This window comes from Apus apus, chromosome Z (assembly GCF_020740795.1).
Source record: "Apus apus isolate bApuApu2 chromosome Z, bApuApu2.pri.cur, whole genome shotgun sequence".
NCBI classification, from domain to species: domain Eukaryota; kingdom Metazoa; phylum Chordata; class Aves; order Apodiformes; family Apodidae; genus Apus; species Apus apus.
Window position 1 is genome coordinate 35,397,442 of NC_067312.1, and position 123,464 is coordinate 35,520,905.

General features: G+C 40.1%; 1 protein-coding gene across 1 annotated transcript; it reads left to right on the forward strand.

Annotated features, from left to right (window-relative positions):
• The first annotated feature begins 215 nt into the window (after window positions 1-215).
• SH3GL2 (SH3 domain containing GRB2 like 2, endophilin A1) lies at window positions 216-105,476 on the forward strand. Its single transcript, XM_051643058.1, has 9 exons — window positions 216-321; window positions 77,453-77,521; window positions 81,708-81,780; window positions 91,364-91,507; window positions 93,306-93,439; window positions 96,362-96,520; window positions 97,960-98,063; window positions 101,352-101,482; window positions 103,987-105,476. Exons 1-9 carry the CDS (start codon window positions 277-279, stop codon window positions 104,184-104,186), a joined length of 1,059 nt encoding a protein of 352 aa, XP_051499018.1. The 5' UTR covers window positions 216-276; the 3' UTR covers window positions 104,187-105,476.
• Window positions 105,477-123,464: the final 17,988 nt, after the last annotated feature.

A 123,464-nucleotide genomic window follows, 5' to 3' on the forward strand; every position in this document is an offset into this window, starting at 1 on the left:
GGAGGACCGTCCCGTTGGTTCCGACTGTTCAGACGGGGCCCGCGGACGGGATCGCAGGCGAGTACGCGGGACCAGGGTCCCCCGGGGCTGCCGACACCCGGGGGCGGGGGGCGGCCCCGCACGGCTGCTGGGGGGCGGTGCGTCCCGCCCTGACGTCACGGCGCCCCCGCACCGCCGCTCTCCGACAGCCGCCGCCGCGCGCGGGTGCGGGCAGCGCGCCCCAGGACCACCGCATCGCCCCTCGGCTTCCCCCGGCTGCAGCGCGGCGGCCTCGCCATGTCGGTGGCCGGGCTGAAGAAGCAGTTCCACAAAGCGACCCAGGTACCACCCCCCGCAGCCTCCCGCGACGCTGCGGTGCGCGGCGCCCGGCTGCGTGGGGCAGACGGGTGCGTGGGGCTGGGCTGTGTCCGGCTGTGCGTCGTGCGCCCGTCTTGTGTGGGCATGTCCGCGTGGGTGTGCGTAGTGCACGCCTGTGCGCTGCGCGTGGGTGCACGGGGGCTGTCGTTCCTGTGCGCGGGTGTGCGAGCCGGCTGGGTTTGTGGGGATGCGTTATGTGGGAGCGTGCACGGCGGTGCGTCAGGATGCGCGGGTGTCCTTGCCGCTCGGGGATGCGCGGGTCACAGGATTGCATGGACATGCAGGAGTCTGCATGGTGCGTGAATGTGCACGGGCGTGGGTGGCTCTGCACAGGTGTCCGCCGGTTTGCGTGGGTTTCTGTGAGTGCCAGGGGGGCTGCCGGTCCGGCCGCTTCTCCCAGGGCTCCCCGCCCCCGGCCGCGCTGCGGCAGGCGGGCAGCTGCTCCCGGCTGCGGGGGCCGGTCCTGGCCCCCCCCCGCGGGGCAGAGCTCCCACGGAGGGGGCTTCGAGGAAGCGAAGGTGACTGCTGAGGCAGATACTCGCCGTATGCCTCCGACCTTCTTGGCCGAGTTCTGTGCACCGTGTTTCCATAGGCGTTTCCTTAGCTTGACTTTTGCAAATAAACAGTAAACACGACCTTTGTTTTTTTTTTAAGTTTGTTTCTGGTTCCAGAGTGCAGCTGAAATCTGAATCATGTTTGGTCCTGTTGCTTTAGGCAATAAAGTCAGGGTGGACGTTCTGCCAGTCTTTGAGTTGTTTCATAATAGGAGATCTATGTATTATAGTCTATAAGGGTGCAATTTTTGTATCAGGTTCTGACTCTGCATGCTTTGGGTATAAATGTTTTCATAGAAATCAGGGGACGTTTTTTGGATTTAGAGATTTGATACCAAGACCAGTGTAATATGACTTTTTTTTCCCCCTTGTTTCCAACTAAATAAATCCCTCATTATTTCCTACTACTGATCATTGCAGGTAGCAATCTTGGTCACTGTAAGCAGTCGGTAGGTGCAAGCATGCAAGATACAGCAGCTGTTATGCTTTTCAACATCTGCATATTTCCCTTTCTCATCCAGCTTACCTCTTTCATCTCTTGTTGTGCTGTGTGGAAGTGTTCTTGAAAGAATGATCCCTAATAATCCCCAGTAATTTGTCCAAATTCTGATTCTCAGTGCTTTGCAACTACACCAATACCTGTTATGACTCCGGATGTGATGGGATATGTCAAGTCCTGCATGGGCCCATGCAGGCATTGAATGACATTGTGTCTCACCTTTCATACCACATTGTGCTGCATCATTGGTAAAATAAGCTTCACAAGATACCTGCTGCACTCATGACAGATACGGTAAGGAGCAGCTGAGGGTGCCTGAGTCCATCCTGCAGTGCCCATCTCCTGCTACTACTTCATTATTCCCTCGCTGCTACCTACAGTGCTATCAGAAGCCCAGGAATCATCATTGCTGCACTGAGATCTGGTACGAGAGTAAGAGTTGCAGTGTCTGTGTCATCGACATTTAAGAAGCAGGCAAGCTGAAGTTCACTTTTCAATAATAAAAGTCTCAGCTCTCCATTAGTGCAAGCTAATGAGTATGCCTCTGCAGCAGCAGAGGTAAACGTCTTTGTTGGAGGGAGCATGGTGTAAAAGGTCTGTGCATGCTGTCCTGTCGTGAGATGATAGTCTCACACTGATAGTTAGCAGTACTGTCATTTAGAAGGAAAGAAAATTTTTAGCTGGCTAGAACCAAAATACAAGTTTCTGATGCTAGATTTAGCAGCCTGACATCAGATGACCCAGGGATTTTTGGGCCCAGCCTTGACTATTGAAGATTGTTTGTATGCAGGCCACGAAGACACGTTCATGTATAAGAATGACTCACAAGTAGGTTGTAAGACTGATCTGTTTATTGGTTTGTTTTCAGTATGGCTGAGAAATCCAGGATTTAGTCATGTTGACCTTACTCTAGGGAGTAATCCTTTTGACTAGGGATTAATCCACAGGTGAAATATGGATTGCTGGTATGAATAAAGCTTCCCAGATAGGACCAAAAAATTAAAAGTGTAAGAAATTCTGAGTTATTCCTTTGGTGTTTATTAATGAAGAATTTGTGTATGAAGTGCTGTCATAATATTGTTCAAAAATATACACATCCTTAACTAGTTTAACATTGTGAAGTCTTGAAGTCTCCGGTTTATTTTCTTTCTCTTTTTAATGCTATTATTCTTGTTGTAACTTTAGTACCCCTTATACACAGAGAGTTTATGATTATAAGCCTATAAGATTATTAATAGAAAATGAAGTTCCAGTTAGAAATACAAAGATTTGTGACACAATTTAAATGTTATAAAAAGTTTATCTTAATCCAGATGAATTCTGCATTCCACAGTACAACTTAAAATTATGTGACTTCCATGTCTAGATTGTTTTATACAAACTAAGAAATTTGTTTTCGTTCATACTTTTTTTACTCATAAAATGTCAAACTAACCTGAAATTGAAATACTTCAATTCTGAATTTACTAGAAGCCATGCTGAAGAACTTCATGGCTATAAAATTCCTTGCACCAATTGCAACAGCAGTGAGTTACTGAAAAGAAGGAGGAAACGTTGCTCCCTCTTGAATGAATGAAGTGTTCACCTTTTTGTCTTTCAGAACAATTTTAGCAGTTCTAACCCTGTTCAGCATCATAAAGTTTAAATATTCCTGAGTTTGTAAAAGGAGGGTGAGTCTGGAAATTGTGACATTCATACAGAATTACAAGAAATTAGATTGACAAGTGTGGAGCAGTTTAGATTATTAATTTGCTGCTTAAATTACCCACAGAGCACCTAAGAAGAAGTGACCCCATTTGAACATTAACTGTGCTGCTGCAAATCTGTCAGACATCCTGGAGCTAAGAAGATTGCGCCAAAGAGTGTTTTTCCAGAAATGGCCATCTAAGTGCTGAGCCATCAAATGGTCCCTTTTTATGTAGGCACGCAAACTCTTCTACCATTAGTGCTACGTCAGTGTCACGGAGAGACTGTTGCTTCCTAGAGAGTTGTGTGCAGTTTTAAAATGACCAGAATTATTTTGGGTGTTACAGATTTGACAGTCTGAGGCATTTGAACAGAGTTGTTTTACAACAGTGTGAGCTTTTCTTCCACATAACTGCATTCATTGCATAATATGGCTCTTGTGAGGCACAAACCTAAGCTTTCAGAAAATAATAATTTCACAGGGAAGGAAATGAACAAAAATGCTGAGAATGGCCATATCCGAGGTTCCCCTGGGAACCACTGAATAAATGTGACTGAGATTTAAATAGTCTGAATGTGGTGACTTGAACAAAAAGGCCTGTAATATAATTTATTTTCTACCACTGTGTTCTGCTTTTGTGATATAACATGATTTAATTTGTCTTAATATCAATAAGAAGTCACAACTTTACAGAGAAACAGGTTTCATTGAAATCAGTGAGAATATAACTATGATGAAAATTAATCTCAGTGTCAGATGATTTTAAATTTTTTTTAATAATGTAGCTCATTTAGCTGAATATTTTTTTAAGTCTTTGGTCAGAAGCATGCAAAATATTTTTCATTGGAATGGGTGAAGCAATCCTCTTTTATTCACAACATGTTTTCTACACTTGCTAAACTCTCAAACTTCAACTAAGCAATTGTTAACTATTCCTTTCATACTGCTAGAGAATGTGGAAAGTGATGTGTTGATAAATCAAGTATTCTCCTAAATCTCCATCAAGCCCTGTATTCATAATACATGCCTGTCTGTCCCCCAGTGTTCAGCAGTGGGACTAGTGTGTGCTTGCTGCCTTGGCTTTTCCAGTGAAAAAACATGACCTGGCTTTTCCAGCTGACTGTGATTGAAGCTGGTCTCAGCCTGGATCTGCATATCTCCTTCCATGTTTCCTTTCAGCCTTACCCACCAAGTTATGGTCAGTTCCCATGGCTGTCAAAGTGTGTATGTGAGCTGGTGGACAGTGCTGTGTTCTTCCTGGTGTGGTTGCTGTACTGTGTGCTTCTTACATTGGACTTAAAGAACTCGCTCCTGTGGTGTGGAAACTTGTGAGCAGGTGCAGGAAAGAAGGAAGAGAACTGTTTGGTGTGGCTCTTAGGATAATGCCCAAACTGGCTGTTAGAAACCCCTCTTCAAGAGGCATGTAGAGACTATTGGTTTCTCTCAGTAGGAGTGATACATCTTGAGATCAAGGAGAGGGAACAAATTCTTGGTCTGGGAATAAAGACTGTTTTAGAAAAAGTGCTTACTTAGCTGCAGAGAAGATTATTTCCACAGCAGGTAAGGAAATTCCTTATTTGTGCACTCTAGCTTGATTGCCAGATACAGTATTCACATTTGGCATAATTGCCATGTGCCTTTTTATTGATATTACATAATTGAAAGGGTGAAAAATTGACCTTAAATTTAAATTGCCCTGAAGTTGGATACTGTGTAACATTTCTAAGTTGCTGATGGCTCAGTCTGCTCCACTTTTTAACCCTGTTTCTAAATCTAGTTGAAAGAACTGCAGCTTTGTGTAAAAAAATGATAATCGCTTGTTTTTTGGGGAGGATTTCTCAAACATCTGTCACTGCAGTATCTTTCCACTTGATACATGCAGTTTCCATTTTCTTATGTATGTAGGTATGTATATGTGAAGCTTGAGCACCGATTGACACACATCTGCAGTTTTTCTTTCAGTGATCTGTGAAGGCAGTGCATGTATCTATGGATGCTATGCTCAAAACACAGCCTGCATCAGATTTTTTATTTACGTTTTGACTTTTATCTTCACTGGAAGAATTACACAGCAAGAAAGAACTGGCTGCTCTTGGTCATTCATGCAAAATGGTGTCTTTAAGATTTAAAATTTTTCCTCATGTCTAGCATACTGATTGATAGCCTGCTTCACGAGAGTGCTGAAAAAGCATAAACAGATTTAACCAAAGCAAATTTTGCAGATGTTGCTGTGTATAAGGTGATGTAGTTTTACCTACCTGTCAAGCACAAATGTAAGGGAGATGCTGGGGTGATCTTGCCCATTTTTTGAGGAAGATGGAGGCTCGAGAAGCTTGAAAACTGAGTGTCATGACCTAGTGCTGTGCTGGTGAAGTCTTGGACGTTTAAAAGCTCAACAGGATAGAAGGAGTTGAAAATCTGCTTTGCAACTGTCAAGGACATGTTGCCACACTGTGAGAATTTCTGAAGAGAAATTGTGAATGAACAGCATTTGATGCAAAGTGCTCTAATTAAGCAGGCCCATGGCCCTCTTCTCAGTTAACGTCTGTGGTACCCTCAGGGGAACTGAAGCATCCATCCAGCCTTCCTCCTGGAACTAAAAAGTCTTTATTTTTGCTGCTTTCCTGCAGCTTCTGTCACTCTGGTACTCATTTTCTTCTCACTTAGTGGTCACTGTGGGTGTTGCTGGTGATGATCTTCTCTTAAATAGTTACGCAGACAAAAAAAAATGAGCTACAGCATGATATGGAGAGTAAGTCCTATAAGGAGAAGCTGACGGAACTGGGATTGTTTAGTTTGGAGAAGAGGAGGCCAAGGGGAGACCGGAGACCTCGTTGCTCTCCACAACTACCTGAAAGGAGGTTGTAGGGAGGTGGGAGTTGGGCTCTTCTCTCAAGTGAATAATGACAGGACGAGAGGAAATGGCATAAAGCTGCACCAGAGGAGGTTTAGACTGGGTATTAGAAATAATTTCTTTACTGAAAGAGTGGTTGGACAATGGAACAGGCTGCCCAGGGAGGTGGTGGAGTCACCATCCCTGGAAGTATTTAAAATACATAAAGATGTAGTGCTTAGGGACATGATTTAAGCACTGAACCGGTAGATTAGGTTATGGTTGTTGGATTTAGGTTATGGTTGGCCTTGATTATCTTCAACGTCCTTTCCAACCAGGATGATTCTGTGATTATTATTCTGATGATCTCTGCCACAGCAGAATTACCTAGCCTTCAGCATTAGGTAATTCTTCACTGGATATATAGTTGTAATTGGTGTAATACTGACGGTGCTTTGAGACTATGATGGAGGCTGTATCTAAGTAAGTAAACAGTGTTTTTAAAAAATAATCCTATTATGTAGACTGAAATGCAGCTAAAGTAGTTGCAGCATCACGTAGGACAAACTGAGGGGGCAGCAGCTGGCACTCACCTTCTTTCCCCATCATCATTCTCTCACCAAAGAATGGGTGTTACTTGATCCCAGCAAAGGTGCTGCTGAGGCAGCAGCAGTGTAACCTTGCTAGTGGCAGGCTGTACAGCTGGCTTGGTAGGATGCCAGAGAGCCTCCTGAAAGGTTGAGAAATTCAATCACTCATACAGCTAGCTGGCATGGCACCAGAGGAGGGCTGGTGAAGTTAATCCACATCTGTTTCAAAATAGGTAGGTGCCACTATTTGGGTTACTGGTCAGCAAATCAGCAGGTATACTGATGTAAATTCCATTGGACTATTTTTTGGCCATATGTTCCTTGGGTTTGTTTTAATTTTGTCAAATGGAGGTACTATGCTGAATCCTTTGTAAGCATAAGTTTTAAAATAGAGAAAAATACTTGGCTTTGCCCCTTCCCTTTTTTTTTTTACTGTCTGTTGGCAGAAAAGCACTTTACGCAGTTGTAATGTCCTTCTCTGCCTTAATATTTTTGTGGATTTCAGTTTGATTTATTTATAATTAGTGTAACTTATTTTTTTATTTTAGAACACTGGAGAATGACTTTCTATAAGGGCATGTAGTGATATGACAAGGGTTAGTGGCTTTAAACTGGAAGGTGGTGGATTTAGGTTAGACACTAGAAAGAAATTCTTTATTGCGAGGGTGGTGAGACACTGGAAGAGGTTGCTTAGAGTAGTTGTGGATACCTCATTCCTGGAAGTGTTCAAAGCCTGGTTGGATGGGGCTTGGAGCAACCTGGTTTAGTGGGAGATCTCCCTGCCCATGGCAGGGGTTGGAACTAGATGATCTTTAAGGGCCCTTCCAACCCAAACCATTCTTTGATCTATCAGCTGTTATTTTTTGACTGCCTAAATTCCAGTTCTTAGTGGCTGCAAAAGGTATTTAAATGCAAGAACAGTTTATCTAAACATCTTGAAATATGGCTGTTTTTCACCTTTGTGTCAAGAAATTTAGTTAACGTTGTGCAGTAACACTGGTGACACAATTGGTTTTCCATTTCCAAGTATCCTAAAGCACAGGACATTACTTCTGTTATGCTTCTGTTATGGCTTCTGTGGGGAAAATTGCTACCACAACAAAATGGAGTGATAACAGAATACAGAATCATAGAATCTTTCTAGTTGGAAAAGACCTTTAAGATGAAGTCCAACCCATAACCTAACTTTTCCAAGTACACCACTGTAACATGTCCCCAGCTACGTGCCACAACTACATGTCTTAAATACCTTCAGGGATGGTGACTCAACCACTTCCCTGGATGGCCTCGTCCACTGCCTGACAACCCCTTCAGTGAAGAAATTGTTCCTAATGTCCAATCTAAACCTCCTTTGGTTCAACTTAAGGCCGTTTCCTCTTGTCATATCACTTGTTACTTGGGAAAAGAGACAGACACTCACCTTGCTGCAACCTCCTTTCAGGAGGTTGTATGCAGCAGTAAGGTCTCTCCTCAGCCTCCTTTTCTCCAGGCTAAACATTTCCAGTTCCCTCAGCTTTTCCTCATAGGACTTGTTCTCCAGACCCTCCACCAGTTTTGTTGCCCTTCTTTGGACGTGCTCCTGCACTTCAATGTCCTTCTTGTGGTGAGGGGCCCAAAACCAAACACAGTACTCAAGGTGTGGCCTCATCAGTGCTGAGTACAGGGGACAATCACTTCCCTAGTCCTGCTGGCCACACTATTGCTGATGCAGACCAGGATGCTGTTGGCATTTTTGACCACCTGGGCACACTGCTGGCTCATATAAAGCTGGCTGTCAACCAACACTCTGAGGTCCTTTTCCTCTGGGAAGCTTTCCAGCCACTCTTCCTCAAGCTTGTAGCGTTGCATGCGGATGTTATGACCCAAGTGCAGGACCTGACGCTTGGCCATGTTCAGTTTAAAACACCGACTTTAGTCCATCAATCCAGCCTGTCCAGATCCTTTTGTGGAGCCTTCCTACTGTCAAGTAGCTAAACACTCCCACCCAATTTGGTGTTGACTGCAAGCTTACTGAGGTGCACTCGATTGCCTCATCCAGATTATTGATAAAGATATTGAAGAGAACTGGCCCCAATACTGAGCCCTGGGGAACACCACTTGTGACTGGCCTCCAGCTGGGTTTAACTCACAGCTCTTTGGACCCAGTAATCCAGCCAGTTTTTACCCACTGAAGTGTACATCTGTCCAAGCCATGAGCAGCCAGTTTTTTTCAGGATAGTGCTGTGGAAAACTGTGTCAAAGGCTTTACTAAAGCTTGGGTAGGCAACATCCACAGCCTTTCCCTCATCCACTACGTGGATCACCTTGTCATAGGAGAACATCTGCTCAGTAAAGCAGCACCTGGCTTTCATAAACCCATGCTGGGTCACTGGCTCTTACTGCCTGCTTGCCCTGTATGTACTGGGTGATGGCACTCAAGATGATCTGCTCCATAACCTTCCCCAGAACTGAGAGCAGACTGATGGGCCTTGAAGGAGGATTTAGTTCCCTGCATCCTCCTTCCAGCTCCTCTTACAGATGGGCATCACATTTGCTAACCTCCAGACAGCTGGGACCTCCCCAGTTAGTTAAGACTGTCAACAGATGATGGAGAGTGGCTTAGTGAGCCAGCTCCCTCCCTGTCCTTGGGTGGATCCCATCCAGACCCACAGACTTGTGTGTATCTTAAGTGGTGCAGTAGGTCGCTGACCATTTGCCTTTGATTATGGGGTCTTCACTCTACTTCCTGTCCCTGTCTTCCAGTTCAGGGAAGCTGGGTACCCCAAGAACAAGCCAAGACAGTAATCGTCCCCCATGGCTCATCTGTTGGCATATGGGGACAGCCTGCTCCTATGCCTTTAAGACTTCCTTCTTGAAGTCTGTCCAGCCTTCCTGGACTCCTCTGCCCTTCACGACTGCCTCCCAAGGGACTCTGTCACCCAATCTGCTAAACAGGCAGAAGCCCATGTAGGCAGTTATGCTCACCCCCATCCTTACTTCTTCTTCAGGAATGAAAAACTATAATTTTGTGTTTGCTATGCCCAGCTGTCACATCACCCACAAATCCTTCTCTGTTCGCCAGCAGCAGGTCCAGTATGTTCTGGAAGAGATTAAGGGGTTGTTTTTTGTTTAAAGGTTTGTTTTGTTTAACTTTGTTTGTTGTTTTTGGTGGGTTTTTTTTGTTTGTTTGGGGTTTTTTAGGTTTGTTTGTTTTGATTGTTTGCTTTTTTCCCTATAAATAAAATTACCCTGAAAATTATTCTTGATTTCATCGTTTATGACTTTCAGTAGACTAAGAGGACTTGCTCTTTTAAGAAACACTAGCCAATTATATATTTTTGCTGAGTTCTTTTCTAGTTTGTACTAATTTCAGCCTTCAAGTTATGTGCCAAAAATTCCTTTTCATGCAAAATCAATCTAGATGCAGCAAACCAGTTATTAATTCATAAGGTAGAAATGTCAAAAATAGTGTTTGTCTTTCCAGATGAGTCACTTAGAGCTTGCCTGTCTTGAAAAGTTGTGGCATCATAATCTAAGGACTGAGTGAGAAGTGCGCAATTTTGTAAGTAAAATTCTACAGTGGATATATATATATTTTTTTTTTTCTGCCAGCTTTTCAACTGAATTGATTTTGTTTGGAAAGGCAAATGAGGACAGCAGATTAAGCCACCTCCTTCCATTGGAATGTGAGTGTTTGCACAGAACTGGCCAAGGCATTAGAGATGACCAGTTAGTGTATTTTTCTCAACTAATTCACTAGCTGAATTTGTGTTTCTCTAGGAATTCTACCTTTGTCATCAAAACAGAATAACTTAAACCTGAGGAGTTTTGCTCCAGTTTAAGTGAAAAGAGGTTTAAGTACTTAGGTGCAGGTCCTAATTGATTTTGCTGTTAGTTCCTTCATCCCTTTTCTTGCAATGGCCAGGAATGGATGGAATTCCATATTTTCTACTGTTAAGAATGGAAAGAAAAACTTTTAAAATGGAACTGAGGTGTGAGGAAAATTCAACAATACAAATATTTTTAGAAACCAAAATGTTGGAATGTAGAAATATGCCTTGACATGCAGTGTATACGGTTTACTGATTAAGCAGTAGTCATCCAAGGAGCCTTCCACTAGCATTAACAATTGAAGTCTGCCACTCAAGAAGGATAGCTAGATCTTATGGTAACACTATTAGTTATGGTCTAAATTTGGTTCTTAAAATATGACCATATTGCTTGAGGCTGGCAGGAAAATCTACCTTTTCCACAAAAGTGCAGAAAAGCATCTTGTCATATATGGGGCAAATCCAACACTGTCAAAAGTGGATATTACTGTCACAGGTAGTAGGCATAATATGCTATACATCTGGTCTGTCTTAAATACAGACAGGTAAAATTTCAATTTCTGAAGGAGAGGAAGACTTATTTGCTGAAAGCAGAGGTAAGATTAGATAAATAATGTAGATCTTTAACTTCTTTTGTGCAGAAAAATGTAATTTAATCTATCAGTTTTGTCACTTATGTAAACTGCTTACTAAAGTGCCATAAATACCTGATATAAAAATATCATAGAATCATAGAACGGTTTGGGTTGGAAAGCTTAAGGATCATCTAGTTCCAACCCCCCTGCATTGGCAGGGACACCTCCCACTACACCAGGTTGCTCAAAGCCCCATCCAACCTGGCCTTGAACACTGCTGCATCCACAGTGTCCATGGACAACATGTTCCAGTGTCTCTCCACCCTCACAGGAAAGAATTTCTTCCTAATGTTTGACCTAAATCTACCCTCTTCAAATCTAAAACCATTACCAGTTGTCCTATCACTACATGCCCTTATAAAAAGTCCCTCCCCAGCTTTCCTGTAGACATTCTTCAGGTACTGGAAGGCTGCTAGAAGTCCCCCTGGAGCCTTCTGTAGGCTGAAATGTGCATAAATTCAATTATTTTTTGTGCTGTTTTAATTAAAAATCCTTTACACCAAGTTGATTTGGTACCTTTGATTTTCACAGTTGTCATACCCCTCTTCAAAGGCCTGGATTGGCATGTTTCAGAAGGGCTACATTTTGATGGCCAAGAAGCCTGTAACACTTGAAATAGACTGTAGAGCTTTTTGTATTCTCTGAAGAGTATTTTGTGTTCCCAAAATGCATACAGCCTAAGTAACAGCAGTGGCTTAAAGAGGACAGTATGGATTTAATGGTATCCATCAGCACAGGTGGAATCAAATGTGAATAAGGATGGGAAAAACCAACGTTGTTTCTAAGATGATGAACTCATCAGTTTCAGATTTCTTGTCTCACAGGAAGAAAAAAAATGCAAAAGGAAATACAATAATAAAATCATACAATGTCTTGGGTTGGAAGGGACCTATAAAGGTCATCTAGTTCAACCCCACTACAATAAGCAGGGCTATCTCCAACTAGAGCAGATTGCTTAGAGACCCATCAAGCCTGATCTTGAATGGCTCCAGGGATGGGGCCTCCACCACCTATAGGCAACCAGATCCAGTGATCCACCACCCTCATATTAAAGAACTTCTTCCTGTTGTCCAACCTAAATCTAAGCTTCTCTATCTTAAAACCATTACCCCTTGTCCTATCGTTACAAGCCCTTGAGAGCAGGTCTTCCCCAGCCTCCTCACAGGCCTCTTTCACATAGAATCACATAGAATCACAGAATGTTAGGGGTTGGAAAGGACCTCTGAAGATCATCGAGCCCGCCAGAGCAGGACCAAAAAAACTGGGGCAGATCACTCAGAAAGGCATCAAGACAGGTCTTGAAAGTCTCCAGAGAAGGAGACTCCACGGTCTCTCTGGGGAGCCTGTTCCAGTGCTCCGTAACCCTCACAGTAAAGAAGTTCTTCCTCATGTAAAGGTAGAACTTCCTATGCTCAAGTTTGCCCCTCGTCCTATCACAGGACACAAGTGAAAAGAGCTTGTCCCTGCCTTCTTGATGCCCAGCTCTCATGTATGTATAGATATTAATTAGATCCCCCCTCAGTCTTCTCCTCTCTAGACTGAAATGCCCCAGGTCTCTTAGCCTGTCCTCATAAGGCAGGTGTTTCAGTCCCTTAATCATCCTCGTAGCCCTCCATTGGACTCTATCAAGTAGATCCCTGTCCCTCTTGAACTGGGGAGCCCAGAACTGGACACAATACTCCCAAGTGAGGTCTCACCAGGGCTGAGTAGAAGGGGAGGAGAACCTTCCTCGATCTGCTGGACACACTCGTCCTAATGCACTCCAAGATACCGTTGGCATTCTTGGCCACGAGGGCACATTGTTGTCCCATGGATAACTTCTTGTTTGCCAGGACTTCAAGGTCCTTCTCCACAGAGCTGCTCACTAGCAGATCATGTCCTAGCCTGTACTGATGCATGTTGTTGTTCCTTCCCAGGTGCAGGACTCTGCACTTGCCCTTGTTGAACCTCATTATGTTCCTCTTTGCCCAGCTCTCCAGCCTGTACCAATCTCGCTGAATGGCTGCACAGCCTTCCTGTGAATCAGCCAATCCTCCCAGCTTTGTGTCATCAGCAAACTTGCTGAGAAGACACTCTGTCTCATCATCAAGGTCATTGATAAAGATGTTGAACAGGACTGGACCCAGCACCAATCCCTGAGGGACTCCACTAGTTACAGGTCTCCAGCTGGACTCTGCACCATTGACCACCACTCTTTGGGCTCTATTGTGTACCCAGTTCTTAATCCATCTCACTATACATTCTCTTACTGCACATACTCTGAGCTTGCTCACAAGGATGTTTTGGGAGACTGTATCAAAAACCTTGCTAAGGTCAAGGTGGACTACATCCACTGGTCTCCTGCATCTATCCATTCAGTTACAACATCATAGAAGGCTATCAGATTAGTCAAGCATGATTTCCACTTGGTAAACTAAATCTATGCTGACTGCTCCTCATAACCTTCTTCTCTGCCATGTGCTTTGTGCTTTGAGATGACCTCCTCATTTATTGGAATTTTGCTGGGAGGTCCCCCCTGAGTCTTCTCTTCAGGCTGAACAACCCCAGCTCCCTCAGCCTGTCTTCATAAGAGAGGTGCTCCAGCCCCCTGATTATTTTTGTTGCCCTCCTATGGTCATGCTCCAGCAGATCCACATCCTTCTTGTGTTGGGGGCTCTAGAAATGGGTGCAGTACTCCAGATGAGGTCTCACCAGGGCAGAGTAGAGGGGCAGAATCACCTCTCTTGATCTGCTGGCCATGCTTCTCTTGATGAAGCCCAGGATGCAGCTGGCCTTCTGGGCAGTAATTGCTCATGTGGCTCATGTCCACTAGTACCCCCAGGTCTTTTTCCACAGGGCTGCTCTCTAGCATGTCTTCCCCCAGCCTGTATGGATATCTCTTGTTGTCCTTGCCCAGGTGCAGGACCCTGCACTTGGCCTTGTTGAACCTCATGAGGTTCACCTGGGCTTACTTCTCCAGTTTGTCTAGGTCCTTCAGGGTGGCATCCTGTGCCTCTGGCATATCGACTGCACCATCCTCTCCTCTCTGCCCTAATTTGGGATTAGTATTTTAAGGAAGGCTGCTGAACAGTCACTGAAAAATATGCTCTCTATGACTCAGGTGTTTGTTCCTTCCCCTAGGGAGAGTTTGCTTGTCCTGAGCTGGCTGGCAGTCCTTATGTTTTGCACATGGAAAGTTTCCCCAGTGCTGACTGCCAAAGGTTCTGTTAGGTTTTGATGAGCTAAGTGCTAGCTTTGAGTTAATTGACTCATTCAGACCGTTCAGTGAAATTCAAAACTGTCCTGGGCAGAAGCTGAGCTCTGTGTTGGCATATTCCTGGGGCTCTCTGCAATGCTCTGACGTCTGTGCTGGGGCCTGAGGTGCTGACAATGACTCAAAGTTTCTGGCTAGGTTACAAAGGCAAAATGCAATAACAGATTTACTAGCTATACAGCTTCCCATGATTAAATGCAAGATTGTCTCAGTTTGTCTTGCTTCTCCATGACCTTGATGTAGGGGGACACTGTTACTCCAATGTGAGAAAGCATTGGTGCAGACTCAAGAGTTTCAGTATATCTTTAGAAAAGGAGCTGCCCTTCTTTTCTGTGCTGTTCAGTGCTTATCATGAGAGATTAAGTTGTTTATCTTCCTTTTCCATATCACTGTTAATCTCTGGACATACGCATTTGTGGTGCATAAGGTGTAGAAAGCCTCAGCTCCATGAGCTAGGGTCTTGGCTGTTGAGTTTCTTGATGTACATCCTGGATATACTGGATAAGACAGCAGACCATGCTTGGGTTGAATTTCTGACTGGGGCCTACTGATACTACTGCAAAAATACGTTCCTGAGAGGAAAGTGAATTAGAATGTGAATGGACTCAATATATGGCAAACTATAGGAGAAAATCCAGTAATGTCCAAGGGGTGGCCTTACTCTCATTTCTGTTGCTGTAATTTTGGCTCTGGTAGGGTAATTGCTGATGTACTCATCTTATCTTGAAAAGAAGGCCACTTCCTAAAATCATACATTAAAATCAGCTGTATGTAATTTCTGTTTTTTCATGAAAAGTGGGCAGTCTTTCCAAGCAGATAGGGAAGGTTCTCTAGAGACATGCAGACATGGTGCTGTTATATCTTGTTCACTTGCAATCTATGAAGGACTTTTCCTCTCTCTTCCTGTGCAGCACAGTGGAACAGGAGAGATTTGGACATTTAATGAGACTGCAATAAAACATTCGAGTTCAGTATTTTTCTCATTTGTGTTTGCAGATTAACTACGCTTGTGTCCAGGGAAACTTCTTGAGCTACAAGAACATAAACAGATTCACTGCTGTAGGCTTTTTCTTTTTTTTCCTGCTTTCCTCCTGGTATTTCTTTCAAACCTTTGTAAAATATTATAACTGAGAATTCTATTTCCTTTAAATGCTATATGCATTTTCTTGCAATAAAATTAAAGTTGGGAAAGTAAATTAAGCTGCTGGGGGAGAAGCCATGCATATCAAATGAACCTTTTGTTAACAAGTGAAGACAAGATCAGGAGTATGAGTAACAGCCCTGTGGATGGTTGAGCCAGAGATGGAACCTACTTGAATTTTATGGTTTCTGAAAGTAACAAGGAGGTAAAAGGCAGGAAAGCGTGGGGCCAGGTGTTGACTTTGCATGCTGTGTTTTAGGAATTTTATTACCACTGCACCAAGGACTTAACAGAAGAGAATATGAGGAAAATCATGATTCTTCTATTATTTGTTTCTATTCTCTAATGCAACATCATGCAAGTAGCACACTGTCCTGGCTGTATCACTGTTAGATCAATCATAGAATGGTTGAAGTTGGAAGGGACCTTAAAAATCATCTAGTTCCAGCCCCCCTGCCATGAGTAGGAACACGTTGCACTAGACCAGGTTGCCCAAAGTCCCATCCAACCTGGCCTTGAACATATCCATGGAGGGGGCATCCACAGCATCTCTGGGCAACCTGTGCCAGTGTCTCACCACGCTCACAGTGAAGAATGTATTCCTGATGTCTAATAATATATAAATATAATATATACAAAAACCATAAAATTGCTAATAAAATATTAAACCAAAAAATGCTCTTCCTAGACTGCCTGATATGTTTGTTAACAAGCCTGTAATGGGCCAGGTGTCTGAGTAGAGTGATGCTCAGCAGCTGGGCCTTGCTATCATTGAGTTCTTGCACAGTGTTGCAGACTGGTGGGCTGAGCTTTGCCACCAGATCTTTCCTTCTTTTCATCTGTTTTATGCTTGTGTTGGAGCTTCCTGTTCCTTGGCCAATGTCCTGGTTTGAGCCAGGATGAAGTAACTTTTCCTTTTACTGATTTTTTTTTTTTTTTTCCTTTAGTAAGCTTTCTTTTAACTAGCAGCAGAGCATTCTAACTAAGACGGATAATGGTGGAATGTTTTTCTAACTGCTGGGTCTTCAAGGTCACACCTTTGCTCTGCTGGCTCAGACACTACGGGGAGATCTACGACTCCCCTGTAGGAGGCTGAATTAGACAGACAGCAAAACTGGCCAGAGATATTCCATTCCATATATCTACGTAAGCTCAGAAGAAGGTCAGAGATCACAGAAGACAACTTCCTTCCTGCTTTTTCTTCCCTTCTCTTCCCTCCATGGCCGGCATCCGGGGAGGACTCCGTCCATCCATCACCGTCGACCCTTAGGCTCGAGCTCCCCTGACCCTCATCACTCTGGTCTCTCTCCAGCAGCAGCTCTGGGATTTTTCAGGACTGTTCGCAGCTCAGGAGATGCTGTGGGAGTTGCTGGGGATGGGGGGAGGCAATAAGGGTTTGCACATTCCTGAACACATTTTTATATAATTGTATATATTTTCTTACATCATTAGGGTTTAATTAAAGCTGTGTAGTTTAGGTTTCAATCCAGCAAAGTCTCTGTCTTTTTGTCTCCTTCCCTACCTGGGTGGGAGTGGATCGAGAGCATTGTTGTCAAACCTGAGTCAAATGGTGATGGCAGGTTTGCACTAAAATGCTAGTTGGTTCAGATGTCCATTTTCTGGCTTAAAAGTCTCCACTGTTGCCCTTGATGGTGACTGGGTTTGTGGTTATAGATTTCAGATGTGCAACACTGAAACTTAGTGGTGTGAGTAAATACGGATGAGCTAATGCCAACCTATGCCTTGGTATTCCCAGGTGAGAACTGAGTGCTTTGAAGTGGTCTTGCCCCTTTTTTCCTCAGTTTGCTTTGGAAGTAACCTATTTTACATTGAAGAATGAAGTAATAGCCATTTCTGTCTGCCGTATATTAAGCTATGGGGAAGCCTTGAGGGAAAGATACAGGAACTCAGTCCTGTCCTATCATAGGTAAACATAGATACATCTACCTGACAAAAAAGTCTATGGATGAGTGGTAGGGGAAAAAAAGAAAGAGAAAAAGACAAGGAGAAAGAAAAAGAAAAAGGAAAAAGAAAAGGAAAAAGACAAGAGGAAGAAAAAGAAAAAGACAAGAACAAGAAGAGGAAGAAGAAGAAGAGAAAGAAAAATAAGAGAAAGAAAAAGAAGAAATCAAAGCATAGTTACAACAGCTTTGCTTCCTACCACAACCTTCCCCACCCTGTGCCAACAGAGAAAACACTGCACTGCACTCTTCTGCAACCATTTCTCTTCCCTCATCTTTGATGCAAAGTGACCAAGAGGGAGAAAAAAGCAGCTCTTGCCTCTTTTTCTGTGCCATCCTTTGACATCTAAGGAATTTCTGGCAGGGTCTGAGTAGTTAGTTTCCTCTGCAACATCTCAATGTGACCAATGAACTGGGACTTACGCAGTGAATTCACTGTGACTGTGATTATCACTCCTTGGGTCTACCGAAATAATGTCTTTGGTTTGCAGGCTGGAAAGGCTTGGATTTCTGGTAGCTTATTTATTCTTAAACAATTAGAATGCTGTCATTAACAGCTACTCTAACAACAGCACAGTATATCTCTTATTTATTAAACATAATATTTAAAAGGTAGATAAATCAGTTCGCAAAAGCAGAAAGTGTAATATCAAAGATCTTGCAAGCAAGCAATAATAATCACAGAATCATGCACAACCAAGACTTAAAAAAATTTTCCCAGAATTTTGTCTCCTACTGAGACTTGTTGCAAATGAACAATGGGGGTGACCTACTTGTTGATGGGAGGCATTCTGTAATGTATCTGCTAAAATGCCTTTATTCAACAGCAGGAAAGCATTCTAAAAACTAAATTCTGCTTATTTGGGGTATTTTGCTTATTACTTTTTTTAAGTTTTCAGAGGTAATTTTTAACAAAGGTGTTTGCTTTGTATTTTTGGGTTTTGTTTGTTTGGGTGGGGTTTTTTTAATTAATTCAAGAGTTTTTGCAGAATACAATCCCAAACACTAAGAAAACATTACACAATCAAGATACTTTAAAAATTAATAATGCTGTCTCATTTTTCCTTATTTTCTGACTTGTCTTTACTTCAGGATTTAAATTTTTCTTTAAGGGTAGAAGCTAATGCTTTCTTATAAACATATGATTATAATGATAACCATATGGTTATAAGAAATAAGAAAACCATAATGTTTTCTTATAACCATAAGCCTTAAGAGTTTTGAAGGGAAAAACAACACCTAGTAGGAGACAGATGGAAGCCATTGCAAAGACCTGTCAATTATTCCTCTGAGCCATTTTGTCTCCTTACAACATGCTTCCTTTGGGAGCTGCTCCGATTTAAAACGTGTCACATCTTTGATGGGTGCATGCATGGTTGTGCCCCTCCCTCTTGCTTTCATTGAGGTTGACTGATGTAGCATCTGACCTGAACTCTGAAGGCTATGTCTATGCTGGAAAGTCATACAGTGCAAAAGGCCTGAATCTGTATGACAAAACCATTGACACAGAGGACGCAGGGTCATAGAATCATAGAATGTGTGGGGTTGGAAGGGACCTATTCACATGCTATAAGACTGCTCTGCAACCTAAATCACAGTGGTAAGTGGAGATGACCATGAGATTTATTTTAAAAAGTTAACTTCTGATCTGCATTGAAATTCCAATGCACCCACAGTCTGGAAGGTGTACTTGGTAGTTGCTAAGCTTTATCTTTCCAGTTTATTTGCACTACTTAAAATACTTTCACAAGCTAAATGCGTGTGAAAACTGCAGGAAATAATCCAAGTCCAGGATGGATTTTCTATGTCCTGAATATTTAAAGTCTTTTTTTTTCACACAGCTGTGAACAACTCTGTTCAGCTGATGGGTTGACTTGAGTTTTAAATTTAGTAAGTTGCTTGGCTACTATGAACTTCCTTAGCAAGCATGACAGATAAAAGAAGAAAAGTATCATTATCCATAGGGAAAATAAAACATATAGATTTATGGAGAGAGAGGGCTGTTTTTAAAAAACAGTGTAACGGTGGACAGATGTGGCAGAGCAGGTTTCTTCACCTTGAGCGCATTTTAAAGAACTAGGTTGTACCTTCTCAGGCACAGACCTTCATGGGAACTGTTACTAAGCCTTGAAATACTAGGTGTCCATTGACTCTCAAAAAGCAGAGTGCCTAACTGTGATTTCTGGTGCTCTGGGTAACACCACTGCCTTGCCATTGAGGAATATCATATTTAGCATATCTGAGGTACTGGGTGCCATGCCACAGCACTGATTGTTCACATGTCCAAAATTTGGATCATGCAAACCTAGGGGGCTGGTTAGGGGCAACTTCTGTGCTCCATCATGAATTCCAGCATCTTCCTCAGTTGGCCTAAGAAGTAAAGGATTCTTAACCACTCCTTTTCTGTGTACCCAGATAAAAGCTGGGCAATATATATTCGTAGTAGCTAAGGGATCTCCACTGGCAATGCAAGCTTTGCTGAGTGTTTCTGTCCCTGTTCTGCATCACTTTTGTATCACCAGTATGCCAAAGACTTGATACTGAAAAAATAGCCTTGTAATTCCTGCATGGTTAGGTTGCTCATGTGTACAGTGCTGATGAGTAATGGTACTACCATATATTTTCAGTGACTTGAAATGCATGGTTTTAAAACTATACTTTATATTCAGAGGTAGACCTACTATTTCTCCATGAGATGCCAGCTGAACATTTTTTTTGTTAATCAAGTATTCAGTGGAACTGGAAGGCCAGGCAGATTTAATCTACAGTCAGTGCTCATTGTGGGAACTGGGACATCTTAGGTGAGTATAGAAGTCCTTGGACTCCACATTCCTCTGAAGAGTTAAGAAACTGATGCTTCCTGGAGGGTTAATATTTTCAGATATTTCCAGTCAAGAATTTATTCAGAGCCACGTAACATAAATTTTAACTACTTTTTCACCCCTCATTTGCACTGCAGCTTATTTGTTGTGTGTGGTAGAAGAAGGATGGGGACTTCCTGTACATTTATGTTATTTTTAAGTCTTTATCTTTGGTTTCTTTGTAGAGTTGTTGACTTAGATGAAGAAGTAAATTTCCTGCATTTAGAATGATTTGATCATAATTCATCATCTTTATAAGTGAGCTATCTGGCTATGCTTTCCCAAAGTTTACACAAAAGCTTGGCAAACAGTAACAAACACCACTTCTCACAAATAATACTTTAAGCCCTCAGGGATTTTATAGTTTAGTTAATGTATGTGGTGAGAACCATTCTCTCTTTAAACAGGTTGGTGTACCTCCTATTTAATAATAGGTTTGCTCAAGACATTGAGAATAAAGGGTTTTCTACAGGGACACTCCCTGATTTTGCTTTTTTTGTGTTGACTTTCTTAACTTAGCAGACATATTGGCAGAGCAAACATGGCCCTGCAATGTACAAACGTAACTCTCAGGTTTAAAAATAGAAAAAAAAAAAGAGCCTTTTACGGTGTCTTCTATTTTATCCATGCAAAAGCTACATGTCAGCTTGCATGCAAAGGTGTATTCTTTTTTGGAAGAACAGGAGGTGCATATCTGTCAGCTGTAGGGCTTGGATAAGCCCTAGGTAGTCGGGCTGCAGTTTACAGTATTTGCTACAATGAAAAGATGAAGTAGTGCTTTAGCATCTAACCTTTTGTGCCTGTCTTGCCCTAACTATCGGGAGGACTATGACCACTCACGGAATTAGAGTTGTGGGAGGAGTATAGGATGTTTCTTCTGTATCTGTGCTGGTCATAGTGGTTCAAGTGCCAAAGTCCTATTGCTAGTACAGAAGTGAAGCAGTGCCAGTCTGTGCAATTTTAACCATTACACCTACCTGCAAGTATATTGTTACTGATCTTTGAACCGAACTTGTGGATTTCAAAAGGTTTGAAAGATGACTGATGGAGAGCAGTTTGATGAAACAGTATTGTGTGATGTGACCATGCAATTTTTGGGAGCCTTTTCAGGAATTGTGTTATGAATTTGAAGCTTAAATGTTTTTTTAACATGAGATCTTCTCCTAATGCTTGCAAGGACTAAGTGGTACCCTACGGTAGTTTTGAGAACAACAAAAACAACAACAAGCTGAAATTCAGGAGAAAAAACAAGCCTTTCTTTTTATTCATGCTATCAGCATTCAATACTCCAGAAAAAATTTAAAAAAAACAGTTGCAGTTGGCTACACTGTCTGCAAGGGATTAAAACGAGACACTCCATTTCCCTGAGTAGTGTTAGAGCCATGTTGTTCTTGATTTGTTGTTTTTCATATCTATGCTCCTTAGAGACAGATTTTATTAAGTTTTAATTGTGTGGCTTTTGTGCTTTCATTGAGGCATGAGAAAAAGATGGTATGGTCATGCCAATAAAATACATAGCCAGTTAATGCTTTCTATAGATCAGTTTGATATTTTGTGTTTGGTTTAGCCTGTGTTTGCTGTTGATGGTATGGACTCCCAGGGCTCAGTATGCGTTGAAACCTGAACGTATTGATGAGTGGGGTGAAGAAACCATTAACAATGCTCTCTCTAATTGCTTTTCTTTATGTGATATGCATTTTTATCCCTGTAATTAGATGATACAGTGTATCAGAGTAACTGCAGAAAATACACTTTTACATTATATGTCTCTCTGGTTCTAGAGAGTCATTGTGGTCTCTGCAGTCTTGTTTGGTAGGGGTATGAAGATGTCAGCATTTTCAAGGCTGTGTGGATCATTGAAATTTTCAGAAAACTCTTTATGCAAATAGCCTTCGTGAGAGCTCTGTTCCTTCTGTTGACTTGTGTTTTGCAGGGCTATTATAATTTTCTGTGCATAAGACTTAGTGGCATCAGTCAGCACATTGGAAGAGATTTCTCAGATATGGTGTATAGTGACTTAGAAGCTTCATCCACCAGTTTCCTCAAGAGCCAGGGATACATCTCATCAGGTCCTCTGGACTTGTGCATTCTCACATTCTTTAGATGGTCTTGAAGCTGATCTATCCCTACCATAGGTGGTTCTTCATTCTCCCAGTCCCTGCCTTTGCCTCCTGTGACTTGGGTGGTGTGGTTTGAGAACTCGCTGGTGAAGTCTGAGGCAAAAAAGTAATTGAGTACCTTCTCCGTATTCTGGGTAACCAGGTCTCCCATTTATCACTGTCATATCTATAGAAGCTTTTCTTGTTGCACTTTACATCCCTAGCCAGATTTAATTCTAATGGGGCTTTTGTTCTCCTAAACTGATCCCTGGCTGCTCAGGCAATTTATCTGTGTTCCTCCCAGGCTACCTGTCCTTGCTTTCACTCTCTGTAGGCTTCCTTTTTGTGCTTTATTTTGTGCAAGAACTCCTTGTTCGTCCATGCAGGCCACCTGGTGTTTTTGCCTTACATCCTCTTTGTTAGGATGGATCACTCCTGACTTTGGAGGAGGTGACCCTTGATTTAATCAGCTTTCTTTGGCTCCTCTCCCCTCCCACGGTACTTTTCCAAGCAGGTTCCTGAAGAGGCCAGAGTCTGCTCTCCTGAAATCCAAGGCAGTGAGCTTGCTCTGCACCCTCCTTGCTGCTCTAAGGATCTTACGCTCCACCATTTCACGGTCACTGCAGCTAAGGTGGCCCTTAAGCTTCACATACCCCACCAGATTATCTCATTGCTGAGAGCAAGGTCCAGCTCCTTTCATTATTGGTTTCTCTACCACTTGGAGAAGGAAGTTACCATCAATGCCTCCCAGAAACTTCTTGGATTGCTTATGCCCTGCTCTGTTGTCCTACCAACAGACACCAGAGTGATTGAAGTCCCCCATGAAGACCTGGACTTGTGAATGTGAAGCTACTCCTATCTGTCTGTAGAAGGCCTCATCCTCTTGGTCTTGGTCAGCCAGTATTTAATGTTCCCTGTCCCTGCCCTCCTTTTAATCCTGTCCCATAAGTTCTTGGTCAGCTCCTCATCCACCCCCAGGTGGAGCTCCCTGGACTCCAGCTGGTCATTGATGTAGAGGGTGACATCTCAGTCTTCTCACCTGCCTGCCCTTCCTAAAGAGTTAGCTGTTGAGTCATCCAACCGCATCTCCATGATGACAATAAGATCATAGCCATGCAGGCACGTGCACATATCAAACTCCTCTTGTTTATTCCCCATTGTACTTGTGTTTGAATAGAGGCATTTATGTTTGGCCCTTATGAACCTGCCTTACTTGCTGGAGTGGCTGGAATTCCTTGGTGCTGCAGTTCAGGCACTCTTCTGCTGACCTGTGATTCTTCTTCAGACTCTGGGTATCTATTGCTGGCACTTGCATTAAATTGGTAGAAGTGGGATGGATTGAAGTTCCCTACTCCCAGCAACTGTAGTTTGAAGCTGCCTTCCCTAGGTTGGCAAGCCCATGACCAAAGATGCTCTTCCTCTTCTCTGAGCAGAAATCAACAAATAATTTGCAAAGGATTGTCTAAGCAGCGCACCTCAGCCTGAGTAACATGCCATTTTTTTCAGTGAAGCATTCAAAGCAGCTGCGCACTGCAGATGTCCAGGAGGGCATGTGTATAGGTAATAACACAAAGCTTGCTTTGCCCTCAGACTGCTTTAGCTCATGCTGAAAATAATTATAAAGATAGGCATATCCCAGTGGCATCCTAAACCCAGTCCTCTACTTGTGTCCTGGCTGCTGTGAGGACAAAACCAGACAAAACCGGAAATTGACAGACACTTCCTTTGTACACTAACCCAGTTTTACAGCTCATTTACTTGAGCGACAATGAAAAGTGTGCCACTGACATTAACCCAGCTTTGCCTGTTTTCAAACACCTTGGCAGTTCGCTTCCAGGTGATGCTGTATGTGGCAATTGCTCTGCCTCTTTTCTGATCCTGGTCCTCCATTTAAATACATTACTTGTACTTGCTTTTTTACACTACAATACATTTGTTTTTATAGCAGTTCTTCTGTCCATGTAATCCTCATCTTCCCTGCTAATTTCACCACCTCACGCTCTGTGGAAAGGCCTGTGAGTCACTCTCTGCTTCTCTGCATTTGGAAAATTCTTGAATCCAATTAGAATCTCCCCATAGACATGCAAGCCTTTTTCATTTTGTGTTCCTCAGCTTTACTCGTCCTTGTGGAACGAGCAGAGAAATTACTGCAATGCATCTCCTATTCACAGATTTGTATCTGATTATGTATCGAGCACTCCCAGCCATGAGGATGTGCGCTTTACGCTCAGACAAAGGGGATATGTGCTTTTGTGTGTATGTCCATTTTCTTCATGTGTCAGCATAGGAGGTAGTTAGATGTGCACATCCTGCCTCTGGTAATATATAGTACCTCTTTGGGCAGACTTTAGAATGCAGTGGTAGGTCAGAGAAAATTACAAGTTATTGCTACCGTTTGACCAGTGCAAGATATCTAAAAATGTTGCTATCTTTGTAAATGTGGCTACTGCAAACACAAACAAAAGGGCAAACTATGGATACAGAAAAGTCATTAGCAAGCTTTTTGGAGCAGACTTAAGCAGAGCATTATCCTGTTACAAGTTAAGGCATGAAAGTGGCTTCTGAAGTGGTGATTAATATTTTATGTTGCATATCCTAGTTGGAGATTATGGTAGTTTAATAAGACAAGCATTACTGTCTTGATATATAGCATAGTCAGCTGTGAACATTTAAAAATGAGGTTGACCATGAAGATACCAAGAGGCTGGATTAAAAGCATGATTTTAAAAAATACTCCTGGACTGGTTTTATATTGTTCTTAATCTGAACATTTGGGTGTTCATGTTTCCAAACCTTTGAATAAGTGCAGGGGCCAAATGCTTACTTGAAAAGCCCATGACATAGACATTTTCAAGTAATCATTTGCTTACAAGTTCTTGAGGTTTTAGGAAAATACTAAATAAAGTTGCAAGATTTCAAAGTAGTAAAAGCTCAGGAATTTCAAAATCAATAAAGTCAATATAGTATATGGCCTTTTCTTTCCATTGCTAGTATTGGAGGAGTATCCTTCCCAACAAGGGACCTCAGCTGCTCCTTGGTAAGTCATCCCCTTCAGGCCCTTCATCCTCTTGGTCTTCCTCCTCTAGACACACTCTTAATAGTTTTATGTCATTCTTAGACTGAGGCACCCTAAACTGCACACAGCACTCAAGTTGGGACAGCTCCAGTGCAGTGCAGAGTGGGACAGTCACCTCCCTCAACCCCAGGACATGGTTGGTTGGCCCTTTTGGCTGCCAAAGCACGCTGTTGACTCATAGTAAATGTATCACCAGTCCAGACCCCAGATCTCTTTCTGCAGGGCTGCTCTTATCCCTTATCCCCCAGTTTGTGTATATAACCAGAATTACCCTGTCTCACATGGAGAATCCTGCACTTGCTCTTGTTAAATTTCACACAGTTGGTGATTGGCCAACACTCTAGCATAACTGGATCTGTCTGTAAGGCCTCTCTATCCTCCAAGGAGTTCACAGCTCCTCCTAATTTAGTATAATTGGCAAAGTTACTTAATGTGCATTAGATTCTTGTGTCCAGATAATTTCTAAAAGCCTGAAAGAGCACTGCCCTAAAATTGAGCCCAGGGAAACATTACTGGTGACTGGCTGCCAGCCTGATGTGACCCCATTTACTGTAAGTCACTGGGCCCTATCTGTCAGCCAGTTGTTCACCCAACATGCTGGTTTGTTCAGCTGTGTGCTGGACATTTTGTCCAGAAGGATACTGTGAGAGACAGTATTGAAATAATGGATAATGGATGGTTTTAAGTACTACTCATCCTCTCTGTTGCATAATATGGTTTTAACTATTTATGTTCATGACAGCAGAACGTGAAACTTCTTTAAACAAAACCTTAAGACTGTCAATAAAATTATTAGTGATCACCCTATAAAGTTTGCTTTCACACCTCCTCTCGTTCTACTTTGTGAATTGTTTCCTTATATATAAAACTGCAGAGATGAGTCACCTGCTCTGGGTGGTACCTTGACCCCAGTGGAGTAGTTTTATAAAAACAGCAGAATTGTAGTTCAATTCTTCAGCACTGAGCAAAGGGAATCAGCATCAGATAAATTTCACACAATGACCTTTGCATGTCAGAGACTTTGCCTATAGGTTGTTGTTCAGCGGCAGTGGGAAAGGAAAGCTCCAGCTAAAGAAGGATCAGTGTGTCAATATGGAAATATTAGTCTATGACTCTGGCAAATATCCATAATTTCTGTATTAAGAATGCCATTCTGATTGAAGCCACTATGAAGCCCATACAAGTAAAACAAGCTACAGAAGAAAAAAACTGCTTTGCCACTTATGTGCAAATGGCTTCTTTTGGCAGAGGTCTGGAATTCAGGACTCAAGTCAGTTCCCAGCCAAGATGTAGATAGTTGTGTCAGGACAAGTATAAAGTGTAGCTCTGGCTGGAGTGATGAACGTGAAAAAGGAAGGACAGGAGGACCATCATGTAGTGTCATTCACACTGGGCAAAGAGCCTGAAGCAGTAATTGTAGCTATCTATAGCTAGCAGTCATGGCTAGCTTCAGGGATAAAGCTGCCTGCAGAAGGCAGCTCAGGGCTACACATTCTATGTACATCTTGGAGATCAACTCAGAACTCCAGGTTCTTAGAAGATGCACGGCCTGGTCTTTAGGTTCTGTGCAGGTGACAAAAACAATGTGCTTCCTGAACCATTCAGTTGTGCTTTCAAATTTTCCATCTAGGCCCAAGGTTTTGATTTAAGACTAGGAAGACAGATTTTGATACGTTGAAGTCAACAGGAGCTTGAGAGATAGATATTCATATATAACATACCAGACATGTTTTTGTAGGTAATTTCTATAACTTAACTCATTCCAACTACAGAATATATATGAAAATGTTTAAGCTCTTAAAATCCTTATGTTTATAATTACTTTATTGTAATATATTATAGAATTTTTGTTTTGTGGAATTTTTGAAAGAAAATAGATTATTTTTCTACTTCAGGTTTTGCACACTGATCTTGAATTCTCAAATAAGTGTTTTTTCCTTGAGCTACTTCTGACATATTGACAAATACTCAAATCATAAATACTTTTAAAGCTTGGTGAAGACATGATATAATTTATTCAGTGGTGATGCCAGCTATTGTGGTGGTGGTGGGAACAGCTTTCTCATTGTGAAGTTTAATAGTGAGAGGGTTATGGCATCTTCTTTCACTAGAAAATATTATTGAACAGTAGTTAAAGCCCAGTTAAGCTTGTGATAAATTTCAAGCACAGATATGTGCTTAGGAGTGAGTATTCTCTGTATGACTAAGTGAAATACAAATACATATATGTGACTTTGTATCTTGCAAGGTACTCTTCTTGTACAGGTTTTCCTCCCTGATCCTCATGGATAAATTCCAAACCCACTATTTCTTTTAACTGGTGAGGCCACTGGCTGATTTGTCCTGTGCAGATGGTTCTTGCTGATGAATAATCCCATGGTACAGGAGTAAAGCTTTAACATCAGCTATAGAATGGAGAAATTTTTGCTGAGAACTACATACTTCCACAACATTTTTGTCATGTGTTGATAACACTGCAGCATTTTTCTATGGAATGTAGAGAATGTAGACAGAAAAGTCCTTATAAGGAATTGATTGGGGCACAGAAGTTTTGGTTTTCATCTGCAAGGCTTGTAACACTGCAAACCACAGCCTACTTGTGAGCAAGTATAGTGTAAGAGCAAGGGAACCTACCTGGTGAGAAGTTCTGACCCTCCTTTCATCATGGCAGAAGGCTCCAGCTCCTGAGGTCTTCCCTGAAGCCCTGATGTTGTTTCAGTCAGCAAAGTAAGTTTTGATTCTGATGGCTAGGTGAGGGACCTCTCAGCATTAAAGATGCAAGCGTTAAGAGAATTACTGTTGGGGAAAAAAGAGGGAAGGCTCTGGTGGAATGTAACACTGGAAAACAGCGTTCAGTAGGCAAAAACAGGTTGAAGATGAGCACAACAGTGAAGATTAGTGGACAATACTGATAGATGCAGCCTCACTGGCATTTTAAACTAGAGTTATTTATTGTCCTTCTTCTCAGGACCCCAGTGGAAGCTCTGCAGTTGTGCAAATATGAGAACTGGGGATTTAATTTTCCTGAAGAAAGGAGTATTGAGTAAGTTCTTTAATATGAATAATGGATTTTTCATAGGAACAGCAAAAAAAAAAAAACAGACCTCCTGAAAATTCAAATTTCCATTGTAATCTGTCCAGAAGGGAGAAGCACAAACATTGGAAATGCAAATGCTGGGTTTAAAAATTAGAATTTTTAGTGTTGTTCTGAGGGAGGAAAAACGTTGATGCATTTCCAGATGGGGATGCAGTATTTGTAGGAAATGCTGACACACCACAGTAATCCCCTTCATGTTCACACAAGTAGCTTTAGGAAATGGTGGTAAACAATTAATAAATGAATCATTAGTGGTTATACACAAATAATTTAGACTGCACAGTCCAAATTAAACACACAATTGGTCTTTCAGTCTTGTTTCGTGTGATGAGACCATCTTTGTCACTTGATGATGGCTAAAGTTCTGACACATCTCATGATCTGACATGTGATGCCCATTGTCAAAGTGCCACAGCACAGCTAGGCCAAAGGAACTGTTTTATTGCATATTTTTAGTGTGAAGCAAGCACAAATTCAATTAATTTAGTAAATAATTTTAAAATGCTGTTGGGCACTAACCTCTCAGAATCCAAGAGTGTCAAAGGAGTTATTAATTGTTTAAGCCTTTTTAGGTTTTATCCCCCTCAAACTATGCAGAGGCCTACAAATGAAATCTGAAGGAAGTGGATCTGCATGGAAGATTTGAGATGATTGTGTTTCGCAGGAATAGCTTATCTGATTGAGACAGAAAGGGGAAATTATTTGCAAAATATTTTGGAAGTACAACAGCATAAAAAAATACTAACTTTGTAATTTAATTTCCTATAGAAAATTCCATTTGACATTTTGGTCATGTTAAAAAATACCCAAATCTCAGTGCACGTGCCTCAGGTTTAGGTACTTGAAAAAAAGCTTACTCCATTTGTCAAGGGAGTTTTCAAATGAGACAGTAAAAATAACTACACTGATTTGTTTGCTTTATGTATGAGAGTACATAAATATATTTCTTTTGAGCTTTGGCAATTTGGGAGTTACTGAAGGAAATACGTGTCTGAAAAGCTGGTACTGACCTGGAATTTGCATCAGCATGTTAATGGTGCCTGTCTGTGGGACATCACAAGGTCACATTTCTTATGGACTTCCCCAGAAGCTAATTTTAAAATGGAGTGTTCCACTATTCTTTCCTTCATGCTTACTTACGTAGAGATCAGTGGCATTTTAGCTGCAATGCCTGTTTTGGCTGAGAGCACTTTCAGAAAATCTGTAGTTTCCAGCATAAATTGCATTGTGTGTTGGTGTCCCAGAGCTTATTGCTCTCCTGTGACCTCTCCTTAAAGGGAAGCTGTGCTTACTCTCAGGTCTTGCTTTTGTTTTATTTCAACCTAAGAAAAAGCTCTCTGTGGCAAAGCTTGACTGTAGTCTACTTTTACCTTTCTTCCAGCAGAACACTGATTAGTTTACATTGCTTTTCCATTGATAATTTTTTAAACTTCCTATTAAAGGAGATGGAAATTCTGTATTGTTTTTCTATGTTCCATCTGTCCTTTGAACTATCCTGAAACTGGTCTTGAAGAGGCATTGAAAAACCCCACTGATTTGCAGGAGTTAACAACACATGCAAGGAGAAGGAAGAAAATTCAGACTTTTTGAGAAGTCCACCTTGGCATAGTCAAGTTGTCAAGTGGAAGACAAATCTAATACTGTTAATGTACCTGGTTTGGTGGCGTATAAAGATGCAAGCATACAGGAAAATGGAGTGTTCACAGAAGCATCAATATGACATCTGCTTTTTCTCTAAAAACATGAAGTACTAACCTTGTTGAAATAAATTGGTCATGGTTATAGTATGTAATAGTAGTATTACCATTTAAGATTAATTCTTGCCATGGTGGTGAAGTCCATTGCAATTTTATTGGAACTTGAATTACTTCTATCCACATGGTATTTATAATAATAAAGTATTCAGAGGAACAGGTTGCATTTAACAACAAAAAAATAAATTCACTTATTTGTACTGTTGAACAAGAGGTAAATAGCATTTTCAGCAGCAGATAAAAGATTTGTGGTTTTTCTTTTGTTTCCTACTGAGATAGTTGTTTTTAAAAAATAGCATCATTGGTTTACTACTAGATAAAGAAAATTATTTATATTTCCAATTATGACAAATGCTTGTTTCAGTGAGGAAGTCCAGAGCTTCAACCAAGTATTTTAGGTTTTAATATATATATTTTTAAATTTCATTTATTTTTTTTTTTTAGACTCAAAGGGGAAGAAAATGAAACAGAAATTTGCTTAATTGTTTATGCTGAGTTTTTTCTTGTCTTTAAGGCAACCACAGAGAGGTGTGGAAGCTGCGAATAGTATTGTCACAGCCAGATCAAAGACCTGGAATAGTTCTAATTATAGCATAATTGTTTGGCTTTAGAATGATCTTTCACTAGGAAGGAGGTTAAACTCTGGTCTTAATAGAAAAGGGAAGAGGCTATTCTGTGTGCTTATGTTATTATATATAATTTCTCTTCGCTTAAGTATCAGTGCAGAGCATTGTCAGTAGTTAAAAGGGAACTGAAGAGTTCACAATAACCTGTTCTCTGACTTGCCACCTTGTGGCAGCTGGCGTACAGGGGAGCTGCAAGCAGTGATAAGTAGGATTATTTCCCAAGATTTCCATGTTGAAGTCTGCCAGGGACAAGGGGTAACTAAAAGAGGGCAGATTTAGATTGGGTATTAGGAAGAAATTCTTTACTGTGAGGGTGGTGAGACACTGGCACAATGTTGCCCAGGGAAGTTGTGGATGCCCCCTCCCTGAAAGTATTCAATGCCAGGTTGGATGGGGCTTTAAGCAACTTGGTTAAGTTGGAGGTGTCCCAGTCCATGGCAGAGGGTTTGGAACTAGATGATTTTTAAGGTCTCTTCCAGCCTTCCTTCCTTTCATTCTATGATTCCTTCTGTAATTGAAAGTAGTGAGGAAAATTGAAGTTGTCTTCCATGATGGAAAGATGAGACACTGAGTGTGAACTGTTTGGAAATGAGGGAATTTTTATTTTGTTACCAGCTTCCCTAGGCATCTCATGCCATGATCGCTCTTGTAAGCTGAGAGTAGCACAGACACACAGTGTATGGATCTGAGTATCTGCTGGTAACCAGAAAATGGCTGAGGGACAAAGTTATTTGACTGGCATTTTATTACATTAAAGAATGTGTCCTAATGTTTTGTGTGTTCTCTGTGCTGACTAGAGGAGTGGCTAGCTCTTTGAATAGTGATGTAAATGGAGAGTGCTGGAGGGGAATATTGACATTGTCAGTGTAAGTGTATTATTGTTCAATAATATTTTCCATTTAAACCTAGCATCCTTGCAATGGAATAAAAAGTTAATAACACTTTGCTATTTGGACATGGCATTTTTAGGGTACAGAGAACACAGCTGCCATTTCTTATGCTTGCTATTCCTTCACCTTCTTGTTATTAATAGCTTGGAAGCAGAAATACTTGGGAATTTGCAGTCAGATAAACGCTTATTCTTGCAAGGACTCACCAAGGAAATAGGAGGTCTCTGCAATGCTTTGCTTCTCTTTGCACTTCTGGGTATAAATGAATGAACTTCACAACTACATCTCTACATCTTGAAATTAAAAGATCACTTTTTCAGTGTAAATTAACCATTTCTAGATGCATGTTACTGGAGAAAGATTTGTTACAGTTTCAGCCAGAGACCTTGGTTCTGGCTCCTGCTTAAACAGTGATTGCTATTGGTCTAACTGTTGGGTGCTAAAAGAAGAACATCTGTGACTGCAAGTGTAAGATGGCTCAGGTTAGTCTTGGATCTGGAGATTCCCTGGCTGGGTTTGTGACTGATTTCCCTGCTACAGAGGTAGAGAGTAGGAAGGAGCTGTCATAAGTAGATCAGAGTTGAATAGTTCTGTCCACCCCTTAAAAAATAAAAATGTACCTTTTAATTTGGTGGTTGGCTCAAACAGGGATGAATCCTGGACAATGAAAGTAGAAAAAAAAATCCATTGTTTTTTGAAGAGACATAAGTAATTAAATTCTTGAATACTTCTTAATTCTTAAATGCTTAGAAGGATTTGTCACTGTCTTCATCTCCAAATAGTTAAATAGACTGTTGATGCTGTGTCAGCAGCACTAATTAACACATTGTCTCCTACTAAGACTCTTTTGAACTCATTGTTCAAAGAATTGCATTGGTTGTTTGCATCAGTCTGTTTTTAGGTTGTAGAGCAGCATGTCAGCCTAAGAGTTTTAGCAGTTGTTAGAAAAATTGTAATGGTGGCCCCTTTGATGCCTATTAATACCGGTGCCTCTTGTCTTGCCCTGTGAGCACCCCCATTTGCCTGCATTTGGTGTGATGTGGGGTTGCTTGGGCAGGGGCTGATCACTGGGACACAGTGCTGCATCCCCCCACAGAGAGGACTCCCACATGCTGTGGGAGCCATCTGGGTTGAACCCCAAGCCCCTGGCAGGCGACTGAGAGCTGCTCGGTGACTTCCACGCAGCATCGGGACAGCATCGGGTCAGGCCCTGATATAACTAACTTCAGTCACCATCAATTACAAGCGCTTAGGGAGGAGGGGGGCAGGGGAGGAGTGCTTTACCCTGCGTCTGGCCTTTTCCAGTCAATGTAAGAGTATTACAGTATTACAGTGCTTACGTAAGGCCACTGCTGCAGTGTCATGGGGGGCAAGGACAGCAGATCTTGTGCCAGGGGTGGCATGATCAGAGAAATTACAGCTTACGAGCCCTTGTTGGGCAGTCTTGCCTTCTGCCCTCCCAGACTGATTTGCTGCCAGCTGAGAAAGCGAGACAAGCTCCTGTTATTCTCTCAGTTGGCCTGATAGGAAGCAAGGCTGCCTTTAGTCGGGGGGTATGATAAGCTGTCTGTGGCTTAGATGCAGGATACGTGATGTCCCTCAGGCATAGGCCAGCAGCTCCGCTGGGCCTGTGTTGTGCCCTGACACATGTGTAGCCTGATATTTAGAAACAGCTCTTCCATTTCATGCCGTCTTTTGTCAAAGTGTTAAAGACAATGCTTAAGTAGCCAAGGTATCTAGAATAAAGTTCTTTTTTTGGTAATTATTTTTTATTTACAGTCCTGCATACTTGGAAAGTTTGCACTGTCTGGAATATAGTCACCAAGATGATTCCATGAAATAGTTGTTCTAAATGTTTTGCTATTTTTAAACTTTCATGTACATTGGTGAGACGTGGGTTTTGTATGAAATGGCTCAATTTCTGTCTGCTGATACGCTATATATTAATAATTTCAATTACAATTTTAAAATATTGAAGAGCATTGTTGTGACCGAAAGCTGACATGATATTCCAGTAATAGAGACTCTTGAATTCTTGGATATTTGACTTGAAGATTATAATTAAAATTTAACCTTGAAAGGATTTTTAAAGTGTCTTCTTTGTGCTTTATAAGCACTGCTGTTTGACATTTGAAGTCTTTTTAGTGTTAGTGAACATAAATCAGAAAGCTGCCTGTATTTGTGAACTTATTATGTCTTCTGTAGTTCATATATCTTACTTTACTAAACGCTGTCTTTTAAGGCAACTTCAGTATTTTTTTAAAGTGTCAAAGGCTGCTTATAAGACTTTTAATTAAAAGAATGAGAACAACTGGCATTAAAAGATTCTTACTGCGGGCTATTATACTACTTGAATGCTGTTCAAAGACATTTTTCCTGCAATAAACTTGTATTTGGAAGCTCTTATTTTTCCTGTATATTTTTTTCTCCAACTTTGTATCTACTGGCTTATGATTGTAGCCCTAATGGCAAAATACTATGTTTCTGAAGTACACAACTTGCGACCATTGTATCTTATGACATAACACTAGTGTAATGACAGTGCAAAGCAAGGAATTGTGCTTATCAGCCTTGACAACGTCCCTTTAAATCTGTGGGCTCTTGCTGTTTGCCTTGAGTAATTTCTCATGGTTCCTAATCTACTAAAAAATGGTACTTCAAAGACAGATACCAGTGTGAATACTGTGAAAGATCAAGGAATCTGAGAATATGCTACTATAACACAACCAGTAAACCATAATACAGCAAATGTTACTTTCTCCCAGGATTTTTTCCACGGCAGTTGTAAGCAGGGATAGAGCTGTGGCTCTTCTGTAACTGCCTATAGACGGTGAATAAGGTTTCAAAAGCATTCAGATCTTGTAGAAATTATTTTCATTATTTTTTGTCAGATGAGCTTTCAATAGCTGTAATACTAATGTGCCTAGTTTTAAATGGTTGTGATTTACTTATCTTTGAAGCTTGCCTGTGAGCTTTCCCTGGTGTGAATTTGACTGCTTATCTATCATGAATATGCTTGCTTCTGTATGAAAGAGGATGTCCCTATGTTGAAAACTTCTGTTATGCAGATGCTGTTAAACACTTTGTTTTTCCTGGGAAATGCCAGTAGACCTTAAACATGAAAAATAAGAACTTAAGGTAAGAAATAATTATCATACTGTAATTTAACTGATTCCAGTTAATAATGGATAGATTATTTGTTTCCATTTCTGAATATACTGAAACTTCGCAAGTCACAATTGTACTGAAATTATATTCTAACTTGTCATGGATTGTCTTATGGCACTCTGATTCTTAAAATTTTGACCTATTAATTGGTGATTTGAATACAAGCCATCAATGTTCAAGCATGTATGTACCTGGTTTACAGATGGAATGTTCCAAATGCAACTGTTGTGACTGCATGAAGAAATAAAAAGATGAGTAAGTGGCGAAGATGTGAAAACTCTTCAAGAAGAAGCTCAAGTTTTCATAAAAAGTTCTGTCCATGTAGAGAAAGATTCCGTCACTTAGGCTTTGATCATGCAAGGAAATTTTACAAGGCATGATTCAGATTTCAGTTTAAAAAAAATTAGGTGTGTCCCATTTTAGTTTTAGTCAGTCACTCCAAAGTTTCTTGATACTTTCTACAAATAAATGCATCAAACTGCAGTTTGATGCTCTTGCAACAGTATTGGTCAGTTTCCTCTCCCTGCCTTGTCAAGAGTTTCTGAGGCATTACCTTTGAAAGGACGAGGCTTACACCCTCAAATAGATTCTCAATAAATGAAAACATCTAGTGAAGTTGTGTGTTAGGCACAGGAGGCAAATTTGAGTATCAGTGAACACATTTGACCATAAGCTGTCTGAAAATATTTCAGCAGAATCTGGTATCCTGTTTACTGTATTCAGATGGAAAAATAACAACAACAAAAAATCACTAAAATCAGGAATTGGCAAGTGATTATTTTGTACTAGAAACTATGTAGAGATTTTGATTTTAAGCCTATATGAGATCATATCAAACCCTAGGACTTCTACTTTGAATAAGGATTTCTCCAAATATCCCATGGAAAATACACCAGACAATCTCTCAGTGCAAGTCAATGTATAACTAATTGAGATTTCTGACAGGAAAGGACTGGATAGAAATTGAAATTGAAAAAGCTAGAAAATAAAGTACATAGATTGTGATGCTACAGCCACCCTCAAGTAACCCTGCTATTTCCTACGTAATGCATTTATGAGCTAAATAATAGAAAATTATACCATCATCTATAACAGTAGTCCCTTCCCAAAGTCATTCCCTCACATGCAGAGGTTTTAGGGAGAAAATGGCAAATCAGTTACGGAGTAAAACACAGGAGCTGTATGAAAAATACTTTCAGAAAAGTTGAAAATTACAGATTCCTGTGCTTTTAATCTCTTTAATTTATATTTATGTGGAGTGTTAAGAATAGTAGTTATTTTTGAGAAAGTATTATCATTGTTTAGAAATTAAATTAGTGGGGTTTTTTTCTCCCTTGGAAAATAGTAGCCTTTTAGAAATATTTCTTTAATGTCCTAAATAGAAAAAAAAATGGACATAGCAACTGGCTTCAGTAATAGCAGCAGTGCTGGCATTCACTAGCCTAACAGTGGTTATCTCTTTGGAGGAATGAGTAATCCGCAACCTAAATTGAACCCAGCTGTCTGAGCTTGTTATTTAACTGCTGCAGCTTCTGGAATAAGTATGTGTTCGGCAGAAGCTTCCTGGAGATTATCTGTGCCAGTGAATAGGAAATTGTAAAATTCGGATATATGCCTTAGGGCATATATAAAGAAGGATAAACTTTGAAATCCCTGTGGTTAGCTGAAAGCAAAATCCCTAGAAAACTGGCATTTTAAACGTGCCAAACATCCCTGGTTCTTTGTGTCAACTTGAATGAAAATGGAAAGACACAAATGATGTCCACTCCAATAGATTTCTATGATTTGTTTTTAAATTAAAGCATAGATTTTGGGGAACACAGGGAAGTGCACATCTTTGCAATAATATTACATTATTTCTAGACTTAAAAGATAAAACCACTATATTTGGGTTCTGTTTGTGAGTCTGAGACATCCTTGTGAGAAGGATGGAGTGTAGGAAATAATACCTTGAAAAACTGATGTGCAAATGTTAATTCTCAATGTAGTCCTTTGTTTTAAAGTACCAATGGAACGTTTGAATTTCTCTTTCTGAGTAAATCTTGATGCCTTTTTCAGTCTTTTCACAAGAAATTAGTCCAGTTGCTTCAGTAAGACCTTGCATGACTAAACAAAACTGTGGACATTTTATTTGGTTGAGGACGGGCAGCTCTGAGTTTAAATCAGCTGGTGAAGTGATGGGAACACGACTTTTCTGACATAATGTTTTACCTACGTTTACTTTTCCTCATTGATGATTTGTATCTGAACACATGCAGACAGCAAATAATGTTCCTGTCAGCTGTGCTCTCCTATATCATAGCAGCTTCTAAAATAGTATGTCATAGTATTCTTTCAGTGGCTGCCATCCTGTTACTTCTGTACTTTAATTAGCCTTTTTTGGGTAAACAAGAAGAGACTGAAAAGAAGATTGACTAGTCCTTTTTTTTACATAGTGGTTTTGATTTACTAGCAGAAGTCCCAAAGTCAGTTTGTTTCTCCATGCTTACGTCAGCTGTTTTCCAGTACTTGGAAGTAAGTTAATTGTTGGAGCTTGGGTATTTTGAAAGAATGTAGTGTTACTTTTAGTATAGGATTATTTAAAGTGCCCAAATTTCAGTGATTTGAAGTCTGCCTTTATGCCACAGCCTACCTGTGTCTGTTGCTTTGTGCAGACATGTAATAAAGAAACCCAGCTAATGAGAAGAACTTCTGTTTAATACTTAATATGATAATCTATGAAGGGCATGCTGCTGACTTTTATGTCCACAGGCAAACCAAATAATCTCTCTTTTCCATCAGTTTCCCTACTTGGCAAGTTAATGGGATGTCAATCATCCATCTTGGAATCTGGTACTTTAATGTTTTCCACCATGATCCCAAAATGAGTCTTTTCCACTTTCTGTGGAGAAAACCACAGGCAGAAGAAATACTAATGAGATTCCCACATCACATAATGTAATGTGGTGCTACTGTGAGGCTACCAGAGTGTATGCAGTAAGGAGTATCTCTTAGGTAAATAATTTGGATTACTTGCTTACACCGTTAAGTATACCCATCCTAAGCATCTTCATAGCTTCTGTGAACTAAAGAAGAACCTTTTGGGTTTTTAATATAGAACTCTGAAGTTCTGTGATTTTTTTTTAATAGAGTCTATGAAGGCATGTTCTATCTACGGGTTTTTTATTCAAACATGAATCATAGTTGAAAAGCAAGGCAGATGTACACATTTTTATTGCAGAGGTGTGTGGTTTACAGATACATAACATCCTAGCATCATCAGATGTCTTTTCTAGGCTCCTCTGAGATCCAAACATTCTGCCTTTTAAGGACTTTCCTAAATGTTTGTTTGTATTCAGGACAAGAAGGAACAAGTTCAAAACATTATCAATATTCCAAAACAGAGTACTGTGCTGTAGAATAAGAAACATTTTGCCATAGCTACTCGATTAACTGGTAACATGGCTTACTGTACTTTTAAACCAGAGGCTCCATCATTTGTTGTGAAATTATTCTTTTTTTCATAGACTAAACCAAAGTGCATTTTAGAGACACTTAGAAGTTTTATCCAGCAAAATAAACAGAGAGATGTGGAGTTTACTGCTTGGGTGATTGCAATATTTCAACAAATGCAAAATAAATGTAATAAAAAGTTTGAATGCACAGTAAATCATGGTCTCACTCCAAGCTATCAAGTTTGCTTGTTAGCCACTAAATTAAACAGGCAACAGCTGCTAACTGAAATGCACATAGGTTCACAGTCATTAATTCTTAATGAGTCATTCTGATTATGCTTACCTTTGTGTTAACCAAAATAAGTATTTCCCCTAGTCACTGCTATATATGAGAATCATCTGCATATCATACAATTTCTTTAGTCTGAATTTCTTGCTAGAAGACACGTTGTCATGACCTAGTGTCATTTCAAGAGGCAAATTCTTGTAAATCATTCTCAGTTGGTAAAGATTTCTTACTTCCACATCTGTTTAGCATCTTATTCTTTCTGTCAGTCATTTGTTCAATGGCTGAGGTGTGGAACTGATTGGAATCAGAGATTATATCTCCATACTGTTGTGCTTTGAAAGCCACCTCACACGCAGTTGGTCTTGCGTAGTCATCAAAGCATCCCATGAAGGAGAATATATGGGCATGTGCTGCTGGTACAGCATGTGCGAACCTCTGGAACATTTGTGTGTCACACAGAACATCATCAGGATTTGTAAGACCATTTTTATCATAGATCACCTCTCGCACAGCTATTTTTCTCAAGTATGTGATGGCTTTCTCAAGAGTGGGTGTTCTGCTCCGGCGCCATTCGATGTCGCCCTTGTGGGGGTATCTCTCTCTCACAGCTGAAAGAAGTCGATCCCACAGGGTGGTAGTTCCCATCATACTACTAAGTGCTCCGTCAATACCAGCATCTCTGGCCAGGGATCCCAACTGCTTGGCTTCTCTTTCATCCACATTGTAGATTTCAGCACCACTATCAAAGCATCGGAGCAACCAAGGAAGAATTCCCTCACTGTCAGTGCAGGTGAAGTCCTTTCTCATGAGGCACAGCTCCTTCATGGAGAAAGGCTGGACAAGGTCATCGTCATCATCTGATTGAGGAGGGCCTGCTGTTCTAACTGCTTGAGAGTGGTCTGATTTTTATCTGTTTGAAAGGTACCTGCTCTGTCAACTGCTTCCTTAGTTTCAGCCTCTGTTGTTGCCTGAAGGATCTCTGGTTGTCTCAGATGGGAGGAGCGTTTTGCCTTTGCCTTGCTCCTGGTCACAGGATGAACTAGTTTGATTTGAAAGGGAGTGGACTTTATCTTTGTAGAAGCAGTTGTTTTTGTAGCAGCACTTGTAGAAGCAGCTGTTTTTGTAGCAGTACGAGTGGTGGTATCAACAGCAGTGGTGGTGGCAGCAGCAACAATGGCAGCAGCATTGCCTGTGGGGGAGTGGCAGTGAGTGGAGCAACACCTCACCCTACGTATCCACACTACATTGTAAACATTCAGTAGAAGCATCCATGCTGCAACAGTGCTATTCAGATCAAGAGCTGGGAGATTCAGCTTGAAATAAAATGCAGAGGTAAAACTGAACCTGCTACTGCTATTGCCAACATGGACCGTTCTGTTCACTTTAAGATTTTTACTGTAACTATACACATACAGTGCCCCCATAAAGATCAGTGTCATAACCCCTAGGATCACTAGGCTGGTAATTATACTGTTGATTATGACTACAGTTCTGTCAATAAACCATAAAATAGTCACAAGAGCAGCCACACAGAGCAGAATGCTCTTGGCCGCATACCACATGCACAGCTGCGTGTTTGGAAAAAGGTCCAATAGATTCATTGCAGAAAATGTCTGTCCAATTTTCAGTCCCTCTTGAAATTCAGCAGAGCTGTTGCCCATTGCTATCTGAGGAATTGCTCCCATCAGAGGTGGAATTTTGAACACTCCCAATTAGTGAAAATGTATAATCTGGGCTTAAAATCGAGCCCCACGTTTGGCGCCAATAAATTGTTGTCACCATTTGACTCAGATTCAACAACAATGCTCTCGATCCCCTCCCACCCAGGTAGGGAAGGAGAGAGAGAAAAAGAGAGAGACTTGGCTGGATTGAAAACTAAACTACACAGCTTTAATTAAACCCTAATGATATAAGAAAATATATACAATTATATACAAATATGTTCAGATATGTGCAAAAGCCTCTCGTCTCCCCCCACCCCCAGCAACTCCCACAGCATCTCCTGAGCTGCGAACAGTCCTGAAAAATCCCAGAGCTGCTGCTGGAGAGAGACCAGAGTGATGAGGGTCCAGAGAGCTCGAGCCTGGGGGTCGATGGTGATGGATGGATGGAGTCCTCCCCGGACGCCAGCCATGGAGGGAAGAGAAGGGAAGAAGAAGCAGGAAGGAAGTTGTCTTCTGTGATCTCTGACCTTCCTCTGAGCTTATGTAGATATATGGAATGGAATATCTCTGGCCAGTTTTGCTGTCTGTCTAACTCAGCCTCTTACTGGGGTGTCATAGATCTCCCTGTAGTGCCTGAGCCAGCAGAGTAAAGATGTGACCTTGAAGACCCAGCAGTTAGAAAAACATTTCACTCTTACCAGTTTTAGCTGGAACACACTGGTCCTAGTTAAAAGAAAGCTTATTGAAGGGAAAAAAAAAAAAATCAGTAAAAGGAAAAGTGGCTTTATCCTGGCTCAGACCAGGACAAGCATCTTTTGAGTAACATGGAATATGGCTGTGAGATGTATTTTCTCCCCACTTGGTTTGACCATATTGGATTTGGATGATTTCTGTCCAAGGAGTGAGGGAAAGGCCACAGAGTCAACATTTGTAACATCTCTTGTTTTAAATATTTTGCTGCCATAACATTTTCATTATACCAAGTTGTTATTTAATGCTAACCAAGACTCACCAAAGAGTCTTAAATATTAGTGTTGCAATAAAAACCTAAATGAAGCACTAGAAATATGCAGTTACTGAAAGTACTTTTGTCTACTCCCTTCCCTTAACCATTCTCCAAGGGCTTGGTAAGCTGCTAAAGGAACAGAACCCTGGCTGTGAAACATTGGAAGAAGAGCAAAGAATACTGAAAAATGAGCTCACCCTGGTGCATGATTGTGTTAGTAGAAATTTAAAGAGTCTCCAGATGAATGGATTGGTACACTTTTCAGCAAAAAATGAACAATTTGTTCCAAAGGACACCAGGGCTTGCTGTCATCTGTAGGAGTAAACCAAGTTTTAGCACTAACTACAGTAAGAAAAATATGAGGAAAATAAAATAAATTAAAAAAAAAATGTTTGGGCTCACAAGGTATTAAAATGGTTACTGTGTTCAGGGCCAACTGATTATGATTAATCCTGTGCATTTAGAACTTTTAAAACAGGTTTTGGAGACATCTGTGGTATAGGAGGAGGGGAGTGGGACTGGGAGGAAAATCAGTTTACAGAATGTGTATCAGATATGGTCCAGATACTGAGGTACGCTGTCTGTCAAATACAATAAAGCAAGAAGTTTATATATTTGTTCCTATGCTCTTTATCATGCTGGTATAGCTAGGCTCCACAAAGCAGAACTCAACAGATGTTAATCTTTTTCTGAGAGGAATGTGCATACCATAGCATCTGTTGAGTGTAACATCACCCACATTTTGCTTTACATTAAAAGTTGCCTGTAATTTCCACTGCTTCCATGAATATTTGTGCATGCAGAGGTCTAAGAATCTCATGCAGTCATTTTTGTAAAAGCTGCTTTCAAAAAAGGGAGATAGATACCTGTAAAGAAAATGACCTTATAGGAGACTGGGAGATTTAGCTGAACAAATCCTCTTTCACATATGAGCAGCACCTTTCACTTACTGTGCCTCCCATGGCAGCATCTCAGAGATTTTATCTGTTTTCCACAGAGGAGAAAACTGAAGGAACTGGTTAGGAATTTTCCTGGGTTAAATTGCCAGATGGCTCTCCTGTGCAAGTATCATGTATATGGGATGTACATTTTACGTTAGTAATATCAAAGGCTGTTTTGTCACTGCTTTCAGTAGGAGAAGGGATCATGCTGAGCTCTCTCAGGATTTTGGGCACAGCATTACTGAGATCCCTCTGTAAGCAAGTAGGAAAAAACCAATCCTAGTAAGCACAGTTTGCCTGGGAAAGGTATAGCACTGCTACTGATGTGCAGGGAGTGCAAATCCTTCTTGCACAGTTATTGCTCTTACAGCTTCATCCATAGAGTTAAAAAACAGAATAAATCTGTGGCATACAGATTGCTAATACATTATTTTTACCCTCCTGGACAGAGGAAAATATATTGCTATGAGTGTTTCAGCCTTTCAGTTTTAAGAGATTATATGTTGCAAAAGAGACAGAAGGGAAGTACTCTCAGGAATACTCTCAGTAATTGCTGGTTTTATTAAAAAGTTGAGCTTTTCAATTTTGATACTGATGTCAAGATCACATAGACACCTGCATGTTTATTGCTATTTCAGTTAAGCTGCTTAGACTTAACACCAAGCAGGATAACTCTTAACAGAAGTTTTATTTAAAGACAGTTGTGCACATGATAAAATCTGTTTCTGGAAGAATGGGGCAGAGACCTAAGAGTAAAAGCAGAGGTGTAGTTATCTCACAGCTACTTACATCTGTGTTAGTCAAAATCCTTAATTAACTGTCCAAATGTACTTGTTTGCTTCCAGATAAAGACATGTATGTAAGTGAACAGCTTATATTAAGAATGTCAACCTGCTAATTAAACTCTGCATTAATTTTCATTTATTTCATTTAATCACTAAGTTAATATAATCCTTGTAAGTGTCTTGCAAGAAGGAAATGTACTTTGAGATAGTCACAGAACAGTGAATGGCAGTTGGCATCCAGGTACCTCCCTATTTTGTTTAAAAAAAGAATGTCTTCAAGTAATTGACCTTGTATGTGATTATTCATGTATCATCCATGACAGGCCCAAGCAATAAATCGTCTCCAACTCTGATGATCCCTTGTAATACATGAAGCTTAAGAAACAGGTTTCTATCTTAAAGCTTTCTAAAATTAACCATTCAACAAGTGACAGAAGGACCTGTGCCTCTTTTCTTATGTTTTTCCTTTGTGATCATTGACTGCATCAGTGAATTTGAAATAAAATAATAGGTGGCAGTGAGAACTCATTAAGAAATCAATCTCTTTTAAATTGAACATGAGTAATGTACCCCCATTAACAGATTGCTTTGTGCCAGTTGAACGTGGTGATGATGGACCATGATCATAGGAATTACCGTATGATGGAGACACAGTGCTGTGTAATTAAATAACGTGTCTAGGTTTCTTCATATGACTGTACAGTATCAGTACTTGTCAGGAGAAACTAATTTATTTTAACTGAAATTTTAAAGAGACTGAATATTCCAAAACAAGTCTGTCAAGTAACTCTAGCGCATGGAATATCACAGGAGAGTGTGGTATGTAGCTAATGTTATGCTGGCAGGGAGCCTTGAAGAGCTGTCTGTGAGGAGAAAGATTGCATCTGTTTCAGTTCAAGGAAAAATTAAAATACATAGCTTCTGAAAAGCATTTGGGACTAGTAAGTGGTGCTTTTTTACCTCCTGCTCTCATGCTGGGTGTCCTTAAAGGTGCTCATTTTTCCTGCAGTACACTGTATTTGGGTTCTATTACTCCGTAATAAATGAAAATTTGAACATGTGAAAACTTTTAAACGTTTATTTCACCTCATCCTTAAAGTGTCATTTCCTGTTAATATAAGTGAACAGATATTGAAAGAGTATCTGCTATTTTGCTGTATGCACAGCTTTGTTTGTATGCATCATGTGATTAAAATTTTCATTTTTTCTGTTGATTTTTTTATTAGTATAAAACAGAGGAGTGCACTACTTTGCCTGTTATTTTGGAAGTGAAATATATTTGAAGTTCCAGCACTGGCTTCCATTACTGCTGGCTGCTGTGGTGGATGGCATAGTTTTATACGAAGCCACTAAGGAAGTGTAACTATTGAGTAGGTGAATTCATATTTATTCACTTAATCCTTCAAGGAGGAGGTGTTGACCTCAGATACCATTTTCTTCAAGCTGAGTGAGACATACTTGGGAGCTAAATCACACCAGTGTAAGTATGAGTTTCCTCTGCACCTGCAAGGCACAATGCCCTGGACCTGCAGGCTGCAGATGGCTTATGTGAATAGCCAGGAAACATTTTAATATTTATTTCATAGAATCATGAAACCATAGAATGGTTTGGTTTGGAAGGAACCATAATGTTCCAACCCCTCTGTCATGGGCAGTGACACCTCCCACTGTGCCAGGCTGCTCAACGTCTATCCAACCTGACCTTCCAGAGGGGGAGCATCCACAACCTCCCTGGGCCACCTGTTTCAGTGAAACCACCCTCACAGTGAAGAATTTCTTCCTAAAATCCAATCTAATTTATTGTCTCTAGGCTTGAAACCATTCCCCCTTGTCCTGTCACTACAGGCCCTGCTAAAATGTTTATCCCCATCTTACAGGCCCCCTCCAGGTACTGGAAGGGTGCTATAAGGTCTCCCCAGAGCCTTCTCTTCTCCAGGCTTAATAACTCCGACTCTCTCAGACTGTCCTCATAGAAGAAGTACTTCAGCTCTCAGATCCTCTTCATGGCCCTCCTATGGACTTGCTCCAATACCTCCATGTCATTGTGTTAGGGGCCCTAGAACTGAACACAGTACTCCAGGTAGGGTCCCACAAGAGCAGAGTACAGGGGCAGAATCCTCTCCCTTGATGTGCTCGCCATGCATATTTTGCTACAGCCCAGGATATGGTTGACTTCCTGGGCTGCAAGTGCCCCTTGATGGCTTATGTTGAGCTTTTCATCAGCTAACACCCTTAAGTGCTTTCCTTTCATCCCCTTTCAGAGCTGCTTTCAATCCATTCTCCACCCAGCTATTTGTGCTTGGAATTGCCCTGACCCAGCTGCAGGACCTTGCACTTCATCTTACTGAACTTCAAATGGTTTGCAAGGCCCCACCTGAATGGCTGACTGTGTGAAAGCTCAGAGGAATGGCAGTGAACATTCTTGAAGCTGACTCTACATGTAAGTGTGGAGGACAGGAGTTTGCCTGGGCTGCAGGTTGCTAGACCAAGACCAGCAGCCTCCCTACTTCTTGCAGTGGTGCCAGCTCATGCCCTGGAAGGCATTTTCCTTTAATGAGGAAAGGGATAATGGCTAGAACTGTCTCTTTCTGAGACAGTTTCATCTAAGTTGTATTCCTTGGCATTTCTAATGGAAAATACCATAATGGTATGTATAGCATGAAAATATGTTTTTAATGGACTAAGTGTAGACCTACCCGCATTTTTACAGCCACAGCGGCAGGTTTGAACTGGCACATTTTTTATACTGATTAGTTACATCTGGAAAGAAGATATCTTTTGTTGGTCTTGTTTCCTTTTCAGGCTAATTAAGACCCAAACTCATCATATCTGTTATGTGATGCCATGTGTCTGGGTTAGCATTTGGGTCCTGAAGGTGTGGGTTTGGCTTTGAGTGCTTTATTCATATTTATACTGGTAATATCCTGAGGACATCAGCTTCACTATGTTGATATGTTTTTACCAGGTTTAAAAAGCAGGAAAGATAATAATGCTACAGTAGGACATTTGGGATAAGACCAAACACCTCATATAGCACCTTACATTAGGGCTTTGTAATGCAGTGATTCTCACTTGAACAGGTGAAGCAGCATTGTCACGTTGCATGAGCCAAGGGTAACTGCAGTAATGGCAAATTCAAAGACCAGAAGTCTTAAGTTGCTATCCCAGTATTCCAGTGGGGTGTCTGAACCGAGTTTCTCTGCTATCCTCATCTTGCTGTAAACTACTGCTCACAGTGAATTATAGAAGAAACGTGAATTGACAATGGAGTTGAAGGTAAATTAGGGTCAGGTCCTAGGGTGGAGTAAAAATTATTTAAACTAAGCAAAAACAAGCCTTGCTTAAAGAAGAATGTGTTCCAGAAACATTGTAGTTCTATAAAAGCAACTCTAAAAAAATCTAAAAATGGAATAAAAAATGGAGTGGAGTAATGTACCTCATTGTTGTAGTGAGTAGCAAGCTTTTACATACTTCATTAAAAAGTAATACTCTGAAGTTGGCAGTTTCAGCAGGGAGAAATCCCAATGACTCATCCTGCGTAAGCAGAGCTGAATCCTTATACCCTAAATAGAACACAATACTTCAATTTCTTGAAGGGAAAGCAACGTAGTTGTAGAAAAACAGTCTCTTTTAGTTTACTTTTGTCCTTTAGATTTAATTCAGTCGTGATTTTGTGTCTTAATTAAGCAGGGATTTCCCAAATTCAGGAAGTTTTCCCATGGCATAAAAAAAATAATCAGACAAATGTGCTTGCATGTGAAACAAATACTTACTCCAACTAGATCATACAGTAACAACTATTTTAGATGTAATAATTTTTTCAATTTTTTGTGCATTTTATTAAAAATGGACTTCACCCTGTGTTCCAACATGCTTTTAGAAATTGTGTTTTTAAAGACACTAAGGGGTGCTTTTGCTAGATGTATGGAAAAGCAATTCAAGCAAGTTGGGCTTTTTCCTTTTACGTAGTATGATTGTGAACGGTTTAGAGGAAAAAAAGGGACATCTTTTTAACTGTGTTCACATAGCACCATGCCCAGAGATGTATTTTTTTGTCTCTTACATTTTGTCATAATACTATTTTTAAACATAGAATGTCATAAAAAGTCAATACTTTTGAAATAGCAGTAGTCATGACAACCTTCACTCCTGGCATGCAGTTTTAAGTCTTATACTGTGACTGCACAGTGTTTGCTGCAGGTGACTGGGTGAAATGTCACTGTATATGGTAAAAACAAGTTTGACTTCATTAATGACTAGTTTTTCCAGGTCATGCAACAAATAAGCAACAAACTGCAGTTGAGGAAACTGGTTTTAAGTGTTGTGCTGGTTCCATCAAAGAGTAGGTAAAGAGGCTGCTGTGCGAGCAAGAACTATTAAAAGGGGCATGCTTTCGTGTGGTTTTTTTTTCTTTTTTTTTTCCTGTTTCCTCCTTTTCACATTCTGCTTCTTTTTATTCCTTTCCTCCCTTTCTTTTCTTTATTTTTCTTTTTCTTTTTTTCTTTTTTGCTTTTCTGTTTCCTGGTCTTGATCGTCCTCTGGACTCCACACACACTTCATGGCTGAAATCAAGTAGTCAATTTTGTGTATGTTGACTTAGGTCTTGCTGAGAGGCGTGTGCCACCTGAGGTGGCATTTCTATTACTGGCCTCTTGAAGCTGAGACTAATTGAGGATAGCATGAAGTCAGAAACTGGTAAATTTCTTCAGTTACTACTTGCAAAGTAGCAACTTTGCTGCTGTATAAGGTTAATATTAAAGCTGTGAGGTTTTCAGGTGAATGTCTGTAATGGTAGGTCTTGTAGTTAGACCCATACAGTAACTTCACTAATTTTAGTAATATCTGAGAGTCATAGGAAGACCTTTAATCCTTCGCTATTAGGATTTCACTCATAGAAGTATGGGTGAAAAACAAGCAAATAACCTTTTTGTTTGCTTGTTTGTTTTGTTGTTGTTTGTTTTTTTTTCCCTGTTCATTTACTTGGGAGATGTGTGTGTTTTTTAATCTTTTTTGAGTTGTATTAATCTTTAGCTGCTTAATTCTCAGTATAAGCAGATAGAGTCATTCTGATGTCTTCAGGTGCACACCTTTCATTACTTTGGAATAAAAATATGACATATTTTATGAAGGGACCTGTGGACACGTAGGGTTCACCAGGGCTTTATTTAGATGAGTGATGTTCTCTTGAGCACCCTCAGTAGAAATGCAGCTAGAAGTGTCTGAGTGAACTCTGAAGCCTGTGTCTTCTGTAGCAAGAAAAATTCTCTAAGGAGGAGTTAAGCTTTGTAGATAACTCCAAAAGTGATCATGTATACTTGTCAATATATAAATAATAGGTTAAAGGTATATTAGGAACTTTAATTAGCAAATGTTAAAACAATTAAGGTTTTCTGCAATTAAACCATAATTTCATAGCGGTCAGTTTAGGCATTAAAGAATATGGCTGGCAAGCAAGATTATTAAGAATTCAGTCTTTATGCAGGATGCAGTTGTGTTGTAAGTTGTCCACAGATTGTACAGTAAAGCTAATGCAAAGTAAAAAACAGGTTTTTGTTAAATTAATACTGCCCGTTCTGTACAGTGAGTGTGGAACTTATAATGCAGCTGCAACTAGTACAAAAATAGAGAAGTTTCATTGTAATTTTGTGTAATTTCTTGGATTTTTAATATGTTTCTATAAATCAGTATTTTTAAAAGAATGTTACACATGCAGTTTAGTTTATATCTTTTTACATCTGAAAAATAGAAAGTTGTGGAGAGAGTATTTTAGAAATAAATTTATAGGCAATATTTTTTTAAAAAATTGTAGATTGTAAATAACCAATTAGAAATAAAATTTATTACTATAGATATAATTAATTCAAGTTAGATTATATTACAACCCGTCTATAAATACTAATTAAATTTAGAATTATTTATTTATATCAAATCAAATAATAGATATCTTCCATTTAGGACACTGCTTGATTACTTTTCTGAAGTTTAAGGAATTTTTACTTTTCAGTTGAACAAGAAGAACAAAGTTAACCTCTGTTTTTTATAGTAATTTGGGAATAAAAGAGGAAAAAATCGTATCCAGGCAACAGCACTTTAATGATTTTTTAGATTCTTAGGTCCACTTGCTCAGTGCAAAAGCATTTTCTGAGTGAAAAATAACGTATTATATAAACCACTTTTTTTGTATGCCCTTCTTTTATCTCCGTTTCTCGTGGACAGCAGAGTTCTGCCTTGCAAATGCACAGCTAACATTTCTGCTCCTCTGTGCTTTACAGTGTGCACACCCAGCTGCATTGACAGCAGTGTAAATTACAATGGATTGGCAGACAGTGGCCTCTGTGCTTGAATGCAAAGATTTGGCACTGGTTTCAAATGTTCCTGTATGTTTCTTCAGATGTTTTCTTGAAACATGTATGACTCCTATGAACCATGAAAAGTTAGAGAGATCTATGTGCTCTATCATTGCTAATCTCAGAAGACAAGAACTTGGTCCTAAAGCTAATTCAGGACTTCATCAGAAGAGAGAGAACAGAGCTGATGTGCTGATCTTGGTGAGGAACTGATGAGCTGTATTCTGAACAACTTGTGCTTATGGAGGTCACTCCAAGCCTTGCAGATAGTGAATTGCGGTATTGAAGCTGAGGAGTAGCAGACTGTTGAATCACTGTCTCAGGACCTTTCTGCTAAATAGGCATCTCAGCTTGAAAGCAGTCTGCAATTGATTAAAATGTATGGCTCAGTACTATGTTAGAGAGGCTGTAAAAAAGCAGATGTTTCTTCCAGAAAACAAAGCAGAATTTAAAGCTTCTTCAGGGATGAGAATCCAGTGTCACTGTTACCTAAGTCTGTAAGGTGAGAACGAGGACTTGTAGTTTCCTGAAGCAAAGTTCTGTTTGGTATAAAGAAAAGGTGATTTAAGACTAAGAGTCTGCATAATGAAAAAAGCAAAAGAAAGACTTGTCTGTCTTGTCTTTTATGTCATCGGCTGTCGCAGTGGGTCTCTGTAGGCATAGGACTTTCTGCATAGAATGTGACCATAAAGTTACATCTCTTTTGTAGATAGTGCCAGGAACAAATTTGAGTTGTATCTTTGATATCCTGCTCTAAGAAAGCACAATGCTCCTAATTCTTACAGTGCTGCCAAAACAAACAAACAAAACAAGGAAAATTGGTACTGTTTGAAGAAGGTCCTTCAAGAAAGCTGTGTTACAAGGATGATTTTGAATTATATGAAACAATAGGTGGACTTAGAAGAAACCAATTCTGTAACCTAGGGTAATATAAGATCTGTTAATACCTTTTTACATTATTTATTAAAGTCATTAAGTAGCCTGTCTGTAGGTGATTAACTAACTGAGCAGTGGCAATAAGGTTAACAGGGTTTGATCTTGAAGTCAGCACCTCGTATCAAGATGTATTGTGTATGTGGAGCTGAAAGTAATGATACTCTTGGTCTGCTGCAAAGCATTGTGCCATACAGCTTCTCTTTACTCAAGAGAAATTATAAAACAGAACTGGCCACATATAGGGAATTAATTAGTGTTTTCACTTCCTGGGGTGTTGCTGTGAGCAGAGAGTGAGATGGCAGCTTATAAACAAGCTGCTGCTATGATCGGTTTGGATGTATCTAGCCTGTTGTAGGGATTCGCCCCCCTGAAAAAGCAGTCTCTGTTACAGTTTATCCAAGGTTTTGATTAAAAAAGAACAAATTGTTATTTGTAAAGGGCCTGTTTGATATCATCCTTGGGATTGTGTGTTCTGGTGTGTCAAAAATGGTAGAATTCAATGCATGGTTTTGCTTCTGCTGTGTTAAAAATGGAATGTGTTAATATAGTATAATTTCCTGGCCCATTTGCTATTTGTGACATGTATTTGTTTTTATTATGTATTAGTGTACAATTATATCAATACTCTGATTCAACAGCTACAGAAGGAGAGCACTGTTTTTCAAGTTATATTCCCTGTGGGGCAGTTTCATAAATCAAAAATTCTTTGCTAATGAACTTAGCTTTTTGTGTTTTTATTGTTGTTGTGGTTTTGGGGTTTTTTTTTGCAACATTGTTACTAGATTCTTTGATTTTCAAATGCATTGGTATTGGCAGGAAGCACATTCTAATGTTTTGTTTACATTGCAGGATTCAGAATATATTGTTCTCTTTTGCATTTTCCATGTAGGTGTTTCAACCTGTTGACAGAACTGACCCTGGCTGGATTGATTGATATGTGAGCCAGCACCTGCTAGACTTTCTCGGGAAAGTGTAAAGAACTGTATTAATTATTTTTGTTTCAGCAATCTGATTACACAGGACAATTACTTTCACATTAATTTTATTCCATTAAGATATACTTCTTTTAACTTTTGGAGAGGAATCCTGCACTGTTCATTCATCTGTATGGGTTTTTAGAGTCTTGTTCATGAGAATATTTGCAAATATGGGGATCAAATACCTGTTCTAGTATTTTCAGTTATAAAGGCAGTATTCTTGCAACTAGGCAATTTCTTGCAACTAGGCAATTTTCATTAAAGCTAATATAATTTAGGAAAATGAATCCAACCTGTGTATTTAGTTACCAGAATACCCAAACAAGTTTTAAAGTTAACATCTATAAAACTTCATGGAGTTCAATACCCATGAAACTGAAGCTATTCAGCTTTGAGTGATGAGATGCCATTAGAGGCTTGGTAAATAGTAAAAATCAGTAAAGTATGCTAAGATGAGAAAACCATGAATTGTGACCTTCTTGTGGTGTTGGTAGATGGGATGTGTGAAGACCCTGCATAATTTTGTTAAAAAGACATCTTTTTACCTGTCAGGAAGTAAAGGGAGCGTTTTCTGTGACCCTTACTTTCCCATCAATCTTTTGCATTTGAGTAGAAAAGTAGAACTGAGATATTTACTTTCAGAACTGAAAACCTATAGATTTAGAAACTGGCCCAGATTTTGCAAGTGTTTTCTGTAGGGCATGTTGTGCAGGGTGTCCTGTATGTGGGATGAGCATCATGGTAAGGCCCTTTGTGTAGGTGATGCTTTGGAGTTATTCAGTGGATTAGCAGTCAACTGATTCTTTATAATGTATTCAAGGATTGAAAATACTCCCCAAACTGTAGTGTAATTATGAGATTCTAAGTATTTACTGGGGAAAAATGTGGGGAAGGTTTTTTATACTAGTATATTAGTTTATACTAGTAACTTCGAGTTTTTTCAGTTTTAATTACAAGCTTTTTGCTGCTCACTGCATCTGGGAGGAAGTATGTATAATCTGATGAGCAGCTATTGAACTGGTATACATTAGGCTACCTGGTTAATTGCTGATCACAATAAACATAAAAACCTACCAAGGATCTGGGAAAGATTAGAGGAATTCTGGTGGTCAGAGGAACTCCTGTAGCTTAGGACAACATACACTGAATCAAGTAACTTGGCATCAGAATCCACCAAGTAATATCACAGACCATCAGAGATGAATGGCTGGGCCATTGTGCTTAGTTCAAAAGCTAAGATGACTTAAGAAAAAAAAAGCTCTCACCCCACTAAGTAATTAAGCGAGGTACTCCGTATGGTTTGAACAGTAGAAAAATCCAATACTTTTTTGGGGAATTCTTGCACAGGTTAGTACATTATCAGTCTATGTCCCTTCAAAAAATATAGTTGCTTCTCTGACGCAGAGACTTTCCATCCACTGCATGCAAGAATAACAAGTATAAGCAAAATTCCTTCTCTTACAGGAAGTCTGTGAAAAAAAACCCAACTGATTATAATGTGTTGCTAAAGCCATTGTCAAGTCCTTAGGTGAAGGTAAGACTGCAGATGTGGAAATACACTTCCAGAGCAAGGTGTTGCAAAAAATCAGCTTTCTTTTTGTTGCCAGAAGGATCTCTTCCACCTTAAAAATAAACACAGCAAATGTTCTAGGTAGTGGAGAAGAGCTAAAGGGATGGCATAAAACCCCCACTTTGCAGTATTTTAAATTGCAAATATTACTGTAAATTTAATTTCATACTCGAAGGAAAAATGTCCTATCTACTGAGTTTTTAAAATTTACTTCCTGTCTAACTACAGGAAGTACTTTGGTAATTTCTCTTCACAAAAGTCTTATTCTTAGTACTGCAGAAAGACAGTGTTATAATCAGGCACATCTTTTGTTGTTACACAGCCAGCCAGTGCACAGAGGGATTAATTTGAAACAGAAACAAATGTTGAATCAGTTAAAGATATTGAATATTTGCTTGGGCCGTAATCCTTTTCCAGTTGCTTTAGGTACTGCTTGGATAAAATATGTGTTTTGAGTCTGTGTGAGACTGAGGAAAAGTAATAACTGGAAATTTGTTTTAGGTGGTTATTAAAGAGAGGGAAGGAGTTCAATTAAGGGTATGACAAAGCATTTTAACACAGTATTTACTCCTGTTATGTCCAAGTTAAAAAATAATTGATTGCTTCTCCAACAAGTAGTCTGTTGTATGTGAGTAACAGCACAAAAATAACCTGATTCCCATCTAGACCATGTTAAGGATTCAGCCCTGCAGGAAACTCTTCCATAGTTTTGAGAGTGCTGTGTCAGCATTATTAATCACAAAAATCCTCCTGAAAAGTATGAGCAACACATCTTTGTTGATGCTGCAAGTCTCAGAGTGGGCTGCCTGGAGCTAGCACTTTCAGCTAGACAAATTCAAACCAAGCCTTTCTTGCTACCTGAGACATTTTGATGCCGGTTGCAGAGATAGGGTCAGCTCTGTATTGAACTGTAAGTGGAGTTTATAAAGAGAGGTGAAATTCACCCCAATAAGAAATTGGTACAGTCCGTTTCAAATAAAAGTACTAGAAATTTTCCCTCCTGTCCATCTTAGCTAAAATTTAGACCACAGAATAAGGACAATTGTGCATATTCTCTTAACCCAGTAGAGGTTTTACTCATATTGCCTCCTTACTTGAAAAATACTGGTTGCCTGTAGTTTTCCCCGCTCGCTGGGACCCTCCTCCAGTTGTGCAAGCCACCTGGGCTAGAAATGTTTTTCTGGGGAATATGATCTGCACAGTTCCATGGTTACATTGCTGTTTCAGGTATCCTTTTCCACTTTAGATTTTTGTAGCTGCAAAATCCATGCATACACTGGCATTTCTTGTGCTCCGTGTTAGTTGCTTAATTCTTGCTTCTTGCAGTTTCCTCTCAGTTTTCTGTTTCCGCACTGCTTTATTTTCATCATTCGTTAGTTTGGTACTAGTTGGTTTTTACATTTATTTTTTTTCTGCAGCTTTGAATATTGTTTTGATTGCTTGAGTTCTATGTGGTTTTCACTTGTTCCTCTGAATAGGTATTACTCATTTCAGAAGTCAGAAAAGGTAAAATTTTAATGTGTATTTTTTGGAAGCAGTATTATTGGCAGCTTTACCAGAAGTTTGATATTTGTAAAATTTCATTATAGATTTGAGGAGTGTTATAGAACTGTCCTTGAACCTAGCTCAAGACATTGCTTAGGAAACTGGTAAAGACAATGCTTAACCTGAGCTTTTTAGCATCTGAAGGGAGAGAAGGTGTTGTTGAACTGCTTATTTTCTCCACAATTGAGGCTAAACTGCACTCGTAATACATAGTGGAGGAAAAAAAGGAGAAATGGAGGAAAATGCACTAAACCATACACAAAGGAATACATGCTTTGTTTATTCTACATCTAAGAGTCTGACCTGTCCCGTTTCCTGATCCTTTCTAACTCCATGGCTGCTTTGTACCTCTTGCACCTTCAAGGTGACTTCCTGCTTTTCTCTTCCTCTTTCTCTGTTTCTCTCACCGTGTTTTGTTTTGCTTTTTTTTAAGAGCTTCCATGTAGGAAAAGTGTGGCAATATCTGACAGGTCAGCAACTAGTAAATATGACCTGAAAATCTCCAAGGTCTTCTAACTTTCAAATGGTCCCACCTCTGCTACATCAAAGGCACTGTGAGTATTAATCAGCACACATGACGTCTTTGCAACGTTACCTGGTTGATAGCACTAGATCATGACCAATAGCAGTCTTGCCATCAAAGCTAATGCAGCACAGCAATTCTGGAACCTTTCCTACACAGAAATTACTAACCTTAGATAATTATTTTGTTATATGAACAGGAGTCTGTAAAAGTAAGCTTGAAACCAAACACATTTTCTTTTATAGGGTTAAACAGGATGTGAAATTAAGCACTGAAGTTACAGAGTAGCATACATGCATCAATTCTGCAAAAGGTGAACCTAGGGAGAATTGTTTTAATATACAGTCTGCAGATGCTCTTTAATTGCCTATTGCAGAATGACATTTAAGCATCTACTGCTATTTTAAATTTTTGGTCTATAGCTATTCTCTGAAAAGTCTTTATATAGCCCTTATTAACTTCTAAAAAACTTTTTAGTTTAGTAGTGTTAGATGTTAGCAGCATGATGAACTTGCAATAAATCAGTGGCGAGTCCAAGAAAAAAAAATACCATCATCTGTAGGGAGAGAGCTGTGTCCTAGTTTGTGAAACACAGCTCAAAGATAGCATTCACTGAGTCATAACTCTCCCACAGTTCATATAGCTGATGTAGGTGAAGCTAAACTGTATAGTGACATACATATTACAATTTTTTTCAAATTTAGAGTTAGATTGGCTCAGGTAGAAATAGCATTACAATAGAATTGCAAATGAAGCTGAACCATGGTTCATCCTGAACAGTCTTCAGACAAACATAGTAACTTTTAGCATGTCTTTAATATCTGAGACAGACAATAGTATGTTCTGTGTCTTTAAAATAATCAATGTGGAGCTTCACATAATGGTGGCATTTTCTGAGAAAATAAGATATTCTGAACCATAATCTTTTATTGTATATTAATATAAGAATATTAAAGAATAATTATGAGATATCCCTCTTGCCCATAGTATCTGGCTAAATTGACAATAGGAGTTACTGGCTGTACACCCTTGTTACATGAACTGAAGTTTAATCAAGATAGTTATTTTAAGGAAATGTCTGTAACACATCCTTCCTGATGAAGAAGGGAGGAAAGTTTTTAATCCCAATGTAAAAATAAGATAAAGCATTCCACTGGAAACCATATTTTGTAAATATTTAAGGATATATGTTGTGAATATACATTGAATATATTTTTCATCTCAGGGTGTAAGTAGGGTTCCCAAATAAAGGAAGAGATGCACTATAAATCCAAACATGTTTTACAAAGGAGAATAGTATTATTCCCCTTTCTCTGAGTAACTAATACTCTGACAGGTGAAATAATTTGCCCAAAGCAATGCAGCACTTGTGACTGGCTGAGACTTCAGGCATGTATTAAATTTTTCACTGTCACTTTACAGCAGCATTCATTAATTTCCTCTAAGTGCACATAATATATATGAAGCAAACAACTATAGTGACACAGTATTGTTAACTAAGGTTGCTGGTTTCAATATGTTTGTTGCCTCATGTGTGTATAAAAGTTTTAGACATAACTTCTAATATATGTTTGCATGTTAATTTATTCTTCCTTTTATATAAAAGTTCTCTATTGAGTTCTGATTTCGTAAAAAGCATTTTCTCATGTGTCCTTGCAGCTGTATACTTGACTCAAATAACGTATAAATATGATCAAATTGTGCAGCCAAACAATCTCAGGTTTTCAACTCATCTTTTCCTCTTGTCTCACAAGAATACTTTGTGATTTGTTTCATTAGCATCACTCCTCCTACACATAGATTGTTCACCAGAGGTGTAGTTAATGAAATATTTCAATAGCTGAGATCAGTGGCAGATAGTTTTTTTGTTTTTTCAATGGATATATCAGGGAGAAAGCCCAGTGAGAGGGTGGGAGAAAAGCACGTGCAGTACAGAGAAGCTGGGATTTGAAGAAGGGAAATGCAAGCATGTGTAATGGCTGAGAAGAGCACTGGGTAACCTGCAGACATTTTAAAAAGCTGCAGGGGAAACTTGGAGGGAAAAGTAGAGTTCAACAGTCATTGGACCTTGGATTATTATTTTACTGTAGGCTAGCAGTGCAGTATGGCCAGATAAGGGACATGCCTGTAGCTGAAAATGTTTAGGCCTGAAGGGGGCTGAATTTCAAATACTCTTACAGTATCTTCTGTCTTGCATCGTTTGCTGAGACACCTTTGAAAAATACTTTATGCCTCCTATTTAGAATAAGCAGCATTTACTGCAACAGTGAGGAAACTTGTGCACAAAAACTGCATTAGGATTAATTTTGTATCAGGGATGGGACTATTCGAGGAGTTTATTATTCAAAAGTTATCAAGAGAGTTGGAGCCTTTTGTTCTTTATTTCTACTTACATCCTGTTGTTTTTGTTCATTGCATTGTATAATGTTTCTCTTCTGAGGTATGGCTCATCTGGTATCTTCCTAAACAAAACTAAAACAGCTGTGGCTGACCTGAAAATAAATTGGACAAGCTAAGAATCAATGCTACTTGTGCGGGAAGTGAGAGCAAGGTTGTTTGTATAAGATTTCTCTGCTCTTTAGCTGCTTTTGAGAGTGCTTGCATAAAAACAGAATCAAGTTGTAATGTTGCTGGTCGTTTTTAAAGCTTTCTACTGCTCTATTGGTAGATCTTTCAGGAGAAAAAAAAAATAAAGCCTAAACCTGTATAATTTTAATTTAAAAATGAAACAGATTTGGGATTAAGACATATTTTGCTTCTGAGTTGTTGCAATAAACTTGTGTCTGTGCAGATTTTTGTTCTTTAATGCTTATTAAAGACATTGTACAAATCTCTACATGATGAGTACTGCTTCGTCTCTGATTTAATACAGGAGTGGGTCGGCTTGTATGTGAAATTGTTGGATAGGATAGGATAGGATAGGATAGGATAGGATAGGATAGGATAGGATAGGATAGGATAGGATAGGATAGGATAGGATAGGATAGGATAGGATGGAATGGGTTGGGTTGGAAGGGACCTTAAAGATGATCTAGTTCCAACCCCCTCAACTCCCACTAGATCAGGTTGCTCAAGTCCCCATCCACATGGTCTTGAAGACCTTCAGGGAGGGGGCATCCACAACCTCCCTGGGCAACCTGTTCCAGCATCTCGCCACCCTCACAGGAAAGTCCTCCCCTACTGAGGGAGTGGTCCATCAGTTGATTCCATCATATAGAATTGAAGATAAAACATGAGAGTGGGTTGTCTAGACACCAAGATTGCACTTGCTCACCTAGCCCTTCAAAAATGTTATGCATACCACCTGGGGTAAAACCCAGCAATCCTATGTACTGCTTTGGTTGATTTGTCTAAAATCTCCACAGTGCAGCAAAACCTGTCTGAAAACCCTTACCATTTTTTCCATTGGAAAGGCTGACAGAAGTAATGGAAAATTTCTGTTCAGCTGTGAGTAACTCATACTTATTTTATCCTTTGTAAAAGTTGATGATTCAAAAGTAAAACCTTGTATTAGATGCAGTAGACTACGTGAAGTAATTCAAACATCTCATTAAAATGCAATTGAAATTTGTCATTTGTAACTTGTGGTTACATACAAAAGACAGGAAGATTTGCTCTGTCTTAACAGCAGTAAACTGTAATGACTGCCAGAATGCCTTTGCCTGAGTAAGCACAATGGATCATGTAACTTCTCAAGAGCTATAGATTAGTGGATTTTTAATGGGTAATTACATTAAGAAATGCTGTATAATTAAGCTTACAGATCATGAATACTTTTCCTTGATATTTTTGCTGTGCAAACAAATTGTTTTTCTCCTGTGTATTTAATTACTGTAGCTCTTTCTGGTATCTTTTTAAGTGGTAATCACCTCATGAAACCTTATTGATGCCATGGTAAGGTAAACCAGGCCTTATGTTTTTTGACATGCATATATGGAAGGATTTACATATACTGTCTTTGTAATGTTACCTTCTACCCTTCTTACGTACTTTGTAACTTCTCAGCACTGTCAATATTTTGATAAACAAGAGGTTGATGAACCAACTTGTCACCAATCCCTGGAGTAAAGTATTGTCCATAGGGTCTGTTAAAAATATGATGTGCTTAGAAGCTCTCTAAGGTACAAATTAATCAAATGAGGAAGGGCATTATTTTTGTGCATTGTTGTGTTGGGTTTGTGTGGTGGGGTTTTGGTAGCAGGGAGAGGCCACGGGGGTGGGTCCTGTGAGAGACTGCTAGAAGATGCCTCAGCTCCAAAGCTGGAACCATCTCTAGCTGAAGGGAAGCCCCTCCTAATGCCCCCAGATAATGTCTCTGCAATTAACATATTTCAGAAGGGGAAAATGAAACTGATATAAGACCTGCAGGGTGGAGGAGAGGGGAAGGTGAGAGCAATACCAGAGCACAGATATCAATGTCAGTGAGGAAGGAAGGAAGTGCCTGAGCAGAGATTCCCCTGCTGCCCGTGAAGGAGGATGGTGGAACAGCCTGTGAAGGACTACTGTGGGGCAGATGTGGACCTGCAGCTGTAGGGTACCACGCATCAATGGAGGTGACCTTTCCCGAAGCACTCTGTCACTCTGTGGGCAGCCTGTGCTGGAGCAGTCTGTTCCTGAGGGACTGCACCTTGTGGGAGGGACTCATGTCGGAGAGGTTCATGAAGGACTCTCTCCTATGGGAGGGACCCCACACTGGAGCAGGGGAAGGCTGTGAGGTATCTTCCCTTGAGGAGAAATGACCAGCAGAAAACCGTGTGACAAACTTACTGCAACCCCCTTTCCCTGTGTCCCTGCACTGCTGGGGAGGAGGTGGAGAAATTGGGAGCAAAGTCGTTCGGGGCCAGAAAGAAGGAAGTGGGTAGGGAAAGGTGTTTTTAAGATCTGGTTTTGTTTTCTTTTTTTTTTTTTTTTTTTTTTTTTCTGCTCTGATTTGTTTGGTGATAAATTAAACTGTTTTTTCCCCAAGTTGTGTCTGTTTTACCTGTTTCCACAATAGATGAGTGAACCCGCCTTGTCCTTGTCTAGGCCTATGAGCTTTTCCTTGTCTTTTCTCCCCTCATTCCACAGTAGGAGGAGGAGTGAGCCAGTGGCCACCTAGTTCTTTGCTGTTAGCTGGGCTTGAACCATGACACCTGTGCAGCTTTTTGAGGTTGCAGATAATTTCCTAACTTGTGTGACACTGTTCTGAGTTAGCAGAGAATTTCTGTGGAAAAAGCTGAGAGCAGCCTACACTAAATATGTACTGGTCTATTAATACAAATTTCTGTGAACTAGGTGATCTTAATCTCCCCTTTTGAACTTTCTCCACTTTGTGTGAGTTCCTTCCTTACCCTTTCCCTTGCCTCCAGATTTAATTCTGCCCTTAATTCAGCCAAGCATCACGTTTTACTGAATGGCTAAGGGTATCAGATGTCAGAGACCCACATTTCAGTCTCTTTCGCAAAAGATACTCTCTGTATGAGCTTACAAGGTCACTTGTTAGGTCCAGTTTTTAACAGAATTTCTATCCTGGCATGGAGAAAACATTTATCAGGTCATAGTGAAACTGGTAGAATTCTGTCAAAAAAGGCCTGTTTGACCAATTGGCATTATCAAGTCAAACTGCTTGAGAAATTCCTAAACATCTCTAAATTTACTCTATAGGGTACAGCAGCAACTATTTCTGGTTGTCATTCACATGCCTTAAACTTTAAAAATTATTCTGTAATTATTAAGTATCTTGTAATCTTGTGGATTCCCAGGTGTTTTTACAAGGGGTATCTGAATGATCAGATGGTATCAGGTAGAAGAGTTTCCAGGGAAGAACAAGCCATGGTCATGCTGTGTCATTTGAGCTGTTTAAAAAAAGCTTGGATCAGTCATCTTCTTAAATGTCTCACCTGAGATGCCTAATGTCAAAATAGATTCAATTTTATTGCTTTTGTCTGCAGTTTGCAGGAGGCTATAAAGTTCACATATAATGAGGAATGTAAGAGGCTTTTAGTTTTCAGATGTATCCTTGGTCAGTTTGATTCTGTGAAAGTTTAACTGTGTTTTGCCTGTCAAAATGAAAGTAAACAATTTTTCAGCACTAGTGCTTAGGGAGTGTCAAGCCTGGGGAGTATCAAGTGTCTTGATAGATTGAACTAGCATCATTCTGTAAACTCTGCTTAAAATAGTCTTGGCTTTCCCCAAGCAGACTTACAGCTCCATTACACAAGAGAGAGAAAGTTAAGGAAGAAGCAGCTATTGGTCTTCACACAAAACACAGTAATGTAGAAGCAGTAACAGCCTTATTTCAAGAAATGGCCACCTCTGTCAGCTGGTGCATCTGGGCCAAATTCTGCAGTCTTCTAGAGGTAAAATTTATCTGAATTTTAAATAGGATATATTCCTGTGTCAGGAGGGCGAAATTGGAACTTTTAATTGTTTTCTGTTAGTTTATTTTTGCAGCTTCAAATTTTATGATTGTAAAATTTATACTTGATAAGCGATGTAGGGCATGATGTCCTTGTTTTAAACTGTGGGGTTTTTTTCACTGGTATTCCCACAGTATAAGAGAAGGAAACACTCATTTGCAATTCTAACCATTCATTTTGCTCTGTTTCACAGAAGCAACTTCATACAGTAAAGGAAAAGTGAAGTGGAGAAAACCCATCTTCACAAAAGAACACTATACAGCAAATAAGAATTAGAAACTTATCAGTTACTCCTAAAGATAAGTACAATGTCTGTTGTAAGAGTGAATTACATGCTCTTTTGCATTAAGCACAGTAATTCTTTCTTCAGTTTCTTCAGTAAATTAAAGTAGCATTATCCCTTAGAGTGGCTGTGGTGTGGTAAGATAAGCTTGAGAATGAAATGGAAACCGTAGAGTAGGAAAGGCTTATCCCTTCACTTTCTGCTAAATACATAGGTCATCAGTCATGAGGGTGGAGCACACTGCCAGGTTAGCTCAGCAAAGGACTCCAATTGTACTGAAGCTGGAACCATAAAAATGTGGAATTGGGGTAGCTTGTGATGGAAGAGGCACATAAACAGATTCTGGTGTGGTATCTGGTGACTGGAAATGAAAGGGTGGCCACCAGGTCTCATGAGAGCTTGTAATGGTTTTTCTGTCAGCTTCACCACTGGACACTGCCTCATGTTCATGGCAAAGAGCAGGAGATAATGTATAGGTGGGGCTAGCTTTCTGCTCTTAGGAAGAAAACTGCATTTTTTTCATGTTTAAAAGGAGATGCTGTTGGTGGTGGTTGTTTAATTAATCCCTCCCATTCCCCTACCCCACCTATGCTGCCCCCTTTGAGACACATCGTGGCAGTACCAGTTGTATTACTGAATATTTCTGTCATCCTGGCAGGAAGTCTTCTCCAGGCTTCTGTTTCTCTACCACTGCTAAGGTCGCATTTTGCTTTACCATGTAGGTCTCCTGAAAGTCCTAACACAGGCAGGATTCAATGGGTCATAGCCCACCTTGTTATGGCCCACATGTTAGTGATGGAGAACCCAAGGCTTGAAGAGTTAAGAACTGAGTAATAAGTCTAGAGAGCATGACGAGTACCCACACAATTTTCTTAACCTGCCCTGATTTGCCAGATTGCATATACTAAGCATTTTTTTCATGGTGTTTCTGGTGTGTGGCTTACTTTTGGCTTTTGAAAAGTGCTGCTAAATTTGTATGTCAAGAATCTTCTGTTTTTGTAGCTCTTGTTTAGCATTTGTGCATGCTTATGTTGGCATAGGGTGGCAGGCATATGAGATTATCAGATCGTAATCAGAAGGCAGAACACAAATTATTTGTAGATTCCATCACAGTTCATGCATACTCTAAGGAAATCATATAAAAATGGTTTATTTTTCTAGGTATTATTTCACACAGTAACTAAGGGGTGAGAACACTGAGAAAATGTTATTCACAGGTTCATGCATATTCACAACATGGCATATTTGTTGTCTACAAGTTCACAAAAGTCAGCATAAATGGAGTATGAAAAATGAGATATTGGAAGAACCAATATGACTTCTCTGTCTCCATGCTCCCTAGCTTTAATTAAAGATAACATTTCAACCACTGAAGTACTTGGTTTGGCATTGCCATTAGCTAATGGTGAAAGAGAGAAGTACTAGCTCTTAGATGTCTACATTTTTAAGTTTTATGTATTTGTATTATTATTAAAAAACAAAACAGTTCACCTGTCCTCATATGTATTGTAATGCCTGTATTAGGATGTGACTACATGATGAACAACTATACTGCAAATTTCACATAAAATTATTGTTGGTATTAATGAATTTTAAACCACAAATAGTTCTTTATTCTTAAGAAGAAGGAAAAAAAAATATTTTTTTTGGATGCTGTAATGTTACTACCTTGTAGACCTAAGTATTAGGGATGATTCAGCTAGGAGACATCTATGATATGATTCTATGAAATGGGTAGCATACCATCATGGTGCTTGCTAGCACTTGATTTTGTGTAAATAATGTCTGATCTTCAACATTTGCATTTAATTTAGAGGTCCAATATACCTTCATTTGCATATTTAGAATTTTCGTAGTTACAGTGTAGTTACGTTTTCACTTACTCCTTCTTTCCCACCTTCTGTGTGCAACGGTAGGTGTAATTCAGCATGCCACTATGGTACTGCTTTTTAAAATTCCAGCAACCATACTCAAGTCTGAGTTGCCCTTCCTGTATCTTACCTGACTAAAGAGAATCATTAAACTGGTTGAGTACCAGAGTGCCAACTTTGTTGCCTGTATTGGAAGGCCAGGTGTAGTGGGTCACCTGACTTTACATAATGAAAACATCATTTGTGCAGGGTTGGAAGTAGCATCATTCCAACTGGTAGCAGAGTACTGCCAGCATTTGAAGGCCTGCTGGAGCCAGGGTACTTCTAGCCATAAAGCAGGTGGTTTTGCGAAACACTCCCTAGCGTAGGCAAAGCTGTTAATGTATTCTTTTTAATTCATTAAAATGGTGCTTAAAACAAAGAGACTAATGGCTTTAACTGTGAACTACTACACTACAGTTGGTAAATGTGGTTTGTATTATATTGTATCAAGTAACAGCTGACAATAACAAAAAAGCAAAACCATTGCAAGGCTGACATTTCTTTAAAAGTTTCTCTTTCAAAATGTCTAGCATTGCAGTTTCTTCTTGGGCTGGTACTTCTGAAATCCTACTAGTGGTTTATGAATAGAACCTTGACATTGATAAGGTTAAAACATGAGATTACTAGGAAGCAGAATGTAGCATTTGGTATAGAATCATAGAACCAATTTAGGTTGGAAAAGATGCTCAAGATCAACAGTCCAACTGTTAACCTAACATTGCCAGTCCACCACTAAACCATCTTCGTAACCACCACATCTACATGTCTTTTAAATACCTCTAGGGATGGTGACTCAACCACCTTCTTGAGCAGCCTGTTCAAGTGCTTGACAGCCCTTTGGCTGAAGAAATATGGCCTAATATCCAATCTAAATCTCCCCTGGTGCAACTTGAAGCCATTGCTTCTTGTAACTCATCACTTGTAACCTGGGAGAAGAGAATCCCCAACTCGCTACAACCTCCTTTCAGGTAGATGTAGACAGTGAGAAGGTCATCCGTCAGCTTCCTTTTCTCGAGGCTAAACAACCCCAGTTCCATCACCTGCTCCTTGTAAGACTTGTTCTCCAGACCCTTCACCAACTTCGTTGCCCTTCTTTGGACACAGTCCAGAACTTCAATGTCCTTCTTGTAGTGAGGGGCCCAGAACTGAACACAGGATTCCAGGTGTGGCCTCAACAGTGTTGAGTACTGGTTCAAACTTCCCAAGTCCTGTTGGCCACATTATTTCTGATGCAGGCCAGAATGCTGTTAACCTTCTTGGCCACCTGGGTGCACTGCTGGCAGTTTCAACCAACACCAACATCCCCAGGTCCTTTTCCACCAGGCAGCTTTCCAGCCACTCTTCTTCAAGCCTGTAATGTTGAATGCAGGACCCAGCACTTGACCTTGTTGAATCTCATCAATCAGACTATCATTCAAGCCTGATTGATCCCTCTGCAGAGCTTTCTTACCCTCAAGCAGATCAACACTCCCATCCAGCTTGGTGTCATCTACAAACTTACTGTGGGTGCACTCGATCCCCTAGTCCAGGTCATTGATAAAGATATTAAAGAGAACTGGCCCAAACACTGAGCCCTGGGGAACACCACTGGTAACCTTCTGCCAACTGGATTTGACTCCAGTCACCACAACTCTTTGGGCCTGGACATCCAGCCAGTTTTTTAGCCGGTGAAACGTGTGCCCATTCAAGACATAAGCAGCCAGTTTCTCTAGGAGAATGCTGTGGGGAACCGTGTTAAAGGCTTCACTGAAGTCCAGGCAAGCATCCACAGTCTTTCCCGCATCCTCTGAGGTTATCTCTTCTGCTGCTTTGCTCAGTCCAGTGGGAATTTTTCTGCTGATCTCTCTGGTGAAAGCTCAACTCTAAAAGGTATAACATGTTTGCTAAGAAACAAGTTTTGCTGCCTTTCCATTAAGAACATTTGTGGTTTGCAAACATTTTAAGTTAAAGATGTGGTGGAAACTGGGATCCTACCTAATTAATACACCCTTCTGCTTATGTGGTATAGGGAATAATGTATATGTGCTGAAATCTGATCACAGGTAATGACCTGATGACTTGGTTAGCATAGGTCACGTGAAGTCCATGAGATGCCTCTCTGGAAAAGGCTACTGAGTATTTTTTGCAAGATAGTATCAGATCCTTTCTAGATTGGAAGGTGCATTAGGACAGCTTAAAGAGTGGCAGAGCATTTACACGTTTCAAGCTCACCACCTCAGTGTATAATTTCTGTATGTTGCCTTCAGAAATTAATTCAAACACAGTATTTTAAATCAAGAAGCAACAGTATAAAAGAGTTCAGTTTTCCTGAGAATTACTTTTTACCTCAGACTGAGTACACTGCTAAGCAGCTTCCACGGCCGAGTATGGCAGTCAAATATTTAGTAGCATTTCTGTCTCTCAGTAAAGGATCATACATGCTTTAATATCCCATGCAGACTCCAAGATGCTTACATCCTAATGTTCAAGACAAATTTTAATGCTTGCCAGTATGGGGAATACAGGGAGGAGGGAGTGAAGAAAAAGTGTTATTTTCTCCTGTAGTGTAAGGTGATTGTCTTTAAAACATGTTCCTTTAGGTTATTTCAAATGGAACAGAAATCCTTAGCATTTAAAAACTTTATTTTACATGTGGCTTACATCTAATTCTGTAAAGTACATACATAAGTTTTTATGAAATGTTGTACCTCTGGGACAGAGACTGGCGTGAAGCAGATCATCACCTGGCAAAAACCAGATCATCACATGGAACACAATATAAACATTTTTAAGAAAACAGATGACAGGGTAAGCATAGAGCATCTGTTAGGATTACTTGTGTTGTAAAATGGAAGCTGATTCGTATATGTTACACCAACTGAAGATCCTATCTCCTTTATACTCTGCTTTCCTTACTCTTTTCACATCCCCTGTCTCCTCCTGCCAGGTAGTTCTCTTTTGCATGTAGCAGGTAGTAACCCCCATGTATTTCATAGAAGCTGGGAAGTCCCTGTGCATGTGGCAAGGACTGTGAAGTGTTCCTTATGTCAGCTATGTACTGCAAAGCAGATTCAGTCCAGAGAAAATAGCTGTCAGTGTGATGGCTGTGGATGTGCAGGCAGGGTCTGTGGGAGTGGGCCACAAGGGCTGTCTTGTCTGTCAAAGACAGATGTGGTCTCTAAAAGGGATAAGAGAGGTTTAAACTATTGCTATGTAACTGTACTTGACATGAATATGCAGCTGTCTTTCTAAAAAGGGACTCTTAGGATGGCCCTTCACCTGCATTAGACTGCTGAAAGAATCAGGTGAGGGTTTGGTACCAAGTAGTATATTCCTGTGCATATATTTCTGCACTCTCCATTTATGTAGGGTTTAGTTGGAAGTGCTCTGTCTAAAAGGTGATTGCCCTTTTTTTTCAGATGGGACATGCCTATGGTATGATTTAGGGAGGATGAATGTCAGTGTTGATAAACTTTTCCCTTCATTTTTTTTTATGGAGGCTTCAGTATATTTCAGACTTAGTTTAGTCTGAAAGTAGTCCACCCACATGTGCGCATTGGAATCTACCTTGCCTGTTTTGTTTTCTGCCCTGTGTTTATTCTGCATGTCCCTTATGTTCATGTTTATGTGATTTTTCCCCATATGTGATTTTAAAAAAAATAAAAATTACTCAGTTAATAACTGACAACAGCAATAAGACAGTGCTTTGTAAATTAGGTAAAAATCTAGCAAAAGGTTTTAATTTCCCTTTGTAACAGAAGCCAGACCACTTGAATACGGGCTAGAACCTTAGGCACATATATTACTACATCTAAAGCAGTTTATTGTGGTGATCCATGTTGTATTATGATCCATCCTGACAGCGGTCATGAGCCAGTTAGTGAGATCATTGCTATAGTGTAATTTGTTTCCAGGATAATTTTTTACGGTCAGTTTTCTCCTTTCTTTGGTACTCCTACTATTTCCAAGTAAGTATCAGAGAGCAGCAGGCTCAGCTCTGCTTTTGCTTAATGCTGGTATGTTTGAGTATGCTGGTAATGTGTGCATGATTTGTCATGCTGGTATGTCTGGATTTTAGGGATGCTGCTGGTGAATTGCAGTGTTGTGTTGGTCAGAGCTGAGTCTCTTATTTGTTTATGCAGATTTTGTTTCCTTGCATTTTAAAATGTCCTTTGTCCCTGGTAGATGATACACACAATGGGGAAAGGAGGAAAATTATTATTTTCAAATTAATCCCCTAGAGCTGTGGCTATGCATTAATTTTGGTAGGGAGGGGCTGCTGCTCCTTAGCACCCAGGACTCTGACATAATCCCCCTGCTGACCTTGCTGCAGCTGCAGAAGCAAAGCTGCATTTGCTCCCGGCCATTGCACTGTGCAGTGTGCTCAAATGCAGTACAGTGTCAGGCTAAGTGATGCCATCCATATATTTTTTCTTGCATCTGGATGTGTTTCATCCAATTCTAACTCATCCAGTCCACTTTCTCTTTGCCTTTTTCATTAGTGTACATCACGGAAGCACAGAAAGGTGCACCACAATTTAAATTAATCAAGAGTGTCACTCCAGAAATACCCACAGCTTGTTGAGCATTACTGTCAACATTCTGTAGTGCTATCCTGCCCCTGATAACAAGCCAGTACTTTGGCACATATTGCTCTTATATAGAGTGTGAGACAAAGGATATCAATTTAAGGAAAGAGAATTCAGCTTAATTTACGTACTACTCACGTAAAAAAGTTAAAGCTTAAATCAGCTCTCAGCAATTTCTGAATGGACTACTATCAGAACTGAAAGTGATGGATGACTTTGGGTTGCTACACATGTAGTTAATAAATTACCCACAAGCCAACACCATAATAAAATAGACAAATAGTTTGGCCTGGTGTTTTGTTGTGCTGTACAGACTGCAATCTTTTAGACATTGTGACAATAGGAACACCAGAAATAAAATGTACATCAGCTAACAGCCACAGCTTATAGACAAGCTTTGTCTCGCAAATGGCCTTTCATGTCTTGTCTTCAACAAATAAGAATTAATTCACTGACAGACTCCAGCAAATGCACTTTCAAATGTAGAAGGGATGAGTTCACAATAGTGCAATTTGTACAGCTGTTAAATAGATTCATAATATTTAAGCCATGTTTTGTTCTCTTGGCTTCAAGCAGTTTCTGAACGTTCCCGGCATTCTCACATTTCCAGATGTCAAGGACTAGGCTGACTTTCACATAGCAGAAGGCGTATAGACTGGTGTACATTAAGTAGAATTATGAAATATGCCTCAAATGGATTTTAATTCCTGTAAATTTCCTATGCTGTTAATTTCTGGGTTTGGTGGGTGTGTTTTCAGGTTTTGGTTTGTTGTTTTTTTTGGCCTGAGTATGTCCTATGTATTTCTGCTAAACTTGAATTCATTCCTATACTGAGAAAAAGAAATTGCAACACCTCCAAAGCTTTAATACTCAGTAAAAATGATTAGTTAATTTGCCTAACAAACTCATGTGTAGTAGAGTCTGCTTTACAGATCAACAGCTCATCATTGCATCACTGCTTGAATAATGTTGGTCAGCTATTTGCATTCCATGTTCCATGGAGATCTCAGCAAAGTGCAGACTGTGCCATAGCACTCTTCACCTGCTGTGCCTACATGTGAAATACTCTAGTGTTTTTCAAAATTGCTGTTTAATGCATGTAAGTTAGCTGGATCAGTAGCCAAGACTAAACATTATTCTTCATGAGGAGTGAATATGAACCCCAAGTACCCAGCTACCAGCTTAAACCACTGTTGTGCCCTGAAATGGAGTGTGTGAGCTCAAGCACTCTGGTGACATGGTTTAGGAAACCATGGGATGGTTTAAGCCACCTGTCACCTATACCCAGACTAGGTTTGCCATGTGATGAGGCATGCGTGTACCAAGTGAAGCAGTGGGAAGGAGGAGATAATTTTTTCTACTGAACTTAAAAGGTATGTGGAGCAAGCATATGTTAATGGATGTAGATAAGATGGATTATGATCCATAAGCATGCTGTACCTAGGCTCCAGATTAGGATGCTAGCTGGATCCCACTGCTCCTATGTGGAAAACTCTTAAATGCAGATTCCTTTGCACAGAAGTAAAAATCTTGTGAATGTTTTATTGCCCATGGATCCACTAATGGGACTGGGTAATGGTACTGTTGTCATCTGAAGTAGAAATACCATATGGCATTAAATAACACATTGGAATAGATTCTCTGCGCTTTTCTGTGCAGCAAAAAAAAAAAAAAAAGGGGGGGGGGAATGGGGGGGGGAAATGGGGGGGGATTGGCACATATTCTAGCTAATACAGCCACCTTTCAAATGCCAATTTCTTCTCTATTTCTCATGCTGGTGGCCTTCTGGGGACAGAGAGTGTTAAAAAAGCACATAGTGTTCTGACTGTCCTCAGCTCTCTGGCAGCTTTTGAGCTTTTGCCAGCTTCTTTTTGTCTGCTCCTGATGCCAGTCTAAACTGCAAAGGTGCTGGATTGTGTCCAGTTTTGTGGCTGAAACTAAATTTTGCAAAGAACTGACCTCCTTATGGATCTGTTTGGTTAACATGCAAAACTTCACTACTAAGTTTAAATGTGTGAAATTTATTCTCTTGGTTATTGTGGATGCACTGCAGTGTCTCAGCTGTTAGCACATCTCTGTCACTAGAATGCGTAGTAATTATTTAAATTTTTGTCTGCCCTAGGGTAGTACTTACCTCATCTGTCATGGTGGGCACCTCTGGGCAGGGACTTTTCATGCAGAGATACGCAGGACGCTACTACACCAGCACTTCCTCAGCAGTTCTTGCCCTGCTCTCACCTTGCTTTATTTTACTTAGCAGTGGACAGCCTCCAATGTAATGCAGTGGCATTGCAGCAGAGGCTCTGCAGTAGTAACTCCTGTCAGTGCAGAAGCCTGCGGTATGCTTTCATATGGTGTGCTAGTACTGAATGCGAATGATTCTCTCTGTGATGCTGGAGTTGCAGGAATTCTGCAGCAGTCAGAAAGCAAAGTCAGGCTGGTCAAAGAAAGGATTGATTCAGACACCCTTTTCCCTCTCCTTTGGCAGCTTTAGCTGCAAATGAAAAAAAACAGGCAAATTAGAGATTGATTCTAAATGAGGAGAGTAAGAACACGGGAAAGGTTCACAATGCATATTTCTTACACTGTAACAATGCTGGAGGTAGGAATCCTGATCCCTTTTTATCCCTCCTGGGCAGAAGTAATTCCACTGAGCCATTCTGCTTTTGCTGCAGACTGTCACTGGCATTACTGGAGATCCTGTCCCACAAAGAATTTCCTTCGTGACTTCAAAAGTCACGAAGCAATGGCTTCTCTTTAGCATTCTCTTTGCCAGTTCCTGTGCCTTTTGTATGTTACATCTATAGCCAACTTCTCTGGCTTTCTGACCAGCCTTCCGACTGCTAGTGGAGCTCTTAGCAGAGCTATGGGCTCTACTAGTTGCAGCTGTGAGGATGAGCAAGGCCAAGCTATTGTATATATCTATAAAAAGGGTACTTAGAAGATGATTTGTGAGAGATGAAGGCAAGCCTTTTAGAGACCAGTCATAGCCTTCCTTTTCCTTCTTCAGTTTCCAAAACTGAAGAACACTTCCTGATCTTCAAATAGCACATTTTATTGATGACATTCAGCATCCAACAGCAGAGTCAAGAGAACTCAGAAGGGAGGGTAAACCTACCCATCCTGTGGCTGATGTGGTGTTTTGGTGGATCAGGCCAGCTAACAGATTTATAGCAGAGAGAAAGTTATTTCAGTGCTATTAATTATGTCCTGATTAAATATATCTGCTGAGTGACAGAAGGGAAAAGGAAAAAATAATCTCAGGCTTGTCTGGCAGATGCTTAACTGTATCACGAACATTTCTGTGAAATGTACTCCTGATGGCAAGCAGTAGCAGGTGCAAATTAATGCTTACAATTTTCCCATGTGACAGGCAAGTCTATTTCTTCATTTTGCCGAGGAGAAGACAAAGCTTCAGTGCCATAATCAAAGTATCAGTGCAAACAGGAGTTACACAGTGAAGTTCCGTGGAGATCCTTGATTCTCATTTTTCCCATTTTGCCTTTCACACTGTCTTCATGACCCTTACAGCTTCTGTGATAGCAGTGGAGTCACTGTTCTCCTCAGTTCTGAAAGGAAAGGATCTCCTGCTGATGAGCTCCAAGGATGGCCCTTATAGCTGTCTCAGCTGAAAAAAGAGAAATTTACTAATGAAATGTAAATGGGCATTATTGTATCTTACATGTATGTTAAGTTGGGATCTTAATTTCATTTTGCTACTGAAGTGGCTTGTTCTACAATCTCATGTCAAGTCCTATTGACAGTTGCACAAGATATTTCCAAATTAAAAGGAAAATAGAATAAAATTCAAAGAATTTTAAATGCAGGGGAAAGGATGATAAGTTTTCCTGTCTTGTGAAATCTTTTGTGTATAAAGAAAATCCGAGTCTTGCTCAGTTTCTCTAACAAATGAGTGCAACATATGAGTAAGTATAATGCTCATCAGACTGTTCTGGCTTCTGGTTAGATTTATGATATCTGTTGAATTTTGTGAAGCTTTCCAAGATTAATGATACTGGATTATTTGACTTACAAATTAGGTCTTCTCTCATCTAGATGGCTGTTCTGGAAAAGCTTCAGCAAGATCAGGTTGTTGCTGTGTTCTGTATTTGGAGTGGCTAATGCTTTCCCTAAAGAGACTAAACTTTTTCAGTCTTACTTTGTGTGACTGCTTTGCAAACAGGTCATGCAATTTACATCATAGGCAAAGCCATTGTATTGTGATGGTAATCTATTCAAAGCTGGTTTTCTATTTCTGTATAGAAGCTAAGCTTCTTTCTATACATGCTGCCAAATGAGCATTTTATTAAATTAATATAGCTCAGGTAGCAACTATTGTAGCTTAATGCTGATCTTGCTGCATTTTCATGTTTGGGTAGTGGTGTATCATATTGTGCAAGGCTTTCTGATAGCACTTGTGAACTGTGAATTATTCAGATGCTAGTCTAATAAAATGCAGTGTCATAGTACTGAAGAACATAATTCTTATGAAATAGCTATTTAATGCACATTTGATTTACATTAATAGCTTGTAAGTAGTGAGAGCTGACAGCATCAGATTCATATAATCATTAGTTAGAGGAGTCTTGTATGGGATATTGTAAAAGTTATCATCAGTGTGTTCTGTAAAAGGCAACTGGAATTTTCAGCATATTCATAGTGACTGCACAAGCATTTTTTTTGTCCTGTGCAACATACTGCATCATGACACAGTGATAATAATTTAAAAAGGTTAATTGCACTAGTATTTGAAAAATTCAACAAATGGCTCCATAACTAAGAATAAGTTTTGTTGTTTCATGTGAAATCCATCTGTCAAGCCTCACGGCTATCATTATGGCTTATATTCCAGATCCTGTCAGCATGTACCAAAAAAAATGCCCATTATAATATTATCTACCAGGGAAAGGAAAAAAAATATATATAATTTTTTTCCCTTTCCCTTTCCTGCCACTTTTTATTGAGCTTACTGAAACTGTTCTGAGCAGCGGATGTTAAGCTTCTAGCTGAGTGGAAATGGAATCTTTATACAATTGGAATTCTCTCTAAGGCACATAGCACTCGTTTTCAGTAATCTAAAATACAGAGATCCTGATTGTAAAATATTACACTATTGGATGTTATTATTCTACATATTTTACCCCACCCAGGAATTATTTTTATGTTATTTTTCTTGAATATATATATAATGTTTTTTTTGGAGGCAAGATGGAATAGGTAATCTGTGCTGTCATTCAACGAGACCTAGACAGGCTGGAGACTTGGGCAGGGAGAAACCCGATGAAGTTCAACAAGGGCACGTGTACAGTTTTGCATTTGGGGAAGAAAAACATAATGTACCAGTACAGGTTGGGGGCTGACCTGCTGAAGAGCAGTGTAGGGGAAAGGGACCTCGGGGTCCTGGTAGGCGGGAGGATGACCATGAGCCAGCAATGTGCCCTTGTGGCTAAGAAGGCCAATGGCATCCTGGGGTGTATTAGAAGGGATGTGGTTAGTAGGTCAAGGGAGGTTCTCCTCCCCCTTTATTCTGCATTGGTGAGGCCACATCTGGAGTATTGTGTCCAGTTCTGGGCCCCTCAGTTCAGGAAGGACAGGGAAGTGCTTGAAAGAGTCCAGCGCAGAGCCACAAAGATGATGAAGGGAGTGGAACATCTCCCTTATGAGGAAAGGTTGAGGGAGCTGGGTCTCTTTAGTTTGGAGAAAAGGAGACTGAGGGGTGACCTCATCAATGTTTACAAATACATAAAGGGTGAGTGTCAAGAAGATGGAGTTAAGCTTTTTTCAGAGATGTCTAGTGATAGGACAAGGGGTAATGGATGCAAACTGGAGCATAGGAGGTTCAATGTGAAAGTCAGGAAAATTTTTTTTACTGTGAGAGTGACAGAGCACTGGAACAGGCTGCCCAGAGAGGTTGTGGAGTCTCCTTCACTGGGAACATTCAAGACCTGCCTGGACGCGTTCCTGTGTGATGTGATCTGGGTGACCCTGCTCTGGCAGGGGGGTTGGACTGGATGATCTTTTGAGGTCCCTTCCAACCCCTAGAATTCTGTGATTCTGTGATTCTGTAATCAATAGTAGAAAAAGAAACACAATCACAAAATAACTAAATAATGTTGGCTTTGTTATCTGGTTAGATCTTCGTTCTTCCACATGACTGGACTTGGAGGAGATGTAGTTTTTCTGTTTTTAAAGGCAACTTAAAAGGGCTTAATTTTTATTCTGGTGGAAAGCAAGAATCAAAATGTTGAAACCTCAACTCAAATGACATAGTAAAGGAGACTTTTGCTTTCTGGCTAGCTGTAGCTTTTAGCTGATGATGTCTCTGACTGTTTCTGAATCTCTAGCACTAGAGCAGATCCTCAGCTGATGTCAGCTTGTTTAGTCTCATGACATATGGTAATCAATTCTGACAATCTTAGAGAATGGTGCAGTGGTAACCAGAATGAAATGCTTTAAAAATATATTTAGGGAATGGGTTTAAACAGGCTGAAAAATATCTCTAAATTTAGTCAATACATTGATGACATAGGTGTGGGCTCTTTTGCAAATGCTTATGTTGCCTTTCTCAGGCCCACTGGTCCTATTTGACCACTGTAGATTATGGCCTTGCAATGGGGGTCTTAATATCCTCTTCTGAGTAGATTTCACCCTTTTGCCCTAAGGAGCAAGAGCTTTTGAGGGATTACTTTTTTTCCTTTTATTTTTTTTCTTAAATTGGAATCCTGAATTTGAGTTCTCATCTCTGACTGGTGGATGGCTGTGGTCTTCAAAAAAAACCAACAGTGTCTACATTTTCAAGTGAGCTTTTGGTTCAGCTGCTCTTTTCCTGTGGTCTGTCAGTGCTTTTCCAAATAAAATTTTTGTCTGGATAATGGAGTTAAAGTTACTTCCCTGAGCACCTGAGATGTAACTACCCTGAAAGAAGAGTCACCCAGCTCCACAAGGATTGAAGACTTCATAGCTCATCTCTCTCCTTTGACTCACCACTGTTAACTGTAACAGTAGTTGGCTTAGAGCTTTGCAGATTAATTTTCTGCTTAGTACATGGTTTTGTTGGTCACTCGTGACTGTGAGGCTAATATTGACTAAGTGACGAAAAATGAAAAGTATGTTTAAAATAGATGGATGACCTGCCTTTAGACTTAGCAGTGACCACTCCAGGAGGCTACAGAGCTACACTATTAAAAGTGCCATACATTCCTCAGCTAGAGTAATGATGAATATGAAGGGACAGAGGACATCTATGGAGGTGATAAGCAATGTCTTTGCAAATCTTCAGCGACTATGAACGTATTTCAAAGTGATGAAAAGTAAGGCTTTTATTTCCAGCTATAAAGGGCTGGAACATTAATTATGCTTGGATACTTTGTATCCTTAGAGTTGAAATTCTGTTATTCAAATTCTATTTTGAATATTTAAGTACTAGCATATTTACATACTGGTGTTGTCATGGACCTGAAATCTTTGTGACAGAAAGGTCCTATACAGGTTTTGCCATATCATCTCTAGTTAAGGAGGTCCATTTGCAGAAGATTCATTCATGGATTGGTGAAGAAAGCTTCTGGTCTTTTATGCTTCATTTGTTACCATCTTTCACAGAGACTGCAAATTAATATCCAAATTAATTAGGACATTGAGTTTATCCCTTGTCCATGGTGGAATTGTTCCTAACAGCACAGCATTTGAAATCTGTAATTTTTTGTAGCACTCCATTATTCTTTGTGTGGCACAAAGTTCAGTAATACAGATCACAGAAACCCATCTACATTCATAATGTCAAATGAGTGTCTGCATGGATTTGCACATCACTTCTGTGTAGGAAGGATTTGATAAATAAAGTTCTTTGGTTCTTTCAGGATGTTTTGTAGTCTTGATGCCTAATTAATGCATCATTTTGGGTACTAATTTGCAAGGAGCTGACAGAACACAAACAGAGCTGATAGCCATTTCTTATTGCAAAGATAATTATAGCCTGTGTGCTTGGCCATGTTGCACTTACAGCTTTGCTGGAGTGAACTGGAGTGAATTTGAAATTAATCAAATGTTTGGATTTTATTAATGGCATGTGTGTGATTGACTGTGGGCCTTCCTTCTCTTTATGCTGAGCACTATAGCAGATTCAACGCAGTGGTGGAAACCAAGAGGAAAAAAAGTGCAGTTTTTCTTTTGTTTCTCCTTGTTTATTTTAGGAGTCACATCACTGAAATCTGTAGCTACACTTAGTCAAAACAATCTAAAGATGATTGAGAGGCACCTGAGAAAGTTTCTAAAATTAAACAATGTTAATTACAAATAACTAAAAATGGATAGAAAACAGAGTCATTAAGTCTAATGATTTTCTTATGACAAATGCCAGCCTCGGAAAAGATCAGTATATTCACTAGATTTTATGCACCTGAATTAGTTGTAGAATTACACCACTAAAACACTTTCCAACATACTGTGCAATTGCTGAACTCAATTTTGAGTGGTGCTACATAGCAATTACCATTCAAATATGTTACTGTCACTTTTAATGACAGTAAAGGGAAACTCAATTCAGTGTGTTCCACTGAATCAAGTAAATTAAAAGGTAGCACTAAATAATTTTCCAATTAGTTTTCAAACTGAGTATTTTGTTTTAAAAATGAGTATTCGGTCAAGATATGAGACCAAAGTTCCCTTTAAATTCTTTCTAATAGATCTGTCAACTGGGTATTTTATATGTAACTCAGGTGAACCTCAAACTCTTGCCTGGTGTGAATGTGGATTTTTTTTAATCTACCTAGCACTTTTATTTATACACTTGATTGTTAATAGTAAAGGTCTGATTGTGCTCGAGTTAGTGTTTCTGAGAGTTCTCAGATGTGGGTGCCCGTTGCCTTCCGGATGGCTAGTCAGGCCTTGGGAGCTCCTTCTTGCTCTGTACTTAGGCATGAATATTAGCCTTGGTGTTACAGTGGTACACACTGAACAATGCAGCTGGGGCAGTTTCACAGCTCTGATGGTAAATTATTTAGTGCCTTTATTCCCTCTTCAGTTCATACTATCAAGTCACGTTTTTTCTTCAGCACACACAACTATGGATATTTCTGTCTACTGAATATGCATCTGTCGTTGTTGATTAATTGCTTGATAAGTTCCAAGAAACAGAGAAACAGAGATAAAGAACATAATAGTATGTACTTCTGACACCAGCTGGAAGATTTGGTCTCTGAGATTTAAGTAGTAATATTTTATTTTCTAATTGTTTAACTTAAGTGTGTTTGAAATTAGTTTTTCAGAAAGAATACTATGTGCGAATGTTGTACCAACTAACAAAAAAAATTTGTCCACGAAAATGCAGTGGCTAGATTTTTCAGTCACTGCTAACTCTGTTTTTTGTTGTTTTGTTTTAACTACAGAAAGTGAGTGAAAAAGTAGGAGGTGCAGAAGGAACCAAGCTAGATGATGACTTCAAAGAAATGGAAAGGGTAAGTCTAAATACAGATGTATATATTCAGTATCACCATTCATTTTTCCTTCCTAGGAGAGGAATTTCAAAGCTTTTGTCCTGGAATCACTTGAGTAATTTTGAAAGACTTAACTTTTATTCAGCAGGACTGAGCTTTCAATTTCTTATTGGTTTTGGTTTTCTAAGCAAAGCATACATAATAAGTGGCACTCTTTATAATATCAGTATTTAATTCACAGATTGAGGCTGATGTCAACTAAAAGTAAGTTTCAGTTAAACCATTGTAGAGGATCTCTAGACAGAATCATAGAATAGTAGGTTGAAGGAACATCAAAGATCAACTTTTCTCTGCAAAAGTACAGTATAGGCAAGATGGCCCAGCACCCTATCCAGCTAGGTCTTAAAAGTGTCCAGTGTTGGGGAATCCTCCACTTACCAGGGGAGATTATTTCAATGGTTGACTGTGAAAAAATTTCCTCTTGTATCCAATAGGAGTCTTCCCTGGAGTAATGGGGGAGTGCCTCTTGTAAAACGGGAGTCTCCATCTTCTTTGTAGCCGCCCCTGAAATCCTGGAACATGGTGATGAGCCCCTAAGCCTTCACTTATCCAGGCTGAACAAACCTAGCTCTCTCAGCCTTTCCTTGTATGTCAGGGTTCCCAGTCCTTTGATCATCTTTGTGGCCTTTCTCTGGACCCTCTCAAGCCTGTCCACAGTTCTTTTGTATATTGGCACCAGAACTGAATACAATGTTCCAGGTGTGGTCTGACAAGTGCTGAGTAGGGCAGGATGATGACTTATTTATCTCTGCTTTTCACGCCCTTGTTGATGCAGCCCAGCATTCCATTGGCTTTCTTTGCTGCTGCAGCTGACTAATACTGAACTTGTTGTCCACTAGAAAATGGTATCATCAGAAAACTCAATTACAGTACACTTGATCACATCATCTAGACCACTCATTAAGATCTTAAACAGCGTTGGGCCCAATATCTATCTCTGGGAGACCACACTTGTGATAAGGTGCCAGTATGAAAAGGAGCTATTTACCACCATGCTCTGGGTGCAGCCTGTCAGCCAGTTTCCCACCCACACCACAGTCCACTTGCCTAGGCTGTAAAATCAGTTTCTCTAGAAGGAGGCTGTAGGGAACTCTATGAAAAGCCTTGGAGAAATCCAAGTAGACAATGTCCACCATTCACTCCAGATCAACTGAACAGGTTACTTTGTTATAGAAGGCAATCAGGTTTGCCAAGGATGATTTGCCCTTGATGAATCTGTGCTAGCTTTTCCCCAATCACTTGCTTAATTTGACTTGTGATAGCCCCTAGGAAGATTTGTTCCATAACTTTCCCAGTCACTGAAGTAAGACTGATGGGCCTGTAATCACCTGGGTCCTCCTCTAAGACCTCCTTTTAGATGGGAGTGACATTAGCCTTCTTCCAGTCTTCTGGGTCATCCCCTGATCTCCACCACTTATCAAAGATTATGGAGAGCAACCTCACAATGACATCAGCTGTCTTAACACCTTTGTATGGATAATGTCATAGGACCCAACAATTTGTAGAGCTGAAGCTCATGCAGTAGTTCACATACCAACTCTTCCTTCCTTCACCGATGGTGGGTCAGTGTTTGCACCGACCTGGATTTTTGTTCCCCAGGCCTGGGGCCCAACGGTGCTGGTCAAAGCAGGAGTGAAGGAAGTGTTGAGAACCTCTGCCTTTTCAGTGTTGTTGGTGACTGGTTCACCTCTCCTGTTTAACAGCAGACCAGTATTTTCCTTGTTTCTGCTTGTTGTTTATGTGCCTGAAGAACCCTTTTTTGTAGTTTTTGACATCTCTGGCCAATTTCAGTTTGAGCTGAGCTTTTGCTTTTGTAACTGCATCTCTGCACACCTTGACATTGCCCTTGTAGTTCTCAATGGTATTCATCCCCTTCTTCATCTCTGGTATGCTTTTCTTTGGTTTGAACAGACTCAGAAGCTTGTAGTTAAGGCAAGGGAATCTCTAGCTCTGCCTGCTTTCCTTACCTTTAAAGGGGGTGAACTTTTTTCCTGCTTTGGAGAGTGTTCTTGAAAAACTGAGCACTCACTACCTCCTTTATCCTCCACAGAAGCTTCCCATGAAACCCCTCCCAAATGAGTTCTGAGTGAGCTGAAGTTTGCTCTTCTCAAATCTACGAACTTTTTCTTAGTATTAAGCTTCAGCATGGTCAGCAGGATCCCATACTCCACAATGTTGTGATCAATGCAGCCAAGGCTGTCACTAACTGAGATGTTACAGCAGAGAAAGTCTATCTACAATGGCAAAGGGTGTCTGTAATTCTCAGTTCTTTGACCATGAATCAAGAGAAGTAATAGCTGTCTGCTGGATGTGGTTGACAGTGCATTGGAATATTCATTCATAGGTTCAGAGGTCCCGTTGGGAAGCCTCCACTGGCAAAGAGCCTTGGGTAGGTGGGGCTCACCTTCCAACAAACTGCTTGGTGAGGCGAGCAGGGGTAGCAGTGACTGTTTCTATTGGGGGGCAGGGTGGCAGGGAGAAGGAAGGAGCCACAAATGAGTATATTCCAGTTGGAAGGATCAGTAGAGGCAGTTTTCTTTCTGGCTTTGACTTCAAAGGTCAAGTCTTGTAACACAAGCTACTTATAGGTATTTGTAGGGTACATATCTGATATGTAAATCCTATCAAGAGAAACAGAAGGTGTTAATCTGTACATTTGTAGAGTGATATGGACGGAAAACCTTGGATAGAAAATAGAGAAGGTCATATCCCTTGTACTTCTCACAGAGAAAGTGCTGCAGAGTTGATTTCTCCCTTCTGCCTGGCTGCCCTTTGAATGTGCTACAAGTCTGGGCACTGCCATCAAAACTGAAAGATGCTAGTGAAGATTCAGAAAACTGGTGGAAGGTTTAGAGTAACAAATACGACATTGCAGCAGCCAGGGGGTGAGCCCCATGTAGTGCTCATGGACAACATGGTTTGGCAGCCCAGGAGATAGGAGCACTGAGAGTTGAGAAGAGAATGGAGTAAACTCATCAGTTGCCTCCACGTTTCCCACCTGACTCTATGTCCCTTGCCAACTTTTTTGCAGGCAGTGGACATGCCCCTCCTGCCTATCCCCAGTGTTCTGTTCTCTGGCTCCCACACCCCTCTGAAGCCTTCTAGCTATTTCTGGGCTCCCTACCAGGTGTTTCAGCTACTCACTCACCCAGGGCTGGCAGACCTCTTCTGCTTCTTTGTGTAAAGCATAGAGCAAGACCTGGCAGATGGCACTGGCAACGGGAAACAGGAAAGAGGTCAGTCACAGCGTGCTGCAACCCACCTAGCTCAGGTGTTCTTTTTAAAAATAGGATCTTGTCACTATGTTAAAGTAGTCCACCCTGTGGGACACAAGCTACCGTGTAGAGAAATGCAATGTGTCTTCATAAATGTAGAGTATAGGACAGGTTATGGGGATCCCCACATCTGCCAAAGCATCCTTTTTTCTTTGAGGCTTGACTTCTGAGAGTACACACAGTAGTTGTCTCCTTTGCTATATGCAGCTTAGGAAGCTGATGCACAGTAGTTCTTAAGAAAGCAAGAATTCATATTACAGCAGAAGAAAGTAATGCTAGTCAGTTCTAAGAATTTTCAGTTCCTAAATATAAAATAATTATTCATGGAGTTAACCAGGGGAAATAAATGGTCAGTGTGCCCATGCTGAGAGGTTTCTGGAAACTGAGGATACCTGTACTTCCTTACCCCTATTTTACAAGACCTCACTCTGCAAGAGGTAGATATCCCATTTTGTCATTGTTGGTTTGTTTTGACTGACATCTGCTTTCCCCTCATTTTGCCAGTTATTAGGTAATCAAAGATGGCTAATTCTTCAAGTAGTTTTCAGAGGCCATTCTATCTAAAAGTTTTCCCTATTGTGGATGCTTCCCAGGGTGATGTAAAGTATCAGCACAGTACAAGGAGTTGTACACATCTGAGGTACTCTGTACTAATGGCCTAGCTTGAGAGTGGATCTGCTGTAAACTAAAATAGCGGACTCCTGCTTTGGTAGTTTACCACATAATATCACCATACTGGTACCAGGCCTGTTCTCAGCAACTAAAGTAAAATTATAAGAATTTATAAGATAAAAAAGATGAGAGAAAAACATCTTCCTTTTGTCTAACATCTTTGTTATGTGTGCCTTTTTGTTTAACTCTCTGTCCTGTAGAAAGTGGATGTTACCAGCAGGGCAGTTATGGAAATAATGGCAAAGACGATAGAGTATCTTCAACCCAATCCAGGTAATGTAATTTCACAGTCTCACAGTACTTGCTTTTTTAAAATACTCTTTCTCACTAGTATGTATCCTGACATATCTCATCCTCACTGGTGCAGTTAAGATGAACACAAAATTGGTGAAGTTGTGGTGAAGTTAAAGACAAAGATGGCTTCTGTGATAGGCTGTGAGCATGAGGGGCTCCCTGGAGCAGACTGGGCATCTGCCTGTGGATTCCCCAGGGGAAGCAATGCTGGGCCTGACAGCCAGGGCCCATCCCACTGCTCCAGCCAGGGGCTGGGCAGCCAAAGTGCACTGGGACAGAAGCAGTCTTGGGCTTCAGGCACCTCCCTGGATATGGGGAGGGGCCTAGGCCAGGCAATCATCCCACCAGTGGAGATCAGGATCAGGCACAGTTAGGGTGCCTGCATCAAAGGTTGCTTTCTCCTATAGTCCCAGTCATTAACCCTGTGTGAGGGAAAAGGACCAGACAGCCCTTTCAGACCATGAGAAGAAAGACAAGGTTCTGAAGCAACTTCCTCCAGGTCATAGGAGGAAATGAAACAGTACCTTTCACCTGGTCCTCTAGCTGTTTCTCATCCTCATTATTAGAGTTACTACAAAAGAGAGTGTGCAAAAGAGCCATTGATGCTGAACTAGAGAAAAGCACAGAGAAACAGACATAATCAGAGATAACTAAATTGAACCTTCAAAATAAAAATAAATGGTTGGTTTCCATGGGAACATGGAAGAAAGGCTTTGTGATTGGGCTGATTCAGAACTGTATGCTCCTCTCTTGCCAAAGAATTGTTACCGGGAGGGGTGTCCTGGAGTTGTTATAATCAAGTAAACCATTAAATTAAAAATCTTAAAGATTTTCATAGTGATCTAAGAACATAAGGGTTTTGTTACTAGCATAAGTCAATGTCAACTTCACTGGTGGGGTCAATGGATTTTAGCTTGTGCAAAATTAGCTTGAAGGTAGAATGAAGCCATCTGCCTACTGCAAATGTCTTAGAGTTTCTTGGAAATACAGACCAAATTCACTCATTCACTGTGAAGAATTTATTTCCTAATAGCTGGAAACAAATTTGAACCAGTGTGAAATATTTTAACTGCAGTGTGGTAGGACGAAGGACTGTTGCTGGTATAGCTTAATTGGTGATATTTTTATGTTAAACCACAGAGGAAAGGAGTATAATTTGATGATGCTGCCAGTGGAATGTAAAAAAGGAGGAAAAATATTTACAAGTTCAAGAACTGCTAGAGAGAAAATAGTGATGACTAGAATGGTTTCTGTGTCAACAGATAAAACATTGTTTATTACTTGAGTCCACAGCTTCATTGCTCGTCATCAACAAGCACTCTGCAGGAAAGCAGTAGGATTGGCAAACATGGGGCAAGTGATAAAATTGTTATCTACTGTGAAGCTGCAGTTGTGCAACATTGTATAGAATGAGTAATATGCTTTGGTTGTTCAGTGCTTCTCTGGCTGCCATCCTGCCACATCTGAGTGGTTATGATTGTGGTGAATCACGAAAGAGACTCACAGTGACAACAGTGAGCAAAATTTCTGGAAGTATCTAAGAGTGTGTTTTCAGGCACCTCAGGCTGATGTAAGTGGAGTGCTGCAAGAAAGCAGTTTCCGTACTCTGGCTATACATCCTTTCATCTGCTTGTGGCATGTGTGAGTAGGATCAGAAGATTAAAATTGTGGTAAGCAGGAGGAAGATTTACTTTCCTGCATATCAAATGTGAACATATTATTCATTCCACAGGTGGGCAGCAGTAGCAATTGGAGTAAAAGGAAAGGAGGTCTGACACTTTTCAGCTCTCACCTGATCTTTTATGAAAAAAAAGCCTCCCTATAGTGAGAAGATTTGCATGGAAAATTAATTCTTCCTTAAATACAATTAAAAAAAAGTATCTATAAAACTCTCCCTACATCTATATTACTATTTATCCAGGGCACCAGAAATGCTGATTTCCAGTATCTCCTGTTTGTTTTCTCATTTTAATAAAACATAGAAACATTACACAGAGAAAAGGGGAAAATCTAATTTAAAATATTCTTTAACAGCAATATTTAACAGAAGGTTTTCTTTTAAAGTTTCCCTGAGCTTGACAAGGAGAAAAGGGTTTGAGTTGTAGCACGTGTTCCTTGATAAGTAAGATGTCCCCTGAAAATATCAATATACTTGTATAACATAGTACTGCAGTGCTAGCGATCAATGGACTACATGTTGTTAGCTCAGCTAGGGACCAGGTAAGGAGAGCCAGATCCCACATAGAATTAAATCTTGCCAGGGATGTAAAGAGCAGTAAGAAAAGCTTCTATAGGTATGTTGGGGAGAAAAGGACAACCAAGAAAAATGTAGGCCCACTCCTGAAGGAAATGGGAGACCTACCTATGCAGGATATTGAGAAAGCTGAGGATCTCAATGATTTCTTTACATCAGTCTTCTCTGGCAACTGCTCCAGCCTCATTGCAAAGGCCACAGCAGGTGAAAGCAGGGACTGGGAGAATGAAGCACCCCCCAGTGTAGGAGAAATTCAGGTTTGTGACCATCTAAAGACCCTGAAGGTACACAAATCTGTGGGACCTGATAAGGTCCATCCATAGGCCCTGAGGGAGCTGGCTGATGCAGTTCCTAAGCCTCTGTCCATCATACTTGTGAGGTCATGGCAGTCTGGTAAAGTTCCCACCAGCTGGAAAGAAGGTAACACAGGCCCTTTTTTTTGAAAGGGGAAAAGGAAGACCCAGGGAACTACAGGCAGGTCAGTCTCACCTCTGAGCCCAGCAACATCATGGAGCAGACTCTCCTGGAAGATCTGCTAAGACACATGGAAAATAAGGATGTGGTTGCTGACAGCCAGCATGGCTTCACTAAGGGCAGATAATGCCTGACCAATTTGGTGGCCTTCAAGGCCACCAGGCTACAGGGCTGGTGGATGGTGGCAGAGCAACTGATGTCATCTACCTGGATGTGTGCAAAGCATTTGACACTGTCCCACATGACATCCTGGTCTCCAAACTGACAAGGCATGGATTTGAACACCACTTGGTGGATAAGACATTGGCTGGATGGCCTCACCCAGAGAATTGTGGTCAATGGCTCAAAGTCCAAATGGAGGCAGGTGACAAGTGGTGTTCCTCAGGGGTCAGTATTGGGACCAGTGCTGTGAAACGTCATTGCTGGAGACATGGACAGTGGGATTGAGTGTCTCCTCAGAAAATTTGCTGATGATACCAAGCTGTGTGGTGTGGTTGACACCCTAGAGGGAAGGGATGCCATCCAGAGGGACCTTGACAGGCTGGAGAGGTGGGCCAGTGCCAACCTCATGAAGTTCAACAAGGCCAAGAGCAACAAGATCCTGCACCTGGGTCAGCACAACCCCAGGCACAAATACAGGCTGGGAGGAGAATATGTAGAGAGCAGTCCTGAGGAGAAGGACTTGGGGGTGGTAGTAGATGAGAAGCTCGATATGAACCATCAGTGTGTGCTGCAGCCCAGAGAGCCAAACACATCCTGGGCTGCATCGGAAGTGTGACCAGCAGGGCCAGGGAGGTGATTCTGCCCCTCTACTCTGCTCAGGTGAGACCCCACCTGCAGTACTGTGTCCAGCTCTGGAGCCCTCAACACATGAAAGACATGGAGCTGTTGGAGAGGGTCCAGAGAAGGACCACAAGGATGATCAAAGGGCAGGAGCATCTCTGCTCTGAAGACAGGCTGAGCGAGCTAGGGCTGTTCAGCCTGGAGAAGACAAGGCTCCAGGGAGACCTTATAGCAGCCTTCCAGTACTTGAAGGAGGCCTACAGAAGTCCTGGGTAGTGCTCTCACCAGAGAGGACAGTGATAGGACAAGAGGTAATGGATTTAAGCTGAAAGAGGGTGGATTTAGGTGAGACATCAGGAAGAAATTCTTCACCATGATGGAGGTTTGGCACTGGAACAGGTTGCCTGGGAATGTTGTGGAAGCCCCCTCCCTGGTGATGTTCAAGGCCAGGTGGGATTGAAGCTTTGTGCAGCCTGGTCTAGTGTGAGTTGTCCCTGCAGGGAGGTTGGAACCTGATGATCTTTAAGGTCCATTCTAACCTTAATGATTCTATGATTCTATAATTCTGTGATTCTATGTTGTTTTGACAGATCAATAGATGAAGTATGCAGCATTGTCTAACTTCAGTAAACAATGAACTAATGCTAAAGAGAAAAGGAAAGGAGAATGGGGAAAGTGAAGGGAGGGAAAGGGAACAGGATATTAAATACAAAGGTGAATATATTGAAAGAGTTGGGATTAAGTTAGTGCAAATGAAAAAGATAGCTTAGCAGAACTCCCAGTTATGACAAAATCTGAAGGATGCATCAGGCAGATGCAGCACATGCAGGACAATGAGGCAAGCAGGCTCAGCCTGCATGGATTTATGAAAGTCAGGTCCTTCTTTACTAACATGGTCTCCTTCAATGACAAGTTCACCCACTTAGGAGATGAGAGAAAGGTAGTGGATGTTTATCTATATTTTAGTAAAGCCTTTGGACACTATTTCCCACTGCCTTCTCCTAGAGTGCTGGCTGCTCTTGGTTTGGACTGGTGTACAATTTGCTGGGTAAAAAACTGGATGGCCAGATGCAAAGAGTTGTCGTGACTGGAGTTAAATCCATCTGGGGGATGGTGACAAGTGGTTTTCCCCAGGGCTCAGTGCAGGGGCCAGTTCTCTTTAATATCTTTATCAATGATCTGGTTGAGAGGATTGAGTGCACCCTCAGTAAGTTTGCAAACAAGTTGGGTGAGCATATTGATCTGTCAGAGGGTAGGAAGACTCTACCAAGGGAGCTGGAAAAGGCTGTTTTGATGGGCTGAGCCAGTTGTATCAGGTTCAAGACAACCAATTGATGGGTCCTGCACTTTGGTCACAGCTGCCTCATGCAACGCTACAGGCCTGGGGAAGAGTGGCTGGAAAGCTGCCTGGTGGGAAAGGACCTGGGGATGTTGGTAGAGAGCTGGCTTGACATGAGCTAGCAATGTGCCCAGGTGGTCAAGAAGGCCAACAGTGTCCTGGCTTATGACAGCAATAGCGTGGCCAGCAGGGCTAGAGAAGTGATTGTGCCCCTGTACTAGGCACTGGTGAGGCTGCATTTCAAGTACTTTGTCCAATTTTGGGCCCCTTACTACAAGAAGGACATTCAGGTGCTGGAGCATGTCCAGAGAAGGGTAGCAAAGCTGATGAAGGGTCTAGAGGATAAGTCCTGTGAGGAGTGTCTGATGGAACTGAGGTTGTTTAGCCTGGAGAAAAGAAGGCTGAGGGGAGACCTTATTGCTCTCTATAACCACCTGAAAGGAAACTGTAGAGATGTGGTTTTCATTCTCTTCTCCCAAGTAACAAGTGATAGGATGACAGGATAGTTGCACAAAGGGAGGTTTAGATTGGATATTAGGAAAAAAACTTCTTTACTGAGAGAGGTGTCAGGCACTGGAACCAGGGAAGTGGTGGAGTTATCTTCCCTGGAAGTATTTAAAAGACACGTAGGTATGGTGCTTAGGGACATGGTTTAGTGGTGGACTTGGCAGTGTCCTAGGGTGATGGTTGGACTTAATGATCTTAAATATTTTCCAACCAAAATAATTCTATTATTCTAATCTATGAGAGGTGAAAATAAATAAAATTGAAGATGATGAAGGCTCAAAGACTTCTCCTGCAGATGTACATGATCATAATTTCCAGAAAAAAATGTGCAAGATTAACATGAGTGGAAGTACAAAGTACAAGCAACTGAACCCCCTGCTGAAATGTCTTTCCAGCTGTTTTGGCAGTATTCTTACAATTTGATACGGTTCTGTTAGCACAATACTAAGGTGAATCATTACTGACACTGTAAAAGTCAATGTAAGGGAGAAGGAATGCAACTGGGAAAAGAATCAAGCGTTCAGGGTTCAGGTCACTTCCACATGGTATTTTGTACATCTCTACCTGTCCTCACTCAGGTTGAAACATAACTTAAAGAAGAAAGGACATGGCACTAATAAAGCAATAGAAAGGAAAGGACATAGGATAAGATTTCAAGATTGTCTGAGCACTTACCTCTGCTCCCATGGAATCAACCTTAAAAGAAGAAAAGTGAAGTAAGACCACTGGTGGATGTATTGTAAGATTTCCTACTAAATCAGGATCTTAATGTAATAATTATTAAATGATTAATCACTGAAGCATGAATTTTTGATGCTTACCTTTATTCTTTTTAAGATTTATTTTTTGCCCTGCCCTTATTGTTCTTTTATCTCTGTCACTCTTTCCTTTACCTTTTGCTTTCTGCTCTTACCTGCCTGTTCAGACTATAGGCACTTCATTATTTATTTATTTTTAATTTTCTCTTATATTTTTCCCTTTTACTTCTGAAAAGACTCCAATTTGTTCCTGTTTTAATTCAGATTGCTGCCTTGATTCCCCTGACTAATGTAGGGGTTTTTTGTGCCTTAGTTTTTTTTGTGCTTCTGTGTTTTCCCATTGCCACCATCATTTTGATTTTGTTTTTAAAAGCCACATCATTAAAATGCGGTTTCTTATACTGAACAGTCAGCCAGTCTGTTAACTGTAGTTTTGTAGTGGGTAGAAACAGAAGGCACCAAGAAATTCAGATGTGAAGAGCATGATCTGGTGGCACTTAAGGATAGTGAGAAAGCTTACAAATACTTAATTACTACATGTTAAAAATATGTTACCCTTTCATAGCTGCTTCTCAGGCAAAAACAGTACTATGACACTTGCTCTGTCTGTTTCTGTGTCTGTGTTTTATGGATACATTTATATGGCACAAAGTGAAACATATTCAGCACAAGAACAATCTCTTGATTCAAGCTTTCGGGAGTAGATTAAGAGCAAAACACTTGACTCCAATCTGCTAATCATAGAATCATAAAATGGTTTGAGTTGGAAGGGACCTTAAAGATCATCTAATTCCAACCCCCTGCATGGGCAGAGACACCTCCCACTAGATCAGCCTGCTCAAATCCCCATCTAACCTGCCCTTGAACACTTCCAAGGATGGGGCTTCCACAACTTCCTTGGGCAACCTGTTCCAGTGTCTCACCACCCTCACACTAAAGAATTTCCTCCTAATGTCTAACCTAAATCTCCCATCTTCCATTTTTTATCCATTACCCCTTGTTCTTTCACTACAAGACCTTGTAAAAAGTCTCTCCCCAGCTTTCCTGTAAGCCACTTCAGGCACTGAAGGCCACTATAAGACCCCCCCAGAGCCTTCTCTTCTCCAGGCTGAACAGCCCCAATTCTCTCAGCCTGTCCTCATAGGAGAGTTGCTCCAGCCCTTGGATCATTTTTGTGGCCGTCCTCTGGACTTTCTCCATGAGCTCCATGTCCTTGTTATGTGTTGGGGGCTCCAAAAGTGGACACAGTACTCCAGGTGGGCTCTCATGAGAGCCGAGTAAAAGGGGGAGAATCACCTCCCCTGACCTGCTGGCTGTGCTTCTTTTGATACAGCTAAGGACATGCTTGGTTTTCTGAGCGGCAAGTGTACATTGCTGGCTCACATTGAGCTTCTCATCCACCATCACTCCCAAGTCCTACTCCTCCAGAGTGTTTTCGATCCATTCTCCACCCAGCCCGTATGTCTGCTTGGGATTGCCTCAACCCAGATGCAGGACTTTGCACTTGGCCTTTTTGTACTTTATGCACTTGGAATGAGCCCACTTCTCAAGCCTGTCAAGGTCCCTCTGGATGGCCTCCCTTCTCTCCAGTGTGTCGACCACACCACATGCTTTGGTGTCATGGTCAAACTTGGCTGAGGGTGCATCCAATGCCACTGTCTGTGTTACTGACAAAGATGCTAAATAGCATGGGTCCAAGTACCAGCCCTTGGTGAACACCACCACTCATCACTGATCTCCATTTGGACAGTGAGCCGTTATCACCACTCTTTGAGTGTGACCATCCAGTCAGTTTCTGACTCAAGGAGTGGTCCAGAGTCCAGGAGTGGAACAGTACATCAAATCTGTACTGTTCCAGTTTTGATACTAGAATGTCATGCAGAACAGTGTCAAAGGCTTTGCACAGGTCCAAGTAGATTACATCTGTTGCTTTTCCTTTGTCCACTAATGCCATGATTCCATTGTAGAAGGCCACCAAATTAGTCAGGCAGGATTTGCCCTTGGTGAAGCCATGTTGGCTGTCACCAGTCACCCCTTTGTTTTCCATGTGCCTTAGCAGAGCCTTCAGGAGGATCTGCTTCATGAACTTGCTGGGCACAGAGGTGAGACTGACTGGTCTGTAGTTCCCTGGTTCTTCCTTTTTTTCCTTTTTGAAAATGGTGGTTATGTTTCCCCTTTTCCAGTCAGTGGAGATTTCTCCAGACTGCCAAGACTTTTCAAATACGATGCACAAAGTCTTTGCAACTTCATTGGCCAGTTCCTTCAGGAGGTGTGGATGAATATCATCAGGTCCCATAAACTTACTTACCTTCAGGTCCTTCAAAACCTGTTCTTCTCCTACAGTGGGGAGATGTTCCTTTTTCACAGTCCATGCCTTCACCTTCTCTAATTTATGTGTTTGTTTTGTCATAAACGTGTGTGCAAGGTTGAGTTTTGACTAATAAAAGCAGCACCCAACAGTGTGAGCTATAATATTATGTAAGCAGAAATACTAACTCGTAAGGACAACTAAAAAAGTCAAGCCCTTGCAAGAAGGAAGGTAGAGGCAGGTAGGTGCCCTCCTGTAGCACACATAATAACATATGTGGAAACAATCACTGAGTAGGCTGTGCTGTCAATAGAGTTTAGCTGGCAAAATACAGTCAAGTGCCATTAATTAATTCACACTCTGTAGGCTGTTCACATTCTGTGAAAATATACTGTTGCAAAAATTTGCTAAAGCACATAATCAAACAAGTTCGTTCTTTTATGTTTGCTGTCTTTGTTTTCCTCAATTATGGTAACTGTGTGCTTTCTTCTGATCTGCAGTTATGTATCGGAAATAAAATACAAACTAAAGTACAGCTGGAAATTGTATTGAAATGGGAGTTTTCCTAAATGCCCATAAAAAGCAAGAAGTGTTTCACAGGTTGTTGGACATCATTTGAGGACATAGGTTTTATTTAATATTCTATGAAAGAAAAACTTTCCAACATAAAAAAAAAAAAAAGTGGGGTATTACAGTGTGATAATCTTGAGTGTACCTAGTCTGGACTTTTCCTTGAAAGGAAAGCTGACTCAATCTGCTATCCATCTGGTACCTGAGGATTTTAAGAATTTGGGGATAGCTGAAAGATTTTTCTACCTGATTAGTAGCATGTGTCAAACATGATATCTTGGTAGTGCTCCTGGGTTTTCTTCTGCCCAAGTGGTTTCAAGGGAAACTTTGACTTAAAGTTCAGGACAGACCCTCCTCTCTGGCATACCAGCAGAAGGAAAAAGTCTTTGACCAACAACATTTCATTCCTTTGCTCTAAAAATAAGTGGTGAAAAACAGGACTTAGATCTAAACTCAGATAATGTCCTTCAAGTACGTTGTGGATAGCTCAGATAAATTTTATAAGTGCATTCCTGTCTGTGTAGTCAAGCTATTGCACGTTTGTAACCTCTGTCGCTTGCTTGCTTCAGCTTCCAGGGCTAAACTCAGCATGATCAACACTATGTCAAAAATTCGAGGCCAGGAAAAGGGACCAGGTTACCCTCAGGCTGAAGCCTTGCTGGCAGATGCAATGCTGAAATTTGGCCGAGAACTTGGAGAAGAATGCAACTTTGGTAACTTGATTACTTCCCTTTCCATTATAATGTAACTTAAATTGTAGCAAAATTTAATATAATTTTCATTATTAAAGTCTTGGACTCTTATAAAGGCAAAGTTCTGCAAGAAGCAGCAGAGTTCTGCTTAATCAGACTTCTTCTTCAAGGCCTGTTGAGGTTTTTTTGCTGATTAAGACTAGAAATTTTTTTCTTGAAATGAAATTTTTTTCCATTTGGATGCATGTCTGTATAGGCTTTAGGCTAGCCATCATAGATTACTGGGGATGTGTTGGGATTAAAAGTGTACGTGTTCAGATACTGTATTATTGACTATGCACGTGTGCAGTAAAACATTTTGTCCTTTAAATCCTTATAATAAATATTACTGTCTTCATTGCAGGCAAAGAATCAAAGCTAATAGGTTTTTAGTAGACTTTGACCTTTTTTTCTGACCAAATTCCACATTTAAGGCACTAGTGAATACTCCTGTGTTACCTATTAACCACTTCTTGCTCCAAATGTCAAAGACATATACAGCTCCCTGAGATACAAATGTTAAACTTAGACTTAACCTTGTGTTCTTCAACAATAGAGGTCTAATTAAAAGTAATGACATTCACAACAGGATCCTTTGACTTTCTGTCCTATTTTGTGGCCTTTTCTATGGCCATTTTTGTATGGCAAAACACAGGACCCTCAAAAGGGCTCTGGAAATTGTATTTGCTATTTGAATATTATTCCTGGCGTAAAGGCATCTGCAATGGAAAAGGTACTTTCTTGTTTGTTTTCTACAATCTACTAATTAGCCTGTCAGATGTAGCTTGCTTTATGCTAAAGACTACTAATGGTTATTGTGTTTTCTTAATTGGTTGCCTCTCATTTGCTAAATTTCGAACACATTTTAAAAGAGAAAATGAAGAACAAATAGAATTTAGTTTATTCAAATTACTGTATATTCCCTAATAATTGCCATAGCACACAGCAGAATAGATATGGCAATTATTTTCACATTCTTATCTAATAGCCGCTATTATGGCTGTTTGTCACTCTTCAACTGGGTCTGGCAGACTCTGGTTTTGCAGTGCTGGCATCCCCTGCTTGGGAGACAAAGCTCCTTCTGATTTCTCACATTTTAGGTTTTCAGAACCTTTGTATTCTTTGAAAGTGGATTTTTCCCCACCAGCCTACATCTCAAACCAGGAGGGTATTTTTGAGCTTTTTGCTTTTGTTTTTATGCAAAGGATGTAGTTTTATGCAAAGTCGTAGTTTTTGTGTCCCTCAGTCTTAGAGAAAATCTCAGAAGGCAACCAGTTCTTGTTGAAGTTTGTGAACTTGAGTAGGTGTATGAAGTCAATAGTTTCTTTAAAAAAACTCATTAAAAATTGTGAAGTTGTTAAGAATGTTTACATTTGATTCTGTTACCAGTCTCACTGATACAAACAGGGAGACCTAGACTTACATTAGAGCTGTTTTTGCATGCAGTCTAGTGTCTGGTGATGGCAACAGTAGAGCAAATACAGATCTTTCTTTTTTAGCAAGTGTGTTTCACCAGAGTAAGGAATGCAGACAACAAGGAGTGTGGAGGAGACTGTCTTGATGTAACTTGGGTCCTCAAACTCAGCTGCTTTACAAGGCCAAAACTCTGGAGACTGCAGAAGTGTAAAATCAATGTTTACCTTTCACACAGTACATAATAGCCTGTTTCTTTCCTAAACTTAAGACTTAAAATGAAATGTTAACAGAAATTACTCAGTTTCATTATACAGTGGTTTGGAACTAAGTTATTTAGAGGTAAACTGGACATCTTTTCTTTCAGGACCAGCACTTGCAGATGTGGGAGAAGCTATGAAGGAGCTTTCTGAAGTCAAGGACTCTTTAGACATGGAAGTGAAACAAAACTTCATTGACCCGCTTCAAAACCTCCATGACAAAGATCTGAGAGAAATACAGGTATTTCCCTCAATGTGGCATATTAATAAAGCCAAATGTGCAGCCAGTGTATATGTTCAAAATTTATGTGTAGTTTAAAATGGGCTTTCTGATTTGCAGGCCGTCTGATCTTAGTCTCTTTTGGCTTGAGTTTTACTTTTCACGGAATCAGAGAATCATCAAGGCTGAAAAAGACCTTTAAGATCATCAGGTCCATCCTATGACCTAACCACCACTGCATTGGCCAGACCATGGCACTAAGTGCCACATCCAGCCTTTCCTTGAACACATCCAGGGATGGCGCCTCCACCGCTTCCCTAGGAAGTCCATTCCCATGTCTAATCACCCTCTCCGTAAGGAACTACTTCCTAATATCCAACCTAAACCTCCCCTGGAGCAGCTTGAGGCCATGCCCTCTTGTCTTGTTGCTAGTTGCCTGGGAAAAGAGCCCAGCCCCCACCTGACTACAACCTCCCTTCAGGTAGTTGAAGAGAGTCATAAGGTCCACCCTGAGTCTCCTCTTCTCCAGGCTAAACAACCCCAGCTCTCTCAGCCTGTCCCTATAAGACTTTCCCTCTAGTCCTTTCACCAGCCTCATTGCTCTCCTCTGGGCCTGCTCCAGCACCTCAATCTCCTTCTTGAAGTGAGGGGCCCAGAACTGCACACAGAACTCAAGGTGAGGCCTCAGCAGTGCTGAGTACAGAGGGAGAATTACATCCCTACTCCTGCTGGCCACGCTATTCCTGATACAAGCCAGGACGCCATTGGCCTTCTGGGCCACCTGGGCACACTGCTGGCTCATGTTCAAGGGTTGTCAACCAGTACTCCCAGGTCCCTCTGCTGGGCTGCTCTCCAGCCACTCTTGCCCCAGCCTGTAGAGCTGCCTGGGGTTATTGTGGCCAAAGTGCTGGACCCTGCACTTGCTCTTGTTGAATTTCGTGCCACTGGTCTTGGTCCGTTGACCCAACCTGTCCAGGTCTCCTGCAGCTTCTTCCTACCCTCTGGCAGATCGACATTCTCCCCAAACTTGGTGTCATCTGTGGATTTAGTAAGGGTAGACTTGATCCCCTCATCCAGGTTGTCAATAAAGATGTTGAATAGGACTGGGCCCAGTACTGTCCCTGGGGGACACCACTGGTCACCAGACACCAGCTGGTTGCAGCTCCATTCACCATCACTCTCTGGGCCTGGTCATCCAACCAGTTTTTAACCCAGCGAAGGGTGCACCTGTCCAAGCCATGGATTGCTGGCTTCTCCAGGAGGATGCTGTGGGAGACTGTGTCAAAGGCCTTGCTGAAGTCGAGGTAGACCACATCCACAGCCTTACCCTCATCCACTAGGTCTGTCACCCAGTCATAGAAGGAGATGAGATGGGTCAGCCAGGAGCTTCCTTTCCTAAACCCATGTTGGCTGGACCTGATCCCCTGGTTGTATTCTACATGCCACTTGATGGCACTCAGGATGGTCTGTTTTCAGTTCTGTCTCTCTTGTTGGTGATTTAGGAAGGGAAAGATCAAAATTCTAACATTTTTTTAACAGTAGCATCATCAAACTTATGCAGGCATGAACACAGTACTGTAATCCTATGATTTGAAAGCTCATGTCACTAAATAGATGAACAGATGTTTAGAATAAATTTTATAATGTATGACATGTGAGGGCATTTTGATAGCTGCTTCTAGACTGGCACTACTCTTTTGTCTATATGAAGACTGTCCAAAAAATTCCTAGGAATTTTGAACACACAAACACACACACACGCACGCACATACACACTGTTTGTGTGCATGAATTACGTAATTGGTAATCCAAGAACCAGCTAGCATTTACAGAGTAAAATCTGTTTGCACACATACTTCTGCAGACACAGGCTAATTTTGTAATTTGGGAAGTAAAAGTGCCTTCCAGTTCAGCAAAAGTGTGTAGTGAGAGGACAATAGGTAATGGTTTTAAACTGAAAGAGGAGAGATTTATGTTAGAGATCAGGACAAAATTCTTTAGGGTTAGGGTAGTGAGACACTGGAACAGGCTGCCCAGAGAAGTTGTGGAAGCCCCATCTCTGGAAGGGTTCAAGGGCAGGTTGGATGGGGCTCTGAGCAGCCTGTTCTAGTGAGAGGTGTCCCTGCCCATGCAGAGGGGTTGAAACTCCATGAGCTTTAAAGGTCCCTTCCAACTCTAGCCATTCTATGATTCTATGATTCTGTGATTCTATCTGTATAAGTAACTGTCCTTCTGAGCTCAGTAAGGCTTTCACACGTATGAATACATGTGGAAAAAAGATGTCTTAGGCAGTTTGATATAATATACAAAGTTGACAAAGTTATAAATATCATAATGGATGACAAATTGATTATTTTGAGGGAAAGTAAGCACCTAAAGTGTCTGTGCTCCTGCTGGTAGAATTAAGTTTTGGCCAGCTTGATGTGGCAGCGGCTGAACAGATCAACAGGAATATTATGTCAGTTAAACTAGAAAGTCTTTACTAAAAGATAGCATTAAGATCCTTTGGTGGTCTGATGGAAATATCTTCCGTGCTGCTTTGTTTATGAGGACTAGTACACAGGGAAAAATGTACTAACTTGTGCTTTTAACAGAGTTTTTTTCTTTAATATCTAGGGAAAAAACAGAGTTCAAGTTATTCTGCATCAGAATTAAAAATATATAAACTCTTATATCTTTTATACGGGTGGTAACTGCAGTTATTCGTTCTGTGTAGCCTTTTTATAATGTTGAAGGTCTGTCAGACAGCAGCACACAATGGTTTCTTAAAAAGTATGTAAAATCACCTATTTCGTTGCTTCGTATTTCTCCCCTCTAGGGGAAGAATTGATATACAGCAACCAGTACATGCAGTGTACACGGACTACCTATCTACAATGCAGCTTAAGGAGAGGTGGGGAGCATCCTTTATTCTGTGCTTGCATTTACATTTTCATTTTTTAGCATCACCTAAAGAAAATGGAGGGTCGACGCCTGGATTTTGATTACAAAAAGAAAAGACAGGGCAAGCTCCCTGATGAAGAACTTCGTCAAGCTCTGGAGAAATTTGATGAATCAAAAGAAATTGCTGAGTCAAGCATGTTCAACCTTCTGGAGATGGATGTGAGATATCCCTTATTAATATTTGAACTGAATCTTAAAAAAAAGATACTGGTTCAGCAGTGAAGGCAGTCTAAAGCAGTCTAACACTTCTTATTAAGTCGATGACACCACAAATTCCTGTCACTGTAGAATGTGGAAGCACTTGCCTCTTTGGTGGACTCAGCAGAGGCTCAGAAGCTGTAGTAATGTATAGCATGCACATATAGGAGTAGTTTTATAGGTATTTTATAGGTAACTGAGTAAAACATCAATCCACTGTAGCATTGGTGTGTTTCCTAACTGCATAGTGTTATTTACAAAACAAGAATTATCTTCCTTGTTAGAATTATGTAAATATAAGTAGTGATTTTTACTCAGCTGTGGTTTCAGGATCCAAGCCAAGGCTGTTGCTCAAGACGGTGGGCTGCTGAGAGGATTGGTAAAGGTAAGAGACCCATGGTCTCTGCTGTAAGGAGGTGAAATAGTTAATAAGGAAGCCAAAGTTAATGTGACACCTCGAATCTGATCCTGTAGCACATTTTTGGGGTACAAAGTGTTTTGGGATTGAGCACCTGTTAGGTTTTTTTAAAACTTATATTAATAGTTAATGCTGAAATGGTAAAATGAAGTGAGAAGAAAAACTTACTTCTTTTGGATGAAAATAAAAAATATTTCAGGTGAAGTCTGTTTTACAGAATATATGGTCAAAGAAAATAAATTTCAAGTATTTTACTTATTTAAAGTTTAAATGCACACCTAATTTAATTCTTCATTTTGTTGCCAGGTTGCTGTAGAGGGACAACAAAACACTCTGAAAAATATATGCATATTAGAAATTAAATAATGCTTTGTGGAAAGAAAAGAAATCTAGCAAGTTTTTAGTTTTAATCCTTGGAGTAACATCCAACCCCATGTGGCCATATCTTGCTGGCTTGCATTATACCATTGTGGCATTATGTATTATGGAAACTGCTAGCAAATACATTGCTTGTGAAAGAGTTTTTGATTTTTTTTCACTCACGAAGTAATGTGCTGTGTACCTTCACTACAAATACTCTGCATCCAAGAATACATAGTGTCTTCCTGTTTTGGTCTGCTTCACAGGCCAGATTATGACAGAGGCATGACCGTAAGTAGTCCTTGTGATTTTGTGCTCTTCAACGGCAGAAAGGGAAAAGATGTATTACGCTCTCATTACAGCCTCATTTTTACTTTCATAGTGTTTGCTGAATGAAGTAGGTGAGCAGTGGAGAAGAGGTGCAGTTATGATTCCAAATCAGGTCATAACCAGACATAGTAATGAATAAAGAGTGATATGTATGTAACTATTTACAAATTACAAAGATGAACCAAGTTTTTAGAGAGGTAAGTAGAATTGCCTTTGCAGTGTCAGTGTGACAGTCGCCTTTACTCGCTATGAGTACTCACCTAAGATCTGATGTTTTAATGTTGATCCTCAGATTGAACAAGTGAGCCAGCTCTCTGCTCTTGTACAAGCCCAGCTGGAGTACCACAAGCAGGCCACACAGATCCTACAGCGAGTTACTTCTAAGCTGGAAGATAGGTAATGCACTTTTTGTAAATCTGTTGAATTGTTTTTTTTGGTTTTACAGAGGCAGAAAACCTCTGCTTAGAATGCAATCCTATTTTCTTTTGCAGCTTGGTTTCATATGTTTATGAAAACAAGGACTATTTCATTTGGCAATTGCAAGCTGAAGTTTATATGTTTTGGAGATGCATATAATTCTGAGTATGATTAATGAGGACTGACTTTGGTAAAGCATCACAGCTCAGTAAAGATGTTAAATGGCATTTAACTAAAAGCAAGTGTTTATAAATATTGGAAGTCAGTGAGACTTACGACTTCAGATTCCTTACCATTCCTGCACGTATTCACAAAGTAGTCTTTCTGAAAAAAGACGTTAATGATTACTATTGAGAAAGAATATCTTGTGTTTTCATCTATCTGAAGATCTCCCTGAGCCAGTGAAGTCAATGAAGATCTCCCTAGTGGCCAGCCCATCGTTTGCCACCTTATTGAATACTCCTGTTTTCCAGCTTTATTATCAGATAATCTTGATGAAAAGCTTAACTGAGTTTAACTCTTCCATCCTCTTTTTTGTAACTGTGAATGCCGTCTCAGAATTTATACACTATCTTTTTAATAGAACTTCAGAATTTTTAGTTTAGAATTTTTGTTTCTATCAACACAAAACACATCTACCCTCTTGAAATGGGGAAGATAATGTTTGTAAAAGCTGATCAACTTCCCACATGCATGTACCTCTTTGAGGAAACTTAACATATGGGAAATATTTCTTTAGTCCACATGGTACTGGAAGACTCTTCCTAAAAGCTAGACGTAATTCCCAAGAGCAGGTAATGTTCATATACTGTGTGAAGGCAGCTTTTTAATTCTTCATTATTCTTTGCTGTTCTCTGATGTCAGTAATGTATATCCAGTTTCTGGTACTACTGGGTTTGCCAGTGCTTATTTTCTCAGAGCGCACAGTCTGTAAGCTTCATCCAGTTCTAAGTCTTAACATTTCTTTGCAGTTAGGAGCAGCACTTGCTGGTGGGCTTCACAGCAGGCTGTTTACGGTTACAGTTTGCTGTACGGTCTATACAGCTAACGATTATTTTTAGCACTTCCAAATGAATACTGCAATTCATTTACTTTACGGAAGCTTTAGAAAAAAATAATCAGAAAAAAGTGGGTTGTTCTGCTGTCTCTTAAGTTACGCCATAAAGTGAACATTCCTCTCTCTGCAACAGATTTCTTTTCCTCTATGAATTTAGATAATCCTTTGCTCTTTTGAAACTTCTGCTAAACAGTATCTTTTAAGTTTCACCTCAGAATTATTTTAGCTTTTCAAGAACCTTGCACTGGGCTGCTGTTACAGATCAGCTGAAGTAAATATTTTACTTAAACTTCCTGTTTATCCCTAACTGTAAAGAGTTTTCTGGGTAAATAATCCTTTGTCCATACCACTAGATAGAAATTAGAGTCCTGTGCTCATGCCAGGGATTAAGCTGTGATGTAGAGTTGTTACTATTTAAATTACTTGTCTTTTCCTGCTTGTGATACTCAGGCAGCAAAGAATGCATGGCCATGGGTTTTTGGGGTTGCTATTTTGGCCATATGGACCAGAAAATAAATAACGCTTTACTTTTAAGCTGAGCAGATTTTTACCATTCTCTCTAAGTGATGTCTACAGCTCATGCTTTCTTTTTTCCAGGTACTTGTTGTTTGGCATGGACAATGTTTTCTAACTGCTAAGACTGTCACATTTAAAATATTGTCCAAAGAATGAAAATAAAATAGATTGCAAAAACCATGAAAAATTTAAAAATGCACTAAAATCTTCTGTTCTTTCTACATCCTTCAGATTAGGCTTCAAAACTTTCTTCAGGAACTGCAAGTGCAAGAATTTTCATTTTTCTTCTACAAATTAATGGAAGGCGTGAACTTCCTTAAAATACCATGGTACCAGGAGCTGGGATTTTAGAAATTTGGCAAACATTGGGAGTTTTGCGATAAAAGTAGTAAAATCTGGAAGGTCAGCAAAGGCTTTTACTTTTAAACTCCCTTTTTCATCAAGCTAAAGGGGACTGCAGTTTTCAAGACAGAGTATCCTGACAGAGCAGCTGGGAAGCAAGAATGGTTTCCTTGGAGATGTTTCTTTTCTTCAGAAAAATGGCTCATGCTGAGCTTTTGGGTAATTTTTAGCAAGCCACTGAAACTGTCATTTTCTAGTTTATAATCTGTAAAAAAAGATATTTTATCACGGAAGTATTAAGTGTAATTGAATTTGTTTAAGCATTTCTTTTTTCAAAACTTCACTGTTTTCAAAAAGTAACTTACGTTAATGAGTGAAACACAGCAAAGCCTTTTAATTTAAGCTTCCTTAATTTATTTTTTGAATATGATTATGTTTTTGTTTATGAAGAAGAAAAGCAATCTCTGGGGACTGAATAATACTGGTAAGATTTTGGAATGTGAGGAAACCCTTGTTACCAGGTCTAAAACTGGTTAATATAGAAGCAGATCTTTTCAATAGATAAAACCAAATTGTACTACCAACAGCAAGTGTGGAGCAGATAAAGAGAAGGTTAGGGAAACCACCTTGTCCTTTAAATAGAGAGGTCTTTACTCAAGTGTTCTTCCATGTGCAGTATTAGAAATGTACGTGGCAGTTGTTCTGCATAAGCTGTTCTGATTTTGTCATCTTCCCTTCCCTGGATTTTACTCTGGAATCTGAAAATTTACCCTTTCCTAGAAATTCTTATTTTCTCAATTAGAAGAGTAAGTTGAGATGGATAGTGCATAATATTTTTATTCTGAGGGTCAGGAAAACTGGAATTACGTGCCTTTGTGAAACAAGTATTCCAAATTAGAAATGAACTAAGTCTGCAGCTGAAGTCAGTACATTCCCACACAGTTTCTGCACAAAATGACAGGAATTGACATGGACCAACTGAATAGTTCAAGCTTGCTAAGGGCAGAAGCAAGGGTCATGCTAAAAACTGGGGCAGAGATATTTCTACAGCTCTTCTCTAAGCATTGCTAATCAGTTTTTCTCCATTAGAAGCTCTTTTTTATTGTTAGACAAAAGGAAGCCAAAACGATAGGTTAGTTCCTAGAGGAAAAGAAAAATTAACAACCTCATGGCATAAACACAACAAGTGTTTTTTGGTAATGCGTTAAACAAAAAATTACACCAAATGCCCAGACTTGTTTAGTCTGGATGGTTGATGGATGGAAACTTCAGCCATGCAAATGAAGATGTTTGGTGCTGCTCATCTGTTAACAGGAAACTAACTCTTTCCAATTAACTTCATGTTTTGGCAGAATAAAAGAGGCATCATCTCAGCCCAGGAGGGAATACCAGCCCAAACCCCGTATGAGCCTGGATTTCACAACTGGTGACATTACTCAGCACAATGGAGGAATATCCCATGCCACCACACCCAAACCATCAGGTAATGGCAGTAGCAACACCAGAATGCAGAAGTTCCATGCTTTCTTCTAAAAGTTAATTCTTCCATAGTGAGGGAAAATGAGAATGAGGATAGTACAGGGGAGAGATGTGTAAACTGTTGTTTCTTTGCAAAATGTTCACATCCCCAGACAAGAGAATAGGGATGGATCATCCGCTGCTTTAAATATGTGTTTGTGTAAAACATTTCCTTAGTCCAAGAAGTTCAAGGAGATGCTGTTCTACTAATTTCACTACGAATCTTTACAAAACAGACATTTAGAAAATGAAAGAAAAACTGGAAGTTTTTCGTGAAAATGAAGAACCCTGAACCCTGCCCCTAAAACCTTCATAACCTCATTGTGCTTTTTAAAATCAGGTATGACAATACAAAGATCCTGAAAGTAAAAATCACTAAAAAGAAAAACAAGCCATCTGAGTTATTTTCTTTGTCCAGCTGGGAGTGGCACATACTAAGAAAGTCTTATTATATTTTCTCACTGTGATAGTCTGTTATCCCCTGCCATGCTGAAGGCTCACGGTCTCTATCCAGACTCTGAACTCAGTTATTTCAGTTTACCTCAGTGACAACTGCTAGCACATTCCACCTTGCAAGACTAGATTTTTTTTTCATTGGATCTTTAATCAGATTTCCTTCCTTCCCATCACATCTTGTTTCATGTTCTCCCAGACAGAGGCAGCAACAGTGTCTCCATTTAGCACCTGCAACTGGAAATTGCCTTGTATAATCTTGCAAATGCCAATTAATCTCACTGTGCTAGTGAGGAGAGAGAGATACATTTCAGATTCCTTGAGCATAGCTTGAGTCTTGCATACTAAAGCTCCTCATTTTCATTTTCACTTCTTTTTTGTAGTGTCATGAACACTTGCTTGTGCTAAGGCAGTGCAGACTGATGTTCCTCTGTCTCTTCAGCATTAAGAGAGCAGTAATTAGCATTTTCTTCAATACTTAATTTTGAAGTGTTTACTAGTTTCATAGAAATACCTTCTTCCTTGAAAATTCTCTAGTGGATGTTCGGGTTGGTTCATTCAAAGCCCTGATCTTTTGTGGTCATTAGAGTTTATTTTCTAAGTCTTCTAAATTTAATCTGGGATCAATGAGGTTACGAGTCATGCACTGTAAAGCTTATTGATGCCAGCAAAGTAGTCTTCATGACAAATAAACCAAAATATACTGTGAGTGATATTTGAAGAAATGAAAGAAGGTTTCCTTAAAAAGTTTAGTAAATCTAATCTGGTATTTGAAAAACTTGCTCTGTTGACATCTATAGAAATGGAATATGTTTGTCCTAAAGTAGCTCAAGCATGGGTCTTCTGGCCATAGCAAGTGGTTAAAATGAATATGCAAAATGTTTGAATGTGAAATGTATTTATCCTGAAGCCAGTATATGTGAAAAAGCCAAAATACATTTTCTTAAACATAACATTATGATTGAGCAGTGTGTGTCAGTTCTTTCTGACCTCTGGAAGTTCATGCACTTTTACTGTGGAACAGTAGGTAGGGAAATAAGAATACTTACAATTTAGTGCTGCTAAATCCTAAATAATTTGACCAATAATAATTTTACTTTTGGTAAGCCTAAATCTATAGACACTTGCATGGGCTTGGGGAAAGGAGAGGTGGGATGTGGGGGCTGGTAGGAATATTTCTTTAATTTGGAATCCACCTCCCTGAAAGTGTTCAAGGCCAGGTGAGATGGGGCTCCGAGCAACCTGATTTGGTGGGAGGTGTCCCTGCCTGGGGGAGAGAGTTTGGAACTGTATGATCTTTAAGGTCCCTTCCAACTCAAACCATTCTATAATTCTGTGATTTCATAAATTGCATTAAAATCTTAAGAAACTAATGACTTACAATAATAATATCCATTAGGCATCCTAAAGGGGTTTTGGTCTGATGTTCATGAACTTGCATATTAGAAGGGTTTTGCTTTAAAAATTATGAATCTATCCTGGTGGCCCTTCAGTGAAGCATTCTGTGGGAACAGGGAGGAAAAATCTTTGGAAACCTCATGTTAAAATTCAGAGGATTAGGAGCATGTACAATGTCTTTACAGTTACACCTTCACTGTTGTTTTAAGGTACCCTTACACTACACACCTGAGGTAAATGGACAAAGCGTTTCTGTACCAGTAAAGCTGAGTATGATTAGGACATTTGCTTCATTTTTTGTGTTTTGTAAACAGATTAAAAGTAGATTCCAAAGTAATCATAGCCGTGCTTTTAGGTGTGGGTTTGACTGTAGCTTAGTTCTTTTAGAATTGTCAGACATTTACTAGTAGTCACATATTAAAACTAAACACTGCCAAAAGCTGATAGCTGTCTTCTAGTGAGGTTTAGCAGTCAAAATTTAGAAGCTATCAGAGAACTGCCATCAGCATATAAGTGATATGAGAAACAACAAAATCTGTAGCAAGTACAAGGGTAAAAAGGATACTGTAGTATTGACTTCTTTAAGCACATTATTTTCTTTGTGTTTCTTCTCTATAGGTGTTCACATGGATCAGCCATGCTGCCGAGCTCTATATGACTTTGAACCAGAAAATGAAGGGGAGCTGGGATTTAAAGAAGGGGATATCATTACCCTCACTAACCAGATTGATGAAAACTGGTATGAAGGGATGCTTCATGGCCAGTCAGGTTTCTTCCCCATCAATTATGTTGATATTCTAGTTCCATTACCCCATTAGGATGGCTGATACACCACCTCTGTCCCAGTTAGCTGTATCAGTACCACTGCTTTCAAAATGCTGCTTCTTACACCTTACAAGTGTGAACTGCAGTGGTTAGAGTCATCGATTTCCCACTGAGCATCTTTGGTTTACGTGTTGTCTAACTACATGGTGGTGATGCGTGGTATCTTCTGAGCCAGCATAGGGTTGGTTAGTGTATTGGCCGTACTGGCCTGGTGGTAACCAGAAGCATTACTGAGATGAAGCTGGGAAGATGATGGCAAGCAAAGCAGGTAACTCCATGAAGTAGCAGAAGGTGGAGGTGGTTTTGGGAAGATAATGCCTATCACCACTGTATTACTTTTCAGTCTTAGTTCTCTATAAAAAGAGGGAAGAGTTCTTGCCGTTCCATCTTTCCCTTCCTAATGATACAGTTCACACAGGTCTAACACTGACTAACCAAAACTGTATCTTCCAATGAAACTGGCTTGGTGTTCTCAGACAGATGGCGTAAATGTGAACCCTTCAGTTTCTCAGAAAGTGAACCACTGTACTGTGTGTCCTGCTGCTCTCTGCTCATTTTTTTATTCCTAAATATTGCGAAGAGGCCTATTTCCATCCAGAGGTAAACTGCAAACCATAAAATGGGGATTCCTATAGTAAAAACCTTCGACCAGAAACCGCCTGAATTTGCCCTTCAGGAACTTTGTGCATGCTCACCAAAATGCCAGTAAGAGGGCAAGATGGGGAATAAAACTGGCATTTGTTAACAGTTTCTTGTCAAGTCTTGGCACAAGATCATTCTGCTTAAGCACCAGGTATCCTTTGTAAACTTATTCACTGAGGAATACAATAACTAACTAAACACAACCCTCACTTCATTTATTTCTGTCTACCACGTGTTATTTGAACATCATTTGTGCATATTCTGCCCTCAATGAGGACTAAATAAAATTTGTTACATTTTTGTGTTGAGCAATGAAAGACATGTGACTGTATATGCAAAAACATTTTTCATATGTTTAGTTGGTTATCTTGTATTCCTCCTTCCTGCACTTTGTGTCTACAGTGCTGTGCCTAGCTTCTTGGCATTCTTTTGGTAAATGTTGCGGAAGTTATGTTAGTTTAGTTATTCAGAGTTCTATTTATCTAAATTGTACAGATTCCTTCAGAGATGTAATGTGCTGCTTTGAATGTGCCACTTCAGTACTGGATTATGTGAAATGAAGACAATTCCCTACTGCTTAATGTATAAACTATATAATGGAAAGTATTGATATTTCAAATAAAATGCTGAGAGAATAACTACAATAATGTTGTGGATTAATACTTTGTTGCTTTCAGATCTGTTGTGCTAACTTTAACTACTGAGAATTTTATTTCAGAAAACATATTCCTCATGTTCTTCAAATATGAGAAATACTTTTTTTTTTTAATCATATTGCTTCCATCAATTAAAACTCACATGTATAATGGCCCTCCTAAAGAGAATAAAATGACCAATGAGCACATGAAATTAATGTAATGATATCCAGCATGCAATCTTGTGGATGCTGGTTATTTATCATTAAACAATGGTGATGTTCACAAAACCCCAGTAAAGCTCAAAGACACGGTAACTGTAGCTTATAATTTATTTTTTCTTTCATATGACACAGAATTTAATACATTTCATATTATTTGTTGTAGACATACTGTGGTGGCTTAGCCTTGGCAAAAAGCCAAGCACCCATCCAGCTGCTCACTCACTGTTCCTCTCTGGGGAGAGAATAACATGGGTTGAGGTAAAGATGGGGAGATTGCTTGCTGGTCACTGTCACAAGCAAAACAGACTTGACTTGGAGAAACTTATTTATTATTAATTAAGCAGATTTGTGTAGTGAGAAATAAAAAAGGTGAACATTAAAGTAGCATCTTTCCTACCCCATTTCCCAAACTCAAATTCACTCTTTCACTCCTGACTTCTCCCCACCAGCAGTGCAGGGGGATGTGGAATGGGAAGTTTATGGTCAGTTCATAACAGCTCCTCTCTGCCACCCCTTCCTCCTCATGATTTTACCCTGTTTGAACAGTGGGTCCCTGCAGAGGTTCCAGTGTGAATATCTGTTGTTGTGTCATGGACTGCCTACTCCTCATCCTTCTTTGACCTTCTTGTTCCTTTTGCTGTTTCGCACTCTTTTTCCCTTCCTCCTTTCTCTGTCCAGTGTGTTTTGCCCTTTCTTAAGTATGTTTTCTTTGAGACACCACCATCTTACTTGAGAGGCTCAGCTGTGCCCTGCAGTGGGTCCTCTGGAGCCAGTTGGAGCCAGCTGTGTCCAGCACGGGACATCTTCAGCTTCTTACAGAGCCTGCCCTGCAGCCCCCCACTGCCAGCACCTTGTCACATAACCCCATAGGCCCATCCCAGGGATGTCCCTACAAACTTTGGCAGACTCTGAGTAGAACGAGACAGGAGTCTGGCAGAGATGGAGTCTCATTAAAGGCTCAGTTCAAGGTCAGGTTGGATGGGGCTCTGAGCAACCTGATCTTGAGTACATCACTGGTCATTGCACGGGCAGTTGGACCAGGTGACCTTTAAAGGTCTTTTCCAGCCCATGCTACTAAAAACAAAACAAAACAAAACAAAACAAATATGTATGTATGTATGTATGTATACACACAACTTTGTTACTTTTTGATGCAGTTCTGGATTAAATACTGGAGTGGCCTGTAAGTAAGTTTCTGTCAGTGGTAAGGAGTATTATCTTTCAAAACCTGATAGCTCTGAAACTTCTAACAGATGCATCAATGGCAACGTGATAAAGAGCTATGTTACAGTTAACTAACTACGTTAATTACCAAGGTCTAGAAGCCACAGGTAGTGCTGCTGGAGCTGAGAAACATATTTTTGGCTCTGGCACACCCCTGCTTCATCAGATTGTTAATTTGTAGTGTTTGTGAAGGGTATGCAAACGTAGTACAACTACCTTAGAGATAATTTTATGTGATTAGAGCAAAAAGAATGACTGGTGTGCAGTGCTGCCCCACCCTGCTGACAGTATGTAATTTTAGGTGTAGGGAAATGTATCTTTCAACAAATTGGGCCAGAAAGAATGCACAAAATAGTAAAAAATGTTTGTTGCACCTGGTCTTGACATGTTAGGCAATTCTTGGCAGTTCTCTATTGCTCTGTTCTGTGTCTCGTACAGGTAATCCCTGAAGCATGCTTTATTCCTCAGGGAGTAAAATCAAAATCTGACTTGGCCAAGACAGAGACTACCAGACATGACAAAAGTTTCCACCTAAAGCGGCAGTGCTAGGATGAAGACTGTAATCCAGGGACTGAAAGAAAGCAGGAGGCTGTTTGCTTTTATGTCTCAGGTTAGTTCAAAGCTTTGCCTATGAAGATCTGTGACTGTTCTAGAAGCATGTAAGACACGTTTTGGAGGAAGACAACATCCTTTTTTCACTGGTAGAGCTTCTGTCATCCTTCTTCCAAAGGTGTTATGTTTTTGAAAATATTTTTAAAATGTGACATGAGTTCCTAAGTGATCCCTGTAGTCAATCTGTCTCCTCCCGCACCAGAGGGGCAAGAAGTTTGCTGAGGACGTAGAGAACTGGTGCTGAGAGAGGGTGTGGCTTCAAATGAGAACCCTTTTCCCAGGACTTGGTGTCTGCACATTGATGGACTACAAATGTGCTTGACACAGCACAGTTAATTCTCAGGTTTTTTTCCTGCTGCAGTGAGCACAAGCTCCAGGCTCCATGGGCTGCAAGAGAGACTTCTCAGGCCCATGTTAGCTGTACTCTAGGTGCTGTGCTTCTGCCCTACAAATAGCATATACTTTGGTCTGAAACCATGTACCCATCTAATACCTAGACCCAAACTGAGCATAATGCAATAACTCTCTCGTAGCACTTACGGAACTCTAGAATGGCATGTAATCACTCTGTCTAACATTTCTCCTTAAGAGTAGGGCTTGTCGCTTCCCTTTGTTGAAATTCATTAAGTTCCTGTCAGCCCATTTCTCTAGCCCATCCAGGTACCTCTGGAAATCAGCACAACATTCTGGGTCAGCCACTCCTCCCTGTTTTCTGTGATCTGCAAAGTTATGGAGGGTGTACTCTGCCTAATCTTCCAGACCATTAATCATAGAATTGTAGCATTATAGAACAGATTGAGTTGGAAATAATTTTTGAAGATCATCTAGTTCTAACCCCCCATCCTGCCATGAGCAGCAACATCTTTCACTGGATCGGGTTGCTGAAAACCTCATCCAACATTAGTCTGAACACTTCCAATGATGATACGTCCACAGCTCCTCTGGGCAACCTGTTTCAGTGTCTCACTACCCTTACTGTAAAACAGTTCCTTTCTTATATCCAATCTGTATCTACCCTCATTCAGTTACCCCTGACCCTGTCACTACAGGCCCTCATACAAAGTCTTTCTCTGTCTTTCTTGTACATCCACTTCATATATTGAAAAGCTGCAGTAAGGTGTCCCCAGAGCCTGTCTTCTCCAGCCTGAGCAACCCCAACTTTCTCTGCCACTCTTTGTAGGAGAGGTGTTCCAGGCCTCTGAACATTTTAGTTGCCCTCCTCTTGATGCACTTTAATGAAGATGTTGAACATGATTGGAGGTATGATTAGATCATGCTGCTCAGGGCATTGTCCAGTGAAGTCCTGAACACATCCAAGCCAGAGCTGGAGATTCCCTGTTTTGCATTATTATTATTATTATTATTATTATTATTATTATTATTATTATTATTATTATTATTATTATTATTATTATTATTATTACTATTATTACTATTATTATTATTACTACTACTATTATTATCACTAATATTATTACTAATATTATTACTATTATTACTATTATTGTTTATTTTATTAATTTATTATATTGTTATACATTATATATTATTATTTATTATATTCATTATTTTATATTATATATTATTATATATTATATAAATAATAATGAAAGTAATGATAATAATACTAATAATGATAATAATAATGATAATAATAATGATAATAATAATAATTTTGCAGAGAGGTAGAACATCCTTAGTTTCCAGTGAAAGCAGTGAAGTTACAGCACTGAGAATTTTAGCTGGTATATGCTGTGCATCAGAATACTTGCATATCCACAGGCCTCAGTGCTTGCTGTAGTGACTGCCTCCAAGGCTTGTATGGTGTGTGTAGTGAGAAGGAGACTTGTTATGACTCTGTGTTACTGTTAAGGCTGTAATGGCCAGCAGTACATGAGGGATACTGAGGCATGGTGGAAGTGACAATACACAGCTTGCATAATTACACTGAGTTAATTGCATAAGAAGAATTCCACAAATACCTTGTCTAGGTTTCAAATACTTAACATGCATTCTGGGTGCTTATGTCTAAGGTTTGGTTTCTCAAAGTGCCCACTGAATTGCCACTTGGAGCAGTGGTCATTACAGGATTTGTTTGTAAAGTTCCTGAAGTGTCTGCACTTCTTACCGAGAAGCACTGAAGCCTTGGCAAAACTCATTTGTGACCCGTTGCAACTGATGATCTTAGTCAATATTGCAAGCAGAACTCAGTTAAGTATGCAGTTATATTTTCTTACATTATGTCAAAATCTATTGAGTGATTTGATCTTTAAAACCTCTCAGCAAAAATGTAGCACAAACTCTAGCTGGGCAGTCCCAGTCAAACACTTTGAATCCTTATCTGCCCAGACCTTCCAGAGATCATGAAAACAGTAAGAAATCCAGAAGCTCCTGTAGCACTGTGAAAAGTATCATGTCTGAAGTTTCGGCCCGTGTATGTGGTTGCATGATGAACATGGCAACTTTAGAAGAGGCAGAAAGGATGTTCTATCTGTTAGTAGAAAGCTTCAGAGCCAGAACTGTCCTCTCATTTGCTGACTTTTCAGGTGGAGCTGGGAAATAAATACTTCAAAAATCATAAGGGAACATCAGAATACTTAGTAACAAAAAAAAGAGGAAGGAATTTTATTAATCTTCTTTTCTTCTAGAGATGGAACTTCTATTCCTGGAATTTCTCTGATTTTAGCCTCTAAGTGAAATGCAATCAGAGATGCTTCTAAAACAAATACTGTCATGAAGAGGAAAACAAAGTCATAAACAGAAAACCTTGCAAGCGTACTTTACTTCTTCAGCATGAAAAGAGGTGGCCTCTGGTCCTTTTGCAGTATGCCAAAGTAGCTTGTTAGCAATGCAAACTTGAACCATGGGGAAAATATGTAATATGATAATATATATCAGCACACATCAGTGGAGATGTCCAAAAGAAACTACGGACACATCAGCTTCATCAGTCTTCTGATCAATGGTTGTTCCCAGTTCCCATGTGATGAGTGAAGCAAAGGGAAGAGTAATGCTAAGGAAGCTGATCAAACAGCTCCTGCAAGTCCTGTGAGTAGGTGCTTTGAACTTGCTCTTCAAAGAGCAGAATGAGTTACAGATATAAAGTAAATAGAATGCAGCTGAACTGTTTATACCACCATTTTTTACACTTCTGAGCAGGAGGATAAAAAGCCTGGGAGACTACAGAGATATAACTTAGACTCACAGTGGCCACTACAAAAGAGGAGCAGCTGCTATGCTCAGCTATGTGTTAAACTGATAGCTGTTTAAAATGAGGAAGCTTCCGGAAGCATGGGATGTTATAGGTAATTTCATTGTGTCCTCAACATCACTTCTCCCAGATGCTGTTTCTTGCTTTCACTTTGGAGCATCTTGAAGTTACTATTTACTTTGGACTGGAAGTGTAGCAGGGTCTCATGGGGTTGCCAAAGTCACCAAGGTCACATTATACCTGTTTCCAGATCTGTTTAAGATCCTGGGATGGGACTCAGCATAGATTTCTTTCCAGTGCTGGTAGAGAATTGTTGCCAGAAACTGGACAGTGAATTTAGCTTTAATTCTCCAACTATACAAGAGGGCTGATAATAATTCCATGTTTCACAGTACTGTTGGCAATATATATATCAATGTGCATAAAAGCTCATAGGTTTTACACTGTGGACATGAGGAAAAAAAAATAAATCTGCTGTTTTCTCTGTACAACTGTGGTATTAATCCAGCCAAATAAACATTTCTGCTTTTACCCAAGGCCAAAAATTTTACTTTTGTAAGCTTAAAGATATTTACTAAGCATTAATATTCTAACCTTCAGCTGAGAGTCTGAAAATTACTAACCTGAAGATGTCTTTCACAGAGTATTAGGATGATGTTTGGCAACTAGAGGTATCAATTTACTGCTGTTTCATAGGTAGGTGTCTGGAGGTCACAAACTCAGCCCTTCACTAGACTGTGAAGTTAACTGTAGATGTGCTTCTTCCTCCACACTCTCATGTCAGACAGCTTATCAAATAATAGTGCATCCAGCATCCTTGGTTCTTTTTTATTCTTCTTTTTGAAAGTAATAAATAATCCTATGATCTTATATATTTTTAATTTCTTTATGTCTAAAGGAAGTTTAGGGAATTCCAAAATTTCCTATACACCAATTAAATCTCTCACTTTCTGCTGTTCCTTGCAATATTGGAGTGTGAACCGGTACGAAGAAACAAGGCTGCTGATACTGCTTGTAGAACTGTATGCACACTTCTAGAGATGACCGGGAGGTGAAACTGGAAGCACACACGTGTTAAAGTGTTCCTCTTCTGTGGGACACCCCTACTGAAAGCCAGCAATCACCTGCTGCCACCTTGCAGCGTTTCCAGTTGGAGCAAGAAACTTCTTTCTCAGTGTCTGAGGTGAAGATCTCCCTCTTGATTGTGTGCAGCCTCGAATCTTGTTCTAAACTTATCACAGGTCTGCAGAACACTTTTGTCATAGCTCCTGTGAGAAACTAGAGCATGGAGGGACTGTGCAACAGCAGGAATTTCACAATCTCTGCTGAACTTGTAGAAAATTTTAAAAGGCATGCTTTGTACTTATTTCCATACCGTGGAAGGCATTTTTTCAATTGATTATTCATGACATTGCAGCCTCATTACTGCAGTATGAATGTGGTTTTCTCTACCATGCAGTCAGCAGCCACATGAGAAGCCACTCAATTTCTTCAAGCCACATACAGCATATGCTGGCCCCACCTTTTCAAGACGTGGGAGGGACCCAAATCTGTTTTTAACAAGTCCAGTATGTTTCAAATTGAATGCAGCTGGCAATCTTCACTTAGATTTTGGAGCATGGTTCTTGTGGGCTTAAAACTGTTACTGATTGGTAATAATACTAGGAGCCAGTAGAGGGCAACCTGGTATTAAATTTTAGTACTGACTTTTAAATAGTTGCGTTTTCTTTCTGAAATGTAAAGGATACTGTAGATACGTAGAGATTCCTATAGATAATGGCCGTTGTGCATAGCTAATTGCGAAAAACTGCTTTTTCAATGTCACTCAAACCTAAACGTAAACGTTTTTAAAAAACCTAAACCCAAATGCCCAAGCTGTGGAAAATGCTAAAGCTCGCCCTATGTGCTTTTGTGTATTGCATTATCATAATGTAGGCAATTTTAACTTTTTTTTTATATGCAGATCTTCAGAATGGGTTAACAAAAGACACCTAAGAGTTGAAAAGTCCAGTTAAACTGTTGAATAGCACCCACATACTTACATCACTCATCTGTCCTGAATAAAGTTATTTTTAGCTGTCTCCTAGCTACGAATCCTTCCAGCACAAAGCTTAATAATTTCAATCAGGCACACACATGCTTATGTTTAGCTTTTTCTCTTCTCATATACAGATGCTCATCCTCAGAAAACTTTAAAAAAAATTAAAAATAATAATAAAAAAATCAGAATAGCTTCTGAAATGGTTTCTTCAAGCACAAACTATTAATCATGAAATATATCTATCAGCTTTTATCTGGAATTAGAGCTGTGCTTATTTTGAGCCACACTGTCTCAAGTAATATATTAGATTATGAATATTTTGACAGTTCATTACACCTTTAAGCTGAAGTTCCTGAAATGCTTCATGTATATTAATTAAGGTTCCTTCTTGTAGCAAAATCTATTATACCTAGTTTACATATGGGACCCTGAGGCATGAGTGAGTAAGACCCACTTTTTACAAAGTTTTTCTTGAAGTTGTTGACTCAGTGCCTGGATTAGGGTAGTTTCATTTTGTTTCTCTAAAAATGTATTAGGAAAAAGAGGAGATTTGGGAACTACTAATATCTAAGAATTTAATTAATCTATAACTTCACTGTAAGAGGCATGTATGTGAATAAGGATCAAAAAGTGCTTTCAGGAGTAAGGAGGGGTTTTCCAACAACATTCTGACAGTTAGTAATATTGGTAAACAGCAGAGCAGAAAGTGCTTACTTGAAGTGCTGAAACAAGTACACTTCATGTGAAGACTTAAAACCATCCTCAGAAACAGATTCTAGGAGTATCAATCTTATGTAAATGTGCAAAAGGAGACTTTATGGGGCAAGAAGATAATAACCTGAGGCACATGGGCTTGGTAAAGACCACCCAGGTAGGACTCAGGATGTCAAAGGTACAGAAGAGTCGTAGCAAATTATTGCCATGTGTGCCCTGCACCACCAAAGATCTGGGCTGATGTCACTAGCAAGGCCAGTTCTTTGTAAAATATGTTTTTGTCTGGTAGCACACAGAGACACTTTCCGCCCAGACTTTTACCATCCCTAGCCATCATCTTGACCTTCAGAATTAGTTAAAAGGAGAACAAAAGAGTCTGACAAAAAGAAAGTGAGTCCTTTTTGGCCTCTTTGGAATAATAATGATAATTAAAAAAAAAAGTAAAGACCATGAGTGTGGGGATAGAGCTCCATGGATATCAGGGATAGAGCTCCATGAACACAGGCACCTGCTTTCTCCTGTACACCACTATTGTAGGAAAAGCTTACAAACTGTCTTGTAGGCACAACAGTGCCAGCACATTCCCTGCAAGAATATTGAATGTGAAAAGTAGAAATATTTTGTTGATGTGCCCTGGAAAATTCCAATATTTGCTTTCTTTATTCCTGGGTCCTTCAAGAAAGCATCGTTAATGAGAGTTTTTGCCCCAGCTACTATTTGTTCTGAAAAACCTAAGGAATTCCTTGCAGCTGAACCCACAGGAGTGTTGTGATAGATTTAAAAAATTTCTGGAGAGTACAGACAGCAAAATACCTTGTGATGGCTGAAAGTAATTAATTTTCATAAGGTGTTTAAACTTCCTTTAAATTTCCTTTACAAATATTTGATTTGATATTTTTCTCTCAAAAATATTTTGTTTGCTGCAGGAGTATCACAGTCTTTGACTTGATCATAAGTAGCTAAGCGTAAGTAGCTGTGGCTGAAAGGCAAACCAGCAAGTGAGAACTGAATGGGATGAGCCATAGTATGGACCATGGACCAACAAGTGTCAGGAAAACAACACCTGAAACTGTGAGAAACGCCTAGTGAGATATAATTGTGTATCATTTTGAGACAGCATCTGACTAAATACCCCTCCAGCAATAGAACTGGGGAAAGCTGGCATGTGAACATCTGGCACCATTGCAGAAGCAGAGGACCCAAGTTGACACTGTTAAAACATTGTCTGGCTAGCCTTCAGGAAGAGCCCACCATGGAGCAGCTGGAGAGAGGTTTTTTTTCTCCAGCCTGAACTTTCTGGCAAGGGAACAGTGGGGGAATTATGCACAATACTACGCATGTTAACCTTGTGTTTGCATGTGTGTCTGTGTGTGCATGTGCACATGTGCACCTATGCACCCAGTTCTTTACTTCACACAGCCTATCCTTCTTTTTTGGTCTACTTAATAAACTCAGCTCATCAAAGTAATATTATCTGGTGTTCCTCTTCCCACGTAACATTATATTTTTACTAAAGAATAGAAGTTATCTTGCTTCAAAATATTTTCTCCGTTTATGTGAGTGTCTACAAAATTCCCTTACTTTTAAAATTGCTGCCATTTCTCTCTGTTACACACTTTCTATAAAATGTTTTAGCCAGGTTTCAGTAGAAAAGGCAGCGTGTGAAAAAACAAAACAAAACAAAAGAAGTATGAAAAAATACCGAGAATTCTTGTGAGAATCTGTTAATTTTCCAGCAGAGACTGAAAATAGTCAGTCCTTTTGACCACTTCTTGCTATATATTGGATTAGGCTCTGCAACTACCTTGCATTTGATCTTTGTCCTCATCTACTTAATGAAAACTTCATAGAGGTGGTTTGGTTTGTTTGGGGTTTTTTGTTTTTGTTTTTTGGATCTAGCTGAAAATCCCCTCCTGTCTGCATGTTGTGGTGCACTGTCACAAGCTGTGTGCATCTCCCCTATCTTTCAAATATTTTGGCCCTATGCCTAGGCAATTAGTTAATTGACTTTATTTCTACAGTATTTAGTATAGAAAGAGGAATAAATTATCCATGTTTATTTTTTAACTCTGTGCCTGGTATGGTGCAATTTCTACAGGTATTTTGTGTATCAGTCCTTGGCAGCTGTACCTTAATATTGGCCTAAGTAGGTTTTCTGTGTATTTTCTATAGCAGTATGTTATTCAGACTAGCTGTGGCAACTGAAGGACATTCTTGAATAAATTTGTCTATGCATTTAATAGTCTTTACCAATCTGAAAGACAGTAAGGTGATAATTAAGAAACTAAGCAACCTGAAGAGAAGAGGAAGAAATGAACCTGACATCAAAGAAGAGGTAGATAAAAGGAAGATAGAGGAACCTATATAGTGACTTTCTGTTGATTAAATTAACAACACTGATAGATTATTAAGAATAAGTTTTGTTTGGACTATATGAAGAGCATTTTAAGAGATGTATTATTCCTCTCTAAATTCCTCTCTCTTTTCTTAAAAGGATGCTGAATGAGTTACTATCTCTGACTGCCAAAAAGTCAGCCCAACATTGTAGCCTCATTTGAATGTTACTTGGATCTGAAAACTTCATATCTTATACCTCTGTGTTATGCTGTCAAAAAACAACTAAATGCCATAATCTTTCATTATGGTAGCTAACCTTTAATGGTAATGAAGTCCATAGAAATTATGGTATATGGAAAAAAAACACTATGGAACTTACGAAAAAGTGACAATATTTAGTGCATTACTGTAAATTGGAAATCTGGGACAAAAAAAAGTGTCAGAAAATAATAGACATGTGGGGGGGATTAACTAGGTAGGTTCTCAGTATGATTTAGTATCACGTAAGTGCCTATGGCCAGCAATTTTTATTTAAGTGCTTCAAAGAAGGAATGAGCTTTGGAGAATGACTGAGAATGTTGATAATGTTTAAACTACATTTTCTTATATCTGTGGTTCACAATAATTATGCTATATTCATGATCTGAAAGAACTATGTTGTGATTGAAAAAAACACAAGATCTGAAAAATATTAACTTTCACACAAGATAAAACAGGAATATTTTTACTTAGGCACTATTTTATTTGGAAATGTGCAACCAGTTCCTCCTCGTGCATAGCCGGACTTTTCTAGTGTTCTTTGAAGCTGGAGATTAGCACTTGTGTATTTAGTAAAGAGAATATAACAGAAGGATCTTGTGAACATAGGCAGCTATGTAAATAATTTCATTTGACATTATAGAATTAAACTCTTTATTCAGTATTTCACCTACATAGTCCCTGTACTGAAAATCTCCCTGACTTCGCCCATTTTCGTTTAATAGCATATGTATGTTTCTGTAGTACATGAAGAACAAGGCAATTTATACTAATGATAAGTGTTTTAAAAGTTTTTAATGGATGCTTCATCCCCTGATAGACCTGAAAAATGTTCTTCTATTGTCTTTAGGTACTTGTAACTGCATCCTAGAATTATACAGTGCAATAGAAGAGTTTAAAACCTCTTCCTAGCTGGCATACAAGTGTTTTTTCTCTTCTATTTTTGGTTATGGAACACATTCCTAACGTAAAGCATTATTAGCACACTGCTGGACTCCCTGCATATTTTCATTTTAGAAAAGAAGCTGCATTGTCCTAATTCCTTCACGATGTAACTAGAAATTAATTCCTTGTACAGTAAAAATATAATAATAATTTATCAACCTTTGAAATATGTCAAACAACTTCAGAGAGTGGAGGTGGGTAAAGTATATCACCTATGGCTCATATAGGCTTTTAGCTAGAGATAAACAAGACAGGATGATAGATGACAAGAACAATTCTTTTAACAAATGATCTGTAGGGGTTTTTCACACAAAAGTAGGAAGATTTTTTTTCTTACTTTCAGTTTTCCAACAATGTTGAGCAGTTGGCACCAGGCCAAGACAGAAACAAATTGATACCTGCAAGTACCTTTAATGCAGTGAGAAAGGTTTGCATACCACCCAGGAGAAATGAGAAGAATCTTGGTGATGAAGAAGGAAATGCTGTTTGTATTTGTAAGTGTTGAATCAATTGCTTCATTTTTTCATTTGTTCTTAGAAAGCACCTATTTTGTTTACTTGATCATGAATACACTGAGCTCAGTGCTTCTCTTCCTAGTGTCTCAAAAGTGGCTCATGAAAAGGTAAATTTAAATCAGAAAGGCTGCAGGTAAACTGATGGATTTGAGAAGGAAAATAATGTTCAGAGTATTTTCTCTGTTTTAATGGCTGTACCAAACTCTGTGCTAGACCCTACATTACAGTATCTAGTATTTAACAATTTCTTGGAAGAGTTCTTGCTCTATTCACCTATTTGCTGCACTTCAAAACCTTTACTCTTTTCAAGTTTATGGCATCCTCTAATTTGATCCAGCACTGTAAGTCATAATAATGCTACATTTGTGACACTGTTTATTTCTTCAGCAACAAAATGCAAAGTCAGAAATACAGAATTATGGCTGTCAAAAAATTATTCTAATCCAAGCACAAATATGCCAGATAATAAATAGCGAATGAAATGTCAAAAATGGTAGGCCAGTTAAGTTTTTCTGCATAGAAATATGAAATAATCCAATTTCAGAAGCTACTCAAGAGATCAGCAAAGATTAGTTGCCTAGCATTGGTTGTTTAAATTAGAGGTCAAATAAAATGTCATTAGAAAATTTATGGATGTTTTCAAGTGTCACTAAAAGCAGGGCATTTCCTGCTAGAAATGGGATCCTTAGAACAAAAAATATTATATTCTATTAAGGAATCTTGTTGTGAAAAACACTTCAATAGGAAGACTTCCAGTGGGAATTTTCTGACTGTTTCTGACAAAAAAAATAACCATGTTGATAGAACCATAGAATAGTTTGGGTTGGAAAGGATCTTTAAAGGTCACTGCCACCCTCATAATAGAAAATTTCTTCCTTATAACTAGTCTAAATCTCTCCTCTTTTAGTTTAAAACCATTGCAACATGTCCTGTGCCAAGAGGCCCTGCTAAAAGGTCTGTCCCCGTCTTTCTTATAAGCTAGGTTTAAGTTTTGAGAGATGGGAGCCTTCTTGTTTTCAGGCTGAACAACCCAAACTCTCTCAGCCTGTCTTCACAGGAGAGGTGTTCCATCCCTCTGGTCAGATTCTGGGCTGTAAGTGCACATTGCCAGCTCATGACCAGCTTTTCATCCACCAGTACCCCCAAGTTCTCTCCTCACAGCTCCCTTTATTTCCTTCATCCCCCAGCCTATATTGGTACCAAGGGTTGCTGTGATCTTGTATTTGGCCTTGTTGAACCTGAAGAGGTTTACATGTGTCCTGGTTTGAGCCAGGATGAAGCCACTTTTCCTTTTACTGATTCCCCCCACCCCCACCCTTCAGTAAGCTCTCTTTTAAGAGCAAGTGTTCCAGCTAGGACTGATAACACTGGAATGTTTATGTTATTGCCAGGGCTCCAAGGTCACACCTTTACTCTGCTGGCTCAGACACTACTGGGACATCTATGACCCCCCAATAGGAGGCTGAATTAGATAGACAGCAAAATTGGCCAGAGATTTTACATTCCATATATCTAAGTAAGCTCAGAAGAAGGTTAGAGATCACAGAAGACAACTTCCTTCCTGTTTCTCCTTCCCTTCTCTTCTGTCCATGGCTGGGGGAGGGGGGAGGCAAGGGGCTTTTGCACATATCTGAACATATATATATATATATATATATATATATCATTAGTATTTAATTAAAGCTGTGTAGTTTAGTTTTCAATCCAGAGTGTCTCTCTCTCATTGTCTCTCTCCTTCCCCACCTGGGTGGGAAGGGCAGGGAATCGAGAGCGTTGTCCCTGGTTTAATTGCCAATCCTGAGTCAAACTGTGAAAACATGGGCCCACTTCTCAAGCTTATCCAAGTCCCTCTGGGTAGCTTCCCACCCCTCAGGTGTGTCAACTGCAGCACTCACCTTAGTGCCATCTGAAAATTTGCTGAGGGTGTACTCAATCCCGCTGTCTATGTCATTGATGAAAGTAATGAACAGTACTGATCCCAGTACAGACCCCTGAGGGACTCTCTTCACTGATTTCAGTGCGGACATTGAGCTGTTTACCACTAGTCTCTGGATGTGACCATCCAACCAAGTCCTTTTCCACTGAACAGTTAATCCATCAGACTCAGATCTTTCCAATTTAGAGAGAAGCATGTTGTAAAGGACCATGCCAAAGGCCTTACAAGAGTCCAGATAGGCAACACATCTAACTCCTTTCTTCTCCACTGATGTAGCCACTCCATCATAAAAGGCCACTACATTGGATAGACAAGACTTGCCCTTGGTGAAGCCAATTGGGCAGTAGGGTCAATATATCTGAGCATAGAAAAGCTCTACTTAAGGATGTGGACAGGCTGATGGATGAGCCAAGACCAGTGGTGAGAGGCTCAAAAAGGCTCAGTGCTGGGCCCTACACTTCAGTCAAAACATCCCCATGCAACACTACAGGCTTGGGGAAGAGTGGCTGGAAAGCTGCTCTGGGGAAAAGGACCAGGGGGTGCTGGCTGACAGCTGGCTGAATGTAAGCCAGCAGTGTGCCCAGGTGGCCAAGAAGGCCCAGAGCATCTTGGCTTGTATCAGCAATAGTGACCAGCAGGACTAGGGAAGTGATCATGCCCCTGTACTTGATACTGGTGAGGCTGCACCTTGGGCACTGTGTTCAGTTTTGGGCCCCTCACTACAAGAAGGACATAGAGGTGCTGGAGCATGTCCAGAGGAGGACAGCTAAGCTGATGAAGGGTCTAGAGGACAAGTCCTGTGAGGAGCGTTAGATGGAACTGAGCTTGTTTAGCCTGGAGGAAAGGAGGCTGAGGGGAGACCTTGTCACTCTCTACAACTACCTGAAAGGAGGTTCTGTGAGGTGGGTGTTGGTCTCTTCTCCCAAATACCAAGTGATAGGATGAGAGAAAATGGCCTCAACCTGTGACAGGGGATCTTTATATCGGACATTAAGAAGAGTTTCACTGAAGGGGTTGTCAGGCATTGGAACAGGCTGCCCAGAGAAGTGGTGGGGTCACCATCTCTGGGGGTATTTAAAAGACATGCAGATGTGGTGTTTATGAACATGGTTTAGTGATGGACTTCTGTTGACAATAAGAGTGGCATAGAATAAGACTTATCAGTGGAAGGATATAACCATGGAATCAGACGCTAGTAATAATGATACAATGTAAGTGAGAAACCCAATTGCTGCAGACAGTTGATGAAGTAGTGTGTTCATAGTGTTCTGGTCAACAGGAATTTCCTTTTGAGTGGCCAATGTAACATAGCTGCAAAAAAACTCAGAATTCTACCAATAGCTATTTTAATAAGTCAGGAAAGCACCAGTAATATTTTATATCATACTGTTGTCATCATATACATTGAAGAAAGGTGAACTGAAAGTGGAACAGGAACACAGATGGGATGGCATTAAGATTTGTAAAACAGAATATCTAAGAAAGATGAAATTTTCTTAAGTTAAAGGGTAACAGAAGTGCCTATTCGAATGTTTATACATTAGTTATGAAGGAATGAGTCATAACAGACTGCTAAAATACTAACCCAAATACAGTTACAAGAGTATTTCCAACCACCTAAGGAGAAATTCTGTAATGTTCTTTGAAATAAATACATGGTCAATAAATTCAAATGTCTTAATATGAAGCTTGAAAAACCTAGGAGAAAGGCTTTATGATCAAAATAATTCCTAGAAGATCAGGAAAAAAGTTTTGGATATGTGTGTACATCATATTCCAAAAGGAGTCTAAAAAGAGCCTGCATGAGTGTTTGTTTGCAGTCTGGCTTTGCTTTATTAATATGTGCTTTGAGTCTTCTGTTAGTTGCTATGGAGTTCTATTTTCTTGCTAAGGAAAGAAGACTCTCTTCTCCCTCCCACTCTTCCACCTTCCCTTGCCTCCCTCAGTGAGCACTTAAAAGAGCAGTTGCTGGGCATTGTTATCTTTCTCTAAAGCACTGGACTAAAAATGAAATTAATATAAATAAACTGTGATGGATGATAGCAATTTTTATCTGCTGCCTGAATGATGCAACCTATTAGCATGCTCAGGATTTAACCAGCTCTGAGATTTGGAATAAAGAAATAATTTTCCTTTAGATCAAATTGGAAAAAACATTAGATTTTTTTTCTTTCTCTTCAGTAATGTAAGACATGGATTCTTGTTGAGGATTAACTAGGAGGTTCATCAAAGGTGGTCCGTGGTAGATCAGGAAGCTATGAGACATGTGAGACCTTCTGCCCTTTCTGCTCACTTCCTATGTTTCATAATAGCTGTGGATTTTCTTAATTTGGCTTTAACTTTTCTGTAGGCAATCGAGAAGTGCTGCAGGTTCTATGAGAACACACTGAACAGAAATTCTACAGACAGCTATCTAAACTGAGCTGTTTTTACAGTGCTTTATTCACTGCAGGAACTGGACTTGTCTGTCCCTCTGATCCTCTCCAATCTTACTTTTCAAAAAAAGACTTGCTGCCGTCACTTGCTTAGGTTTATACCTAAGAGTATCATTAAATCCTCAATTACACATCTTCAGTTTCCAGTAAGTGTGTTGATTAATTTTGATTGTTATAATAGTTTCAGAACAGCACTTCTATTTAGCCATACCAAGCACCGTATCAAACTACTGTGCCTGTGAGATCTGCATCTTTCATTTGACATGAATTGAAGAATTTACTCCTGCTGCTTTCTTAAAGGCTTCCTGTGATTCATTTTAATAGCATTTATTCCTCTTATAAATTAAATGACTGCAGAAATGAGAGACATTCATTCCCTCATCAACCTCCTCCTTCCTATGTCTCCCATGAAACAAAACAAGGTAGAACTGTAGGGCAATTTAATAGCTGGTTGTAGCACCATAACTGCACTGTTGGGTCCTGCACTTGGGTCATAACAATCCCAGGCAACGCTACAGGCTTGGGGAAGAGAGGCTGGAAAGCTGCCCAGAGGAAAAGGACCTGGAGGTGTTGGCTGACAGCTGGCTCAGTATGAGCCAGCAGTGTGCCCAGGTGGCCAAGAAGGCCAACAGCATCCTGGCCTGCATCAGGAACAGTGTGGCCAACAGGACTAAGGGAAGTGATTATACCCCTGTACTCGGCACTGATGAGGTCACACCTCAAGGACTGAGCTTGGTTTTGGGCTACAAGGTTTTGGACTATCCACTGCAAGGATGTTGAAATGCTGGAGTGTGTCCAGACAAGAGCAACAAAGCTGCTGAAGGGTCAGGAGAGCAAGTCCTGTGAGGGAACTGGGGTTATTTAGCTGGGAGAAAAGGAAGCTGAGGGGAGAGCTCATCACTCTCTACAACTGCCTAAAATGAGGTTTTAGTCTGTGGGGTGGGTGTTGGTCTCTTTTCTCAAGTGATAAGACAAGAGGAAATGGCCTCAAGTTGCACTAGGGGGGATTTAGATTGAATATTAGGAAAAATTTCTTTACTGAAAGAGTGGTCAAACACTGAGACAGGCAGCCCAGGGAAGTGCTGGAGTCACCATCCCTGGAGCTGTTTAGAAAGTGTGTAGACATCCCACTTCAGGACATGGTTTAGTTGACATGGCCATTTTGGGTTGACGGTTGGACTTGATCTTAGATGTCTTTTTCAACTTTAATGATTCTTTGATTCTATTGTATTCTAACTATTTTACCTACTGATTCAGTGCAAAAATATGAAATTATCTCTGTCAGTGTAGATGCCTGCTGTTCTTTTACCTTTATCATGCTTACTGGTGATCTGGATTTTATTTATCTAATTCAAGCTTCAGAGCAGTAAGTGCAAGTGATGTCCCATTTCAATTTTAGTGTGGGTGTCATCCAGTCTCTCTGTGTTGGCTGACTGAAAACCTTTGGAAGCTAAATAGCTTTTTCATTGCTCTTTCTTAAGTTCCAGGAAGGTGATTTCATTTTCTCACCAAAACTTCAGTCTATATAAGCAGTCTGTGTTC

Coding starts and splice junctions, on each gene's coding strand:
- SH3GL2 (XM_051643058.1), top strand. CDS start 277: ATGTCGGTGGCCGGGCTGAAGAAGCAGTTCCACAAAGCGACCCAG. Junction 322..77,452: donor AGTTCCACAAAGCGACCCAG/GTACCACCCCCC, acceptor TTTTAACTACAG/AAAGTGAGTGAAAAAGTAGG. Junction 98,064..101,351: donor ACTTCTAAGCTGGAAGATAG/GTAATGCACTTT, acceptor ATGTTTTGGCAG/AATAAAAGAGGCATCATCTC.